The sequence below is a fragment of the Hippocampus zosterae genome, chromosome 19, assembly GCF_025434085.1.
Source record: "Hippocampus zosterae strain Florida chromosome 19, ASM2543408v3, whole genome shotgun sequence".
In the NCBI taxonomy this organism is placed as follows: Eukaryota; Metazoa; Chordata; class Actinopteri; order Syngnathiformes; family Syngnathidae; genus Hippocampus; species Hippocampus zosterae.
In genome coordinates this window covers 5782299-5888618 of record NC_067469.1, presented here as the reverse complement: position 1 = coordinate 5888618, position 106320 = coordinate 5782299, and the positions used below count along the sequence as shown (strand labels likewise).

The 106320-nt window shown below is 46.5% G+C and overlaps 1 protein-coding gene and 1 long non-coding RNA gene across 2 annotated transcripts; both read right to left on the bottom strand.

The window, feature by feature from the left end:
• Positions 1-492: 492 nt before the first annotated feature.
• Positions 493-21136, bottom strand: LOC127592436 (uncharacterized). The gene is made up of 3 exons (XR_007960130.1): positions 20907-21136; positions 19698-19804; positions 493-787 (listed from the first exon to the last, which is right to left on the bottom strand). It is a non-coding gene; the product is annotated as an uncharacterized LOC127592436 (long non-coding RNA).
• An 11537-nt stretch (positions 21137-32673) lies between these two features.
• Positions 32674-100482, bottom strand: fut8b (fucosyltransferase 8b (alpha (1,6) fucosyltransferase)). The gene is made up of 10 exons (XM_052053154.1): positions 100278-100482; positions 66574-67144; positions 58858-58976; positions 56806-56968; positions 50708-50822; positions 45187-45424; positions 40987-41233; positions 35875-36051; positions 35626-35776; positions 32674-34311 (listed from the first exon to the last, which is right to left on the bottom strand). The coding sequence occupies exons 2-10, from the start codon at positions 66774-66776 to the stop codon at positions 33973-33975; spliced, it is 1752 nt and encodes a 583-aa protein (XP_051909114.1). The 5' UTR covers positions 66777-67144; positions 100278-100482; the 3' UTR covers positions 32674-33972.
• Between the last annotated feature and the right edge of the window lie 5838 nt (positions 100483-106320).

The following is a 106320-nucleotide window of genomic DNA, read 5'->3' as shown; positions in this document are numbered from 1 at the left end:
TGGGAACAGGTCTGTTTGCTCAGTTACAACATGAGCAATACTCATCCATCCATTCGCTAATACTGTACAATACAACACATATTTAACGTTGTGTACAGTGTCCCGGGCTAGCTGGAGTCTTTCCCAGCTAACTTGGCAAGAGGCGGGGTACGCTGTGGGCTTGTTGCCAAGCAAACACCGGGCCCACGGATACAATCATACCATAAATTAAGCCATAATGGCCATAGTGTAAGCCTGAAAATAGTTAATTGACGTTACATCCTAGGGAAGGAATGTCTGGGAATCAAAATCAACATTTTTTGTTTGACTTTGGAGGTTTCACTGTATTTCACAACTGGGATCAAGGGAGAAGTCTGCAAATGTTTTTTTTCCCCCTGTCAGGAGAATGGAAGGAGGTGCACATGCGAAGGGTTCCCAAGCCTTTTGCTTCCACCTCAGTGAGGAAGCATTCCTAAAGGAAAACATCAGGAAGCGTGTCGCATGCAGCTATACGTTCTGCTTTAGCATCGCTTTTTTTTTTTTTACTCGCATGATGTGCTTTGTCGAATACTCACACATCCATAGTAGTGTGTGTGTGTGTGTGTGTGTTTTGGTTGGCCTGCTTATCCGTAGCAGACGATTGGACCTGTTGCTTCTCTAGCCAATCATATGTTGTCTTGGAAAGTCGCCCTACTGATGAGGACAAGCTGTTGTTTAATTAAAATAAGGGGTGGGGTGAAGGAAAACAAGAAACAAACCCCGAGGCTGAGTTGATATTATCCGACGATGCCTTTCACGGAACACCTGACTGCATTGGCGCCAATGTTCGGGGAGTAGGTGAGCGGGGGAAGAAAAAAAACAACAACAACAATTACCCATCTGCGAATGAGCAGCAGACACTTAATCGTCTGGGCTCGGTTTTGGAGAAGAGGAGATTCTACCGAAATTGTGGGAGGCAACATCAACCGGCAGCATTCTTCTACTCTGCAGAGTATTATTCTAGCTGAAGGGTTTTTTTTTTTAATCCTATGATATCCCAAAATTTGACGTCAATTATTCAAAAGCTAATTTAATCAGGATGGACAAGCAGCTGGTCTTGTTTCTCTCGTAAGTCACAGCGCCAGCTACTGGCTTGGCATGCTCATTGCACGTATCTTCATCATTATTTCTACACCGAAACAGCCTTCGTTTCCACGACCTTGAAATATGGATGTTGATTCTCAGCTTGATAGATTTTAGAATGACCACACAAACACTTGGAGCCGCCCCCCCCCCCGAAACCGTTTTTGACTGAATTTAAGATCCACCCATGTTATTATGGATGCCTTAATTATCTGACCGACGTGGCTCTCTAGCAGAGCGGAGGCTCAGGCATCCAGGGTCCATCGATGCCCTCTCCATCCATTGAAAGTGACACGTCTGATGCAATGTTTGTGTACAGGCACAGACTTGGCTGCCTTTACGACATTCTGAGCACATCATAAGTGACAGCTACAAACAACCTCAAACAAACTGGCAGTATGTAAGATGACGCCTGTATATGGGACCCCAGCTGGTACTCGGATTTAGTCCTTGTTTTTTCGCTTTAACCCTTATTAATATCATCCAGACCAGTGCTGATTTATGATCTACTTAAGGCGGGTACAGAAATGAATATAAAGTGGATTTAAAAAGTCCACACACTTCTGTTTATAAAAAAAAAAGAAAAAAGAAAGAAAAATGAGACCGAGATAAATCATAAAAAAAAAATTCCCACCTTTAATCTGACCTGTAACCTACACAACTTGAAATGAAAAACTGAACTCTATTCGAGAAATAAAGTACAAAAACAACAGAGATCATATCTTGTTGTACAATGTGCAACCCCTCTAATAACCGAGGATGTGGCTGTGTTCCGAATTAACCACTAATAGTACTTCTCAGCATTTTGTGGAAGAAATTATTCCCGTGGCTTGATAGACACACACACAAATGTTCCAGATACACTTTTGGCTGACTATTTCCATCACATCTGACATATAAATCTGGAAGGGATTAAAGGAAAAAAAAAGAAAAATTGGGGATTTGTCGGACACCGGGTCGTCTTTGGAACGTAATCTCTCCTCTACACATCCCTATTAACCGTTTGAGAAGTTGGGAGTGACTTTCAAGCTCTGATGGGCCCAATGTGGGATAATGACAGTGGGCGATTTCAGGTAATCTGGTTAGCGTGCGACTGGGGCCCGGCGCTGTCGGCTCTGTGGCAGACTCAAAATGGTTGCAGGGGTTGGTGGCAAAGGACAGAGAGGAAGAAGGGAAACGAAAAGGGAGGGCGGACCTGGCCGGGCATGAGATCAGTGGCAACGGCTGACTCAATGAGACATTTTCCCGCACGAAGCTCTCTCCTGCAGCCCGTTACCCATCATCGCAGCTCCACAGCAACATGGGGACACGTGAATGCACTCGCAGCTGTGCGCTTTTGCGCAAGCACGTGTGCAGACGCACACAACATGCTCCCGGTCCAACGTCGGGAACATTTCTCCTGTTCAAACTCCACTTTCGCCCCCTTTTCCTTTTATCTGCCAAGCGAAGATGCTGCAGGGAAGAAGAGATGCCCAGTACGTGACATATTACTCATCGCAGCCTTGTGGTGGCCCTACGAGAATCATGGAAGCTCCTGACGCCCAGTCAATCTTTCACCGAAGCGTTCCCGGGGTGGGGGTGGGGGGGGGGCGTTTGTCCACAGGTAAATCCGGATGGGCCTCGCCTCAACAGAAGAGAACCGTCAGGCAAGTGCACGCTGACGCCCCCTGCTGGCGCCCCCCGATGGACTTTGCCGGACACAGCCCTCCCTGACTCACACCCTCGCCGGTTGGCTAAAAATGAGTCGGCCATGCAGAAAAAAAAATCATTCAGGGAGGGGGAACCACGCAACCAATAAATGGAAATTAAATATATAAATGGAATGGAAATTATGAGGACGCTAAACCAAACGGGGAAGGTATTTACGTCAATGTGTGGTTTTACGATTTGAAAGGGTCAATTTGTTCACGTTATGACCACATAAATACATCCAGAATTGAATATGGAGGGTGGGGGGGTGGGGGGGAGAAATGATTATTTATTTTTTGTGGTATTAACTACTAATTAATTAACTAACAAACTAGTTCAGTCGCGACAAAAAGTCAGAGCTGGAGCCTCAACCACGGACAGAGCGCCGGTCCAAGTACCGGTTGAAAATTTCGTCGCTAAGAATGCACACGGCTTCCCGTCTCTAGCTAGGCCTCGGAGACAGCAACCCCTTTTGCCCCCTTCCCTCTCCCGGCGTTAGCTTCTCGCACCGGTACGTGCCCTGCCAAGCCACTTTCTTCTTTTCCTCAACCGAAGATTACCGTGCTTTGGCTCCAGAGGCAGAAAGGATTTTCCTCGCCAACTGATAGCAGTTTGTCCGCGCTCTGCTTCCCCACCAGTGGAACTTGGCCACAACCCCGGAGGACGCTAATGCCACCGCAGTTGTAATGGTCGCCCGCCAACAACGTGACAATGAGTTACTCCTGGCTCACTGTTGCCGTCTCTTTTGCTTGTCAACCCCGCACAATGGAATTAGCGTGGCAAAGACACTTTTTCACCAAGGACCAATGTAAAAAAATTTTTTAATGCTTGCCCAAGTTCCCGGAGATTACCACCACTGTGTTTTCATCTTCCCTGCCAAGCTAACAATCGCTGGTACAATAATTATCATTCAAAATCCCAAATCCATCGCGATATGGTGCACATAGCGTTGCTAGCGTGGTCAGCTAAAGTGAACGTTAGCTTGGCCGCAGAGCAGCTGAGAAAACCCCCACGAGCCCGAATGAGTTAAAAGTGCCGCTAATGGGTTTAGTGAGGCCAGAGATCAACCGTGAAGCCATCTCAAGCAGAAGCAGAGTGCCTCGCTTTGTGGGCCGCTGCTCCTCAAGGACCGCGGGATGTACATGTTGAAGTTCGGGGGGGCGAACATCCTACAGAGCATATTCCATTCGAGATTGAGCCGATGTTGCTCGGGAAGACCTAAAGTGGATCTATTCTAAGCTGCGGCTGGTGAACCTGAATCTGCAAAGTGCAACACCACTCAGTCATGAAGTGAGCCTGGTGACCCCCCCAGCATTCAGCACCATGCTGAGTTCTTGGATGATGAAAGCAAAGTGGCTGGTAAAAGTGTTGCTGCCACACTGTAATGGCAACCACGATGACAAAGCCGCTCAGGAAGAGACGCTTATACGGCGGGTGGTGCGCGTCCGATGACGTCTAGTGAGTAGAGTGAGACCACCCGAGGACACACAAAGACCAGAATCCTTAACTTTTACAACAAATACCAAATAGATGTTCCAGAAAAAGAGATAAAGACACAAAAGGGGCTTCTCAGCGACTAAGAGCCAATCCCTGGCGAGAACTAATCATGTCCTGTGATGCGAACCTTCCTTTGGCAGACCTTAGAGGCCCCCCCCTCTTGAGAGAATTGCTAACACGGGAGCAGAGTGTTTAGCTGTTGGCTGTGTCACGTCTGGGGTGTTGACAGGAGGCCCGGGCTATGCTGCTGCTCAATCGCAGGACTTCTGTGGGATGCGTGTTGCAGTTTGATGAGTGTTTCTTGCTGCAGTGCGTGTGGAAGAGAGGGAGAGAAAGGAAAAAAAAAATCACACCCACCGCAGCCACCCCCCCAATCAGAAATTCGCATTTGCCAGCATAAATATAAACCCGTGTTTATGTGCAGGCATGCACATGCACACTTCCCCCCTGCCCACTTGTGCAGGAATGCACAAACACTCGTGAGGAAAGGGCTCGAGTGACCCAGCGTGGAGAGATAAGGCCGCTCTGCAATTCAGAAATATGCAACCTGCATGTTAACCACCCCGAGAGCGCAGCCTCCCCCCGGGTGCTCTTACTGCCCTCTCTCAGCTTCCTCTCTGCAGCCCCCCCCATGCTCGCTGCCTCACGCATACTGTACCTCACCAGTCATCCCTCTATCCCGCCTCACCTAACTCGACAACAACAGGGCAGAGGAGGGCAAAAATGGAGGTTCTGGCGCAGGCAGAGGGGAAGAGAAATGTCAAAGGGTGGAGGATATATTTATCAGCGGCGGGTTTTTCTGTCGGTCTTGTAAACATGTGCGGAGTCTCAGTGAGCTGCGGCAGAGCAGGGGCAAAGAGTGCTTCGGGAAGGTGAAACAACATACGGACGACTAATGAGGTTTCGTTTGGAGGGTTTCTCTGGAGGAAAATTGCCAAAAAGGATGGGTTTGGCCCGGCCAAACAATCCTAATTTGGATCAGTATGGCGTTACCTGCAACGTAGTCCTCAACATATACGACGTGACGAATGACATAAGATGAATTAGCATACAACTGTACATACACCTTGTTAGCCGCCTGCGCGACATGCTAACATAAGTATGATTTCTTGTCATTCATTCATTCATTCATTCATCTTCCTAACCGCTTGATCCTCACTAGGGTCGCGGGGGGTGCTGGAGCCTATCCCAGCTGTCTCCGGGCAGTAGGCGGGGGACACCCTGAATCGGTTGCCAGCCAATCACAGGGCACACAGAGACGAACAACCATCCACGCCCACACTCACACCTCGGGACAATTTAAAGCGTCCAATCAGCCTGCCATGCATGTTATTGGAATGTGGGAGGAAACCGGAGCACCCGGAGAAAACCCACGCGGGCCCGGGGAGAACATGCAAACTCCACACAGGGAGGCCGGAGCTGGAATCGAACCCGGTACCTCTGCACTGTGAAGCCCACGTGCTAACCACTGGACTACCGGGCCGCTGATTTCTTGTCAAACAATACAAATATAAATTCAAACGCACAACAAGAAACACATGTAAATTGGTCTGAATGAGCACGAGCTATCAGGTAGGAAAAAAAGGAAACGCAATCCGGGAGAATGTCAAGTCTCCGCACATTAGTCGTGACTAAAGAGCGCAGACTCGACATTCTTGAGACCGACATGACCACACGACACATTGACTCGGATACTAATATCAGTCTTCTTATTGAGAGGCTGATGAAATTTGCATTTAGATTGAAATGACTTGGGCACGGCCAGGACACCGGCGAGGGCCGCAGAAAAAGGCGAGTCGGGCAAGCGTTCGGAGACGGCGAAGCTTAAGCTTTGTTGGCTCATTCAAAATGAAAAAAGACAACAAAGATGTGCGAGCATTGATGCCCGCACACTTTTGCAATGACATGTAAACTGATCAGGTGATGCAACTGGATTTCATTTTTTTTATTCTAGCTTTGTGAAGGGCATTTGGTGAGTCTAGATCAGTGTCGCCGCAGTTACCTTGAAAATTAACTCATTAACTTTACACATGAACTGGCATTAAAAGTAACGTTACCGATTACTTGATTTTAAAAGTAGCTTACAAGTTACGTTCAATAGATGCTGGGAATCAACAGGCAGGATGAACACATGCAAAAGGCCCCTTCTTGGCTTCTAGGAAGCGCCACAAACTCGGGGGGGGGGGGGGGGGGGTCACTTTAATATCCATCCAATATAATTAAATGAAAACTAGTAATTACTCTATATAAATATAAAAAGCTAATCTGGATGCAGTAGAAGTACATCAACGGCCAAATACTAATAGGCTACAGAAAATGATGACTCAAATACCTCACCACACACCGTTTTTTTACAGCTACATTTAAAAAAAAATCTAGAAAAGTTTACTTGCATCTCTAAATAAAAATGAAAAAAAAATCCATTGGACCAGTGTCATATTTATTTCTTAACCATTAGGTTACCATTTGTATGCGATGGAAATATGGAGGAATATTTGTTCATGATTTGATTATCAGTCAGAAAAGCTTCATCGTCCTCCACAGAAGTTCACATCCGGCGGACAAGAAGCTTTTTTCGACAACAAGAGCGCCGCCTTGTGTTCATATTTTATACGGGCACCAGTGTCATCAAGCCGTGCAGCCAAAAGGAGGCGGCCAAGGACAGCTGACTAGACAACGTCTACATTAGTACAAAAGCATGAAATTACATCCGCCAGCGTCTTATTACGTCTTCATTAAAAATAATAATAATAATAAATAGTTATAATATAACTATAATAATAATAATATAATAGTAAATAGTAATAAAAAATAAATGACAACAAAGCTGCGGTTGCATGAAAGAAGCAAACCAAATGTCCTTCAAGGAAAGTCATTTAGTTATAAGTATTAAATCCAATTCGACGAGGGTCGGGGAGGGGGTTAGATTTAAATTAGAGAATAGTTTGTCGTCGTTTGCGAGTCAGGAATTAGTATTCAAACCTGGTCAATATGAAATTTAGAACACGGTGACTATGCAGCAATTAAATAGAATGGACTCAATCATTAGAAGGGTGTGCAGCATGACAACTGCATTTACATTGATTCATTAAGCCCCCCCCCCTCCCCCGTCATTATGAACACCACAAGCACGGCTCACTTTGGGCCACATCACGAATCAATAAAGCCTATTCATCAGCCGGTGGATTTCTTTGTCAGTAGCCCCATTACAGTATCTTAATGTGTGGCAGTGCAGAAGGGACAGCGATATGGCTTTAGGAGGGGATGGGCATGCATGAAGAGCTCATAGTAATTTACTAAAATCACCCTGCCTGGAAGATGTTCCACGTAGGACAAATTAATCCTGTCAATATAATCCTGTTGATATTAAAAAAAAGGGTGATGACATGATGAAATGACATTTTTTTGCCTCCAAGCCAAGAATGTTAATTTACCTGGTAGGTAATGTGTCAGTGAAGATAGCGAGAAGAAAATGAGCGCTCAGAAAGATTACAGCGAGCGCAACAAGGTGTTTCAGTGACGAATAATCCCCACGGAGCAAATAGCTCTTTACGACTACTTTCAAGTTTAAAGAGAATCCCGGTGCAAAGATGTACACAAAGCGAGATAAAGAGACACTTTTACAGGGTGGGTTTGGAAATATTTAGTATTGAGGAACCTTTAAAGTTGAGCCCAATCCAGAATCAGAGATACTGAGTGACTTCAAACCATACATTGAACTCAAGAAGGTTTGCATTGAGAGATCAGTACTAGTCTTTCATGATGGTATCTGTAAGGTAACATTAATTTAGAATGTAAGGAATTTATTTCCAAGGGCATGTTGACCTCACGGTTCACACTTCTAACTCACAGTTCTTTTTGTAACATAGGAGCAGAAAAAAAGGGATGGCATACCAGGAGAAAACTAGACAAGTAAGAAAGGCTGAGCTGAGATTTTTTAACCTGGGAGTTGAAACTACACAAGATAATTAGATTTGTGAAACTTTGATTGCACTCTGCGGAGACAATTCACCAGACTTAAAAATCCTCATTAAAAATATTTTTAAAAAAAACATTTGGCAAGTTAGAACTAGAGTCGGGCACTGTTCTCAGTTTTATTTATTAAAGGCAATGGTGAATATTTTTTGGCGGGGGTGGGGTGGGGGTGTAGAAGGGCGAAAAGTAGGGCATGACTTCATGTCTTATGGGAGTTTTTAAGCCACTCTTAAAGGCTTAGCTCTCCCCCATCACACCTAAATAATGGAGCGTTTGTATAAAGTCTGGGCCTAATGGCCACATCAGCATATGAATGCAGCTGCACAGCGTTTATGCTCGCAACTTTTTTTATTTTTTTCTTCATAATCTTTGCCCCGGTGTGAGAAGATGATTCCAGCACATTGGTTGGAGCAGATTCTTTGCAATACCCGCTATGACCAGCAGATGGCAGCGCAACCCTGAAACCGTAATGTGGGGTGGTGGTGAGGGGTGGCTGGCGGAAAGGGCGAGTGCTCGCAGTGCAGAGGGGAGCGGCCTGCAGCGGACTGGCCAGCCAGAGCCGCAGTGCATCAAACGCAAGGAGACTTAAATTGCTATTAATAAGCAAGCCCAGGCTCTGCTGGGCAGTGTGACCGAGCACGGGATTTATGGACCATCTCGCCGGCGGGCATCTTATAACTCATTCACCAAGATTCATTTTTAATCATCTGCTCGTATCTTCTGTACTTGGGATGCACGTTTGTTCCATGCCAGGTGACCAATGAGTAGACCCCCCCCCCCCTCCCCCCAGTGCAGATTTACAAAACCAAGCATGAGGCTCTCACGAGTAGATCTGGCGGGAAATGCTAACTTATTTAGAATACACAGCTCGTGGGCCATAGGTGGGCGTGCCACCCACAACGATTCTTATTGGTGAGTTAATATTGATATTTGTTGAAGGAAAGCAACTCAAAGTGACGAACGCACGAGTACCGATGTCACAAAATCATGACATGTTGCATTGTTATTATGTGCTAGGGTCTTTTTTTTTTAAATCCTGGACTTGAATTATCCTCAGAAGAGGATAGTTCGAGCGTGGTTTTTTTTCCACCTCTCCCTACCCAGCGTTTTCCTTTCTGAATTCTGATTGTAATTTTCCCCATTGCGGGATAAATAAAGGATATCTTAAACACCGCTCGCTCGCTGGCTGGAAAAAAGCATGCGGTCGATCCACAGTCTACTATTGCCAAACAAGTGAAACAGCAGCAAGAACATTCCACGCGTCCGTGCATTCGCCATGGTAACAAGTTTTCCACTTATTTGCTCAGACAGCGCCGGATCCAGATTGAGTTGAAGTCGTGTGAGGTTGAGTGCCCCGGTCCAATCTGAACATTGCTACCGCTTCTCCGTGACACCTCCCCTGCGCAAGACATATGGCGCACTATGCGGCTATTGCCATCAACAAAGGCTCATTGGAATGTTGTGGCAGGACTGGTTTATAAATAAAACAAAGCACTGACGACAGTTTGTGCGTTGACAGAGGCAATGGAGGGAATGGGGGGGAGAGAGACACCAAGCAGAAAATTGCATGGAGTTAGCGAGCGAAAAGGATGCGGGGGGGGGGGGGGGGGGGGGGGGGGGGGGGGAATGGAGCAATTAGCGGAGGGAAGGCAGCGACTGAAGACAGCCTCATTGCTGCTATAATTCAATTAAAAAAGGAGACGCTTCCGAATGGGAGAATATTTTCCTTGACAACAGCCAGTGTGAGGAGGGGTGTGTGTGTGTGTGTTGGGTCATGGGGGTGCGGCTGGAGTAGACCTCCTGCTGGGCTGAGCATAGAGCGATGGAAGGAGGCGTACACCGCGGCAACGGGGACATTAACACTAATTCAAAATGGCTTGTTGGGATATTTCCACGGCGCCATTGATGTTAATGGCAGTATTTCGAATCCTGCCTGAATGGAAATCAAAGGGAATATGAACCGAGCCAACTGACTGATCGTATACGGAGCACATTAATATGCATCCATAAGGCAGAGATATAATACACGTCGCGCACGTTTGTCTGGCGGCGCAGGTCGATGAAACCGCTGATGTCTAATCAAGTTGCCGGCGTGTGAAGTGGACGCCTCTCGCGCGCTGGCAGCCGCTGATAAAGCGCGGGTTGTAACATCCGGCGTCTGCGGGGGCAAAAGTGCCACGCCACGAGTGAAAGCGCAATTTCTTCTGAAGAGAGTTTGATCCTGTAGGAGCACAGCTGGGTTTGCTGCGACATCCTGCCATCCAATTACCTTGGCAAGTTGCCGTGGTTACAAGTGGGTGGGGTAAAAAAAAAAAATGTTGACAGCGGGTTGAGTACATCATGGCAGGCGCTCGGGGGGGCCCTTTTTGCTTCTGACCAAAATGTGTACTTGAATTCAACTTTTTCCTAAGGTGAGCGTGGCAGCCGGTATATCTATTTTTTGAAAGTACAACAATTCACAATTCTACCGGGATCTGTGCAGTGTGTGGAAGCATGACTACATTCCAGCCATATTCACGTTTAAAATATATTCAGTTGATTGATTCCCCACCGGGGCAGCCCGGTAGTCCAGTGGTTAGCACGTCTGCTTCACAGTGCAGAGGTACCGGGTTCGATTCCAGCTCCAGCCTCCCTGTGTGGAGTTTGCATGTTCTCCCCGGGCCTGCGTGGGTTTTCTCCGGGTGCTCCGGTTTCCTCCCACATTCCAAAAACATGCGTGGCAGGCTGATTGAACACTCTAAATTGTCCCTAGGTGTGAGTGTGAGCGTGGATGGTTGTTTGTTTCTGTGTGCCCTGCGATTGGCTGGCAACCGATTCAGGGTGTCCCCCGCCTACTGCCCGGAGACGGCTGGGATGGGCTCCAGCACCCCCCGCGACCCTAGTGAGGATCAAGCAGCTCGGAAGATGAATGAATGAATGAATAATTCCCCACCCCCCAAACTCTTCTACCAGTCATGCCCAATCAATCAACCCCCCCACCCCCCACCCTTTAAAGATGAATCCCACAAACAGGCACATTGGGTTTTATAAGATTACTCTGGTACACCCCCCCCCCCCCCCCACACACACAAACTGGCTGTAATGGATTTAACCACCTTGTGATAACAAAAAGAAACAGATTGCTGCATTCCGCCTGATTTACCAAGTCTCGTCTCAGCTCTATTGTGCGGCGAGCAAGCCAAAATGGGAGGCTCGAAACTCTGCCCTGTAGGGGGTTCCAAAAGCTTTTCCCTGGCTTCCGCTCAGGCCGTCTCGAACAATGTCCACACATAATGACATATAATCATCCACACGCAAACTATATCTTCAATGGCTGAAAACTGACTTCCGCCCAGCAGGGCAAAAAGCCTTTTTCAACCCCAAATTTGAAAAAAAGCAGCATGGAGATCTCTTTTTTCCTTCAATTCATTTTTTTTTTGAACGTTAACTTCTCATGAGTGCGCTTGGATTAGATGAAATAATATTTCACTGAACGCTACATTATATTTATCGTTGCTTTGAGAGTGAGGGACTTACAACAGCGGAACCTCAATTCACCAAATAAGTCAAATTTTGGAGGTTGGCCATGCCTTAAAGGGGACACGGTATATGATGGAAATTTCTTTTTTTTTATTGCTTGTCGACAGTTAGTTGGGTCTCTGGAGAGCCCGCCTACTCAGAAAGCGTGAAATGACACAACCGAGTAAAAATCTCTTATTAGCTGCTTATTTCCAAAAATGTGTCTGTGAGCCAACAGTTCCAAATTGCAATTTTTTTTTAATTAGCAAAACTGCAATGTCACAATATTTTAAGTAATAAAACAAATAAACAAACAAAAAAAAACCTTGGCAGCCAGTCCTGGCAAATAATGAAAATGATAAAAGGCCCTGAGTGAAGCTGTCTCAGTGATACTGAGAGAAGATATTTACTATACAAAATGCTTGTTGGTCAAGAGGTAGTGTGTGTTTTTTTTTTTTTAGTATCTTAAGGGAAAGTGTAATGAAGTGGAAAGTAGCCATGTTTTTGTGTTGAATTATAACGGTATTTTCTAGGTCATTTATTTATGTGTGTTGTCTGTTAGAGGCTGGCACCTACCAAGAATAATTTGTGTATGTTGCTTCTCATCTTCTCCTGGTCACATTTACCGCAACCTGCGATCAAATCTCCTTCCTCCATTGTCAGCAGTGGAATGACGCCGATCTGAGAAGGAGAAATGACAAGTTGAAAAGCTATTTGGCTCCCTTCCAGTGCCTAATTGTGCATCTCTGGATACTCTTTCCAGAAGTAAAACACAACCATCCTAAGCACCTCATCAGAAATCATTGTGACAAGGCAGTGTGTGTACAGCCAAGGGGAGATTAGAGGACTTGCAAAGCGGGCTCTGAAAACATCGCTAAGGAGTGGGCAGCGAGCCAGTTAGCCGGTTAAGGTTTGAGGAGGAAGCGGGGACACTCGACACTTGAGCGTGCTTACAGATGAAGCCCGGGTTAGCCGGCGATGAGCACGTAGGTGGAACCATGTCAACGCTGCGAGCACAGCCACCGGCTACAAACAGCAAGGGCCGGCTTTTAACCGGAATGCATTTGAATTCCGCTGTATGTTAAACTTTAACACGAATGTGCGACAAAGAGCCAGAGTGAGCAAAAGAGAAGCGAGAGAGACAAGCGCGGCTTCAAGCGTACGAAAGGATTTTGCCAAGTGGAGCGGAAATATTCCCCGAGTCCTGCCGACACTTGACAAGACAAGTGTGTGAACGCTGCTGTGATTTCTAAAACATTAGGAAAAAAAAAATAAAATCATACGGAACATAGAGAAGGAAGAGCGCTGGATAGTCAATCACAGCAAAGGACAAGACGGGGCATTTGCGTTTGCGGAGGGCAAATTTGATACCGAAGACCAATGTACAGCTACTTTGGATCAAATGTAAGACACTCATCGCTTTTGCTCCACTTTTGGCTAACGTAGAGTTAGCCATTCAGCCGACAGCATATCTGAAGAGTCTAAGGCAGATGTGGGCAAACTACGGCCCGCGGGCCAAATCCGGCCCGTTGATCTTTTTAATCAGGCCCGCCGAAGGTTGGTACACAATTAAGGTTCAATGTCAATAACTGCATTCATTTCATTTGGACTTGTAATGACAGGCATTTCAACGCCAGGTGGCACTGTTACTTGAAGTTTCAGAGCATAGGGAGGAAGGGGGAGACGATACGGAAGCCTGCAGTAACGCCAAATCAAGCAAATCCCGTTCGATATGACAGAATAATGTACTCTTAAAGTCTGAAAAACGTGCCAAAAAATGCAAAATGCTGCTTTTTAAATGAAGAAATCCAATTAATATTATGTCGAATTTAGTTCACCCTTTTGATCCGGCCCTCCATAATATTTTCTGGTTCTCATGTGGCCCTATGCAAAAAAATAATTGCCCCACCCCTGGTCTAAGGGACGCCTAGGGAGCAGAAGTGACAGGTAACTCTCCACCAATTAATCCCTTGGCACGTTTATATCGCTAACTCATGCAAAAAAAAAAAAAAAAACAACAAAAAAAAAACAACAAATGGGGACAGCGTTAATTATTAATGAGCGCCGATCAAGGAGGGAGCTGAAAAGAGGTGAAATGAGCTCATACGCCAGCTCAGCGACAAGCCCGAGTGTTTCATTACAAAGAAGAATATGATCTTCAGATAACGTTCCTCTCTCGTTTGTCTTAGTAATAAAATTAGCTGCTGCTGCTGCTGCTTTTTCGTTTGTAGTCAACTTCTAAAGTTGAGGAGGGGGGGGGGGGGGGAAGCGGCGAGGGGGATTCGTCATCTTTCCGTCCTTGAAAGTAGCAAATGGCTGACTGGTCGCAGCGGGCGGCCAGTGAGCGAGAACCACGTGAGTGACCTTGGCACGGTTCTGTGGGCTTGGGGGGGGGGGGGGCACGGCGTCTCGCAGTAATGCTTTCTTTTTTTTATTCCCCCCCCCCCCCCCCCCCCCCCCAATGCCGATTAGCGGGCGGGCAGCAGGCAATGGACGGGAACTAAGTGTCATCGTACTGAAGGCCATCAAGGATCCGGAGTTACATTTTCTGGCCAGGAGAATATGGGCGGAGGGAACCGTATCCTGTGGCGCGTGCGGGGAGGGTCCTCGGACCAAGATAATGGAGGGACGGTTCAACAGAGGGTCAAGGAGGACGAAGGATCAGAACTGATATCAGCTGGGGAAGAAGAGGCAGCTGTATGCATTCAAGAAATCTTTTGCAGCGGTTACAAAATGAACCGGGATCAATTATTGAATTCTTGTTGAGAAACAACCCCCCCCCCGAAAAAAATTGGGGGTCCGTTTGAGTATTCTTGTTTTTGTAGTGTATTCAATGATGGGTTGTAAAACATTTGCATGGAAGGTATGCTCGGTTACCACTGGATTAACTGTTTTTCATTTGTTTTTATATTTATGGCCTCAAAGGGTTCTCCCCCCCCCCCCCACCCATCCCCGTACACTCATTTCATGTAATTATGGCATTTCAAGGTTACGACCGAGGGCTCCCCCCATCTTCGCCGGTTGCAAAAAACCCCCAATGATTCCTCATTATAAATGTGGAGATTCAGAGCACAAGCTCTTGTCTGTCACGCGATGGCATAATGGCAGCCACCTTTCCTGTGTCCTTGGCTCCTTCCCTCTTATTCCTCGCGCACCTCAAGTAAGTCTACCCCACTGCTGTAAATCTTTCTCCTCTCCAGTCAAATCAATTTCAGCAAACGGTGCCCCCCCCAAAACCATGCAGAAGCGATGGAAATGCTCTCATAAAAGCACGGCCGGCCAAAGCCAGCGGTAATGCAACGTCTTTCACGATTTACTTGGAGTCCTTGCACTGATAATGGGCCCATCTTCCAGGTGCTGGAGCATATGCAGAACACGGGGACGGGAAATTCTGCTTGTGCCCGTTCACTCCACTTGAGCCGCGCGGAAAACACTGCAGCAGTAAAGCAGTTGTGGCATCCCCGTGTCACGATATGCGTGTAGCCACACGTGCCTCGAAAGAACAAATATCACCCACGGGTGCTTATGTAGGCATGCGCACATGCCGATTTTCTCAATCCCTGGGCAATGTAGTGCTAAAAATGATAATGCAGAATCAGAATATATATATATATATATATATATATATATAATTTTTTTTGCTGAGCGAGCAGTGCGAAGGCTTCCTCAGTCTATTGTGAACACACACAGGTTTCGCTATGATAAGACTTAATGAAGGGGTGGCGGTGGAAAAAAAAATATCATTGAGGTTCATTAAATATAAATTAGTGACAGATATGAAATTGAACGCTCTCTTTGTTGCGATACAAATCCCAAGCGAGTACACGAGCGTAAGAACGAGCGAAGAGTAAACAGAGATCGTGCTACAGGGTGGCATTTGAATCCGTTGCCACTGCTTGACTGACTCAATCATATGTAATTGTTCTGATAAGTACAAACAAAACAAAGGCGTGTGGAAAATGGAGGTCTCGCCCTCTGCAATGGGTTGGAATATTTTTTCTCAATTAAGAAACCACTCATTCATTTTGCTAAAAAATACACTGATCAATTGTGTATTTACGAGCGTGTTTTACTTTGCCAGTAAAAGTAGCCATTGTTAATCTGTATTCGCGACTCCGGTGGATAACGTCAACACGGCAATCACAGATGGAAGAGAGGCCGGACGCTATCTGTGTCGGCGTTTAGAATTCATACGTCGAACTAGACTTTGTGGGTCACAAATTACTTTACATCAAAATCGGCCACCAAAAAATAAAATAAAAAGACCATCATTAAAATAGGTAAAATATTGTGCATAGCATGTCAGGACTAAATATTTATCCAAAATAAAACAGTGGATGTTCTCCTAAAGTTTTAACATTACAAGAAAAAAAAAATGACATTAAAAGTTAAACACAACCAAATTGTACTTGGGCAGCAATTCTATTGCATTACCACTAGAGGGAGCCTGCTTACCACTCGGGCTGCAAAAATAAGGTTATTAATTGTAAATAGTTTATTTATATGCAGACTTATCACATCCAGTCATCAATCCCCGAAGATTGTAGTTCAACAAGCGTTACATTTTCACCTTTACACTGCGTGAAAAGAAACTCAACTCGAGTAAATCCTGAGAGGAGCCTGCTTTGATAGAGGGCTTTACGTCCCTCTCAGAGGGGCCCGGGGGCTACGCTTGCAAAACAGCCACAAATCAATACTGCCCACATCTGTCAGGATGTGATTAAATTCTCACGTTCCCTTGGCATGGATGATGACCCAAAGAAATGTCTCCTTCGACTAATTAGTACACATGACTATGCCGGTAATCTCACCAAAGAAAATGGGCCCATGCAAAGCGTGACCGAATGACCGCTGATCGTGCCAAAACTGGGGTCTGACACAATAAATTCCAACGAGTGGAAAAGTTACAGAAAATGAAATACTTTTCTGAGCTTGGACCCAACGTGCTGGGTGAGAATCGTCAACCCAACGTGTTGGGTATAAATCACCCAGCATTGGCACTTTTGGACCCAAACCTGGCTTTGCTATTCCGAGCAATTTTGTCTTACTTTCCACCCGGCAGCTTTGAGAGTGTGTTATTAATTTTGTTGATGATGACTACTTAATCACGCAAGAGATAAATGAACTTTGCATGGCACTGCAGTGCACAGGGCTCGTTGTTGCTCGACGTTCAGGCTCGACAGAGCGCGTACTTGGCGTAATGATCCATCGGCTGTGCGTCTAATGAAGATCTATATTCTACGTGAATGCTTGCCCACTCCGTCGGCTTGTTAATGAGCATATTTGTTTGCATGTGTGTGTAGGTGGTGGGAGGGGGGTGGGGGGGGGGGTCGAGTGTGTGCACGTGAGCCAATACGCAGAAGAGCCAGGATAGGTGGGGTTAATGAGCCAATCACAGTCCATCAGGGAAGACATTAAATGGCCGAGACAAGTTCACCGGTCACCCGCTCTTGATTTGCTCTCTTTTTCTCCCAAACTCACTTTTGCGTTCAACTCGTACCCGCCCGTCTTATCCTCTCCGACCGCCACCCCGCTCGTTCACTTTGCGCTTTACACTCCCCTCAGATTAGCGTTAAGAGGGGATATTAGAATCGGCTTCAAAAAAGGCTTCTTCGTCCCCCCACCCCGGATCATCTAGTGCGGTACGTGTCACTTTTTGGCTCTCTTGAAGCCGACATAGGAAGCTGAGAGAGCATCAAAAATGTCGGAAAGAGTCGTGTGTGACATGAGCGCGTCCTGCATCACGGCTCACGATGGAGGTCATGTCACAACAGCCATCACATTTGAGGGAAGAAACTTCCTCGTGACAGATTGTTGTTCTCTCCTTGACAATAGAGGCCCCCCCCGCCCTCCACCCCACTGCAGGTTGTTCCCCCCTGTCCCCTCCCCGGAAAAAGTCAAGACAATTTAAGGAAAGGTTTGAGTGGTGCAATTTATATTTAATGCAGAGTGAATAATTAATGATACGCATGTACCATTATCCTGAAAGTGCTTGTTTTGGCTGGCATAAGACCATTTCTTTTCTATCGGTCTATTGGGGATGCCCTAAAACAAAACTTTAGCTAGAAGAATTCAAATAATTTTGCTCATTTACTTTTTCATTCCCCCCCCAAAAAACCCGTTTGTTTTGTAAAGAGTCTCAAATGGTACGTCTCGCCTTTTCCATTTGCAATATAGTCACTGTAGAAGGATAATTACGGATCTTCTCAGGACATTTCCGAAACAGCAAATTCAATTCTCAAAATAATTCCGACAAAGAGCAGAAAAACTTCACCATGCAACCCGCAATAGACAAAATACCCTAATTTCCTCAGAGTTTCTCTTTTTCTTTTTTCCTCAATGAAAGGATGATAAACGGCACAGGCATGATCGGTACTTTAAGCTAAATTTGGCCAAAGAACATTCAACAAAATAAATGTGAAAAAAAAATGAACACTCCTTGAATCGTATCAAATTGGCTTTTCTTGGAGACACGCACGCCTCCGGTTGAATTTCATACAGGTGATGTCACAATTAAATTCATCCGTCTTCTATTTCGTTTGAATGGAATCTAATGGAAGTGCATGTATCCGTATAATTGCAAATAGTCTAGCGTTTATAAATTAGTAATTAGTCACCGGGAGACTCTTCTTTTTTTTTATTTTTTATAAGAAATTCAAGATTCATTCATGATCCATAATCAAATAGGGAGAGCTTTCTGTCCTCTAGCATCAATAGCTTTTGTATTGTGCCCCTCTGAGACTGCCGGTTCAACAAGCCCTCCAGATTCACCTTTTGCGCTGCACAAAACAAAAAACAAAAAAAAATAGAAAAAAAAACCTCACACTCGTCCTTTGTGCTTTCCCCCGATGGGACTAAATCCCGCAAGGAGGCTGCTGTGATGAAGGGCTCGACGTCCCTGGCGGAAGCGCCTGGAGCTGTGCTGACAAAACAGCCGCAAATCAATACGGCACACATCTGGCCCGGTGTGATTAAATTCTCACCTATTGACGACCGCTATACACGCAGGCACAACTAATACCACGGTGCACGTCTCGCACATGGCGCGCTACAAATGTCTGAAGTGTTATATATTCTGACAAGGCACCAAATCGAGCATGTTTATCACGACCTCAAAGAGTTCGGGACCAGTGGGGAATTTTCTCCCGTACAGACTACAGCATTCAAGCCACACGCTGGCATTTTACACGCAATGTAGACACATCAGAGGCCTACACACACAACACGGCTGTGAACAGAGAGGAGCAAGTTTACAAAAGCATATCGTGGTTGCCGACGACGTGATTTGGTTGTTTTCCATGTGAGGATACGATCAGGCATAATAAAGCCCCCCAAAAAATAAATCGAGAAATAAATAAATTCATATGACCCAATGTTTGCAACACAAGCGTGTTTTTAATCTTCTCACTCTACAAAAGTCCCACCAGTGTACAACAAGAGTTTTTCGGGGACACAATAGCCTGCCGCAGCTGAGCTAGCAAAGGACAAGTGGACGGAAATTCATCAAAAAACAATAATCAGCACGAGAAGGCAGCTGATCTACTGCGGCATCCCATCATTATGTAAATCTTGGAACTTAGCTTCCTTCACCACCAAAAGACCCTCATTTTGATAAATTAGCTGCTCTCCATCTTTGGAGAAACAACAGAATAGAAGTGGATGGTTGCTATGGAAACTATGCAAAGGAAGCATTTGAGAGAGAGCGGGCAGCAGGAGTGTGTGTGTGTGTGTGTGTGTGTGTGTGTGTCAGCGCAGGTGGGTGCGTGAGGAGAGCAGCGTTGCCAATCAACAGGTGCAGCGGTAATATCAGGCTCCAAATGGGATTGTAAATTTGATTTTTGGAGGCGGCCTCGTTGAATAGTGGATTAGTGTGGCAAATAATGCCGTTCGTTGGTGTCAACCAAGACCGAGTATGAAACTGAAGGCGCTTCACTCACCGTCGTCGCCGCATATGGAACTCATTAGTCGATCACTGGCCAGGTCCATGATGAGAGAGTCCAGGAGGACAGCAATCAGTAGAGCTTCGACCTCTGCCAAGATCCATCTGTCGTTCAAAGGGCAGTTTGCAATTAAAAAATATATATATATATTAAAAAACATCGGGCATATTTTTCAACATTCATGATGCTGACAGGCCTACATATGATCTGTGAAAAAAATAAAATCAATACAGTCTCCTTTGGCCCCTGCCTGAGCTTTTAATTTGATATACAAGAAACCACCACACCCAAGGAAAAACAACCAATCAGAGACGAATGGTGGAATGTACAAGGAGTCGGTCATTTGTTACACACTGGTCACAACTCCACAAACAAAAGTAAAAAAAAACTTTAAACCAGATTTAGAGCTCTCCTCTCATAGTCATTTGGTCGACTCGCCAGCAGCATGACTCGAGCAGTGTCACTGCTCCACTGATTGCACAGTTTGCTGCAATTTGCACATTGTCCGCTCCCGCATAACACCGTCAACTATCCAGACTGTCTGTTGCGCCACAATTAATAGCACGAGAGGAGTTGCTTCAATTGGTGGTGGCTGAATGCGGCTGTAAACACTCCCACAGCGGCGCAGCCAACCCCCCCACGCAGCTCCACCAGGCTTTATAGTGTGATTCAGGGGGAGGGGGGGGGCACTTGTGAATGCTGTGGTCAGCAGAATAATGCTGCCTGGAGGATTTGAAACCATAGGGACGCGTGTGCATGGATGTAGCTTAACCTCAATTAATTACTTTGGGAGCAAACCAATTCAGAAGTCCAGCATGGCCACATCGACCTCCAGCTTTAATTTGTTGCTGATAATAGAGCAGAAATCCTATATATATATATATATATATATATATATATACACACACACTGGAATGAGCCCATCCCTAGCGTCAAGTCATCTTTGGCTTTGGCTGACTTGATAAAAGATGCAAATGTGGGCAAGCGAGTGTACGTTCAAGGGTACATGAAACCTTGACAACGATTCATGAATCAATAATCCTTGTCAGATGAAATGGGAAGATAAAGGGTTGTCTCTCCTGTGGGGTCATTTCTGTGTTGACTGGCCTCTTTTTCTTTTCCTTTACATTTTTTTGTTTAAATCACTCTGTGTGAGGCTGGCACTCGCAGTACTGCACTACAATTATCAAAACAAAACAAACTTACCACATTGCGTCGTCCACCGATCCAATTACGGTCAAAATAGACAAACATTGCAAAACAACTTTCCTGGGTTATTAGAAAACTGGGTTTCAGGTGTGAAAGAAGGTTTGGGCGGTTGGCCCTGTTGCGATTGGCTGGTGACTGGTGCTGTGGGTGTACCCCAGCAAACGCCCAAAGTCAGCTGGGATAGGCTCCAGCTGTAAACACTTGCAAAAGCTTAAAGGGGAAGTTCATTTTTTTTAAAAAGTCTTTATAATAATCTGTTTCATGCACTCCCATTGATAAAACCAGATTATTCAAATTAGCCGCTGTGATGTCATTTTGAGTCTTGAGCAACTGACCGCCTCCTAAGATGGATAAAAACGGATACATTTTTGCTTAATTCAATACTCCACAAGTGCAATATTAATCAAAACAGTGTGTTTAGACACATAGAACATATTATTGTAAACGACCACTTTTGACTCGACTCCCCCCCCTTCAAGTTTCATGTGATGAACCAGTGTGATGTGAAATTACTCACAAATCAGGCACATCTCATCATCACTTTCTTTTGGACTGATCGGCCGTGAAGCAGCGTCACAAACCTGATCCCGGAGCCGCCTGGGAGCCTGCTTGCTTGCGGCTGAGGACGACAGGTGTTCATACAAGGCAGTGGGGTGGGGATTGGGGGGGGCCGTCGCCACCTGCTCGGGCCCCACAAAAAATGTCATCGTCGAGCAGCATCTGAGCGCCTGTCACACACGATAGATGGAGGGCAGCCGCTCGAGTTCTCGGCTTCCCTTTCTCTTCGGTCAGCTACAAGGATGGGCTGAAACCTTTGAGGGGATTGAAGTAAAAGTACTTTTACTTGAGTCATTGTATTCTGAAGTATCTTAACTGAGTAGAAATGGTGGCTCGTCTACCCACTTTTGCGTTTCATGACTTGTCCGAATGGGCTGATTTCAACGAGGCAAGAAATTGTGTGCACAGAATACTCTATAATTCGTGATCCTTTGGGTATTTGGACAAAAGCATGTCCCAGATAAATTATTACATCACCTGAGAATGTTTTAAATTGTGTGTGTGTGTGTGTCGGTGGAGGAGGGTGGGGGGGCACATAAAATATCTTCTTTAAAGACTTACTTTTATCAACGTTGACAACCCACTCGAGAGAATGAAGTGCTTTTTTTTTTTTTTTAATTGTAACGAGGCCATCAGATGATGTGATGGCTGTTAAAACGAACCGAGAGCAAATCATCGTCAGATTTATGGCCCATTTAATCCGCCAACATTCATGTGTCAAAATGAGACACTTTACAGCGTCAAACGCCGACGATGGCGCCCCGGAGAGGAAAATAAGGATGTGACAGGTTTTCATGACATCATGTGTTTGAGGGATTATCTCCAGGTAGAAACTTCCATCTCCTCCGGTTCTGAGTGACAGCATGAAGGGCAAGAGATGACACATGAACCCAAGGAAACACAACGGAAAACAAAGCTGATTCGGGCTCAACACCACCTGACTGTGTAAAAAGCCTAAAACGTGCGCTTTCACTGACATTGTAGTGCTTTTGTTTGATCGCATCTTGTCGAGTGACATCAAGTGTGCTTTTTATTGTGGAGCCGCATTGAGAAATGCTGTGTACCGCGACAGTTAAAGCTGGACTTTGACTACAGGTCGATGCGCCCAAGTCCGATTTAGTTCTGCGATGTTGGACAGGATGTATTTTCAAATGACCCAAAACCAGGGTTGTACGTCTGCTAGCGGCAAATACAAAAGCTGTTTGGGAAAAAGCAACATATTTTCACGAAATTCTGGATGGTCACCCTGCCCCTGATAGTCCATAGTTTTTGGGAAGTATTAAAGATTCATATTTGGCCGCGTTGGGGGCTCCATTCTAAATGTATTTTTTGGCGTATTAAATTAGCATAAACAGTACCATATGTGGGGCGGCCCGGTAGTCCAGTGGTTAGCACGTCGGCTTCACAGTGCAGAGGTACCGGGTTCGATTCCAGCTCCGGCCTCTCTGCGTGGGTTTTCCCCGGGTGCTCCGGTTTCCTCCCACATTCCAAAAACACGCATGGCAGGCTGATTGGACGCTCTAAATTGTCCCTAGGTGTGAGTGTGAGTGCGAATGGTTGTTCATTTCTGTGTGCCCTGCGATTGGCTGGCAACCGATTCAGGGTGTCCCCCGCCTACTGCCCGGAGACAGCTGGGATAGGCTCCAGCACCCCCCGCGACCCTAGTGAGGATCAAGCGGCTCGGAAGATGAATGAATGAATGAATGAGTACCATGTGTTAGATATTACAGTTTCTTCAATTGTTTTTTTTGGAACCTTGAAGCAGGGTACGGCATTTTTTTTTAAACCAGGTTGAGACCTGTTCAAAATCCACAAAATGTGAAGGTTTCCAAATCAGTGATGTCTGTTCTGCTCACAAAATTCAGCCACGGACAACACGGGCAGGTAGATGGCGATGACAAATCAGACTACAGCCAGATTTGACAGAACAGGAGAAAATAGGCAAATACAATTTGGTAGGTATACAACAGTTTGACCAGGTGAGCAGCATCTATCTGACAGTCATGCTCCAGCTAACCCCCCCCCCCCCCCACCGCCCCCCCCCCCCACACACAGATACAATCTGTTTTAGCCTCCTCTTGCACGATTTCCTCTCTCCTAAAATTGATTTTTCCAATCACTACCAGAATGTTGTCCCTGCTGCTGCTGCTGCCAGATTTTGTTGTCCTTTTCTGCTTCTTACTATGAAGGAAAAAAAAGAAAGAAAAGTACCAGACAAGCACAAAGATAAACACAGTGTGACATCCAATAATCATGTTACCTCTGCCAATGAGATTTTGTGCTCGTTGTTATTTCTCAGTCCCCTGGCAGTAAGAAAGCACCTGGCCGTTCTGAATTAAACTTGATGGTAAACGTGGAAACAGTGCCACCAAACTAACAAAGACCTGAGAAATGTGTCACGGAAGTGAGAAATTTGTGAAGAGATGGAATTGAATGATAGATAAAATTATTTCAGCAGCATGGGTTGTACTTTTTACTGCACATAATTAGCATGTAATCATTCAAAGTATATTAACAATGCCAATATTGCATCATGCTAATCCTCAACTTTTAACATCTGCCTAGAGAGGTCCAACTCTGTTGAGGTGGAATTAAAAGAGCCACTGGCTTTTCTTTGACAGGCCGCTATGCGCCATGTCACAATTCGGCGTTGAACACAAGATTTAAAGCCTGTCTTGGGGCCAATTAAATCGTAAGTGTGGAGTACTCGTGTATGACTCCTGAGGCACACCACTTGCATGCACCACACATCCCCAATTTGTTCTTTTTTAACTTCTTTTTTTTAACAAGACCCACAAACTGTTTGTTGCAGCTTGATGTGATTTTTTTTTGTTACCGCCCCCGATGTTGGACCTGAAAGAGGGCCGAGCTCATCATTTCAGTTCAAGTTCAACTGAAAGTTGTTTGCTTGGCTTGAGATCTTTGTGCGTGTTATTCCACATCAAACTCATACGAGCGTGCCTCTAAGGACCTTCCTTCGTGCACTGGGCACAGAAACGAGCCCACCCCAACATTGCTAGCATTAAATTACCCGAAATCAGATCACGTAGATTAGAAGTATCAGTCAGTTTAGAATTTTTTTTTCGTTTTTTAAATTCTAGCGTCATGACCCCTTTTTTTCGCCCATCATCTAAACGGAATGATTTTGAAGGATTCCAGATGAATGGCTCCCACTTAGCTTTATCTCTCTTTGATACCAGTGCAAAGTTAAATACCGAAAAGTACGCACTGTAAGAAAAATGACATGAATAAATGGGAGAGTTCAAATCATGAAATTTTGTTTATTTCATGCAAACCAGGTCGATTAAATTAGCCGCAGCAGAGTGCATAGAATGCCTTTCATGTAGGTCTCCGGAGGTGTACCATTAATCAAACAAACAACAACCAAAAAAAAAAAACCTTTCACCAAGTCTTTTACAAGAGCGTGCGCGGGGCTCTATGATGATGCGCGCATGGTAATACAGCTTGTATACTAACCTTCAAGATGATCTATGAGTCACCCGCCGCGCTGTGAACAGAAGCCGCTCGAATTCACATTTACATCCTTGCATTAGTTGAAGTCGGACAAATTTGTCATCTGTGACCTTTACGTGAAAACGGTGTCACGTTCTCAAGTGTTTTGTTCCAAGCTGGACAGAAGAAGAAAAGCAAAACAGGTTTCCGTTTAAGGTGAGACCATCTACGGCAGGGGTCACCAAACTTTTTGAGAGTGAGAGCTACTTCATGTGTCCTGATTGTGTGAAGGGCTACCAAATTGATACGCGTCTGAAATAACATTTGTACAAATTACATTTAATAATATTAGAACATTAGCTAGCTAGATATATACTGTAGCTAGCTAGTTAGATAGCTAAATAGGTAGCTATAGAATCTATAATACGGCCCATGTTTGCATTTTTAAATCATAATTTCTACGAGCAAATCACAATCCTAGCACTGGCGGGCTACTGGTGTGGTCCTCACGGGCTACCTGGTGCTCGCGGGCACCACGTTGGAGACCCCTGATCTACGGCTATTTAAACCGATATTACGAATATACTCGGCGCTGATCTCTATATACCGGTGACATATCGTGATATAACGTTGTAACGTTCTTCCATTTGATGGATTCTATGCACCTGTGCATCCACATGTCAGTCATTCAACAGTCAAGGTCCCCAGCGAGCCTCATGTTCCATTACACAGCTGCAGATTTCACGATAAGTACAATGGCAGTAAATTGAAATGAGATCATCATCACTTGAGCGCCATCACTTGATTAATGGGAAGATTTACATGTTGTGTATCGCCAATTCACTCTGGCTCCCTTGTTGCTTTTGTTTCGCGGATTCTACAGAAAGATGACAACAGTCTGTTTTTTTTAAAAGTTATTTTTGGCCTGTGTAAATTATTCACCGCGTATTCTCCTCCATTTGTCCCCAGTAAAGTCTGAGTCTGTGTTGGACTCTCTCCATCGTTCTCGCCGCTGCTTTGACAAACACGTTCGGATTCTGGATAAGATCCGTCTTTACCGTATCTCAAGCGGAGCCTTGGCGAGCACTCCTCGGAATATTGATCGTGACACCCTTGTGTGCTGTTACCGCCACCCCACCCCCCACCCCCTCCTCAACTGTTCACGGCAACTCTTTTGGGATAGCTTGATGAGGATTTTAGTTGCACGCCGTGCGCTCTGAGTTTTGTGCAAGAAGGCACAGCCGCAGAAGCTTTTACATGGAGGTAACGACGTAGCTTGGGGCTCTCGCGGGGGGCTCGGATCAGTCGCGGGGACTTGGAATGGTGCATTATTCATCTCGGATGAGGACTGCTCGCCGTCTCGTCCTTGCCCACGGGCAAGACAAAGCAGCTTGGACTAGTCAGGGGGAAAACATTTTACCTTTTCACAATTTTCCTTCGACTTCGGGTACACGCAGAGGCCTACAGCAGATAATCAGAGCAGATTGGAGCACCCCCCCCGAATCAGTCAGCCAAGGCTGTTGGAAGTGTGCGTCCACATGCACAAAACTCACCACCTAAATAATAAACAAATAACCAAGCAAACTGTTAAATCGTCTCCAAATGAAATATGACCCGGTGTGCGCACAAAGAACCATGTGAGACTTCAGTCACGCTGCTCCAAAGCTCTGGAACAACCTACCTCCGGACCTCCAAAACTGCACACCTCTTTCCACTTTCAAGTCCCGACTAAAAACACACCTGTTCAGGATTGCCTACAACACGTAGCTCATCCATTTCCTATGTTTTTGTCCTTTTTTTATATAACATCTCGTTTACAAATTTTTACATTGTATTTTCTTATTGTTTGTACAGTGTCCTTGGGTGACATGAAAGGCGCTTTTAAATAAAATGCATTATTATTATTACTTTTTGTGGCTGTATCCATGTATCCGATGTAATTCAAAGAGTAATTTGTCATCGAATATGCCTGCTCAGCAGGTTCATTAGCACCGCGATTGTCAAATAGCACGTTCCTATCTCAATCTGCAGGCGGCCTGCTTTCGTTGCCAAAGCCGCAAAGAAGGCCTCCCCGTTGGTGCGGGTAGAGAGAACTCATTAGCTCGCCGATTAGCCTTTTGAAGCTCACGCTGCGCACCGGTCAAAAGTGAACTAACAGCGTCGCTATTAATGCGGAGACGCTTTTACAATTATGTTTGATGACGTCCTCGAACAGGTTGACTTCTAAGAGGGTAGTACCAGTCACATTCATTGCGGGTACTTGGTGGTGTTAGCCGTTAGCTAGCCGAGACAAAGACGCCATTGCAAACAAGAGGCACAGTGTCACGATATTTAGAATGATTGTGTCCCAACTTCGGAAAAGACGACAGAAATGCGAGTCAGCGGTAGAAAACATTGGCCGGTTGAAATTCTGGTCGATTTGAAAAAAAAATGCGTGTCAAGTAATCACATCTGAACATCTGGGCAAGATTTTTTTTTTCCTCCGCTCAACATATGAAATCAAGAAGCCCCCTCACTGCGCGGCTGATTAATCACGTGCTCACTCATGCTCATAAATATCTACTCGTAATTTCCGCCCGCTCTCATGCCGAGCGGTGGGGCCGCAGGGGGCACGTGCGGAGGTGTCGCGGCTTTGAATGGGGCGAGGGAGAATAAAAAGCTTGAAGCGCCACGTGCAAACATTTCTGTTGAATGCCCTCGCGCTCCGAACGCACGCTCAAAGTAGCAATTAGGAAAGTAACAATACTTCAGAACAACCGTGTTTGAAAAGGCACCGCCGCGGGAGTACATCACGTTGACGCTGTATGCGCGTTGGAACAATCAACACAAAGCGAAACACATGAAAGGCAGCATCAAGCAAGGTCGGTGAGAAAAGGACTGTTTGCACATAACGCATTACAAACGCACTCGGCGGACGAACAACACAAATTCAGATAACCGACGTAGGAAATGGGGGAGGAAAAAAAAACGTTTTACAAGGTCATAGGTCATATATAATATATGGATAATACTCAAAGACAGGATGACTAACAGAACAACCCAGGGAGACAATTACAAAAAAAAAAACACTTTTGAAAGATGAGACTTTTTAAAGAAACAGAGGCTTTGTGAAAAATGCTTTAGTTAGTTAGCGTTTTTTGGCTGACAAAAAAAAAATTTGAGTCCTCCAGCAAAAAAATAAACTGTTCAAGGAAGGCGAAGGTCATGCTTGCCAGATGCTTTTGTTACCGTTTGAACAAAAGTGGTGAAACTCAAGAGATATTTTCCTAGCAAGAATGAGTAGAAATTGTACAGAAGGTTTCCGAACGAACACGGCAGCTGGGGTCACACAGGACTGTAGATTTTAACAGGAGTCATTTTCTAATCGGCTTTTCCTCACAAGCGTGTGCTAACCGTTCAACCATACGTTTATTCACACTTCGAGGAAACGTCATTTCTCGCATAGGGATTCTGTTCCACGTGGGATAGTTCCTACTTCTCAGAAAATCTGCTGGGGTAAAACCACCCTGGACGCCATCCAAATTGATTGCCGGGGTCAAGGTTCACACAGACGAGGAGGAGGCATTTCGATCGAGCGCGGCTTTACAACGGCCGCGCGCACTTAAGACTCGGGTCATAATCTGCAATCAGGAGCTTTTTAGACGACGGCGTAAAGAAGAGTAAATTGCTTCTGCGATTAGCAGAGAGAAAAGGAAAGGGCAGCCATCTTGTCGCTCTTGCTATCGAAGCCCAGACGCAAGAAAGTGCCATTACGCTTGTACACAGAAATTACAGAGCAGACGAAGACTGAAGGAAAATGGCCACTATCCACTAACTACGATTAGACATTTTCTGAATTGACATGCGCGGCCCGGTACCGGTAGTCCAGTGGTTAGCACGTCAGCTTCACAGTGCAGAGGTACCGGGTTCGATTCCAGCTCCGGCCTCCCTGTGTGGAGTTTGCATGTTCTCCCCGGGCCTGCGTGGGTTTTCTCCGGGTGCTCCGGTTTCCTCCCACATTCCAAAAACATGCATGGCAGGCTGATTGAACACTCTAAATTGTCCCTAGGTGCGAGTGTGAGTGCGAATGGGTGTTCGTTTCTGTGTGCCCTGCGATTGGCTGGCAACCGATTCAGGGTGTCCCCCGCCTACTGCCCGGAGACGGCTGGGATAGGCTCCAGCACCCCCCGCGACTCTAGTGAGGATCAAGCGGCTCGGAAGATGAATAAATGAATGAATGAATGAATTGACATGCTTCTGTCTTTACATCGAGAGAAGTCGATGTGAATGACATTTCTGTCACTGGACTGGTAAGTCCACCACCTCCCCTTTTGTTTGATAAATGATAAAGTCTGCAGAGATTTGATGTCGCGATATAGGCTCGCCTGTTTCGACGATTCAGCCTGCCGCGTTCATTTGAGCAAGAAAAAAAAAAAAAACAACCCATTGATTTGCCACGAGACCCGGGGATGGTATCAGAACACTCCGCCGTCAGCTTTGTGAGCGCGGCCCTTTGTCGTCGAGTCCCCTTTGTGCGGCCCCCGGGCTGTTATTGGGTGCGGAGAAAGCCTTCCGACTAAGTGCCGCCTCCCTCTGTCGCTCCGCAAACGGTGATGACAGTTTAAGCGACGCCCTCTCTGGAAGTGTTTTTTTTTTTTTTATCGGCAAGACAGATGGCTTTGAATAGGTGAGCCTAATGTAAAAGTGAGTGGAGGATGGCAAAGAGTGCGATAAGCAGCAGCTGGCTATTTCTCTCTGGCTGTGTCAAGGTACGGGGGCCCCTAAATCAGCTGTTATCTCCCGCAGCCGCAGCCAGACGCTAATGGTCATCACGGCAAGGCGGGGCGGCGGCGACGGGGAGGAGCGGCTGGGGTTTCTCCGTCGCCCCGCTGCCGGCGTCGCATCACGATGGACGTTTACTTGACGGTGACATACGGGGGATATATAAAAAGTCTACACACCCTGTTCAATCGCCATTTGCTGTGTGTGTGATAAAAACAGGGAAAGATCAATCATTTAAACCATTGTTTTCACCATCTATGTGGCGAAAAACAAAAGTCACAAAAAATGAACAGAGATCATGGGGGTTGTAAAAGTGTGCACACCCTCGGAATTGGGGATGGGATTCAATGATTCAAACTCATGACAACCATTGGAAGACTGCATGAACTTTTTGTTTGTCATACATCTGGTTAGGAAGTGTGATAGTCCTAAGTGCTCCCAGCCCCCCCCCCCTCCCAAATAGCACTTTATCGAAAATATAAAAATCAACGCAGGACACAGATTTGGCCTGGTGGAGATATCCTGTAGGAACATGACATTGCTCACTTTGTATTCTTTGGCATTCGACTCAGCATGACTTAATTTGTTCTTGATTTTACTGTTTGGTGCTTTCTACCGCCTTTATTACCGATTTGTTTTACTGTTTATTGTGCATGTTAAATTGCTCCATGCACAGCACTTTGTATGCAGCGATGGCTGTTTGAAAGTGCTCTATAAATACTGTGGACTTGACTTTCATTTATTCACTCATATTCCTTATGGGTAATTTTTTTGTTGTCTTAAAAAACATCGTACTCACCCGAGTGAGCGCTGTCGTCATCCGGCGGAGGAGGTGGTGGTGGTGAAGGGCACCGGTGGGCTGCACGTAGGAAGGTAATGGCGTGCAATTGCGTGACACATCAACACTCAATGCCGAGATGGAAAGTTTCACACGGAAAGGACGCGCGAGAAGGAAAGAAAAAAGCACGGCAGATTGAGTGGGCGAACGTTCCAACGAGAGGCATCAGCAAACAAGACCTTATTTAATACACACGCTCACACACTTCTGCCAAATTGGAGTCCAAGCAAGGAAACAAACAGAAACGAGCATATGACTGAATGTTTGGCAAATTGCTTTGTTTGCTGTCTTCATTTTTTTTTCTCCCACAGAGTTCATTGAGGTTTTCGTGGGTTTAAAAATGACAGACTGCTCGGGATCAAATGCTTTGCAGCAGGACGTCACCCAGCTCATTGTCAGTGCAAAGCGATCGCAATTTGGAGCGAGCGGCCTCTGTGAACTTCCTTCAACCAGCACACATTTCGACGCGCACGGCCCTCGTTGAAACTCCGCACACGGGCGCCGACGTGATTTGTTTTTAAAAGTCCACCGGTGTACTTTTAAAACGCTGGCCGGCAAACGGCTTTTTATAGAGCCCATCAAACGTAAACTCAACTTCTCGTGTGCCTCATTGTCGCCACCCCCCCCCCCCAGTGGGCATCCCACCAAAAATCCTCGACACGTGCTTGCTCTCCATGTGCCAAAACGAAAGCCCTTTTGTCGCTCCCCCGGCTGCCGAGCGCCTCCGCCTCGCCGGGAATTCTCTTTACAGCGCGCGGTTTACAAGGAGGAGGTTTCCGATGCTCATCTGATAAATGTCAAGCGGCGAAGACCAACTGCTGGGTTGATTTAAGGCCGATGGCAGAATGATGAAGTCCTTACTATCTACCTTTGCGCAAGGGTGACACTCGGATGCGACTCCAGCGCCGCGCCGACGGGACTCATTTGTATTTCCTCCCCCCCCCCCATTTTGCACGAGTCACTCGGAATGAAATCGCTTGTCTCTTGCAAGATTGATGCTCCGCGGTGTGATGGCGCAGAGCGTATTTTACTGACGTTAGCTTGCAGGGTCTATGACTTCCCCCGAATGTACACGTTACTTTTTCGTGCGGATCCAGAATAAGACGTACGTCAATTTATTTTTGAATCATTGGCTTTGTTTGATGGCGCAACGAACGTACGTCGGGGGTTAGTGACCCGCAAAGGCCTACGCTGTGTTCCCCCGGTGAACAAAAGTCAAACTCGGAAGACGCGATAAAAAGAAGGTGCCTTCTAAAAATCCGCAGGCTCCATCAGGTTGGGCGGCCAATTAGGAGAATAATGAAGTGAGCGAACGTCTCTCTTAAACGACTGCGTGACAGCGATGAGCACATCTTAATTAAAGTGGCCTCCGGTTAGCACGTGCGGTTGGAGAGCCCGAGCGGGGACTGGCTCCCTTTCAAATGAGACGCTTGATACAGTGCCGTGCCTTACCAATTCTTGGTCAACACGCTCGAAATTGGCTGTGGACTGTTGTCGAGCATGGGGGTGGGGGGGGGGGGGCAGGGGAAACAAAACCCATACAATTATTATGACTCGCCCGTGCAGAAAAACGTCGGAAGCCAGCGATTCTTTTTTATGAGTATTCAATGAAGCGTGCGGAGAGCGAAATTAAAGCGCCATCTCTGATGAAACTCCCCGAGCCCCCCCCCCCCGAGTGAGTAAGCAACAAGACATCACATAAATAAGACAAAGAGATTTAGAAAGGAGTCAAGACGTGCAGGAAGTAGGCCAGTAATGCTCGGAGCGGGAGGGCTCGTGGGACACCGGGGTCATGGGGTCAATTGGAGATGCCTATCTGAAGACAAATTGAGCTTCTTTTTGGGGTTGGGGGGGGGAGAGAAAACACATTCATTTGGAAGTTAAAACCATGAAAAAAATGTTCACATTTCAACTTATCACAAGACGCCCACTGACCTCAAGTCTGATGATGTCACGCTTGATGTTTGGAGCTCCAAATTGCACCACTGAAAAAAAAGAACATTTGACCTGGAAAATACGAGATTGTGTGGAGAAAAAAAAAAAACATTCACCATTTCAAAGCATACAGGACATCACATTTTCAAATCATCGAATTGGTCTTTTTTTTTTTTCCACCTCGGTGACTCCCGCAACAAGCTCAACAGAAAACCAGCGTCGGTTTCTCAAGTTTATTCGATTGTGTGGTCATCAAAGACAATGCCAAGGAACATAAGTCATGAAATGATGGCTTTCGAGAAGAGACAGCGATATCGTTTTAAAAACACATTTGCCCTCTTTCATTTTAAAAGAGTTGAAAAAAATAAAAATAAAAGGATGGAACTGAAGAGAGCCGCGGAGTGCTTCATTTGGCTAGCGTGTTGATGTGCATCATCATCCTAATAATCTGACCATTGTTCACGAGGCAGGGGGCGAGGTGGGGGGGTGACCCAGCTTCTCCATTGTCCAAAGTGCCCCCAACATACACACATATACGCACGCAGACAGACACACACACACACACACACACACACACACACCATTCCCCCCCGCCCTCGCAACGCTGCCAGGCACACAAACACAATTGAGTCCGGAGGCGGTGGGAGAAAAAAAAAAAAAAAAAGGCAGGCACCAGGCAGGTTGCTAACATGGCCCCTTGAAAGCAGCACACACACACACACACACACACACACATCATCTCTATCTCACACACACGCACACACACACACGTGATACAGTACACATCGCACAGGCAGCAAAAAAAAAAAAAAAAGAATTAAAAGCACGATGTGGAATATGAAAATTAATTGCACGTGGGACGAGTTGGAGGAATTACATGGGAGTGCAGCGTGGCCAAAAGAGAATACAGTACATTCGGTAACAAAACAAAAAGAGAAAACAAAAACAAAAGGCAAGTATAGAATTAAAAACCACAAGGAATTAAATAAAACACTTTTTTTTCCCGCCAGTTTTGCAAACTGGGAAATGGGGGCGGGGTGAGAGGCTGGAGGAGGGTTGTCGGGGGGGGGGGGCTTTTTTTCCAGTCTTTACAGTAAAGATCCGCTCTGTCCCGGGACAGTTTTTTTTTTTTTTGGTCACGTTTTCTCAGTTTATTTAAAATCTACAGACTCAACAGACCCTGCTTGAATGCGTCAGATGGGGGGGGGGGGGTAGTGGTGCAAGTCCTCTCTCTGACCTGACACAAGCACAAGTGCACACACCTCCATACACGTTCTCGCACACACACACACACACACACACACACACACAGAGTGCAGTCCTGTCACCCATGGTTGCAGGTCCTTTCGTCTCATCTAGCGTGCTAGGCAGGCCTCTCTTCCTTCTGTACAAAAAAAAATTAAAATAAACTCCTTCCCCGGAAACCGGAGTCTACAGCTTTCTCCTCCTCATCTTCGGATGCTTTTTTTTTTTTGGGGTGGGGGGGGGGATTTTGATACTTTTTCCCCCTACCCCTTTTCATTTCTTGTGGGACTCGAGCAGTTTGTCGGCTTCGGGGTAGGTGGGGTACTTGACCGTCTCGATCTTCTCTTTGACCTTGTAGGAAGGGTAGAGGCCGGTGCGGCCCAGTTTGCGGTTGATGCCCTTGGAGTATCCGTCCCAGTGGTTGCCGGCCACGCCGATCACGTCGCCGGGCTCCAGCGGGATGTCCTCGCCGTTGCGCGGCTGGTGGGGGTACACGGCGATCTGGTTGTGGGCGTTCTGGCCTCCGAAGTAGTAGATGTCGTCCAGCGAGTAGAAGAAAGACGACGCGTCCGGGTGAAGGGTCTGCATGATCTCGTAGGCCACGCGGCACACCTGAGATGAAGAGGGATGAAACGCAGCCCAACCTTGGTTTAGGCTGAACCGAGAACTCGACTCGCCATTTCTTTGTCCTCAATATGGCAAGTGCGGATTCAAATTAGGTGATTTTTATTCAAGGTCCTCTTTTTGGGGTGAAAACCAAACTGGCGAATGTTGCTTTAGATTTAGCTTTACATAAATGTATGCATGGCATGGGGCAACAAAACAATAAAAATACTTGGACATTGTGTCTTAATGGGCATTTGCGAGGATGGAGAAGGATTATAATTCTGATTCCGCTTGCTTTTATTTGGTTTTGTCCAAACCACTTTTCCCCTCGTGGATAAATTAGGACGACGGGCTCTTTTGACTTGCTTCTTTCAGACGTGCACGTCTTTTGACTTGGGAGTTATTTTTGTTCATTCAGTCAAACAGACGCCAACTGCAGCCAACACGCACCATATAAACGACGAGACTTTAAAAGAGCAGCCGGCGAGGAATATTTCTGTAAATGAAGTGTCGCTATGGCAACTGGTCTAAACGCTCCCTGTTCCTTGATGCGAGCTGCAAAAAAAAAAAAAAAAAAAAAAAAACACGCTCTATTTGCTGAACGTGTTTAAACACTGGTTAATATCCAGTCATTTCCTTGTTCATGAAATCCGAGTACAATAATTCTATGTTAATAAGTCGATGTACCTACAGTATATTTTTCAGGGCATGTGAAGTACTGTTGCTTTATTACCTTCCAGAGTGCCCCCACCCCTCCCCGCGGTTCACTACATTTTTGTCGCATCTGCAGTAAATGCAAGGAAAAGTTCAATGTGTGACTTCAACGACAAAAGAAGTTGCCTGCCAGCACGAGTTGTGAATATTTTATCGGAAACGTGTGTTTTATTTGACTCAAAAGTGAGTCATCCGGGATTTGGATCCAGAATCTGGGTCGTGATTCTTTTGATAACGAGTACGACAATCCATTTTCGACGTGGTTTGTCTTCATCAGTCGCGGGTGAGCTGGAGTCTATCCCGGCTGAGTTTCAGAAGATAATGCTGTATTGTATTGTATTGTATTCCCTTTAGTGCAGCACCATCTAGTGGCGCCTTGTCATGCGGAAAATACGGCAACTTAACTCAATATTTGATTGCTCGAGCAGATGACAATTTGTCATTCTTTGGTGATCAGTGTGTAGAAATAAGTTGCGGAGCTTCATTTGGATAAAAGTAGTGCTTTGCCAGTAGCTTAGATAGGGACGCTGTCAATTACTTGCTATTGCTGGCGAATAATGGGGGCAAGATTGCGTCGTTTTTGACGCTCAAAACAGGTGCACTGACCTGGGAGGAGAAGGTGCAGACCAAGAAGTCCGTCTGGGAAAGGAAGTGGATGTCCAGGATGACCCCTCTCAGAGAGTTCTCAGTGTAGCGGTTGTGAAGGCCCGCAGACCACGAGATGGAGTTGTCACTGATGAACTCATAGTCAGGATACCTCAAGAGGGCGAGCGCGGAACAAGCGAGTCAGGCGCGAGGGGTGGGGGGGGACAAGCTTTGCTAGGAAATCAAATAGATAGTATCTTGGAGACTGACTTAGTTTTGGCTTCCTGCAGCAAGGAGGGGTCGTCCGTGGCGAGGTAGACTCGTTTCTTGTCCACGTGGGCATGGCGGCCCAGATGTTGGAATTGCTCCTCCACGTGCAACATGTACTCCTCGATGGGGTGGAAGGCTGCCTCCGTGCCCACTTTGTCCGTCCTCCTCACGTGGACGCTGCAGAAAACGGGGTTCAGACAAATTGAATTTCGATCACCGCGGCTTTCGTCGTTACGTTTTCCTATCAAGCTCCTTTTGAAGGCTCGACTGACAAATTCAAGATGGAAGCAAACGAATAAAGGTTTCATTTGACTTGTGAGTCCACTCGATAAACTTGGTGACAAAGACAAGCCCGGTCACAGATGACAATGCATCATCATCATCATCATCATCATCTATCATTTGCTGTGAACGGCATAGATCCGCACAAATGCGTTCACGTTCCACTAAGTTCATTTGATTCTGCATTCCGCACGTAAAAGACTCCAAACGACCCGCCACGCTTTCCCTGCGGGAGGCCCGAGGCGCAACCGCGCAATAATCATGCCGGATAATCAGCATGTTGATATGCCACATCTGTGAGGTGGATGGATTATCTCGGCAAAGGAGAGGTGGCGGAGGCGTCGCTTTTAACGGTGTCAATTGAGGCCCCCCCCCCCCCCCCGAGTCCAGATTTTCTTTGAGTCCCGTCGGTGTCCGATGAACGCCATTGATGGCGTCACCCTGTGACCTACTTCCTTCCATTTGTGCCGTGCCAATCTCCTCATATAGACCACCAAATGAATCGCGGTGATAGAAGGTGTTTGCAGACACACAGGATGGATTGAATTGGCGTATGTAGGACAAGCCAGCAGCAGAAATAAGCAACAATTCCGTTTTTTTTTTTTTTTCTGTGTCATTCCTTCCAGCAATCCAGGACGGAGCGGGGAGCAGACGGCATCTATGAAGGTGGGAAAAAAAAATATATAAAAAGGAGGTACGGGATGAAAACGCGCATACGTCCTCTCCTGACGCCGCCGCATGCCTCAAACTGATAGATGCCGCAACCCAATTTTTTATTCCATCTCCAACTGCGACAGTACCGAAGCAACCAGCCACATCTGTATTGTGTGACTTGTGGCCTCGAGGAAGAAATGAAAATTGCAAAATCTATTGGGGGGAGGGGGGTGGGGGCTCATTTGTTATGACACATTTTCAATCATGACGGGTTCTTACCCGAGTGGCTAATTGGCTTACTTTGCCTTAATTGTGCGTATTTTGCCCACCACGATTCATTTATTTGTTTGCTATGCACAGTCTTAGTGAGTTAGACGTTACGCTGCATGTTCTTCTAATTATTAATTTAAAATAAGCAGCACGGCAGCGGACTGGTTAGCACATCTGCCTCACAGTACAGAGGTCACGGTTCGATTCCGGGCTGGGTCCGCTAAATGACACCATTTGTTGTTAAGTTAGCCATGCCGGCCGATTTCAACTCATTTGGGTATTTTACAACATTTTATTTGAGTGCCGCACTCACCCCCCCCCCCAAAAAAACACCAAAACATTTGAAGATAGCAGTTCCAATTAATGTATGCGATGAATAAAAAAACATTTTCAGTCTTTCAGCAGGAAACTGCCCAGTCCGACCATCTGTGTTGGGCTACGAACAGCTCCGAGTTAATTAAAAGGGATGCCACCAGGTCCCTCTTGCCTCCGGGCTGCCTCTGACACTTTTGGGAGGAAGTGTGGGAAAAGGGGGGGGGGGTACTTTGGAGTTTCCTGAGACAGAATCATAAATAGACTGGGCCCGAGATCAGTCGGCATTGGAGGAATGACCCTTTTATTTTGGTGGCAAATAAAAAATAGATAGAAGTCACGCGTGGGAGTGGGTGTTTGTCAACTCCGGCTTTTCATCTCTCTCACTCCATCGTGCCCGCCCATCATTTCTCCACCATGCCGCACCCGAGCCCCCTGACCTGATTTCATAGCAGGCGGCGCTATTCAGACAGCATACTGGCAATGTGCGCCAGCGTATTTCATAGACACCCACACTGGAGACATGCCCCCCCCCCCCCAAAAAAAAACTCCATATACACCAAATAAATCTTTTATTTGCATGTGACGTCAGCACCTTGGAAGACGATCAAAAGGATTTAAACATCACTGGGCCGCTCGACTTAGCAGCTTTACGAGTGTGAGACAGATACACTATTGTCTTATTCAGTAGTTGCATGATGCACTGGTTAGACTGCGCAGATTAGGCGTGGGAAGGAGTGGGGGGGGCAAGCACTTTGTGGTTTAGTAGCCACTTTCAACTCTGGTTGATGTGTCCTCGTGTAACCGCAATGATTATTCTTGCTGCCTGACTGCTAATAATCCACAACCATCATGGCTTGGGTGGGAGGGGGGTGGGGGGGTGGTGAGAAAACCCCTCTCTTTAGAATCAAAGTTTTGCTCTAATGATATACATGATATACGGTTACAAGCGGCCGAAATGAGTTTTCTCCGCAGGGTGTCCGTGCTCCCTTAGAGATAAGGTGAGAAGCTCGGTCATCCGGGAGGGGCTCAGAGTCGAGCCGCTTCTCCTCCATATCGAGAGGAGCCAGATGAGGTGGCTTGGGCATCCGATTCGGATGCCTCCTGAGTGCCTCCCCGGTGAGGTGTTCCCGTCATGCCCCTCCGGAAGGAGAACCTGAGGAAAACCCAGGACACGCTGGAGAGACTATGTCACCCAGCTTGCCTGGGAACGACTCGGGATCCCCGGGGAGAGCTGGACGAAGTAGCTAGGGAGAGGGAAGTCTGGGCTTCCCTGCTAAAGCTGTTGCCCCCGCGACCCGGCCCCGGATAAGCGGTAGATGATGGATGGATGGATGGATGGATATACATGAATTCAGTTGCGCGTCCCGATTTAGAATTCCGCCAATGCATTCCTCTCTATTTAGCGTGATGTGAAAACAGTTAAACAAGCGTCACAAACGGAACCACCCACCCCGCCCCCCTTTAGGTCTTTCTTTATTTATTGACAATGGCCACCCAAACAACAATTTTAAACTTGTACGGCAGTCAAGAATCTTAAAATAAAACTTTTATATTGCTGAAGCCTGACGGTTTCATCTAAAAGATGCTTTCAACGTTACAAAACGATTGCAATTGTTGTGAAGCGTACAGCGCGTGAAGAAGAAGAATGAATAAGAAAAGAAAAAAAATAGTCGGGAGTAATAACCTGGCGTGGTCACAAGAAAATCACTCGGGGGTCCTAAAGTGCTGCCGCATTGGCGTTGCACAAAAGCCAAATGGATCGCGGTGACCGCAAACGCTTTGAGCACAACTTAATAACGGGAAGAGCACACGAGGCAGCTTGTTAACTTGCGAGAAAGGGAAAGGCGGCCTGATCGGATTTCAGTGGGTTACGATAGTAAAGATGGGACATTCCGTCAAAGCAAATGGCGCAAACCGAACTAAATACGCTTCCTCGTAAACTCGTCGCTAGCAGTTTAGCATCGAGCCAATGTCTGGTAAGCAGTATGGAGGGAGCGGGCGGGGGTGGGTGGGTGTTCTTGGTCAGGGGGTGTTCCACCGAACCTTCCACGCCAAGACGGTTCCAAAAGCCATAGGAGAGCGTACTTCATTTCCTCAAGACCAATTTCAGAGTGGCACTGCAAAATGTCCTGAGGCACTCGGATATCGTGATAGGTATGCAAAAACCGCATGCAGCTTAATGGTCTCTTGAGATACTTTGAGAAGTAAGTCGCCTAGCCCCCCCCCCCCCCCCCAAGGATCCATTACAGATAATGAGCACCGACTAGATCGGCTGTAATGTTCCTCCAAAGAAGTATGAAAAGGGGGCGGGGGAGAGGGTGAGAACTTACAAACCCCATTTGTGGTATTTTGGATCCCACACCCAATGAGAATCAATAGGGAACGAGATCAATAAGCGGACGCGGAAATTGAAAGCTGTGTGCGAAAGGAAGATTGAATGGATTCTTTTCTCCTTGGTCGATTGTCAAGGGTTTGATTTTATCGGGTAAACCAGCGGCCCCTCTCAACTTTCGCCTGCTTTTCCAAACTTCACAAACATGCCCACGACCGACTCGCTCACACATTCTCGCTGCTTGCCCCGAATGCTGACAGAAGCTTCCGGGTACTTTGCTGCAACATTAGCTCATCGAGTGGCGGCGCGATGAGTGAGGTCAAAGCATCCAGAGAGGAACTTGAATCCTTCGTGGGGCGGAGCCCCGGCTTCGCGGTCTCGGGGTGTTTGCTTTCAACATTTTGCTTTCCCAGTAGAGTCGGACAATGCTGGAGACTCCCGGGACATTGTGAAAGGTTCGGTCCACCTCAGCAAAAGGATCTGAAAGCCACGTTTCCTCACACGGAGCTTTTCTCCTGCTGCGCCCTCATCATCATGCACATGGGCGTCGAATGATAAATCTCCCATCTGGGCTGAGTGAGCGCGTTACGATAACAGCCCATGCAGGAAGTGCAGCATGAAGAGAATGGGCTCGTGGGCAAAATGCAAATGTTCCCCCGAGTTGCCGTGCAACAAGGAAAAAAAATAATAACACGCCCATCTGTCCATTTATCAACTCCAAACGTCCAAGTCCAGGTGGCAGCGGTCGAAATTGAGATGGCCATGGTCCCACCTCCTTATGTTCAGTCCGGGGTCAGCTCTGACACGAGATCCCTTCGGTGTTGCCAAGTTCTTTCTGAGGTTTCCTCCCGGTTGGACAGGAAGGCACCCAGAGGAGGTACGTGAAATACCAACACTTGCTCCTCTTTAGGAGGAGGAGCAAGTGGGACACCACCCCAGGGAATTGGGGGCGGAGTCACGGTGCTGGTTTCTATAGAGACCATATTTTTATGCCGGGAAATTTTCATTGTTGCTTTGGGTCTTATTTTATTCAAACAAGTCTAATTCTGGAGCCCGGAGACGATAAAGAATAAAATGCACAATCGAGCCGTTTCGGTTGGATTAACCTGATAGTAACCTCAGTAAATGGCTGCAAGCCACGTCTTTATTTGCTTATTAGCAGGCCTTCTGTTTGCTTTGAAACGCTGATAGGAAGCGCCCAATAGAAACGGTGTAAAGACATCAGGGAAATGCAAAAAAAATAATAATATTTGCCTTACCCAATGATGGGGTGTTTGAAGCCCAGTTTGGCAGTGGTCTGCTGGATTTCCTTCTCGAGCCAGGCCTGAGGCCGCACCAGATACTTGACAAACTGGGACACCCACCAGACGGAGGGGTCACCGTGCAGGCGGTGCAGACGTGGCGCCAGGTCCTCGGGAATGGCCAAAGGCAGGTAGGGGGGGCGAGGGTGAAGACTGTCCACTATGGGCAACTCCACAACCTGGACGTCCTTATCGTGGGCCTCCCCTGCGAAGAGTTGTGAAGAATGAATCCTTAGGAATGAACTTTGTCATCATTTCTACTCACAGTTTCGGGATTATAGTTAAGTTTGCTACGTGGCAAAGGGAGGCTCCTTAGAATCAAAGATAGGATGTGGATGGGTGATGGTGAGGGGGTGTGGGGGGGCGCTTGGCCATCGGCGACTCCAGGCTGAGTCGAGATTGGCAGGAGCCGCGGGCAACGTGTTGAGCCGGGCTGATTGTAAAGGTCACCTCTCGGGGTAGCAAAAACCTCGCGGCGTCCCCAGAACGCTCAACTTACACACCGAGGCCGACCGTTTGACCGCGCGCACTCGCGTACACTCGAGTGTACGTGCGCGTATGCGCTCACTGAAGACCGCGAAACGATAAACTGCAAACGCGCGTTCACGCAGCCCCTGATAATCTCATTTCACCAGCGGGGGAAATACCTGGAAGACAACCTTGACTTTCGCTTCCAAAACCTTCAGAAAATGTGTGTGTGTATATGTCCCACCTTTGCAGATAATCAGTTTTGAGGGCGCCAAAGCACCGGAGACAGGTCCTAATACTGCTATAAACAACATTGGCACACTTCCTAAATAAACGGGAACGCGTGTGTAAACTCTGCTTCGGACATGATGGGTCCCATAAAAACACGTTTAAAGGACAAGGACAGAAATAAAGGCGAGCCTCGCTTGGAGTGTCACAATGCTGAATCATACGCTGGCGACAGACTGAACAAGCAGGACACAGTGCCGGGACGTGACTTTACAGTTTTCTTCAGATGGAATGAAGTCAGAGGGGGGCAGACACACGCATTTTGTTTTTTTGACAATAGACGTCTCCGCTTACATAACAATGCCGGCACGGCGTGCACGTACAAGCGGGGGGCTGAAGATGGCTCCGAGACCCAGCACAAATGGACTGATCTTCCACCCACAGCCGCTCAATTAGATCCAAAAGCTTTCACCTAGAAGGCTTCATACATATTTCAGGAGCTGAATCCAAAGAGACAAGAGGAAGAGCGAACAACAAACATGATGTTCCTGCAGTCACTTTGCAAATGAACCGAGTCATAATCTCGCAGGAATAACACCCCCCCCCCCCCCTTCCCCTCCATCTTCATCTAATTACACGTTGGACCCTCTCCGGCTAAACATTCCCAAGTAAAACGAGAACTTTTTCACATTCGGTTAATGAGTCGGTCGGATCCAAGAAATGAGCTGTTTGATCCGCGCTTAACAATTTTGTAACGAAATGTGGCAAATGAAGCTTGTCGGGCCAAGATTCAAACTCCTCAGAACCGTGAGACCAACATGCTAACCGCTAACATGCTAAACTAGAAAACTTCTTTTTTTTCCCCCTTTTTATTTTCTACTCACACTTTGCTTTTCTATATCCTAATTAGCGTGCCTAAGAAAACAACAAGCGCATTTCCAAGGACCTACTCTCCCCGTCGACATTGCCATCCCTCAAGCGAGCGCATGGCATGTTATTTCTACTTTAATCCCATCTTTTTAGGTTTTGTTTTCCGCAATTTCCCATGTGAGGGATGAAACAAGCAGGTCCCATAATGACTTTTTCCACTATCTTTGATTCCGGCCCCCCCGAAGCTATATGTTTTCTCTCACAAAAAGACCCAGTCACAGATGCGTATACGATTCCTATAAATGCCTCGCACCCCGAAGGGAAACTCTTAACAGAAGAGGGTTAACAATATAAAGCTATTTCGAGAAGGTGGGTCGTGAATAAAATTCAAAATTCTGGCCCCCCCCCCCACAACGCCCCCCCTATAAATCGGTTCCCAACCGCTCCGTTAAAAAGCATTGCTAAGTATAAGGCGCAGCGAGAATAAGGACACGCATTTGAAAGGGAGCATTAACAACAGGTTTTGCATATTTATGCCTGCGGGCCTCGTTCTGCGGCCCCGCGCCGCAAAGATGGCACTTGCCTACTGTTAATGAAACAGACATGACAATTGGGACGAGTCAGGTAGCAACAGGCCTACATTAGCAAGGTCGATGTGTCACTTGTTCCCTGCGGTGGCCCAGACAACCTACCTAACTTATCTACCTACTAAAAAATAATAAAAATAAAAAAAATAGACAAGGCATAAGAATGCAGGATGTATGCGGTGAATAAGCAGTCGGCTCGGCGCAGCAAGATGGCGTCGATGGATCCATAGGAGGCCGCGGAGACACATAGCGCGGAAACAGAGAGAGCAGATAGTCAAAAAGGACGCATGAAAGGCGGCGGAATAAGAGAGGCGAGGCACCCCGAGAGCAGCAGATAAGAAGGAAGAACCCAGGAGAGCATGAGTCAAATGAGGTGCTGGGGGGGGGGGGGGTGAAGAGCTGAAAGGATGCGACCGCGAGAACAACGAGGCACGCAGAGAGAAATTGATAGCGAATGAGAACGTGAGGCAGACGACGCCTGATAGTCAAACCCTCCAATTCACTTATCGTCTTTTGCAAACGCTTCGGATTTGTCAGTTTTGCAGAGGCAAACACAATTCTTTTTTTTTTTTTTTTTTTAAACCATAAGCCAACCTAGTAATCATCGCATCTTCGATTCGGAACTCAAGACTAATAAATGAGTCCTGCTGCATGTGCGGCGCTCGTGTATTTTATCAACGCATTGATCTTTTGTCTCCGCTATTCCATTTCAGTGTACGAATGACTGAACATGCGAGTGTGAATGACAGAAATTGTTTAAAAAAAAAAAAAAAGCAGCAGCAATTCTTCCCGAATCTCCCGTTTCTTATTTGTTGGGCATCACTGGTACTTTAAATTCCAGTGAGGCATCAAAACCCGTTGAAGGAGGAGGGATTTAAAAAATTTTTTGCCTGAAGGCAGACAACTCTGTTGATCTGTGCAACCCCATTGTTTATTTTTGAGGGGGGGGGGGCAGCGGAGGGGTAAACACAAGCTGTGTGTAGACAGCGGCACGTGTCAATCCTCCCATAAAAACCGCAGCCTCCTGCACTTGATTTTACCCAGCGCTGCCTGTTTTTTTGTTCCGGATCCCCCACGGGGAGGCTTAAACAAGATTCACAACGTTCACTTTGGTTATTCATTCAGGTCAATTCTAAAATGGATTTAGGCGGTGGATACAGTGAACATAGTCCTGATATAGCACTTGTATAGAAATTAAAAGATTGTCGAGGGTTATTTTTTTTTTTAAAGGCCGTTTTTGTGTTTCTCCAGGAATTTGGATGCAAACGTTACGCACAGGCCATGAGCGACCCACGCCATGAGTGGGCGACTTTCCAGTCGAGAGGGTGGGTAGTCGGGGATGTTCAAGGGCATCTTAGCTGTGAGTGCAGGAGCAATCAATGGCAAAAGGGGGACACTTGACCCGCGCACATTTGATCCATTTTCTTTTGCCGTTAAGTGTTGGGAGAAGCACACGGCAAGGCTCTAATGTAACCATGTTCCTAACCTCTGCCCACTCCATCTAGAAAACCATTCAGTCTTGTACGGACTTAATAACCCGTGCGCCGTGCTTGATGTGAAGTAGTCTTGGTTCACAGTTGACGGATAAACCGAGTTGGGTGCACTCTTTGAGTGGACTCTCAAGTCACAGGATTACTTGGCGACGGGAAGCGTCGAGCGGCAGCCTCCCGCTAATACGTTAGCTGCCAAAGTGCTTTTACGGGAATTGCTTCGTTCGGTTTCAGCAGGAGACCTTCATACAACGCTTGCTTTTCGCTGCAGCGGCATTTAAAAAAAAAAAAAAAAAGGTAGTCGTACGCGCTCAATTTGGCGAGAGAACGTTCGAGATTGAACTTTTGGATGCATTTGTGTGTGTGTGTGTAAAGTGTACAATGAACTCAATCAGTACCAGCCAATTCTGGACCAAGTCAGAAAAGACGTTTAAAAACGTCTTTGGGAGTGAATGAGTTAAGATTTTATGAGCCGGTGACTGCTCGTGTGCTTTTGAGAAGGCGTTTGGACGTACCTGACCAGTGTCCGGTGGTGGCGCCCGAGCGGTCGGTGCAACTGTTACTGACGGGAAGGAAGACACTCTCCCAGCCACTGGGGGCGTAGCGCCAGTTGTGGGACTCCAGAATGAGCGTCCGCTGGGTGCCGTACGCGATCATGAAGCAGTAGACGACGTGATGGAGCTGGCAGCCGTAACCGCAGCCCTTATTAATGTTGCAAACCAGCTTCCTGGCCTTACCGCAGTCCGGCGGGTTCTAGGGGGGAAAGCACAATATTTTTTTTCAATTCACTATTTAGCGCTTGACCTTCATCTCGGCGCACCCCCCCAACAGTTGGTTCTTGAATTTTAATAACGCGCGGCGACGGTTCTTGTTTGTTTGGTTACCTTTGTTTCATATTACACGAGCCTTTTCCGAAGCTTCTTCTGCTCCTACCTCTCTCTGATAAGTCCTACCCAACACTTTATTGCCTGAAGAGTATATGAAATTACTCGGATGTATTATTTTCACCGGAGAGCAAAAGAAAATTACATTTTTCCCCCCTCTTTCGTGTCATTGATTTGTGTTGCTGCTGAAACGATAAAAAGAAAAGAAAAAAATTTAACGTCATTAGCGGCACCAACGGGACTCGCTGCTCCACTTGGTGACATGTTGCGTGATTACAATAGACAAGGGCATTTGGTGAGCGTGTTGTTTTTTTTTCCTCTGCCAATTAGCACACCCAGGTCTGTTTCCATAAATACTCGTGAGCAAATATTCCTCGGTGGCTGAAAATAGACCCCCCCCCCCCCCCCCCCCCCACAATGCCGTTCAACCGCATGCTTGAAACTTGCAGGCAAACAAAATACGTTTTAGTTCCTGGATATCATGAAAATTAATTCCTCCCCGTTTCCATTTCTAACTTCTTAGGGAGGATATATTTTTCACACATTCAACCTGCAAAGTAGCATCCGTTTTTGACAGTTGACATTTGAGCGTGACGTGGCATTCAACACTTTCATAGTTTTTTCACCCCCCCCCCCCCATCGTATTTCACCTTTTTCCACCACTCCATTAATTCCTCATACTTGTTTTGCCACTTGCCTTACTTAAACATACATTTGATAAAAAGCGTTACGCATAGCATCCCCGAGTGACACTGGGAGGGGGGACGAAACAACCATATATAGTACAGAAAAAAACGGAGGGGTGGGGGGGGGGTCAAAAGCAACCCGGCAGAGTGACACAGACTGTTTTGTAGCCGAGTTGCTAAGTTGTGACTCGGCAATCCCGGTGCCAACCGGCTTCCTAAACAGCAATTAAGATAAGATATACTTTATTTGTCCCACAAAGGGGGAAATTTACAGCCTCCAGCAGCAAGAACGTAGGTAGAAAGAAGAAAAAAAAAATCACCAATTGGTGCCATGAAATGACAGAAACTAAAATGATGGTGACACTTTTGTCTAAACGGCAATCCCGTTTTGTAGGTTCTGAACGATCTAAGGCCTGCCACGGAGGCAGTCACAAGAAGGAGTCATGCCATCCCCATTTAGGATAAAACTCTTCAACCCAGCATTTCCGTGCCTTTGGGTCCTTTCAGCACCCAATTGGTGACGGCCGATGCGAGTGTTTTCCTCATTAGAGTTACTGCAGCTGCGGAGGGTTCACACTATTCCACTCGCTTTTCGCAACCGGGGGGAGTGGGAGGAGGATGAAAGTCGAATCGGGACGCTCTGGCCAAGAAAAGGGGAAAAAAATGGAGTGAAACTCCCTTTCTTTGTGTGCTGCATTGACTTTCAATCGTGTGGCCGTGCATTAATTCCAAGTGTGAGAGACTTGCATACCAATTACCGATAATCTACAGTAGCAGCCTCACAAGGAGCTTTTGTGAAGCTTTTGTCTCGTCTTTCATACTTGACCGACCTTGGGAGAGGCACGCCATTAAATGTGCACGGCATTTACATGTGCGGCGGGGCGTTCACACGGCCGCCAGATCCTTGGTAGCAAGGTGGAATCGTGGTGGTTAAAGAATAACAAAAAAATAAATAAAAAATACGGGTTGGTCATCATCGTCGAGTCGTTGGCGACTTGGCCAAGTAAAAAACAAAACGTGGTGCTCATAAACGACTAACTGATAGAAGATACATCGTCAAGTACGAGTCTCGACTTGTTCTGCATTTCATACGCAAAAACGTCAAACGTTATCGAACAACCATCGGTTTCTAATTTGTCATATAGGGTCTGCCAAGGTTGTCGAAATCGCTCGTCTGATGCACACGCTGGCTCAAGTAGAGCGGCGGCAGGATTTAGTTTGACAGCCGCTAACTTTGTGAGCTGCGGCGGTCTATAAAAAAAAAAAAAAAAAAAAGAAGTTGCCTTTTTAAATTAACGCGCTCGCTCTGGTAGAAACAGACTTCAAACGACTTCAACCTTCACTCGCCACAGTGCCTTGAAATGGCCATTTGGCTGTAAACTAAAAGCCGACTCTAAATCTAATTCTAGGATGCAGTCGCTCTGTTTTGTCTCGACAATAAAAACAACAGACTTTCAAGATATTGGAGTCCAACCAAAGCTCCCCGCTGGGTTTGATTTGGCGGTCTGGTTAGTTTTGTTTACTATTGGACCGGTAATACACATGTCATGTACATCAAAAGAGACGTGCGTACGGCTCGCGTGGCAATGCTACAAAGCCGGGATGGATTCTTAACCCAGTTGAACAGATGGAGGGCATTAATGCTTCACAACGTGCAGATATATTTCACACGACAAAACCCGTCGCCTTCGTTGCCCGTCACTTTGCAAAGTCACCGCGGGCCCGATCGGCGGAAGGTTCGCATGTGTAAACACGCGTGAAAGTCGATCGACTCAGCGGGCGCACGCCGGATTGCGTCTGCCGATTTGCACACGCAATTTCATCTGTTTAAGCCGAGAATTATTTCAATGGCTGATTTTGCATCGTTCAAATGCCGTGCCGTGAAATGACAGAAACTAAAATGGTGGTGACACTTTTGTCTAAACGGCAATCCCGTTTTGGAGGTTCGGAACGATCTAAGGCCTGCCACGGAGGCAGTCACAAGAAGGAGTGATGCCATCCCCACATTTAGGACAAAACTCTTGAACCCAGCATTTCCGTACCTTTGGGTCCTTTCAGCACCCAATTGGTGACAACCCGTACTGGCCTCTCTCTCCAAACTAATTTTTAACCGCAATCTTATGCCAAATATGCAGAATACAGTACATTGCCATGCGCTTGGGACAACTTAAATCAAACCAAACATTGCTTACTGAAACATTACAAACCGGGGGTATCTGTGCTGTAGTATCGGAACATTTTTATGAGGGAAAGAGTTAACGATAAAGCATCCAACGTAAAAGTACAGTACTTCTATCGTGATGTGGAAGTCGGGAATGAGTGACACATTTCGAAAACAGCCCACATCTCTTCCGTTATGTAACAGCGATGCACAAGTGCAGAACACATTAGCTTGTTCACAAACACTTTGTCATGATTCAGGCAGATAAGAAAAGATTGACTCGGTGGTTTAATTTCACACTTGATGGGTGGGCAGGAACCCTGGGGACACAGCTGTCGTCTTTTTTTTTAACACAAACAAAAAGTTACATTTTCATCAAGCGCGCCTTTTAAAAAAAAATAAAATAAAACAAAAACGTAATAATTTCAGTTGGGATTATCCACATGTCAGCTCCAAGCTTCTACTTAAAAGCTTGCCCGGCAGCTGTGACAAGGAACAACGCCGTCCTTTCACCTGTACTGTACGTCAACATGCAAAAGTGGCAAAAAAAATTAAAAAAGCTCGTCTGACAGAAGACTCTTCAAAGGAGCTGCCATGTTCACTGTATGAGTGGCCAGATGGCGCAGGCAGACATGGAATTAGTTAAAGCAGGAACGAGGGGAGAGAATACCGCGGGTGGCACAGTCAGCGAGGTGTGTGTGTGAGGGGGGGGGGGGGGGGTGTTAGGAGTTTGCGCGCGCGGACCCGTGTAGGTTCGAATCCATGTGTGTCAGTTATAACAAGAGACACACATGAGGAATCGCGGTGCAAATGCGGAAAAAGCCTTGCACAGGTGTATGTGTGTGTGTGTGTGAGCGCGAACCCATCTGCGCATAGCCATGTCTGTGTTTGTGTGTGCTAAATTAGTAATGGCAGCTGGTGGAGCGGCGCGATCCCTCAGCAGCGGTGACAGCAGCTGTTAGTGGGCCTGTCTCCGCCCAGCCAGGCTGACTCGGTCCTCTTCATCAAACATGCCGGCTCATTAATGCTGCAGGGCGCAGCGGTGGCACCCAAAACACAGCGGCGCCGCCGCGGAGGAACGGGAGCGTGCCGACAGAGGGGGTGGTGGTGGTGGTGGTGGTGAACGTCCTCGTGCCACTCTGCATGTGTGTGGTTTGCTGGAAGTGGCATCGACCGTGTACATCGGTGAGGCCCAGGAACTGTTTTCTTGATTCCAGCCCACCGCGCGTTTGCAGTAGAGTGACAGTATCACGAGTGCCGTGACATTTGTTGTCTTTGTTCTATTTATGACGTGGGAGTGTTTTTGAATGAAAATATTTATTGGGGTTATGACTTAGGGTGGGGCGGCCCGGTAGTCCAGTGGTTAGCACGTGGGCTTCACAGTGCAGAGGTACCGGGTTCGATTCCAGCTCCGGCCTCCCTGTGTGGAGTTTGCATGTTCTCCCCGGGCCTGCGTGGGTTTTCTCCGGGTGCTCCGGTTTCCTCCCACATTCCAAAAACATGCATGGCAGGCTGATTGAACACTCTAAAAATTGTCCCTAGGTGTGAGTGTGAGTGCGAATGGTTGTTCGTTTCTGTGTGCCCTGCGATTTGCTGGCAACCGATTCAGGGTGTCCCCCGCCTACTGCCCGAAGACAGCTGGGATAGGCTCCAGCACCCCCCCCCCCGACCCTAGTGAGGATCAAGCGGCTCGGAAGATGAATGAATGAATGAATGACTTAGGGTAAGCTCCGTTTGTTTTAGGAGCAGAACTCCCTATATTTGCTCCTAGCACAATCGTTAGCACCCTACAGGACAATAACAGATCTATACCAAAAAAATATACGTGGAAACTATGTGGACAAAACCCAAGCAAGCGTGGGTAGAACGCGCCATCCCGCACGAGCAGACCCAGTCAACATTTTTTTTCCGGTGTGTTTTCATAAAGCGCCGACGAGCGACAAGCAGTCTAAGCAGTCAAGAATTTGAGTGGTGAGACAGTGCGCTATCACGCCTCTCACCTGCGCCTTGTCGGAAAGTGACGGCGACAGTTATGGATCGGTGCAAATGAGACAAGCAGGTGTGAAAGACGGTGACAAAAATGCACAAGGGGCTTTGGCAAGCGTATGCAAAAGAGAAAAAAAAAAAACATTTGCACGGCTCGCCCGCCACATAGAACGCTTCTCGTCGTGGGTGAGTTTTGACATGTCGCGAACGAGTGTGTATGAGAGTGTGGCGGAGGGAAAGAGAGGGAGGGAATGAAAGACAGAGAGTGAATGTGAGAGAGAAAGAGAGGAAAGAAGCGCCACGCGTGGTTTCCAAGTACCTGCAAGTAGGTGATTCTGTTCTGGACCAGATCCGACAGGTCTTTGGCCTCCTTCATCCGCCACTCGCCCACTCCATCTGCTTGGCTGAGGTAGTACAGGTCTGCCATGATGGACCTACCGCCAAAATAAGAGGTCGGAGAGCGTTTTTGTTTGTTTGTTTCGTTCAAGCTCAAATTATTTCACCAGCTGGCAGCGTAACAGGCGATTCATTCTTGCCAATGCTTTGCTGAATAAAAGTGGTACCAGAACATGGAACAAAAAAAAAGACCTCCAAAAAAAATAAAAGTTGTAAATATTGTACTACCACTCATGCAGGACGTATTGTAATACAGTGGTGCCTTAGGTTACAAGTGACCTGATTTACGTTTTTGTTTTTTAGATACGAGCCACCGATGCAACTCAACTATTCACTCTTATATTTTCAATTCGACTCAACTCACTGAACAAGCAATAGTCTGGTAGAAAACATGATTTAAAAAAAAAAAAAAAGACGCATCAAGCTTTTTGTTGACATCCAGCTGAACGTTCCCGTCAAAATACACATCCAACAGAAGGAATTAAACGTTGCATATTTGAACATAGAATGGGAAATACCATAGCCACATGGGCTAACAATTAGGACCTATGCGGCGACGTTACCCTTTAAGCAACCGGATATTGAAACACAAACAGTGCAGCAACACATGTTGACAGAATAATAACACCCTCAAGCTTGAATTTTTTTAATCTCTATGAAAAGCGACTAACATTACTGAAGTATTAAGACACTGAGCGTAGCTAGGACTCCAGTAAAGTATATCGGCATACACTATTCCACAAGAATAAGAAATCCACTTTTGAAAGTCATCGAACGTCGATTGTGTTTGGAATATTACCAAGTCCCGAGAGGTTTCTCTGTATTATATTGCTCTTGTCGTATTTATTGTCGGCATTGTGTGCAGTCAAGACAGGTATAATGTTTAATGATACTTCAGCCAGGCCTTTACTTGACGTTATATTGCCACTCTGTCTGACAACATCCTTGAACAACCACCGGTGTACGGTGATCACTTTGTACTATTAGCTCAGTTGACAATTTTGTTGCAGTGATATCCAATTACCAAGTGTGATAGGTAAACATTACAGGCTGCATAAAAGCACCTACAATGGATTATACCAATTTTCTTTTTAATTAGGCTAAACTCAGTTGCAGGAAGAAGAACTCCGATTATGATGTGTCGTGACAACCTGCAGTCCTTACTGAAAACTCTTTTTTAAAACCTTCTAATAGCTGAAAAATGATTGTTTTGGCTTTTCAAGAGGCGAGCTGTGGCTTGACAGATTTTTTTTTTTTTTGCTTTGTGCTGTGATTGCGCGTGATGCATTTTCGGGTTCCGGAACGGATTAATGGCATTTCAATTAACTTCAATGGGGAAAACTGATTTGAGATTCACGTGATTTGAATTACAAGTTTGGTTGTGGAATCAATTCGATGTAAGTTCCACTGTGTTAGTAGCCCCAGCTTGCACATACAGCTGCGTTATTTTGTCTTTGTGATCCTGGCAAAGCGAAGCGAATATTTGCACAAGATGCAAACGGAGATGTCTTTGATCTTATTCCTGGCCCTTTTTTCATCTCTCCTGATTTCAAACGGGGGCAGGCATGCACAAGTTGCCACGCAGCACACACAGATTAAATCAACATAAAATAAGGTTGCGGATTTATTATTCTCTTCTTTGAACCACGGCAGGTAGACGGAGGGGCAGGGGTTTATTGCTATCCTCCGCAGGGCATCGAACATACCGAAAAGTATATTATGATGATGGAAGGCTGCAAATACAATATTACGCAGGTTCAAAATGTTTTATCTACATCTTGCTGAGTGACAACACAATGATATGGTTGTTTAGCTCTTTCTGGGATAAATCTGCCTATCTGCAAGACTCTGACAGAAAATGTGTGTAGATGTCACGCGCTGCCAAATATCGTGGCCATCCTTTTCGGAAACTTGCCCGAAAGCGCGAGCTCTGATGTATTCCGCTACGGGCGAACGCAAACACATCACAAACGCTCTCTCAAACACACACTTATGCAAGCTTAATTTATTACTCACTTCTTTGACCCAAATCAGTCAAATCCTGTGTGTCTGAGAGGTCTTATTCGGATATTTGGTAGCTCGTCCAAAGACTCGGGCGCCCACAAAGCAGTGAAATGTCCTATTTTAACACCGGAGCGCAGTGGATATTGCCTCTCTCTACAAACCGTGACTCCAGCATTACTCATTGTCCCAATTAGAATTTGGAACCATGGACCGTGAATGGATGTCAATTTTCCTTTCCAGGAGTGTGCACAAGGGAGCCATCAGGGATCCACTGCGGGAAGCCAAAAGCAAACCTTGCTGGCTACGAAAGGGGATCAACCGAATGACGTTACCAACAGCGCAGGGGCCAATCCCCTTGCAGACATGAGGAAATTGAGTACGCTTGAGTGATCATGACCGAATGTGTTGAGTTATTTTTAAGTGTAGAAACAGCAGATTGCCAACTGGTAGGGGGGGGGACAAAGACATGTTTTTAAGCTTCAGAGGATGATAGCACAGTAAAATTGGGACTGGAAATGTACTCTTGACACTTTGCCATAAAAAATTAAACACCACCATTTTGTTGTTGTTGTTACTGCACCATCCGCGCAATTCGGTTTGCGATTGTTTCAAGCTGTGTGTTACTTCTGTAAAATATTATTTGCAGGTGGCCATAATGGCATCATTGAAAGTGACATCTAAGCTCCTTTGGGTTTGCATTGCCAACATTGTGTGACCAAACCCAGAAACCGGTGAGCCGTGACACCCGCTGTTTTGTAAGCCGTCGAACGTTACTGCATTCTTAAGGGTACAGCAATATTTTATGATTTTTATAAGCATTTTAAATGCTATCAAACTGTTTTGGAATCAAAGTGTGGGGGAGTTTAGATTTCCATCGGACTGATCTGGCTTTTCACTACGTGCCAGCAATTTTGACAAAAAAACAAAAACAAAACAAGGAACAAGACATTTACACAAAGAACAACCGCAGAGATCAATTGGGTTCTTTCTTTCTGGCACGCGGTTGTTGATTACAAGAAAAGCTCTGTTTGGAAAATGCGCCTTTTGTGTTCTGCACATGCCGTTCTCGATGTCACATCAATGCCACTATTTTCTGGTGACCAATTATTGGACTGCAGTGTGCCTGCGCCATCCATTAGGCTGTGAATGACAACAGCGTGTAGACAAATCAAAGCCTCAAAATATTGACAAACATTAAAAAAAAGGAGGAAAGTGCAGTCTTGATTTATGGGTGGCCCATCTTATCATTTCTTCTGATTTCGAGCCGTCACTTGAGATATTTTGCTTTCTGCTGAGTGCATAAATTAGAGGTGCAAGCAGCTTGACAGGGGCCACTGCCGAGTGAAGTGGAAAAAAAGTAGTGTGGCAATAGCCGATGTACTTTCAGCTGTATACTGAACAGGACAGTCACATGCACAAATAGAAAATGAAAACACACAAAAAGCATTGAGAAGAAGCTCACACTCACCAAGACGACTGAGTCAAAGCTATTGCTGTCACTTAATAGGCCAAATCTCATTAAAGGTACACCAACACACGACATACGGCTTAGTTACACCCCAGGAGTCTACTTTAAGTCCCTTTTCATTTGTCATCTACATCCTAACTATTGGAGAGATTTTCTGGAGAAATGGGATTGACTTTCTCACTGCTTTGCAGACAACCCGAAAATCAATTCGCTGAGCCACATGAATTGAAGACGCAAAAAATTGTGCAAGTATGGTGCTACTTCATGTACGTTGAAGACATTTGCAATTGGAGTTAAACATTGGAGTGCTCCTTACTTGAGCTTTTTAGCCTACTGCCTGGAGCACTTAAGGCGACTTAAAAAAGGAATCCGCATGAAGGTCCACGTCAGTCCTGTGTGTGTGTGTATGTGGGTGTATGTTAGGGGGTGAGGAATCAGTCTTTGAAAAGCTGCTTAGCCTGCAATGACTAAGACAATGGCCTCTATAAGCCACTTGAGCAGGATTACAATGAATCACTTGGATAAGTTGCACCCACTGAGTGGAAGTCTGCCATCTAGACAGAGTGAGTCTGTGACCTTTGAACTGAGCAACCACTTTCTTAGCAACCACTCAAACGCCCACTTGTGCCTGTCCTCATTTCCAAACTTTGCGCGAGAATTGGGAACAGCAGCCGAGTGCGCGGCAGCTTCACTAAATCATGCACATACATCCGTTTTGCGAATATGAGCAGACCCTCTTGTAGCTCAAATTGCAATTTGCCACCCGCGGGAGTGCAAGATGGCAAATTGCACTTCCCCACTTCATTAATTTGGCCGAGAGATGTGCGACTTTCAAGCATGTACGCTTGAAAACAGGAGAGACGGATTCTTCACAGCAGGGCTGGTTTTTGATAATGAATATATACAAAGTGCAGTCAGAGACTTTGTCGTGTTTACTTTGTCAATGGATGGTTCATTTGTTTGTTAGTTAGCGGGGTTAGCAATATATAGCCCAAAGAATAGAAATATTCGGGGCCTCTGTCCCTTGTGTGGCAGGACAAACAATCTGGCATAAGAAGTGGGGGTGAAAAAAAAGCTTGCTTTGTGCAGCTTTGTAATTATTTTACTGCCACCTAGTGGACTGGGGTGGAACGGCACCGACTGATGCTTAGTAAAGGCACACATCAGGGCTTTACTTGTTGCCATTGTAGTTAATTTATTACATCTAAGGCCATGACCTATTTACAGTCAATGTTTGTCAGAGATAAATTGATTCCATTCATTAACATGCGCGAAAAAAGGACTGTTTATTTTGTGGACGGAGCTCGTTACCGTAAGAGCGCACTGACCTCTTATCAGCGCTGAATGCATGAATAGAAAGTGAGTACAGATTAAATATCGCTTTTGACATGTACTGTACATTACTCTTCGCTGTGCCCTGGAATGAGGATGGCCACTGAAATTGTGTAATGAAACCCTCTTGATTGGATATAAAACAAAAAAATTGGAGTAAACAAAGCCCTGCCGTTGAGTGAACTACTACACCATCAGTGGCTCCATGTCATGGAACAATGGGGGGCATAAGGACTATCAAAATAGCAGCCAGCGAAGTGAATCCAGGCCAAACGAGTCCTCGGCGTAAACAGGCTGTTGTGGGAATCAAAAGAGAAAGTAAATGGGAAGATTTTGGCCTTTAAAAAAAAAAAAAATAGTTTGCCTGTTTTAAACACTTGTCATTGTGTATACACGCGCAGCACAGACACAAAACCCACCAACAAATTGAATGGAGGTAGAGCGTGACCAAATCATTTTTCGGACTGGTAAATGACGGGCTCATATTTAGCAGGAAAAAAAAAAAACAACAACAACAAGTCGGAAGAAGTAAATCGATGTTTGCAACTTCTGTAACACGCAAGTTCCTTAAGGTCTACTGCCTTTCGATTTTCCTTTACTTGCACTCTTTTTTTTTTTTGAGGGGCTGTGTAGTGGGGGGCAATTTTATTTAACTGCAAACCTCTGGGATCAAATGTCTTGTTCTTTCATCATCATTTCTGACGGTGTAGTGATTCGCTTGGCTGACTTGCGAGCAATCTAGGGAGTGGTCTGCCTTTTTGCCCAGTCTGCTGGGGATACGCTCCTCCACCTCACGTCCCGGAACAGGATAAGCAGTACAGCGATAATAGATAAGAGTCCTTTTGTTTGCCAAGCGTAGTCATTTCTCGCCATTAAAATGAATGGAAATAGAATTCCAGCCCGGGGAAACCGAGTTAGGGCGACTGTACCGTGTTTTATGGCTTGGAAGAAAAGGAAATAAAGAAATCAATGAACCTTTGGTTCTTAAGAATAGTACAGCGCGGATGTGGCGCTTCCCACAGAGCCGATGGACCCCCACTGATATGTTTCTCCCCCCCCGACAGATGGTCGATGAACCAACGAAACGAATTTTGTCGCGAGATCAGAAACACAAGCGACAGATTTTCCTTCTCCGTATCAACGGTGGTGGCATGCAAATATTGAGTGCGTTTGAAAACATTACAAATCTTCTGAAGGCATTCATGACGCACGCTCACCTTTGCTGGTTCCCCAAATCGGTCAGGAGAGTTTCGGCGTATTTCTGCCTCTCGTTGGCCTCGACATTGGCCAGTTTCTTCACCTCGCTTCGAACAAAGTACCAAAATTCCTTGACGCCGTTGTCCACTCGACGGCGCAGCTCCTCCTGAGTGGGCCCCGGGCCTGCATTGGGGGGGGGGGGGGGGGGGGGGAGACAAAGAAAGCTCAAAACCAACCATAACACTTCAAAGGGAATCGAGTTGAAGTTAATTGGAAGACCATGCCAGTTTTTAATTTTTTTAAATGTTTGTGCGATACATGACATGGGCATAAGGAGGCTAACGAAACGAAGGAGGTTTCAGAAAAGAACAGAAATTTTTAATTTTGTGTCCTTGGGTGTTACTTTGACCTCATTAAGAAGCCCTTGATGGCTGCGTTTTTCTGCCTCGTAGGTCCGTTTCTTTTGGATTCTCTTCATATTTTTCCCTCATGCACACATCTAACAACAGGAAGGAACTCAAAACCCCACCCCAGCCAAACATTGTGGAGTACAATACATCACGGATAACACAGCTGTCTGCTCTGGTTTCTGCATTGAGAAACACGTGCAAAAAAAAATGAAAAAAATGAAAATGGAGGCAGAAGGAAAGACGGCCTCTAGCAGGATGAGATGGAAAATCTTTTTTTTTTTTTTTTAACTTGCTATCTGGCATTCTCTTTTCTCTCTTCCCCTCCCATGGTAAAAAAAAATAAAAAAAATAAAAAAAGCCACAGGGTATTTTTAGCGTCATCTTTCCCTGCGGCAAGATGGAAAGGCTGACCCTGCGCTGCCCTTCACGCTCGCATGTCCCTCTTTATTTTCTCCGTGTCTGTCTCCTCTCTTCCCTTTCACTCGCATTGTGCCACTGGGGGCATTCACAGCGCTTCCGCTTTATTTACACCTTCCCCGCTCACCTGACAGCTTTCCTGCACTTTCTGACCAGCGCTTAGAGAGGTAAACATACATCGAACCCACCGCATTCTGCGCCGATTTAATATTTGCTTAGTCTCGTGCCAAAAAAGCACATGACTATTTGTGGTGTGTGTGTGTGTATGTATATATATATATATATATATATATATATATATACAGTATATATTATATATATATACTTGACCGTCGGCGCTGGACAGACCTGGGGCGCTTGTGTTTTTTGCGCCAGTAATGGGCAGCATTTTTCACAACCCCGATTTGTTCAGTGGCTATGTCGGCGCTGTTGGACAGTTGGCGTTGGTGCGGCTGGATGGATGGCCGCTGACGTTGAGGATGAGGAGAGAGGAGCGTTGGCGAAGAGCGCAGATGCATATTTGGAACCGTGAGTCGCCGCTTGGAATTGAAGTGGATTTCCATGGGACAGGAGAAGTGAACCAATCTCTTTTTTCGTCAATGGATGCTACAGCTTCTTGTTGACTTTGAAACTTAGCTTGTAGCCAACGTGTGCACATTTTGAGCATGACGTCTCTGATCCACTGGTGAAAGGACACTTTGATTCTCTCCTCTTTCATCTCAAACCGCTTCAAACAACAAAGCGTGTGACGGAAAAGTGGTTAGGACTGCACGACTGTCCGTGTTTTATGTTATGTGTTGTGTTTATTATTTTACTTTATGTTAACTGTTTTGTAAAGCGCTTTGTTACAGCTGCCGCTGTTGTGAAAGCGCTATATAAATCAGCATGTATTGTATTGTATTGTATTGTATATATAAATTTATTTTTATCTTATTTTTTTTCTATATTTTTTTACTTTCATCATGACTTCAGTGGTGATATGATTATTATATATTTTTTTAATATATAATAAAATTTTAATATAATTTCACTGTTTACACGTATTTTGTTGATTTTAATTCCACGTATGTTGTTGCACCTGGCAGCTTTCCAGCTCATGGAAGGACCGCCCCCCCCACACACACGCAGCATTCTGTGGCTCTGAGAGGAATAACAAACAAACAAAAACAAACGGTATTCCCAAGACTAAGCCCCTTTCATATTTTGTGGTTCGACTGCCTGCCAACTCATCAGAGGAAAGCTTACCATCGCCTGTCAGTTTCTGAAAGGTGTGGATCTTCTGCTTGGCTCGGGTGAGCTGGTCCTCCAGCGAGCGCAGCCTCCCCGCGGCCAGGGAGCCCACGTCGGCCTGACCCTCTGGTATCCTGGTAGAAAAAAAAATTTAAAAAGGACATGGAGACATTCAGGATAAGAGCGCGTAGGCAACGATGTCGGCCGCAAATACAGTATTTCTTCAGAGGGAGCAATGAAACGGCGTGCCTTTTACACCCGGAATGACAAACAATAAAGATAAAAGACAGACACGGTTATAATTCAAATTAACCACACAGAGTGCAGCACTAAATGCAATTATTGCTTTCATTGTCACCAAAGCTGCAGGGTTTCCCCCCCCCCCCCCTCCTTTCAATTTGTTCAGTCGTCAGCACGGGCCCAAATTGTAAAGGTTAATGAGTCCCACAGTATTTATTTTTTTTACTTTACGCCGTTCCACGAAAGCAATCCAATAATGACACGGACCAAAGAGGTTTTTGTTTTCATTCCACTTTGCGGCGCCGTCAGCCAAGGAGGTTTTGTATCCCTGCGGTTTGTTTGTCAATGAGCGGGATTACGCAATAAATACTGGGAAAGCAAACCGAATACGACGCGATCGTGTTTCCGCTAGAACTCGACGGGAGGGGCGTGGGAAGACATGAGCCAAGGTAGAAGCCCGTGACACACTTCTGACAAAACATTAGGATGGTCCATTTTCCAGTCAATCTAAAACCCGCGACTTTCTCACCTGCCCCAAACGTTCAATATTTCTGGACTTTGCTCACCACCGGCTGTTTTTGAACAAGGAGCCGACACGGCGCCGCCATTTTTCAAACATGTCCAGTTCTGTGAGTCATCCAGTCTTAGCAATCCCTCTGTTCTAACGTGCTGGGTGCTCGGTGGCCACTCGCCTCTGAGAACATCCTACTGGAAGCCTCGCAACGGGTCTAGGAGGTCAAAGCCGTTCCACTGTACTTGAAACCTGAGCAGCCCGAAGGTTTTTTGAGTACTGAATGGTGCATTTGTCAGTGGATGACACATAAAAAATGACCTGAATTACAAAATGTCTGAATGAGCCACACGCGCGAACCACTTGGCAGCTAGTCCTATTTTTCACACAGTACTAACATTGCGCAAGGCCGCCGGCCGCATATTTATTCACATGATAAAAACGGCAGAAGCTGGCCAGGGGATTTGGTTACTTTATAGTCCATCAAATAAGCGACTGAACTTTTGTCAGATGCCGCGTTTCAAAGGGATGAAATCAATCCGACAACAAAATGAGAAGACTTTGTTTTACTTGGTTGGCTGATATAGTCAAAGGGACGACTTAAAACTAAATAATGACCAAAACAGTGAGTCAACAAAGGCGGGCCCACCAAATATGTTTTTTTTCTTTTAAAAAGCTCCATGGTAAGCGTTAGAATAGGGGGATTATATATACCGTGCATATATATATTATATATATATATATATATATATATATATATATATATATACTAGCTGGTTCGCCGGAGGGCGGCTCATCAGCTAGTTTCTGCGGAAGGCTTGTAAGGTGGGCCTTTGGCCCACAAAAGTGTTGTTGCTTGGTTCAACTTTTTGTTCATCTTCATTGCTTATCGCGAAAATAAAGAGATGTTTAGCTCTACTAAATAACTAACAATTTCATTGCAATGCTTGTGGGTAGACAACATTTTTCCGCTAAGATGCCCGCGCGATCGTAGTGAGCCACTGCCTGAGCGGCGCAGCGGCGCGGTGAAGTAGGTACGTTTTGAAAAGGGACAGACGGAAGGACAGACCACGTGCGGGACGACGCGCAATATATATATATAGAAGATATATATATATATATTCTGCCTGAAAATGACACTGCCAACTCTTTTGGGACTGTACAAACAAAGCAATTTCTATATTCAAGAACAGAAGAAACAAAAATCTGCCGGGATTAAAATCAACAAAGCAGCCGACAGCAGTTTACGATGTACAGCAAGGAGAGGGTGCTGGTGGACCCAGGGCCCGGGTCATAAATTGTACTTTGAAACACCACGGTGGTAAAGTTGATCACAATTCATCAAACATGCTGGGCCGCTGTGTATTGCATTTGGGATGTATTGCCGACACAGTTGGAACATCGTTTTTTTTTTTTTCTTTCTCAGAAGAGTGGAAACAAAGACTGCAGAGACTGACGCAAGATCCCAAATACGAATTCCCCGCTGACTTCTTTTCAATGCTTGGATGGGGATGACGACAAAGAAATGGTTCTCCACTTCAATGCAATCGTATGAAAGGGGAGCTCCCCATTCATAAAGGCGCTTGAGAAGAAAGCGCCGTAAACTGAGGAGGGTTGGAAAAGCGGCGGTGATACCGAACGGATGATTGACAAATAGTGATGTGACGCACGGAACAAGACATGCTACATGATAAATTGGCTCATTATTTTTTTAATGCGGCGGGTGGCCACTGTTTCGGAAATGTCAAATTTCGGATCAGTGACCACTCTGCCCTTGAAAAGTCAAGCTAACTAGGGATGGCGATGTGAATACATTACCTTCACTAGCACGGCATCATTTACTGGCCTGGCTGGCGAATTTGTATTTTCAGTCAGGTTTGCGGCATCTGTTCTGACTCGGTTGTTCTAGTCTATTCGAAACGGACCACTGGTGAATTGTAACCATTTGTTTACGGCCACGGCGTCAATGCGGAACTCATATTCCACACCGCATGCCGCATTCGTGTTGTGTTATCCGAGGCCGTGTATTTCCTGATTTGTATGGCGCTGAAAAGGTCAACTTTGAATAGGCTGAAAATGACGACTACTAAGCGAATTCTATAGCGATATACCTCCGACTACGCGACGGGATTGACACATGAGTGCTTTAGTACTCTCAAACCAGACAGGAAAAAAAAATAACTGCCTGACAACCTTCGACAGGGAACTATTTGCAGAAAAAGGGAACGTGGCGTTGATGAGGTGCTGCGAAGGCCACGTTAATGAGTCATAAAGGCATGCAAACTCCATTTGCTCCCTGTTTGAAACACTTGACTTGACCGAGTGACAAACATCCGTCGCCGGCGGGCATCGGGACGACGACGCTTTTAATTGGCTACACTACCTTCCAGGCCATGAAAGTAACTTTGAGAAAAATGAGGATCTATCATTCAATGTTAGACCCAGGGTTAAAAAAAAAAAAAGAAAAAAGTATAGGGCCATATATTTCACTCCCCTTTGCGTCCACTAGAGCGACATACATTGGTTAACATATGAGCAAGATGCATTTCCTGTCTCGGCGCTACAATCTGACATGGCCTCCTCAAACAAACATAACAAGACGCCGTCAAGGACCCCGCCCCAACGACATCACGTAACACGGCTCGACATTAAGTTGGCCTACATTCAGTGTGACATAACTTCCTATGGGTTTCAAGTCCGTCTAAAACGGTAACCACGCAACATGATAGGCTCTTGACCAAGGTCGTGAAAGTAGGTCATCGCCGCGCTCGGCGATGAGTACGGACAAGGCGCAGCGATTCGCTCGCACACTCTAAATAGACTGCAAGCATCCTACAAAATACAAAGCAGCGGTTTAACACACAGACGTGGGGCCTAGGAAACACCCCCCTACCCCCCACACCCCCCAAAATTAGCCAGATGGCATCTCTAGAGGACCTGCAAACATCTGCTATGGCACACTGGTCCCTCTCTAAATTGGAGCTCAGTGCGAAAAAGCAGACTTGGAATACTGGGACAGATGACTATATCGTTAAAACGGATCCGCCCGTCATTCCGTCCACCCGTTGAGGGTCATCGAAGGGTCGCGGCATACCCCAGCTCACGACATCCAGCGTCGCTGCAAGTTAACGGTGGGCTAAGTCAACACCACAAATGGGCAGGAAGGTTTGGCAAAAAGAAAAAAAAAACACTCATGGGAACTGAAATGATTGTCACAAGCCATCGCTTGTGACAATCATTTTAGTTTGTATGTTGACGATCCAGATTGTGTCAAATGAATTATCTCCGTGCGACACGTCTTCTTCCTGTGCCGTATCCAAAATCTGGACCGCAAACTCAACGGCTTGTAATCCCAATTATAGCGATTCGGAATGGCGCATTCTTGATTTGCACGCTGCAATGCTTTTCCAAGCAAATCTGATCTGAGGCCTTCTTGACAGCCCACAGCAATGGACCCAGTATGTGTTGACCTTTGTTCAAAAAGGCCTGCAACATCACTGAGGCAAGTTCGCATTTTTTTTTGTCTGATGGGCAGATGTTATGCTAGACCAGCTCAAGAGATCATTAGCTGAGGTCGAATACCGTAACGATCGAAAAGTGCATTTGCTTTAGCCTCGTTTAACCATAGGAACAGGGCCCCATCGTAAACACAGGACCCCATGTCCAAGTTTGGTGCTAATTTGTTTTGTCTTTTTTAATATTCAACAACAACAACATAACAGTTTATGAATGTTTTCAGCGTCCAAGTGGCTGGTGATGTCATGGTGTTGAGACACTTTTCATGGTTCACTGTTCATCCACTTTCATCGAGACCAAATACTGTTTATCAGTCCAAAAAAGAAACTGCTGATGCTTAGAAAAACCAGCAGGGGGAGCCCAGGAGCCCAAATCCCCCTTTGCACCTTCCTGGTACTTAAAAAGAGTTGAGGACAGCACAAACGTGTTATGATCTTTTGGCCTGATCGTCCATCACTTGTCCTCACAGCATCCATCTGTTCGCACCCTGTGCACCACCTCTGCCCGCCTTCCATCCCTCTGCCGGCATGCCCGGGGATCAATCAGGAGCTCATTGCTCAGCCCAGCTGTCAGCGTCACCCTTGGCGCTCGCCGATGTCTCACCAGCAGGCCCGGCGAGCGCCGCTGCGCCCGCTTGATCTGAGGGCTCAGCGTCTGAGGTGAGTGGCAACTGCAGAGGGGGCGGAGCCTGATGGATTGAGATTCTCGACCCCCTGCTGATCTCTCATTAAGGCTACTGCCTCATTGGGAGGTTGGCGCTACGTTTCGGACTTGCTAATGACTTGACTAACCAAAGGCTGGGCAGGTGATACTAATTTGAAGCATTGACCAATTAATTTATTTGCCCGATCTTATTTATTTATTTTTTTCAATGACGGAGATCCTTCAATAACGCAAAATGATGCATTTGTGGCACAGGAATCCATTGACCAGGATAAATTATTGCTACATGGCGCAAATTAATAACGTGTGATGTGCGAATCAATAATCCACATCTGTCCAGTGTTTTGTGTAATAGCCTAGCGTAACACTGTTATTTTGTGCATCGCATCAAACCCAAGTTGAACCGTAACTGGTTCTTGGCGGGTCGCTGGTTTCAATAACTCCACGCAAAAAGTAGGAGCCCGCTCCATTAATGTAAGTTTGATGGATCTGAATTTCAATGAGAGAAGCGGGCATGGCATGAAACAGTCCAGAAAGGTTTTTAATATCTTAAGTCAGCGGGGGATGCTTTTCAAAAAGAGTGTCTCGGTTTGTTGACACTGACGCATTCATGTTGCCAGTCCAAACCCGGAGGACATCGCAGGCAGCGAATTGGGTCAGACGTGGGCTGAGCTAGTCAATCAGAAAGCTAGTGAGTTTTTACCGAGTCAGTGGGTCCGTGACAAAGGTCTGCGGGCGGCAGTCTGGCCGCGTGCCGTGCCTCCATCAGCAGTTTGGTGGTGAGGCGATGCAAATGAGGAGCGGGGAAGGGCGGCGCGAGGCGGTGAGCCTCGACGGGGGAGGGGGGGGGGCTGTGAAAAGGGATGACGGGCAGTGCAATAATGCTCGCTCCGCGTCTATTAGGATAGTCATTTAAGGATAATAGGCACTCCTGGATGAGGTGCTGGAGGAGTTGTCGACGGGCTTTTTATTACTCGACGTCCACACACATAAAGGCAGCCTGGCCAAATGTGAGCATTTTCCCACCCATGCGATTAAAGTGAGATTCTTGGGACATCTCTTGAGCTGCTTATCCTGCATGTTTGGTGCTCAACATTTGAGTGGACCGAGACTCTATGTGGCCTATAGAAAGGTTTTCCTTTTTAGTTGAAAATGACTTCCAGGATCCTTCACTGTACAATGGGCAAATGGTTAGTTTGGGGATTTTTGTTGTCAGGTTTTAAATCCATCCATGCTGTCCATTCATGTTGTGTCTGTCATACCAGTGAGCTAGCATTAGGTCAACCGGAGTCCGAGTTTGCATACCGCCTTGGAATCAGAGGCCAACAGCAAAGTAACGACAAAGAACTTGATACGCTGCCTAGATGGGTTGTAATACTGACCGCTTAACCGTTAAATAGAACGCTCATTTGCCGGCTGAATATTCCCGCCCACGTGAAAATGCCGGATGTCGCTCTCGAATACGTCACGCGTGCATGTATATATTTATTATTCCATATTTCTGCGACACTTGGAGATACGACGATACGCTAATATTCATCCTCACATGATAACGGATTCAGTATTCGATTTTAAATGGTGCAGTCTGTGGCCTCTCAATTTGAGAGGCCACAGATTCGTGCAGAGCCCTCGTCACAAACAAAGCCACCATTCAAAAAGTCCCCCATTCAGCTCAAATAAATGTAAGATTTAGGAGGCGTTAACATTTTTCTGGCTTGTATAAAGACGTCGAAGGTTTGGAACAATGGCCGACAACTTTAGCCTTGGTTTCATCATGGAAGATATTTTGGACGCTGCAGTCGTCGTCCTTTTGGTAGAACAAAACGTGTCTCTCTGCGTGTCGACGGGTACATGCAGGAGAAGGAGTTTCTCCTGTGATACATTCAGCGTGGCGGCGCACTATTTGGAAGGGAAAAAAAAACAGGCTTGCTCTAACTCTGCGCCAAGCAGGGGAGAGCCGAGCCAAGCTCAGTAGATATCGCGGCGAGGAAAAACAGCATTTCAGACTAAGAATAAAAGGCAAACAGGCTCAGCGAGCTTAAGGTGGCGTCGGGTGATTTTGGATGGCTTTGCTGCAGACTGCAATAGAAGCAAAGAAGGGGCTGCGGAGCCCCCGGTTCGAAATTGCGAATACAATCTTAGCAATAAGCAACAATCACACAGTGTGTCAGAGATCCATCTGGACCTCCGCTCGGCCGAAAGACGCTCTTGTTTTTCTACTTTCCAATGAATTCAACCTTTTGTTGCCGGGGGCAATTGTGAAGAATTACAAAAAGCGATAAGATTCAATCGGGGGAGCGGCTGTCTGCGGCGAGGCGTGTGTGTGTGTGTGTGTGTGTGGATTTGAGCATTTGGGAACAGTGATGAGGGCCCCGCGTCAAAGTGAATCTGAATATCACAGAGACGCGGCAACGGCGACATCTGAAGCGTGCGCTTCCTGTGAACGCGGCTCACATCAGGATACACCAAAGAGCCCCCCCCCCCCCCCCCGCTCAAGCATGCGCACCCACGGAAGCTTTACCAAAACACTATTGTTAACGTGTTAAAAAGAAACACCGTCAGCATACAGCAGTAGGAGAACCATCTGCCTCTCCATTACGCAGAATGTGAGAAAGACGCCGCGTGGTTAACAGGCTTAAACGACAAGGCCGTAGTTTGCCGAAGTGTTCCGAAGCTACGATGCTAAAAATCTGCAGAGGATTGGACATTGAGTGCTACTTAGCTCACGTTTGTCATTTCAAGTCAACTCATAAGAATCAAGGTTCGCTTTGGCAAATGCGTTGCAGGTTCCCCCCCCTCACCTGAGCGATTCGGCCATACGCCGCAGGTCTTCATTCTGCTGCTTGAGCCGCTCCAACTTGGCCAGGATCTTGGAGAGCTCTCGGCTGGAGCGCTCCGGGTGCTCGCTGTCCCTCACCAAATGGCCGCCGATGTAGAAGAGTAGCGTCCCCCAGGCCAACAGCACCAGGGTGATCCAACGCCATGAACCCGCCCAGGGTCGCATGGTGTGACCACGCCCGCCCCTTGAAATTGCCTCCTTGATGTGCTCGTGTGTCCCCAAACCACCCGCTGGGCTACCTGACGGTCCCACTCGTGTCCTCGTCACCACATGGAACGACGCAGTGCCAACTTTAGCACTGGCATTTTTGGACAGACGGTAGACAAGAGGTTAAAAAAAGGTTTCGGGGGTGCTCTCCAGGCTGCGAGCCGGCGTTCTCTCCTTTCGCTACAGCATGGTGAGCGTGTTCAGGCGTCTGCCCGACGGTGGCCCGACCGCCGCCCTCTCCGCCCGGCTCGGCGTTGGCCAACCTTTGCCCGGCTGGCTCGCCAACTCCTTCAAGTCCCTTCGGAATCTTTTGTTGAAGTTGTGCCCTGCGGAAAGAACGCAAGAGCGACGAGAGTGAGGTTAGTTGGGGTTGGTCCGAACCAGTGTGACGTCAAAGCAGGATCGCATGGCTTTAATGTTCAAGTCTTGAATGCTTGACACAGGAAAAAACAGGATACTCAAACCAACATTGTCCAGATGCCCCTTTGTGGGGGGGGCGGTTATGGCTTTGTTCCCGGTCAACGTCGACTCTTCCATTCCACTGTTGCAGATGCGCAGTCACGGATATCGGAAGAGTCGTTCGTGAATGCAGTTGCTGTTGCGACTGACCTCACTGCTCTTATAGCAACGCAGGCTTCGGATGTGCTGAGCGGGGGGAGTGGTGGGGGGGGGGGGGGGTTATGATGGAAAATAAGAGCTGCGAGAGGGCCCTTCGCCAGACGCTAATACACGACTGGGACTTAACAAAAAAAAAAGGCAAGTCTTTTTTTTCACTGCGTTTGAAAGCCGTAATGAGGTTTATGTTCAGAACACTAAAACCGCTAAATATAAAAGCGCCGGATGAGGCACACAGCCGCTGGCAGGTGGCATCGGAGGGAATATTAAGATAAAACTGACGGCGAAAACAATTCCACTTCTATTTGGAAGTTAACTTCCGTTGCGCGAAGAAAAACTTCAAAGTCACGCGCGCTTCCTCGGACCGTGGCGATAAGAGAGTGAGGATCATAGAGGACGACAATAAAGAAAAATAAATCAAAGGATATTATCATCAGAAAGAGTCAGAAAATACCATTTGAAAATGTTTCCTAGATTATCTCGCCTTGGATTTGACAACAGCCTTCACCCTGCAGCGGGCGTTGTCAGGTTGATGTCGGCAGCGAACGCCACGCCAACATGCAAGGATGGGCCCTGGGGGGCCGGGGGGGGGGGGGTCATCAGCCATGACCCGTGTTCGGTCCTAGCAAGTGAATCTTCAATGTGAGTCAGCTGGCAAGAGAGGTCATCCATCACCAAGGCTTGGCCGGCTCAGTCGGCAATAAGCGACGAGATGAGGTCCGTCGCTGAATTATGCATGGAGCTCAGCTGAGGATGGCTTCCATTACACTAACATGACCGCTCTGGCTCAGCCGTGGGAGCTTTTTCTCCAGCATGAATGTCATTAATTTTTTTTCTTCCCACTCACAACACAATATTTTTGAAAATGCCAATACGTGCTTTATTTTAATCCAACGTTATGTTGATCCCACAACACCACAAAAAAATAAAATAAAAAGTCAAAGACCTGGCAGATGTACCGTTTGGAAATTGGCCAAGACTTCATTCATTCATTCATCTTCCGAGCCGCTTGATCTTCACTAGGGTCGCGGGGGGTGCTGGAGCCTATCCCAGCTGTCTCCGGGCAGTAGGCGGGGGACACCCTGAATCGGTTGCCAGCCAATCGCAGGGCACACAGAAACGAACACCCATTCGCACTCACACTCACACCTAGGGACAATGTAGAGTGTTCAATCAGCCTGCCATGCATATTTTTGGAATGTGGGAGGAAACTGGAGCACCCGGAGAAAACCCACGCAGGCCCGGGGAGAACATGCAAACTCCACACAGGGAGGCCGGAGCCGGAATCGAACCCGGTACCTCTGCACTGTGAAGCCGACGTGCTAACCACTGGACTACCGGGCCGCCTGGCCAAGACTTAGAGGATTTAAAAAAATACAAAAAAACTTTGATGCATTATGTCACACGAGACGGCAGAAAATCTTCCAGCACTCTTACGAGACTTCAGCTTAAACGTAAGGATAAACTCCACACGTTGACTTTATACTTTGCAAAAGCATCAAGGAAGAGGACAGGAAACGGAAAAAAAATAATGACAACGACCAGAGCATTAACAGAGAACCTTTTCTCCTCCTCTTTTTTTATATGAACGTCATGGTTTAAAATACCGCCGGCAAAAAGGGGAGAACAGTTTTATGATGGTGAGCGCGGAAAGTGATTAACGACCAGTATTAACAAACGGACTGCTTTGGGAGGTCTTCGAGGTCACAACCGTGACAGCAAATTACCCAAACGGTGCGCGCTGCCCATTACAGTGCTTTATAGACGTGATTTTGACCAAAAAAAATGGCCAAAATGGTAACGATTGGGTGAAAACCTCATTAAATCTCATCTCAATCAAATGTTGGCTGTCAAGCCACATAACCGCTTTTAGGAGTACTAATGTCTGATCCTCGACAATAGTTTTCTGGGCAATATGGTGTCTAAAAGCATTGCAATTTAGCAGCAGCTGTTGCCATCGCACTTTGCCCACAAATAAACTCTAAGCAGCTTTACTGGCTATTTTCTTGGTGCCCAGGCGAGCGGTTCGCAACATATTTCCAGCCTTTTCCTCGGGGATGGATGTGAAAGACTCAGATTTAACACAAAAAATAAAATGAAATGGGGGAAAAAAAGTGTGAATCGCTGCCTGGCGCTGAACGATTAATCAAAATCTGATTGAAATGTGACAAAAGTGCAATATCCAAATCGCTAGAACTGCAGTTTTACGATTAAGGTCAAACATGTCAGAATAAAACATTATAAATAAAACTCTGGGGTACGACGGATTTGCCACTTGCCTGCAAATCATCAGCCGGATGCCGCGTGTTTGCTACAGACCTCGGGAAAAAGGGCATTTATTTTTCGACTAACTTTAAATCTCCTGTTTCAGTAAAGAAAAATAAAACAACTTGGAGCAGGGGCGCTCAACCTTTTTTGACCATAGATCTGAATCACGGGAAGTTGTTAGCACGAAGCTATGCTAGTCGCTAACAACTTCCCGTGATTGAGATCACATGTCACCTTAAGGTTAAGGATGTTGCCGGACTCCCTTTCAAGGAAGGTCGACTTCTGAATTTCTCTTTTCAAGATATGACACATTTCAGGCAGTGTACGTCAGGGATTTAAATTCAGGAGCTTCTTTTTTTCTTCATTTCAATAGCACATGAATATAACATTTCAAAGTTCAAGAAGGCGGGGCATGGGGGCATGAATTACGAGAAGGTGAATATGAATTGCAAAAATCTTCAGCACAGAGAACGGTACGGAACGATAACCAGCATCAGGGCCAATCGCGATAACTGCAAAATAGAATGACGAAAGGCTTCAGGCCAAATGTCTCAAAATATAAAGTCAGAGCCTAGAAATGGAAACCGCTTGGGTGCACAGACACGGCTGTCAAATTGCACTGCGCAATCTTGACTGGATCTCCGGTCAATCACAGGGTCCGATCCGTACAGAGACAGACCATTCACGCCATCACCGAGCCCCTACGAGCCGTGTGTGAGTCAACCATTTTGCCGTCAGTGGAAAAATACGACTGGGTTATAACCTGTGAGCAACATACCGGAAACTGGGGTAATACGAGCGTAGGCAAAATAAATATAGAACAAACGACGGATGGGGAGGCCCAAGTGTAAACAAATGATGAGAGACAAGTTGTCTTCAGAGTGACACCCTCGTGTCCTGACGTCTGCAAGGCAGGTAATTGCGCCTGTTGTTTAATAGCCTGAGCTACGACGCAGCCATGGGGCGCTGTTAGCGCCACAATGTCAATTTTGTCTTCTATTATCTTAATTGCCGGCGGGAGAATTTGCCGTGCATGCGCGGCAAGTAAAAAAAACTTGAGCAAACAAACGACGGGGGAGCGAGGGGAAGCGTATTCCACGCCGCGAAATCCAAACGACTTGTCCTCGACATAACGACAACGTCAGAAAAAAAAAAAATAACTGCGACTGCAATACAGTTTGGCATTGAAACGCTCGGCCTTGCCTCCAAGGTTCTCACTGCAGAGAATTTGCTGAAAGACACACACACACACACATACACACACACAATAATGAAGGCACATTAAATTAGTGGGGGGCAGGCTGGTGGTAATGGTTCATGCAAACAAGTTTCTAATTACAACTGGGAGACACATGATTAGCAGTAAAATTTTAAAAAAGCATCCATCATCCTCGTCTTTTACGACTTTTTACGTCCAGCTAAAAAATGCGGCGGGCCCGAGCGACGGCCTCACCCGCCAGCCTGAGATGCCTCATGATGAGTGAAGGTGGATCCAGGCGCCGAGACGTGTCAAGGTCGGCTTTTTAAATTTGCTGCGTCAGTGAGGGTGATGAACTGGCTCCGCGTTGCGGGCGAGCGTGTGTTTGTGACACACGGATGAGTGAGGGGGGTGGAGTCTATTGCATTCGGGCAGAATTTATATGGCAGGAACGTCATTTCTTTTAAAAAAAAAAGAGCATTTATTTTTGTTGAGGAACATCATTTTTTGAGTAAAGCCGATGACGCGAAGAACCTTGGACATCATTAACGGCGTGAAAAGGGCCGGGTTATCCATCTACCTTTGTCTGTACTGGACACAAACCACACCTGTCAGTTCTGCTCTCTGCCCCCTTTGGAATGAATCCCAATGACGGCTGACCTTTACCAGCCTGGGGTGCAGCTTGTGAGGTTGGAGGGGGACGGGGGGTTGTCAGTGAGGGCCCGTCATAACCCTACAGAGGGAGCGCCAACCTTCCCTGAGCGATCTGGACAATGCTGAACCGACACCGGAGGACAAGGCGATAGATGACAAACAACGGCAGCGGAGGACTTCAAAGGAGAGAGCAAAAGGAAGCAAAAATCACATTTGCGCCGATTCCTAATCCCCGAATGCCTTCTTGAAGAATTTCATCTTGAACTAAATGGGGCAAAATGGAGAGCATTATTTGGCGGTTGTTTATTGCCGGTTGAAAATACTCAATTTTGCTGCTTCATCCTTAATCTGATGGAGCATTAGTGGAGATCTGTGCTGACGTGACGATCCCAATCTCGAAAGATTCATAAATTGGACACATCCACCCAGCACACCACCAAATACATCACGGACAGCGCCCCTGCTGGCCGGAGCCATGTACTACAAGCTACACCGCTTTAGTTGCTTCAAGACCCGATCAATCAGCGACGTTCAATTAATTATTAAGCCGGGACCGAGCGTTCACGAGTACGTCTCACCTCGCCTGCAATCTCGACGATCCTGTCCCAAAAAAGTTAGGAGTGACGGTGCGCTCTGCTGCCTCTCGAGCAATAAGCTCCTAATAAAACTCCCAGCTCAGCCTAGGCCTTTAAACGCTCTCTTTTTCACCTCACTCATCTTCTATCCCAGAATTTACGATCTGCGGTTGACTCCCATTATACCCTGGCTGAGGAAGAACCCCCCCTTCTCCCCATCCCCTTTAAATACGAGCCAAGGTGGTCTCTCTCTCTCTGTCTCACTCTCTCTGTTTTTGACAGAGGAGATGAAGGCAGGGGGTGATCGACGAAAAAAAGGAGGGTCAAAATAAAGAGGGTGTTGTTGGTAAAGTGGGAGGTAGTAATTGGAAGAAAGATGGTGGCTGTAGAAACCAAGGCAGGGGGGGTCAAAAAGTGTTCCCTAAGGGATCCGAGTCCCGACTAATACAGAGAAAGACTTTTTATATGGAACTGTAACACGCGGCTCCCACCGATTCATCACTTTCTGCTACATTACTTCAACTCTTTGTCTTTGAACCTCGGTGCCTTTGTTCTGTGACCTCAACAATCCCCGCAGCACAAAGTGACATCTCCATTTATTTTACGCTCTCTCTAAAAAATGTTTTTTTCAAAGGCCGGGCGGGCGGGGAGCAGGTGATGTAAACAACATGGCCGCCCCCCTGACATCCATCTTTTGAATTAGAAGAACTGCAACATATTATTTGAAATCCTTACATAAGACCCCCCCCCTTCCTCCCCCCTCCTCCCTCCAAGGTTGTTTCCAAAGCAAGATACCCTCCGAACTCTGTCCCTTCAAGTTTTCCTCCACACGCTCCAATTTCTTCACACATGTGCACGAAATTGAGAATCAAAAAATGCCCGGAGGTGCATCCTCCCGTATTCATCCTGGAGTGAACTGGCGGCAGCTATAAATATAAATGGAGACTCTGAAATAAATAATTGACACGCCGAGATGGGCGCCTTTGTGCCTCCGTGCACCTGCCCGACAGCACCTTTGCCGCTGCGCTGCCATTGTCCCCCCCCCCACCCGCGCTTCGGCTTCATTCCGTTCGCTAACTCCCTCACACCTCCATTTGCTTCTTGCTCGGGTTCTGTTCGAGCTTCCTTTAATATTTTTTGAACCCAGAGCCACTGGGGAAACGCTTAGCAGAGACTTCAGCGAGCTTGTATTTTGCTTCACTTTGGGTCAGGATGGCAAAGAAATGTTCACATAGTCCCTCTTAATGATAGGATAGCACTTAAAATTGGTGGGATTTAGTGGCCGCGCGGGGAGGTTTGATTTTTTTTTAAGCCGTGTTTCTGTCAAGTGGTGCAAACGAGTGCGCTTTTGTGCCATAAAACGGGGGGTGGGTTGACGACGTTCGTGTCCGCCAAGAGCGCAAAATTCACTTAATTGTTGCATAATTAATTAATTTCAATTTAAGGTGGCGATGTATAATTGCCTCCCTTACAGTGCTAAGTCTCAGGTTTTGAATCTCCACTCTGGTTTTCCTGCGTGGAGTTTTCCCAATTGGGGGGGTGCAGGGTGTTTGGGCGGCACTGCCGACGTGCCTCATAACAAACTCCGTATTGACAAAATGCCTCGCCCCCCATCACAAAGTCGTTCCTGCGCTCCGTCGCGTTTGTTCGCTTGACTTGACTCTATTTTTCCCCTCACTCGGCACCACGCAGCCCCATCGCCTTCCGCTCGAACGCCGCCCCCCCCTGCCCCCCCACTCGATTGTGACCTCTTTTGTCGGTTGTTCTGTAGATTTTGTCGGAATTGTGTAAGGCTTGATGTATGAGGCCTTGTGAGGAAAGTGCTATTAGTCTGCAAGATGCCGCGGCAGGCTGCCATCATCTCTTTTGACCGCTTCAATAAAAGTTTAATCCGTTGTGGCAAAAGAGTCCCGTCAGCACACCGAAGGGTTTCGGCTCTGGGGCGGGGGGGGTGCACGATCATCACTCACGACGACCCGCCCTTGGCTCGCATGGACATGCAGAACGGTATGTTGTTAGTGTAAGGGCAACTGACACAATCTTCTGTGCAGACATTATCTCAGCATTGGACGTCATGTTCTATTTAAAAATAAAATATGGGCGGGGTGGGGGTCCTAAATCTTACTTAGGAGAAAATCTTCCACAGTCTTCCCTAGCCATTAAAAAAAAGAGCTTGAGCACAGAAACAAGCGCTGCATTTCTCCTCTCCACATAGACCAGTAAAGTGGAACGGGCTGCTCGCATCACATCGGTTTAACGGCACATGAAAGACCCGATACATCTCACCAGCCGATGCAATCACACCCACAAACACCATTCCTCCATTTACTACTTCCAACTTTAGATGTGGAAAAACAAGAGACCGAATCTCACACCTCTACAGTACCAACAAGGGTGACCCTTTCTCTTCAATGCAGGCACGAATAATGCCCGAGTACAGAAACAGCCCATCAAAAATTCTGATCGAACGGCAGAGCTGGACAGAAGGTGATTTATTTATTTTTTATTTTTTTAACATTTTAAGTAGATGAAGAATTCCGATGGAAAGGGAACAAGGGGGTCTTGCCCAACCCCTGATCAATTCATCAATGGGCAGGTATATGCCAAGACTCCAAATAGACTGTGTGTGTGTGTGTGTGTCGTTGGTTGTTTTTTTTCATTACTTTGTCAAGCAGAAAGGGTGGTCCTCGCTTTGCAGGCCTTTTTTTACTCGGTCCTCACTGTGCCACAAGTGCAGGAATGTGTGTGTGTGTGTGTGTGTGTGTGTGTGTGTCGTTGGTTGTTTTTATGCAGCAGGTGCTGACAGTAGTCTAGACAGCATCGTCCATCAATCTTTCTCTGGGCCGCTGCTTGTTCAGCACCCTTTTGCATCGACTGAGCTTTCCTCCTCCGGACCGGCGAGCCAATCCGATTCTTCCGAGCATGTAACCCAGCGAGACAGGAATGGTCGTCGGCCGTCCTGGAGAAATGAGGTGAGCGACGTCTGTCATTGAACTCATTCACTCCCAAAGACGGTTTTAAACGTCTTTTTCAGACTAGTCTAGAATTGGCTGGTACTGAATGAGTTAAGACGGCGCTGATGAGCATTTCAAGGGTGATTAATAGCCTCGACAAAATGCTGCCAACTAGTTAAGTCATCCATCGGGATGGAACAAAAGTGTTTTACCTTTCTTGAAATGCGGCAACCATTTGTTTTGACTATATTCACACAGGGAGATGGCTTTAAATGACAGCCCTCGACTTGATAGCAACAACTTCCATATTTGGGCGGGACGATTTTAAAAAGGGAGAGCCATACCGTGAGCACTTAAAGAGTTCTTAGCATCCGTGATGGCATGCGGTGTTCCTTTGAGCCGATTGCATTTGGTGTGTGTGTGGTCACTGGAGATAACGAAGAGGAGAAACGCTCCCGAACGCAGGAATGTTATCATCCGAGAGGATCTACGAGCTGCGGTTTATCATCATTTGCAGAAGCTTCTGCAGGGTGGCAGCATAAACAGCACGCTCGCCCCTCTGGGAACAGATGCAAAGAGGGAAACGAAGCCGCACAAGTCCTGAAAGTGCACCAAAATGACAACTCGTGCTTGTTCCCGGGGGTCCGAGGACGGTGTACTGATGCGCATCAACTCTACGGCCAGCCCCCCGGGTTCCAGTCAAGTAGTGCTGCATCAGCCCCGGTGTGCATCAATAGTCCGGATGAAAGATGGCTCTTCTGAAGGAGCACAACGAGGTGGGGGTGGCGAGGTAAAGTGGGCGGATTTGGCAGGCGAGCGGGGGCCCGCGGTCGGGAGTGCCTGCTCGCCGCCGCCACAGATGTTGTTTGCAAGTCTTCACACAACATTACGCTCGGAGTCATGCGTCTCACAATGAGGGAGGGGATAGTGAAATCATCACGGCGCCCTCGACAGCTGTGATTCACGCCACACGTGATGCATTTCGATGCCAACCGCGAAAAAAAAAAAAAAAGAAAAAAAAGAAAAAGAGTCCTTCCGCCACGGCTTAAATACGCTCCAGAAATGCAGCCTATCAATACTCGTCGAGCTGACGAATGAAACTCTTCCTAAAAAGCAAATCCATCCCTCAGGCGGCATTAATGGTTTCAATTGATCAAGCTGAAGCATGCTTCAAATAAAAAGTTCCCAAAAATAAGTCTGCTCAGAGCTTCAGACCGGGCCCGAGATTCGTTCTGTGACGCATATGGTTGCATAGGGGGGGGGCCATTGGTACGCATCCAAATATATATTAGCCATTCGACAACAGGTGACAATTATGAAACGACACACACATTCCTGGGAAACCGCGCCAAAGGCGGCGGTGAGAAACGGGCCAATCCGTGTCCTTGCTTTAGATTGCCTTTGTAATCCAAAGGGCCGGCGTGTCATCTGTTGAATTATTGATCCGCACGTGTCACACCAACACAATAAAAAAAAGCATGACAACGGCGCTCCGTCACCGCACGCAGGATACGAGTCGGAACGCATATGGCGAATCAGGAATAAATACGGTCCATCTGGGAAACATTAAACGCACGAGTACATAAAAAAAAAAAGATAAATGCAGTCGGGAACAAATGTATTGATGCCGTGGAACAAAATTTATCACCGGCAAGGTATGGTTCCCTGTTAATGTATTTGCTTTCCAGAATTATTTTCTCATGATTGTGTTCAAGGCGGCCCCGGTAAGTCCAGTGGTTAGCACGTCGGCTTCACAGTGCAGAGGTACCGGGTTCGATTCCAGCTGCGACCTCCCTGTGTGGAGTTTGCATGTTCTCCCCGGGCCTGCGTGGGTTTTCTCCGGGTTTCCTCCGGTTTCTTCCCACATTCCAAAAACATGCATGGCAGGTTGATTGGGCGCTCTAAATTGTCCCTAGGTGTGAGTGTGGGTGTGGACGGTTGTTCGTCTCTGTGTGCCCTGCGATTGGCTGGCAACCAGTTCAAGGTGTCCCCCGCCTACTGCCTGAAGACGGCTGGGATAGGCTCCAGGACCCCCCGCAACCCGAGTGAGGATCAAGCGGTTTGGAAAATGGATGGATGGATGATTGAGTTCAAACATCAGACGCCGAAAAGCATCGCATCTTCACGCCACGTTCATAACCGACGCAATTCAAGTGAGATGCAAACGTAACTATTGCATCACTGAAAACACCATCGTAAAAAAAAACCTCGCACCAACCGACAAGGGAGTTTTGGTCTCTAACGTTTTTTTGCAACGATCTGAACGCGCCGCTTGCTGGGCTCAATCAATCATGATGAAACGCCAGCTCAACACGAGTTCAAGGTGCCAACTTGAGCCCCGACTCTCTCAGTTGATAATGGTTGAGTCCGGTCCTCAGCTATCAAAATCGCCTCCTCCCCAATCTGCCTTCTAGCCTCCTTCCACATTTACATCTCATCCTTCCAGAGATCGTCTTCGGTGTCCGGTTCTGTTCCAATTTCTGTCTCAGAGCCGAGGACCGGCAGAGAAGACGGACGGGCCTGCCAGCGGCTTGGCTTGGTCGACTGGCTCTCTGCAGCCCGTCGTCATTACTGCCGGCTAACAAGCAGAGAGCAAGGATGTCTGCGGCTGCTCTGTCCCTTAACTAACAAAGAGAAAAACCTCACGGGGGGGGGGGGGGGGGGGGGGGAGACGGTGGCAGCGGCGGCCGCGATTCGGCGGCGCGGACTCCCGCTGGACCTATAATGGTGCTTTCTCATTAGAATTTTACTCCCCGGGGGAGTGGCGAACGTGCTGGGTTTCGCGTCCTTTCAACTAAGCTTTGTGTGGACAACAAGGGGAGATGGGAAATGCTTTGAATTAATGTCCCGCGGTGGCGGGCATGCGTGCACGCAGGTGGTTTTCTCGCCGCTGCGCAGCTGGATACCAGGACGCTTTTATTTTCCATGTGTCGCGTCGGCGCCAGCGGAATGCTGACGGGAGAAGGGGCGGACGTGATTGGTCACGATTCTCGTGGATCCTCGAGAAAACGAGAGGCTTGGAGGCAGGGAAAGACTCAAAAGGGTACTGCGGGATCCACTAGTCCAACCGTCCGTCCATCCGTCCACTCTAGCTTGTCCCCGTATAAGGACAACAAAACACTATTCCGGCAGACTTACACCAAGATGTGGTTGGTACACTGGACCGATCGCAATCGCGGGGCACCGATTCGGAATGGATCGACTGGGTTGCTCACCGATACTCTGCACTTGCCGGAAGTATCATAGCCACAAGTGCCAAGACAGAGTGGCGGAATGGCAGGACACTGATGCAAAATTGTCACTCAAGTCTCCCATCCTGTAAGACCGAGAGGCCTGAAAGTTGGATTCTCGGATACGGCATGAAAGCAAACACAACCTTCAAGCAAGCAAAGGCATAAAGATGTTCCATGACAGTTTTTTGAGAGAGAGAGAAAGAGAGAGAGCACCAGTTGAAAAATGTAATTTGGCCGTTTGGCGGGGAGCAGCGCGAGAGCCTCTGTGTGTCCGACTCTCTCCGTGGACTATTATTGTTGCCATCCTTCATTTTGTGAATACAACCGCGAAGGTCGACAGAAGAGGACACTCCCTGCATTCTCATCCGATGTTTCGTTTGGCTGATGATTCGCTGTCAGATTTTGGATGACATGCTGAAGTGGGGCCAGGGGTCCAATAAAACTGGAGGGTGAACGCTGCTTGAGCGACGTCAGCACACGCATTCACAGCCATGGGCAACCGAGACTCTGCAATTAACCTGACGTAAATGTTTTGGGGGTGTGGGAGGGAGCTCGACAGTGCAGAGAAAATTCCAATGTGTCGTCTGACGCTAGTACTGCCGACATACGATCAATCCAAATCGGGGGGGGGGGGGGGGGGGGGGGGTTAGATCCCCAAAAAGGTCTCAAAGTTTCATATGCATGGGGGGGGGGGTCTTCGCTGTGTTGTCGCTAATTAATATTGGCAACGAAAGGCAGAGGTGTTGTCATTTATTTTGGGACACTATCAACAAACTAATTCGTATGGCAAAGTAGCATTGCAAGAAATGCTTTCGTGGGGTTTGCGTGGTGTTTTGATGGATTATTTTTCAGCAAAAGTTTGTAGAATGTAACGAGTGCTGCTATTAAACTGGCGTTAGCCCGAAAGCTGCTCCCAGTGCGATTGTACAGACGATCCACGGTTGTTACCCCGTGACCACCCAGCAACGCCCCCATCCTTAATGGAGTCGCCTCGCGGAGTTGATCTCTGGCAGACTGCGCACAGAACAGGGAATCCGCCCAGAGACAAAATCTCGGACCCCCGGTAATAGGTCTCCTGGGGGGTCTACACTGCCGTGTAAAGTGGCTGGTTTCTCCACTGGGACTGCATCACCGCCGACACGCTTAGCCCGCTTTCGAGTGAAGCGCACGGGGGGGGGGGGGGGGGGGGGGGTGTTCAGACTTAATAAACTCATCAACAAATATTGCTAATTACAGCTGTGACATTGTTGAGCATATGCGGCTAATCTCGGAACCTCGACGGCAGTTGTCCGGCTGTTACGATGTCACGTGTCTGAAAGGGCACAGCTTGATCAATTCGTGGCGCATGAATATGGATATGCTCCATGACTATAAAGGTCCTGAAAAGATTTTGATGAGGCCAACAGGGAGAAACCCTTGGGGAGTGTCCTGGAAATCGAACCCACCACTTACGGTGGTTTTGCACTGAATGCATATAAAGGGGCTGTTGGTTGCAGCGCTTAATTAATTCAAAATAACAAATTAATTCAGTGCAGTTCCTGGCTACGGCCAGCAGGGGCGCAGTCTGCAGTTTGAACAGCAACCCAATGTTTACATCCTGTGGCGCCGCTCAAAAAAATGGATTTGTGAGTCTTGACAACAGAAAGTGATGATTGGCCATGTGACGGAGTGACCTGTCAAGCGTGACGGACGAAGGAACAAGCCCAGCAACATTTATTGATGATGCTTGAGAGAAAAATCATAAATAATGATTCGAAGCAGGTGAGGGCATGTGGAATATACTGCATACAGGCGTGAGCGGATGTATTAATGTGTGCATGTCTAAGCAGAACTGAGGTTGGTGAAGCTTAGCCGACTGCGGAATGTAAACTAGCCACTGCAGCACTCCTGCTCCGGCCGCAGTCAAGACGTGGCTCCACCGGGGGATCCGACATCCGGCGTTTAAAATCCCCCCACAACGGCCACGCCCACCTCCGCCCGCATCACATTTGAAACAACCCACCCACAGGCAAGCGCCCTCCGATGCACCCCCCACCCCCCCACACACACACAAATTATGGGCGCACCTTTTATTTTCAAGCAGGAGCATTAATTGGAACATCAAGCCGCAGTCGTTTATCGTGCATAATCACTTCGCGGCTTTTTGACAAGCCGCTCGCCTGACGCGGTCGCGTCTATCTCGACCAGACAGTGGCCCAAAGCAAGGTTAAACACTTTAATCTAATCTGATGACAAATGATTTGATTAGGTTAGCCAGTGATTAACCTCTGTGTCTATATTTTTGGTACCTGTAACTGAATAGGCCTCCCCGGCACACAAATGTCAGCACGGGGCTGCGTGTGCCACCGTCTTGATCTATTGTGTCAGGAGCGTGCGCGGGCGTGAGCGAGCGTCTTGCAGTCCACCGAGGGACACATGATGATGATGACTGACTCACCCATTATCCCAAATTAGAGCCATCCTTCCACCATTCAAGTCGGAGCCGCTGGCAATGCCACGTAGTCAAAGCCATTATGGAAAACATGCACTAAACTGATTTAACTTTGCAAATACCATTAACTGGTGCCCCAAGATTATAAATATCCCACGCCCCAATCTTCGGAGGCAAATGGGGAATCGTGTTAAGAAAATCTTGCATCAATGTCAGACGCCGCGCCGGTTGCCAAAGGCAGAGGATGGGTTCATGTGAAACGGAGCCAAATAAAATAAAGGAAGACAAATTATCAGCCCCCCCGACATGATGGACCGAAGAGCTAGGCGTCACCTTTCCTTGTGCTGAGGAAAGGTGACAAAAGCTCCCTGAACTGATTTGATCAAGTTAGGAAACTCATTTAAGTCACTCTTAATGCCGCCTTGCAAAAGAAATGGTGCTCGGGCTCCAGTGGACACAATTAAAAAAAAAAAAAAACGAAGAAAAAAAAAAGCCTCACTTTGGCGAGCATTTGTTTTGCATGGGGGGGGGCAATTTGTCAAAACACACTTCAGGACCTTGCCGTTTTTTTTTTTTTGGTCCACTCATTTTGTCTGTTTTGCGCCGCCAAAGTGCCTCTTTCCCCATCTGGATTCCTGTCGAAGAGTAACAACAGTTGCCTAGCAACAAAATTTCCACCCTGCAGAATTTTACTCGATTATTTTTTCCCCCCCCCTCTCTCTCTCTCTCTCTCTCTCCCTCTCTCATGGTTTATATTTCTGAGCGAAACGAGATTCTTTGTGATTGCAAGTTCAAAAATCCCTGTGGTACAGACATACTTCTACCCGGCTTTCAAACGTCCCGAGAGTCAACTGGTTGACTGCAACAGTCAAAATGACTGTTTCCAGGCAAAGTCGGAAATACTCAACTAATTGGATGCACCCATAGCATTTTTTTTCCTCCTCTCTCAGCACAAGTACTTCCCAAGACCAAAAGATCTACGCTTGCCATGAACCCTTAACAGCGGTTACTACAGTTTTTGAGACATCCAAAATGTTCTTTTTCAAAAAGCTTGCTCGACACAGAAACTGACAGCATATCATAATGACGTCCCGAGCATCCAAGTCATTTGGAAGTCCATTTTCGTGACGATAATAAACTAATAATAAACTGAACGCTTGTGGAAAAAAAAGTCTAACACATTTTTATTTGTTTAATATACTGTACTGCATATAAATTTTTGAAACAGTATGTGTCTTCACCGCTACATATTGGCAACGCGTCCATGAGCGCTGCAGGGGAACCATTTATCATGACGTGCCTTCATACACAGCAGACGCAATACTAAAGCGCACACCAATAACTGGTCGTGATGATGATGATGGAGAATAATGGCGCAGTGGTGCGACACAAGAGTTATTTGGTGCATGAATGATCCCAAAAAAATGGAAACGGGCTCGAGGAATTTGGACTAAAAAGGTTTTGTTTTGGTGAATCACTCGCTTTGACGTCCTTCCGGCGAATCGCTGGCTCTGATGTCAGCTGATATTTTCGTGCTTAACTTTGCTGTCAATGATACGAGGGCGTAATGAGGGGTGTGGGGAGTGGGGGGGGAGTGGAGGGAGTCAAAGCGTTGACATTTTCCACAATCAATCTGAATTTCCAAATGCCGCGTCATGAATCCATCAAGCGATTAGACCTCAGTGAAGGATCCGCGTGAGAATTGGCGTCCTCGGGTTACATTTGCAACGTGAGAGCGGATAAAAACAAACAAAAAAGGGGCTTCGCTTCCCTGAATTATCGCTGCTATTTAAAATCATAACCAAGCCTCATTATACGAGGAATGTAGGTCTCTTTGGGTTATTTGTGAACCGGAATGCAAAAGGTTCAAATGGGCTCGCTCGTTTGATCTCTCGGCACAATACCAAGACAAATGCGACCCCGCAACGGGATCTGTCGCCGAGTCCACACCTTCTGCACCTTAAGCAAATATTTATCCGCATTCACACGTGGTTTCATTTGACAAGAGTGACCCGGCATGGAATAGCTTTGGATGAAAAATGGTCATGACTCCAAAAGCAAGCTAGAATAATGAACTTGTTAGCATGCTCAGCCTCCCGGAATTCATTCCGCCTGTTCTGACGGATGGAGCAGAACCTGCTCTGATTTCATTCCTCCTGTGCGCTCGGAGGCAAAGAGGCCTTATTATTTTTTTTTTCAGTCACTCGCCGATCGAGGCCCATGCGAAGGAACATGTCAGCATGTCATGAGATCGCATGCGGACGCTTATAAGCAGCGAAGCAGAATCTGCGTCAAATCAATGCTAAAAAAGGAAAGCTTTTGTATGACAGTGTCCGGTAAAAGGAAGAAGAAAAAAAAAACTTGAACCAAGGCATTGACGGCAGCTTTGTACTCGATAAAGAGGGGTGGCAGCGGGATCTATTTTTAAAACGGATAAATGCTCTCCGCGGACCATCAGACTTGTCGGCATGGAGGAAACGAGGAGGAAATTCTTCAATTCTAATTATTAGAACTATACATTCTAATGTGTGAATGTGAGGGTGAGTGTTGTCGATATGTGACATGTGATTCACTTTTGTCATGCCCGGTCGGACCAATGACGGTCAGCGACTGATCGGCAAATCACAACCCGATGATTGATTTTGCGTAAAAAGCTTCCGATCCGATCCAGCCAATCCGATCCGTGTGAAGTCTATTTTCGACGCTCTCCAACGTGTCTCTCTCACGGGTGGATGATATTCAATGAGCGGAACAGAACTGGAATGTTTTTCAGCTACAATCACCGAAGAGATATTCTTCTTCTTTTGAGTGTGGGGAGGGGGGTGGAGGGGTTGTTGCACTGTATTACTTATTAATTACCGAGGAATACCGCTTTTTACAGCATGCTTCAGCCCCCTGACAGCTTTTATTAGCATCGCGGTGACAGCTTATGTAATATTTAAACTTCCAACCGTGCGGGTTTACTGTGAACATTGAACAAAAGCAGATTTTGAGCTCGGACGATCGGCGAGTCACTGAGATAGCGGCTGCTCCATCACTCTGCAGCTCATCCATCGCTCGACCATTTTACTCTCCTGTAAGCAGCCATCAATTGAGGCGGCGAAGCTATCAGTGCCCACGCTTGGGCGGCCTCTTTTCCTTGCTTGACTATATGTGCGCGTGCGTGGGGGGGGGGGGGGGGGGTTCTCGCGTATTGGTTGATTGGACTCTCCAGCCGCGGTTTAGGCATTAATGAACACCGCCTGCCCGCCCTGGTCTCAAGTCCTCTTACCAGTCAGTCTGGATGGATGGATGGATCAGCGCGGCCCCGACCTAATGGACTCCCATCGGGGGGAGGATCTAATCTCGGCCTCTCGACGGAGCGTGGCATCTCAAAAGGGCAGTGCTCACCTTCACATCAAAGGACCCGAAAGGGACATTTCAACAATAATTAGGAGAAAAATACCACCCCAGACATAAAACGGAAAGTGCACCGGCAGACTGTAATTGGGACCCTTTGGCTTTAACTATCATCACATTGCTGTCTGATGAAAACCGGATATGTTCAATTAAATTTTTTTTTCCAAGGCGCAAAAGAGTTCGCTGAAAAAGAAATAAAAAATAAAATAAAAATATTTTTAAAAAATAATTTAACAAAATTATAAAAATTATTTTATAAAAAATATTTTTAAAAAATAAATTAAAAAATAAAATAAAAATATTTAAAAAAGAATTTAACAAAATTATAAAAAATATTTTTAAAAAAATTAAAAAAAAATTATAATTATTTTATAAATAAAAATAAAAACACGGCAACCAAGAATTCAGGTTCTTACGAAAATCAGGTTGGCAGACAAGCAGCATTTCTCACTAACCTCAACTTTAAATTGATTTGAAGCAGTGGGGACACGAGAAGAATGTTTCACTGCTTTGTTGCGGTTTTATCCAATTGGTTTTGGGGTGGTGGTGGGGGGGGGACGACAGTGTTTTTCCTTGTTTCCTGTCACATGCCGCAGGGGGGGTGAGAACTGCGCCGTTTGAGTCACGGGGTTGCGGCGAAGTCGAGATCGCCAGTGCTTGATGGCAACAAAGGGGTCAAGGTTGGACTGAGGTGGGATTCAGTCATAGAACCGAAACAAAAACATCGGCCTTCATCCGTGAACGTGCAAGGATTAACTCCACATTTTGCGGCTTATAAAAGCGACATTTCTCGCTAAATAAGGACCGGCCTCGACGACGGAAGAATAGCACAAACTTGGCAGATTGACCAGCATCTCCAAATGGATCAAGAAGGTTGCCTCCACTGAATTGTGGAAATCGGCTCGAGGGAGACGAGTCTTCAGTCTTCATTGAGCTAATGACAACACGGAATCATTTCACCCAGCGGAGTCCATAATGCCGGCCCGCATGAAGTCCTTCCCGCTCCATACGAAGCGAGACTTCCCCTTACGATCGTTATGAATAAAGCAGGTCTCTTGTCCTTAACCTCAATGTTTTATTGAAAGAGTCTCCGGGTGCTTTGACTCCATTTGCATGTGGTTGTCAAAGCCTAACAAACTTCAAGTTCACCGATTTCGTTATTTTACATAAACAGCCGCCATTTTTTTTATTCTCTTTCCCTTCAAGCAAAACCTTGAGCTCTCGTTAGGTTGTTTTTACAACAATATACGGTTTGGTTAAAAATGTGATAGGAGTAAATCTATCAAATACATTTGGCTTCTCTATATTGTTTATTTTCACTTCTTTTGAGTTGGGTCCGGAACATTTCCCCTTGCGAAAAACGTGAGCTCACTGTCTAAAAAGAAACCAGGCAAAAAAAAACAGTTAAAAAATATAAAAAGTCATTTATTTTGCCTTCCTCTTCTGAAGATGTGGCTCTTATCACATTAACCCACAAAAAAAAAAAAAAGGCCCGAGGGCAGGACCGCGTCTCACTTTGATGATGTCAGAGCTCGGGGAAAGCGAGGGGACAGGTCAGCGCATGTGTCACGGACATCAGAGGCCCTCAGCGGTGCGGCGCCATGTCAGCCGAGCGAGCGCCGCGCTTTTGTGACGAGGCTCGGACAGACATGCGCGGGGGGGCAAAATGTGACAAGGCAAGCGGAAACGGGGATGATTAAAGGCTGCGGGCGGGACGGCGACAGGCGGGAAGAGACGCAACTGGAAGGGAAGATGGGCGCTTGGAACATGGGGAAGGAATATTGAGAGGAAAAGGGGATTCAAGAGAAGTGGAAAGATGATCACTTTCAGAGGATTGGATGACAATATTGAAAAATGCACCTTGGGCCAGTTGGGGGGGGGGCTGCTAACAAAGAAAATATCGGCTCACTGAAGAGCATTTAACAAAAGACAGCGAATGGAAACGTAGCGGAAGCATCTTGCGACGACGGCACAGCAACTCAGACGGTGAATTTCGATAGGAGCAAAAACGATTGCGAGCTGAGAGCCTTAAAGGGATGATCATGTGACCCAAAGTTGCCGGGGGCCGAGGATATAAAAGATGCTCCCAGACTCATCGTAGCACTCACAGCAAAAAGGTGCTGAGAAAAAATAAGAATAAAAAAAAAAAAGATACGCTGGGGTGTGCGAGCGCGCGCTTCCTGCAACGGAGCGCCTCGAGTGAATTGGACCCGTTTTATTATTACTGCGAAGCAGGCCAACGTGCAACATAAGAGCAAAGTTGCACTGAATAATTGAATGATCCTTGTTTTGGGGGTTTTTGTGGAGTTTCTGTGGGATTTTGGAGTCATGTCATGGGAAGTGATTCACTTAAAAAAATAAAAAAAATAACAACAACAACGGCGGCCCGGTAGTCCAGTGGTTAGCACGTCGGCTTCACAGTGCAGAGGTACCGGGTTCGATTCCAGCTCCGGCCTCCCTGTGTGGAGTTTGCATGTTCTCCCCGGGCCTGCATGGGTTTTCTCCGGGTGCTCCGGTTTCCTCCCACATTCCAAAAACATGCATGGCAGGCTAATTGGACGCTCTAAATTGTCCCTAGGTGTGAGTGTGAGCGTGGATGGTTGTTCGTCTATGTGTGCCCTGCGATTGGCTGGCAACTGATTCAGGGTGTCCCCCGCCTACTGCCCAAAGACGGCTGGGATAGGCTCCAGCACCCCCCGCGACCCTAGTGAGGATCAAGCGGCTCGGAAGATGAATGAATGAATGAATAAAAGCATTCAATGTTCTCCGTTGCGCCTTATAATCCGATGCACCTTATATATGGATCAATATTCTCATTTCCTGGATGGAGTATGTTTAATGTTCGGTAAAGCGCTTTGTTGCAGCTGTAGCGGTTGCGAACTTTTGACTGAGGTACACAATCCGCTGACCTCGAGCAAAATTTAATGTAGATAATTTGTCATTTTTTTGGTAGTAGTCCTTGTCAAAAGCACACACGTGCTATTATTTGCCTGGTAAAGAAATGAGGCAAGAGTGTTCGATTCAGTGTCGCTATCTAAACTAATGGATGGACAACATCTTTACCTTCACTTTGAACTTACTATCTTGAAAGTTTGACTTCCCATGAAGACGATAGCTGACTGTGAACTGATTAGTTCTATTCACATTGCGTCCTTAAGCGGGAAACCATTGTGGCTTTCACCTTTCACGTTCCACCGTGTTCATAAATCACGACGCGCGCCAAGTCAAGCCACCTTACAGGTTTGAAATGTAAGAATGTAGACAATCAGACATGCTAACCTAATTAGCGCTCCTATAGCGCCATCTCTGAAACCGTCAACTACCCGTCATCAAAAGTGAAGAACAGGAAGCCATTTTGGCCCATATGTTGACTCTGAGTACAGTCACCGACACAATCGAAAAGTCATCCAAATAAAGTGCTGCAAACGGAAGCCCAAAAGTAAGACACAATCCACAGAACACAAACACGCTTTCATCCATTCATCCAATGAGTTCATGTCGGTCTACGTACAATTGATCCTGGCCTGCAGTGTTTTTATTGAGCAAGCATTGCTTCTGGTTAGCTCTTTAAGGGGGTTCTCTAACCATCTGTCTAATGGCAGAATAAACCATTTTGATGCATTTTTTGGGAAGGCATCGAAACCTCAAAACTATTTCAAAGGAAAAGTGTTGTCCTGGCAAAAAGGGGGCGGTGCTCAGATCAGGTCCATCTGGACAGCCGGTGGGAGTGAAAAGCCGAACAGTGGGAACAGACGGCCACCTCGTGCACCCCCAGAGCTCTGGCCAACGTGCGAGCATGTGGGCTGTAACGCAAGTGTGAGAAAGCCTCGCTTGCACCAAGCGCTTTCGTTGCGTTGGCTTGGCCGGGGGGTGTGGCGTGATCGAAATATCCTGATCGGGCTACGCTACGTTGACGCTGCGGGGTGTCGTATCGTGGAAATACGGTGATCAACTCAGGGTGGACCAGGGCCGGATGAAATGAATCATAAAAAATTGAAATGCAAGCAATTTTAGGGGGAAATCGTACAGTGGAATATATAGCGTAACAAATTCTAAAATAATCCATGTTGGTGTTAAAAAAAAAAAGGTCCTTGTCGCATTTAGTGAGAACGACACTCATTAGGTTTGATTTTAAAAAATCAAGAACAAGGGCTCCAAAGGGCAGGGGAATAATTTATAATTAAAAATGAGTCATTATTTGGGTGCACAAAGCCAAATGGTCTCTGTTACTTGTGTAACCTTTAAATTAACAATATGAGGGGACATATAGGGGAGGAAAAAAAAAGCCACAGATCCTTCACAAAGTGCCTTTCAATACTGACCTTATAATACCGGCTTGATATTAAAAGACGATATGCCCTTTACACAAGATTAATCACTGTTTACTTCCACGACAAACTTGTAAAATCTTCGAATCAACTTTCCACGATACAGTGACCGAAAACAAGCGGATTCTTGTCACGCTATTAAAATTGTCCTTTGAAGGTCTTGCTGTGCGGTGGAGGGATAAAACGAACAAAGCATTCGTGAAGACTTGGAATTGTGCTGTGAATCATGAAAACCCGAACGTCTGCCGTTTCAGTTTGGTTTGTCTCGCCGCTTAATGAAAAAAAAAAAAATCCTCAAATACCGATATCCAAATGTACATCAAAGTGTGGTCGTAAGCATGAAACGATGTCGCCCTTGGAAGGGGAGAAGGAACTTGGAAGGCTTTGTTTGAAAAGAGTGAGAAAGGACGGCGATACGGTAAATCTTTGTCTTGCGCGATGGTCATTAAAAGATCATTTTACGGTCAATCCTTAACTCGGGGCGGATTAGTACAATCATTGGGAAAAATAAATTGCATGTAGTTTTGTTTTACGCGTTATCATCCCGCTCTTTCTACAGCGACATTTTGTTCGGCGACGGGCAATTAGAACTCAATTAGGTGAAAGTTCAACCTTTGTTTTACTTGGACTGTCAATTTGCCGGGCAGCTAATACCTCGGTTATATATGGAATGGTTAAGAAAGATCAATCATCTGATTGAGTGAAGCCGGACAGTTTCAATTTCATCCGGAATACGCGAACGTCGGCTGTATGCAACAAGCCTGCGTGTGTATCTGCAAACGTGTCTTTGGAACGGAATGTTGGCAGAGCTAAAATTCTTTCATGTGAGTTTATATCGACGTTCCATCTTAAATGGGTCGTGACGGCGTGCCGTGTACATCTCATAATGTGCATTTGTTCAACATCAATTGAAGTCGTTCCGCATTTAGCATCCTCGGTCAAAGCGGCTAATGCTAACCGAGACCACGAGAATCAAGAACACTTTAGGTCTACCGGTAATTGTTTTTGTTTGTTTGCTTTTATTAAACCGTCATGCTTTACATTCCCTTGTAAAATTAGAAAGCTCTTATGACTAAAAGGAGACTTTAATACCAGCCATTTTCCTGCATAATGTTCACTCACAGCCATAAGATTGTTCTCAGGGCGGGAAAATCGACAGACTTGGCAGCTAATAAAAATGATTTTCCCTTTCCGTCCAAAGGTTATTGATAAAACATGGGGCGTATATACAAGCCGGTTGAGGAATATGAGTCAAACATCATGCGCACATGTCTGTCAACTAGCGCTATTCAAAATACGTCAAGGCTTCAGAAAGCAGAACAAAGCATTTCAGAACAGGAAGGTAAAAAATATATCTATAAAAAAATGAAACCAACTAACTAGTATATAAACCTTGCCCTACGCCAAAAGCAATGAAAAATCAACAACAAAGGTGGTCGATTTTTACGCGGTCATTTCATATTTGGTTGACGGAGGCTACAGTAATTGTATTTATAATTTAATGCCGGGCTCGCCAAAGGCTAAATCGATTTAACATAAAACAGGAGCACAAACAGAGTGCAGACCTTTGCCAAGGCTTAAACATTTGTCACCTGAAAAATCTATGCCATAGCTATTAAAGATTTAATATCCTGGCACAGATATTAGTTGAGATAGCGACACTGAATCGAACACTCTTGCCTCATTTCTTTACCAGGCAAATAATAGCACGTGTGTGCTTTTGACCAAAAAAATGACAAATTATCTAAATTAAATTTTGCTCGAGGTCAGCAGATTGTGTACCTCAGTCAAAAGTTCGCAACCGCTACAGCTGCAACAAAGCGCTTTACCGAACATTAAACATACTCCATCCAGGAAATGAGAATATTGATCCATATATAAGGTGCATCGGATTATAAGGCGCAACGGAGAACATTGAATGTGTTTATTCATTCATTCATTCATCTTCCGAGCCGCTTGATCCTCACTAGGGTTGCGGGGGGTGCTGGAGCCTATCCCAGCTGTCTTCGGGCAGTAGGCGGGGGACACCCTGAATCGGTTGCCAGCCAATCACAGGGCACACAGAGACGAACAACCATCCACGCTCACACTCACACCGAGGGACAATTTTTAGAGTGTTCAATCAGCCTGCCATGCATGTTTTTGGAATGTGGGAGGAAACCGGAGCACCCGGAGAAAACCCACGCAGGCCCGGGGAGAACATGCAAACTCCACACAGGGAGGCCGGAGCTGGAATCGAACCCGGTACCTCTGCACTGTGAAGCCGACGTGCTAACCACTGGACTACCGGGCCGCCTTTGAATGCTTTTAGGTGTGCCTCATAGTGCGGAAAATTCGGTCAGTTGTAAGAACACGGATACAAATATGTAATCTAAAAAGTGGTTCAGGTGAATCATTTCAAACGCATGTTTTTTGTTTTTTAGTGTGTGTGTGTGTCGGCATGATCCCAACGAGGCAGAGAGGCTGCCAGAAGCCTTTGAGGAAGGAACATGTGTCCACTGTTGTGTTGGGTCACAGATGTCACCTGCTCCGGCAGCCCTCGCCCCCGCCCAACTCGCTGACCCCCAACAGCTCGCCCACATGCCCCAAAGCAGCGGAGAAAACAAGCCGGCCGTGTTGTTCCTTGCTGTATGCTTCTCTCTGATAATGGGATTAAAACGCGGCTCGCTGAATTACCGCAAAGTCCTTCCAACTCAAAGAGAATGTTACTCGCGGCTTCTGGCTACATGTGCCGTTTGCACGCTCATGCCAAGTGGCGACCGGGTAAGCTTTAAGTGAATTAAACGCAACTGGCTGGGGCTGGACCAGTCATTTAAAAAAATAAAAGAAATAAATAAATGCAGAGCCAGGAAGAACATTTGCCATAGGAAAGTAAACGGAGTTAATATCAGCCGCAAGCGAAATTAGGAAACCACCATGCGTGACCACAGAACAAATCAGCGAACCAACCGTGGGTGTGTGGGCATGTGTGTGCACGCCACTAAGTGTATGTGTGTGTGTGTGTGTGTGTGTGTGTGTATGTCAAACTGTTTTTGATTGTTGATCATTGAAAGGAGCTTTGTCAATGGTGTGGTCGTCGCTTGTTCGAGGGCCTGAAATTCCTTTTGCACGGCTCACCACTTGTTTGCTAGGGAAACACACAATGCTTCACCACAGGATTCAGCCATGCAGATTGTTGATGTGTGCGGGTTTTTTTTTCCTCTCTCTCGCCGTCTCACAACATGCACACGCGCACACTCACACACACACTCAGAAGGTGCCCAACCACATATCGATTGCCATTGACCTTACTTAGAATAATCACATTAGCGAAGCAGTGCTAGCCGCCTCCATTCTTATCATTCCTCTTAGTCTGAAGAATTTACAAGGTCAGTGGCTGCCATCACTCGCCTCTACTTTTTTTTTTTTTCCTTCTGCTTTGTCCTCTCTAGTTCCGCTCCAACCGTGACCACAAACTCATTGTCTTACCCTGGCGCGTTGAGGAAGAACCAATGCAGCACAACAATGGAGGGAAACCAACTGACCAATCTCACCGGCTACAGTACTCCAGCTAAAAAAAAAAGAAAAAGTTTGCTGTACACTGAGCGATGCACACAAAGTCACTGAACCAGACCATCGCGAGAAACTCACACTCGCACAGTGGGCAACTGAACTTCCTCCCCCAAACATAAAGCAGGGAAATGATTCACAAATTCATATCTTACACAAAAAGTATGTTTTTATGATCAAGCGAAACGCTTGAATTCCAGCTCTGTAACCCTAACTCCTTTGAGAATGATCGGAAAACAAAGTGGTTGAGGCAAAAAAACAAACAAAAAAAAAAAACAGTTTTGCGTGCAACTTGGCATTGTGTCACGCTGGCCTTAATTCACTTCTGTGAACTACGCCCTGTCGGACTACCGAGGCTCAACTCCTTCCCTTCAAGCAAACTGAACACCGCAAAAACACATGCAATTTACTTCAAGCAGGCTGATGGAGGATTCAAAGTAACAGGGTGGCAAAAAAAAAAAAAAGATTGCTCTGGACTAAAATGGCTTTTCGACAGCGCACGGAAAACAGAGTGGCACACGGTGACAAAATATTTGGCAAAATGTTATCAAAACCTCGCTTTGGGTCGATTCCGTCAAGTCAAACTTGACATCCGCGTGGCTGACCCATGACCTTGCTCTAACTTTCCTTTCTCCAGAGGACAACTACCGAAAATGCACGCACGCAATTAGCTCCCAAATTAAGACGGACTAAGTAGCTCTTCATTAACGACAAGGGACAATTACAGCTCTTAATAACGCGGCATTGTGGTGGCCGTTTGTAACCTTGATAATGAGATACGTCACCGGCGTTGATTGATTTCCTCCAATGTCCATGTTTGCACGGAAAATGGAGATTAAAGTTAGGACCACACGCTTCGTTTATTCGCATGCGCGCGCGACACCTGCTAACGACTCATCACAACGCAAGCGCATCATGAAAGGGGGGGGGGGGGGGGAAGAATGCATAAATTTTGGCGTTCCATAGACTCCATCCCGTCAATCCACTCCGGTGCAGTTCTGGTAAATCCAACAATGAACCTGAGCTTCCCGCACGAGAACGGCTCTGTTCAAATTTGGCTTTATTATCCAAAAAAATAAAAAAAATAAATTGTGGCGGGACAACCATAACACAAGATTAACTTGTGATAATCTTCAATTTAGTCGACAAATCAGGGAGTCGATGTGCTAGAGTTAAATTCAAGTGGACCAAAGACTTCAAGGGTGTTTGGTGTACTTGTATGAAGCTGCTTGCTTAATTAAAAAAAATACAATACGTGTGCAGAATAAGGACAAACCCCCCGCCCCCCAAAAAAAAAATCTAAACGAGAGTAAGAGAAGAGGTGACACACCATGCGATGAGGCACCCATGAGGCGACATGACAGCTACGCCTGACGCGAACGGGTTCCCTGCTGGTTTCCCAAAGACTTTGCCAGAGGTAAATGCCAAAGCTGCCACTCATACGGATACAGAATAGGCACTAAAGGTCACGTAGGAAAACTACTGCGGTAGTTCGACCCGCAAAGGAAACACGCGGTTAGGCTAACGTAAACTTTGACGGACGAGAGGTGAGTTATGAATGAGTGCCCCTTTTGCTTTCTAAATCTGTCAAGTGCCAGCCAAAGTTTCTGTAACCCATGACCTTGGCGGGGGGGGGGGGGGGGGGCGGCTGGGAAGGGAGTGTCACACTTCAAAGTATGAGAGGGCCCTTTGTTGTGTTACTCGTGGATCTTGAAGGGTAAGTTGAAGCAATTTTAAAAGAGACGTGAAGGGGCGGGGCCGGGGAGGATCCATTTGTTGCCTTTTGATGGAAACGTGCTTCCATAGAGGGAACAAATGAGTTGTCATGACAGTGGTATGTGGTGGGGGGGGGGGGCGGGGGGGGGGTCATAAATCAAGAGTGTATGCAGACATGACAAATCAGAAGTTGCCCCCCCCCCCCCCGCAAGCTCAAGACGTGTCTGTATATTTCTACATTACAGAATGCACTCTCTTTGAGCAAAGCCGGCTTTATTAGTTCTATAAATTTAGTTTACCGCTCAATCAATAGTAACACGATCGGGGAGAGATACTCGTCAGGGTAAACAGAACATCCACGACTGACAAATATCGCAGGGCAGAAAGAGACCGCGCGCTCGGTCCAATGGGAGACATTCCCACAATTATCCAAAGGGGATATGCTGCCTTCGGTCAAATCTATCGCGGTAATCAAATCCGAATTGAAATCGAGTGCCTCGCCGATGCAAATGACGTCGCTCGAATGTCGGTGCCGTCGAAGGCTTCGGAGGCGGGTAGCAAACGATCAAGTCGATCGCGTCTCGTGTTCTGCTAAACTTGATTTGCAATCTTGGCGTCGATGGGCGGGGCCTGGTTACGGCTTAGCGGTGTGACCGCCCATCGTACGGAAGATCAACTGTTGAGCATGTTCATCCTTTTCTTAGTAACCGCGGGGACCGCAGCCGAGCCCCGCTAGCCAAGGACCGGTTCTCCGTCGATACCGGGGGGTCCTTTTGAATGGTCACCTAATGAGACTTAATAGCACGCCACATGCCCAGAATTGAGCAGCGCGAACCATGACACGGCAGTGTCCCATTTCCGACTGAAATGAGATAAAATGCGAACGCTCGGAAGGACGGCGGATGCTAATCACTTCTTATTATTCATAACGTCGCCTGACGGCGTTCCGTTTGACTTTCTGTTACGTAAACCGCGAAGCTGTCAAATGACATTCATGGGGTTTTGCGCCGTTTTGTGAACGCTCGCGACTGCTGGCTACAAAGGCGGAGAGTTTGCCCTACATTCCGTGCGCTCGCAGTCTGATTGTTTCCCTGCCATCTTTCAAAAAATAAAAAATAAAAAAAAAGTGATGCAGCCGCTGAAATCCAATCGAGCCGATCCTTCACGATCTTGCTCATAGTCTCCCATGGCAATGCCATAAGCCGCACGCGCGTACCAAAAATAGACACGACTTTGATGAACATATCGAAGGATGATGAACACCTCACTCCCGATATACTTTGCAAACGCGTGAGAAGGGGGCTTCAATGCTAAATGAAATGTTGGATCCAGTCCGGGTCGGCTCACTGAATAGGATGGACGAATGGACGCGGGCGAGTCTTGGGATGGAGACGAATGCGTGCTGAATACAAAGTCGGCGATGCGGCGCACATGCCGAGCAAATTGAGTTTTTTCGCAAACATTTCTCCAGCCGTCCCTGTCAGGTCTGCTTCAGGTGTCAACGGTGGGCTCCATCGTGCCGACAAGGTTGTTTTATGGGCCATGGCTAGTGGAAATGCAGACATTTGGGAGGCGATGTTAGGCCATATTTCATTCTGACAGTTCTGAATGGACGGCATGGCGTTTTTCCATTTTTTTTATGTACAAGTACTTTAAAATGTAATTCACATTAAACTGTTGCGGATTGTTTATGGTTACTTGTTGAAACGGCTAGCAGCTACTTAATGGCTAAAAACAAAAACACGCGCACGGTTTGGATTTCAAAATTTTTGGCCAAAGCATAACAACGGAGTCCTCGAAAATGCAAATGAGGGGTTGGGGGAGGGGGGTCAAATTAACAGGCAGCATTTGGATCGTATTTCTGGACATCTAGGACATCTAGGGATGTCCTAGCTGCAACAACTGCTTTGGGAGACACCCATGGAGAAAGCCAGCACGCTCATGCAGAGAAACGGATCCTCTCTGATGAAAGGACGCCGCAGGCTGCGCAGACTCGACGCCGGGGCCAAACCTCACCCCGGCCAAACGCACTCTATGAGGGGCCATTCAAGTCGGAACCTCTGACACGTGATAGCGGCTGTGAGTGACGGAGCTCGGAACCGTCTCGCCATACAAAGATGCATTTCGAACATCCTGGCGGGCGCAGTTGAAGCTGTGCGATCTCCGATCCGGCTTTGACACTAATCTGAGGGCATGCGGGCTTGCGGGGCAATTCTGGGCTCGATTTCTAATAAGGACGGCGGTTTATTCACATTGAATCGGGTGATCATTTGTGAGGTTAATGGCTGATGAGGCACCGGCATAACAGTCAGATTTGCCAATTCATTTCTGCGGCCAAACAGTGATTAATATTAATAATTACAAAGTGGTGTGGATTTTAAGGCTCAAATGTTTTAAAATATCATATCATCAGACGGCCCCTGGCAACAGCATTCAGGCACGACGGCTCAGCCGGGCTGCAGATTCAAAGCGCGTTCGGTCGCTCCGTGCGGCCTGTCGCAAAATGGCCTCTGGCCACGTAGCAGCCCCAGAGCCTGCGGTTGGGACGCGTCCTCTTCTATACAGAGCTTTCACCGAAAGGCTGCTCCATCTTGAACAGCCAAACCGAACCAAATCTCAATATCAACAGTCGACAGGTGGGCGAGGAGACACGCAGGAATTTTCTTGCTCGCGTTGCTAGAGAACGCCAACGCCGTGGATAAGACCGGCCATCTCAATGTGGCATTCGGTACCCTCTCAGACCCAACTCGGCTTTTCTCCATGGAAACCTGCCCCATCAGTCGCGCCCCCATGATTGCCTCTTCGTTCACGACTCAGACACTCCGTCTTAGGCTGCTGATAATAATGGCCGCTGGAAGGATGAGAGCAGAAGAGTGATGGCAGAGCGGTGCTTTTCCTTCCAATTTTGCCGTCTGAAAGGCTGCGGTCTTGGTGGATGATACAAACCTCCCCAGTGGCAATTTTGCAGATGGGCAAGGTATCCTGAAGAGGGTTGATTTTGAATACATCTTCCAAGCCTTCGATGCGTACACGGCATCATCGTAAACAAAAAATGTAGTCTTTTTGAGTACCCCCCCCCCCCCACCCCGCCTAAAAAAAATGAGTTTTGTCCTGTACAGAACCGGGAGGAGACAAACAAAGCGCCCTTCAACACCTCCCTTTGCAAAACAACGTGTTGGGAAGCCTTCACAGACAAACAATACCCACAAAACAATCTTACAGCATTGTTTGTTCGGTATTCCTGTGTTCCTTGCATCCCGTCTTCGCTCGGTGGGTTTCTTTTTCTGAATATGTGCCGCTTGCGCTTCCCTCATTCAACTCCCACATCTCATCGGGCAGACATTTTCAGCCAAAGAACGCGTCTGTGACAGCCCGGTTGTAAAAAGCAGGAGACTATTAGCTCATTCAGTATGAGCCAATTCTGGACCCGAGTCTGAAAAGACGTTTAAAAACGTCTTTGGGAGTGAATGAGTTAATAATAATACAAGTAAACACTCTATGTAGATACGCCGCACAGGTTTTAAGGCACCCAAAGGGACACTAAAAAATCATCATTTGCCTTGCCGTGGAAGCGCTGACCAGATTGTCCTTTTACTTTTGGCCCCTTCCAAAGTGCGAGGCGCATACACAAACTGTTGTAATTCCAACATGCACGCACTGGAGCCAATATCAAGCATAATCCACACACACACACACACACACACACACACACAGTACACTGAGCCAAAACACTGTGACGCTTGAAATTAGAATGTCTTTTCATGCAAACATAGCCGCCTGCTGTGCAGGTGACAGGCTGGTACTGCAGACAGCATTGAAAGGGAGAATAAATAATAAAAAAAAAAACAAATCCAAATGCTGTTTTGAATAAAATTCCACTCGGCGGAGGATTGCGGCGCAGACCTAAAAGCGGGATTGGGCTTTTTGCTTGTGCCACAAATAGGCGCCCCTGTTTCATGCAGATAAAAGCGGAGAACAAAGTCACCGCCCAGTTTGGCTCACTGGCATGCTCGATATCTAACCTCGCCAGCAAAGTAGCACTAATAAGTTTAATGAAGTCATTAGTCAAAAATGAAGACAGACAAGTCACGGAAGGCGGAAGCTCAGATGAAGGGCGGAGAGAGACGGGGGGGGGACTTTGAGAAAATGCACGACTCGCAGCATTCAACGAATCCAAGCCGGCGGGATTTACACTGCACGGCGCAAGTGACACAATACCGATGTTTTGCTTTCGAATGGCACAAATTCGATTTGTACATGAAAAGTGCAAACTACATGCAACGAATTAGATCGCTTTGATTCAGAACCCGACCTCTTCCAAAAATCTGACTCCAGCATTTGGCATCTTTCCCAAACCCAAACGAGTCCCGTTTCCCGCAGTTCCATCAGTGTTAACATCGCCATACCCGATTGGTCGCTTGAAATGTATGTCGAAATATAAAGTCAAGAAAAGTCCGATCATCGCAATCGGACACTTGGACCTGCAGTATAAATCCCGCCTGAGCGGCAAAATAAAGAACGAGCGCAACAAATTGCGACTGCTCGTCACAAATGCAATCAAGATCGTAGATGTAAGTGCTTCATCAAAATGTATGCGACCCGGAATGAACTGTCCCAAAGTAATTATTTGCATTTTGCTCGATACAAACGGGCCCCTCGCTCGGACATTGATTCGGTTGCAAAGTCGCAACGGTGGAGGCAAAGGATGATCACAATCTTTTACTTTGTGTAAACTCACGCAGAAGAGTTGAGATGCATTTCCCTCGTCCTGGGCAATATTGTGCCACTGTTTACTTATTCATGAATAGATTAGGGCTGCTAACTCAAATCAGTCTGCTTCACGTTATGGAGGGAGGGGGGGGGGGACTTTATTACATAACATTAATGATGCATTAGCTTCCAAGGTGTTGACTTTCCACCGCGATGGCATCAATTCAGGTGGGAGCACGAGAGATCTTGGTTGCGAGTGGATCGAAAGGATCGGATTATTGCGGCACAGTTCGGCTATCGGGTGATTGATTGCCGTCAAACGCAGACTAATGAAGCTTTGCTGGAGTGCGTCTGGTTACGCGGTCCTCCGTAGTCATACGCGTTTTCCGAAAAAAATCATAAATTCGCCTCCACAGCCATCCACTGGACATACGAGCATCAGGAATAACTCCACAAGTGTTATTTCATCTCTGCGAGCGCATATTGTGACCCGATTTTTTGGGGAGCAAATCAGCTGTACTATTCACGTCATGTAATCTGCCCATTTTACTATTTTAGCAATTTATAATAATAATACATTTTATTTATAAGCGCCTTTCAAGACACCCAAGGACACTTTACAATAACAAAAAACACAAAACAATACGTGTTTCTTTGCGATATGAATCGCTTCGAGCTCATCCAGCGAGCTGACACACAATGACGTCAGCATTTTCCCATCCTCTGATTGGTTGGTCACAGCATTAACGTCAACCGACAGTGGCCCGCAAAACTCACGTGTAACTTTTTTTGCACAGACGAATACATTTCATCATTAGCATCACTGATGACTATGATGTAATTTATTTAAATGATTAGTTGATAAATACCGCTTCGAGTGATTGCATCGTTTTTGTATCGTGTGCAGCATGATAGTAATGAAGTTAATCAAATTGAACTGAAGGCTCTGTGACGAAATGCAATGCCCGCCGCTGCATTGAGTGCGTTTCGTTTACAAACAAGAACGTTTCGCAGTCTAACTTGTGCCACTTGCACCTAAATGTGCAGGCTCATGATCCCTCAGTGATGTGCTGATGGCATTTAAACTACTGAGTGGATGACGTGGGCCGCGGAAAAAAAACAACAAAACACACACGCACAAAAAGTAAATAACAGACGTTGTGTGATCTTGACAGAGTCTGTGTTTATACAAAGCACATCGAGGACCGGAACCACACCTCCACTTGACAACAAATGCACGCCTGACACGGAGAATGAGATCATGCAACACCTGCACCAGCAACGCATGCACAACACAGGCGCCAATAAAAATGCTTAAAATAACAACGGCAAATTATTGGGTGCAAAGGGATGCACACAGTTGCATTGCAATGCGTGGGTGGAGGTCACTCATATGGACCGGGAACCCCAGCAGACAAGACGGTTAGCTTCCGCGCTATACGCCTTGCAGCAGCGTTTAGCTTCAAGTAATGCTGAAAATCAAACCAGAAGGCTCGGGGCGAACTACCATGACAGTTCAGCAGCTGCACCGGGATTGTTTACCTGCTGCTCTTCGCCGCCGTGTTGGCGAGAATAAGCGACAAAGGAGGGGTGGCGGTGAATGGGGAAACTGCGTACTCGAGTGGGTATAAGCGCAACATCCTTTCGGGGAAGGAAGCAATCTAAGGAGCCCTATAACGGGACCGAGCAGAGCTGCCTTGCGCCGCGTTCGCCCGCCGATCGCGGCAGCGACGCAGGCAACAGGCCGGGAATGTCGCGTGGTGGAGGCGAGGGGGGGGCAGCATACGGACAGTGGCCGCCACATAGTCACGGATAAACGCTGTGCTTACCTGGCCGTGCGATCCTGGCTTCCAGCGGCATCCGTTCGGGTCTGACGAGGCGACAGGCGAGCTCTGTGGATGCAAGTGGGGAACGATGAGTGCAAACAACAGAGTGGAACGAGAGAGGAACTCAGCCACTGGGGTAAAGAGCACGAGCAGTGAGGCTGGACTGTGGGTTTCTGCCGGCGTCAAAATTCACGAGGGAAGCGGGTAGGATTGCACTTCCGGAAAGGGCTTTTCACAATAATTTACTAGCCAGAGTGCGTTTGCGCCGATTCGCGTGTATGGATGGATGGACATGCAGCGATGTACTAAATATTTAAGTGTACACTGCTAATGTACGAACCAAAAAATATGGTAATTTTTATTGCTTAGGACTTTAGAAGACCTTATTAATGCTGTTGTTTCCTTGACCTGCAGTATTTGGAAAACCACCCTAAGGACTACTAATACAATGAAGAATGTCCCTTCTGAACATTTAAATGTATGATTACGATTGTATTAACGAGGCCAACGATGACATGAAACAATTACAGTTCGAATTTTTTATTTTTTTATTTTTTTCATTCCGTATGGCATATCAGATGGTGGCACTGTGGCAGCTATCTTGCCATTTTATACATTTTTGTTGTTGTTATGATACTCTTCCTGCATTAGATCATTTTTATTTGATATTTTACTATGTATGATACTGCACTGTTTTGAATCAACAGTCTTGATGATTCTGTTATTGAATACAAATGGTCATATTAATACTAATTTTAGTATTTTAAGATCGGCAACCAATTACTATAATTGTATTTTAAATCCAGTACTTATACAAAGTGGTTAGCACGTTGACCTCACAGTGCAGAGGTAGCGGGTTCAATTCCAGCTCCGGATTCCCTGTCTGGAGTCTGCATGTTCTCCGGGTACTCCTGATTTCCTCCCACATTTCAAAAACATGCATGGCAGGCTGATTGAACACTCTAAATTGTCCCGAGGTGTTAGTGTGAGCATGGAAGGTTGTTTTGTCTCTGTGTGCCCTGCTATTGGCTGGCAAACAGTTCAGGGTGTCCCCCGCCCAAAGACAGCTGGGCCCCTTGTCCGCGACCTTTGTGAGGATAAGCAGATCGGAAAATGGATGGATGTAGTTATATTGACTGACGACTGATTCGTTTCATATTCGGTCATTTATTTTGAAGGCAGGACAGTTTTGCTTCCGCTTTTGGCCTTTTGACGGATGGTGAGCCCGGTGGACCAGCGAATGGACAAATTGCAGCACGTCCCCAAGTGTTGGGATGGTGTACTACAATTTTTCATGACAGGTTGTCCTGGAGTGGAGGACGACTGTCAACAACAACCCCCCCCCCCACTCCCCAACACACCCGCACAAGCTGGCAGATCGTTTGACACTTGAAAAAGAGAATATGACTCACCCACCCCACCGCATTTTAAAACAGTTCCTTGAACAGCAAGCCTGTGACATGCTTTCATCAAAAATATAGATCTATATTTGTGCAGCATATGTCTTGCCATGATGAAATAAACTCGTTTTAGCAGCAGATCTGTCTTCCGTTGTGGAGGGAGGGGGGAGTAGAAAGATAGCAGAAGGCTGGGTTTAATTCCCCACTTGATGGTGGCCAGGCACACAATCCCCGCCTATAGTTCCCTCCAATCTAAATGTCAGTTCTCCCGAATATGACCCCTTTACTATCACACTGAAAATTACAAGGTCCTTCCCGAAGTGCGCTCCTCTTCATAACAGTTGGCACAGTTAAATTTCTTTTTCCAGATAAAGCCAAAGCAGCTCTGGTGATCTTATCAACTGTGATAAATTCACAACAGGAGAAATATATCCAAACTGATGAGGATAACGACGCCCCCGTTGCAGCAAGTACAGAAAAGGGGGAATTCAAGTCAGGATGTGTCACCGACTGTTGACAGATTTTTAAACGTGATGAATTATTTTGCTTGAGAGTTGCCACCGGATTGATACAAACATCTTGGGGAAAATGCTTTAACGTTCCTTCAACTCAGAGACACTCATTGAAACAGTTTAGGGCTGTGAAGAATTGTGTAAATATAACAGGACGTGCCTTGAATTCAGAAGTAGAAAACAAATAAAGGGAATTGTTTTTGTTAGCGTGAAGGTCAAACAAGATTGGTGCTGTGGTTGGAGCATTCCCACAAAATGAGCATTTGGTCAATGGAATAGCCACTTAAGTGACTAGCAATAAAATAAAATAAAATGTTTGGAACACTCACGCGAAATTGGGTCCAAATCTCAGGTTTGGCCTTCCTGTATGGAATTTAAAATTGAAGACTGGAAACTGTCCATGAGTGTTAATGTTTGTTTGCAATATACACTATGTATCCATGCCCGGTACATTATTTATATGCTGCTGCAGGCTAAAAAGGAAGAAAAACAAAAGAACGCAGGTATAAAGGTCAACTGATTAAGCTTGAAAATACCATTCGCCCACTGGCCGAGCCAGTCACGCAACTGTAAAGTGTGGGGGTAAAGTTTGCACATGACCACACTCAGCAGTCCTGACTGGGTGAGTCCTGCTTATTCGGTATTTCACAGAGCAAGATTCAGATGAATCGGCAGTCACTTTCAGTTGACGAACGTCGCTGCAGAAATGGCTATTGATTGCAAACTGACTCCAAACAGCTCGCGGACGAAGGACGGACCGGCAAAATAGGAGAGAGTGCCCATCAATGTGAAATAATGAATCAGTGGTGAGAAATTGTTAGCCTGCCAAATAATCCCAATTCTTCATGTAGTTTTAAGCAACCTGTAAACTCCACACAGAAATTCTGGAGTGCAGATTTGAACTCTCCGGACTATTGGGTATTATCCAACGTGCAGCCCAATAACATCAAAACAGCCTTTCTATTTTCACAGGGGCAAACTTCCAAAAGAGATCTCATTTGAAGTGGTCCTAAGTGGTAAAGTAAATATGGTGCAGCACTGCCACCGTGTGGCAAAACGTACACATTACATGTCTTCACACTCAAAGCAATGGAGCTTTGTTCGAGTGGCTTCCTCTCCTCTCACGGCACACGACTCGGCTGTATCGTTTCCGGTGAAACACCTCAGTTCAACACCTTATCTCCATCGACAATTGCGAAGTCCCCACCCGAATCAGTACCGAGATTGACCTATGAGGGGCAGCATGGGACCGAGGGCTGTACTAGACCAGGCCACCAAGCCACCGCTGCGTGTGACAAAGGCCAAAATTTTCCGTTTCTCCTGCCGAATATTAACCAATGAGTGGAGACAATGGCTTTAGATGTCATAATTTTTATAATATACTCATTAACATAACAAAAATAAAAGCCCTCTCAAATATCCTCCCGAGCCAACGTCATGCGAAGGAGGCCCGTCTCTTGCATCGACCCCTTTTAAACACTAGACGGCAGTATAATAGTGTTTTACAGCTTGTTGCAGGGTTGTGCTTTGAAAGCACCTTTTTTATGGCACATACACAAGAACCTGTTTAGCTTTTAATAGTAATTAACAAACGCCGCTCTGTCAAAGACAAGCAGCAGCTTTACCTGCTGTTAAATAGCAAATTCATTACCTTTCCGACTTCAATGACTCCAGCAGGTGTCTCATTAGCATCCATCTCTTCGACATCCTTTCCACCATGGACCGATTTGTCTGCAATTTGAAATATGATCTACACATGAGGAGAATGAAACGTGAGGTGGGGTACTGAAAACGATGGAAAACGGAGAAGTGGTGGCCAGGAGATAAAATTAATAAAGTGCCATTAAAAACAAAAAAAAACAAAAGGATGGATGCTTGCGTGTGCTCAAAGCTTCCGACTTTAAAGGTTGCTGTTTACAGCAGCCCGCTGTATTTTTTCATCAGTTTTTTTTAACCTTTGTGAAGTAGGTCTTCCCACTCCTGAGTGCCACAACAGCTATTGAATGAACAATTATGAAGTGTTCTTCACAAGCTGTTTTTAAAATGCATTCAGTGCTGATATTCTTCCTTCCACGCAAAGAGGTGAAGAGCCCTTCGGAATTTCAATAAAGAGCTCGATTCCAAAGATGATAAAATGTGATTTTAAGAGGCCTCCCATTTGCAGCACAGTTGACATCAGCGTGCCCTGTTATTGCTACGTGATTAATGGCTCGTGTTTGCTGCTGTGAGGCGAAGCGGCCTCCATCTGCAGACTTGTCTGACATTTCGACTCGATGCGGAGAGAACATAAAGCAAGTCCACAATGCAGTTCATTGGCAGCAGCAAAGTAACAGCTCACCCATCTAACTGATTTGTAAAAACACAGGTTTACAGAATCAAGGGCTGTCCTCAGATTAAATAATCCAGATGTTTTTTTTAAAATTTACTTTAACCCTTTTAGAGACATCGATCACTACAGCGGACAGCCTATCATGTTACAGGTTATCATTAATGGTGCATGAAAGCGTTAAATAGAAAAAGGATGTGAATTTGAGGAAAATATTGACTTGATGAAAAGTTGTTTACCGACAATCGATCGATGGAAGCGTGTACATGCCAAGAGAAAAAGAGTCAGGGGGGGGGCATTCGTGCCAAAAAAGTAAAACGCCACCAGATGAACCCTGTAACGTGACATCTTTGAGTTTGGATTCCTTTTTTATTTTTTTTTAAGCACACGCAAACATACTGAATGCGACCTACTGTTTTTTTTTACAGTGATTCACCTCTTTTCACTCTTGCATGACACTTGAGACTGACTGGTAAAAATTCTACATTCAGAAAGAATGTAGAAATCCCTCCAAAACGAACTTTTGTTCGTGTTTTGGAGCGATTCAATAATTGTGTGTGTTGGCAAAGCACAGAAAAAAAAAGGAGCCAAAGGCTTCAAAAGAACTTCAATATTGAGAGTGTGGAGGAATTAAAGGGAGAAGGAAGATAAAGAGAGGTCGGTTTTTAACCTCTCTTATCAACACTTTTTTTTTTAAAAAGGACGTTTCTCGTCCTAATTTGCAGTCTGAGCTATGCCGACAAGAAACTTTGAGGTTCGCTGTGGGGTTTTTGTAAACAACATACCAGCGACTCTGATCAATCACCGGTGTTAATTGGGTGGTCCCCCATCCAAGTATGAACCAAACCCAGTTCACTTACAACCGCGCGTTTTTCGCAACGGCGCCACAAACACTGTTGTAGCATTGTATGCAAGAGCAAGTTATTTGGGGGTTTGAGAACACGCATGAGCAAAATCTTTCACATGATGGACCCTTGCACCACCACAAACGGAACAGACAGCTTTCATAAACGCGTGTAATCACAAAATCGGTGATATGTCGACTTTCGGTGAGCCAACGGCAAACACAAAAACTAACATTGCTCTTTTTCGCAAGGCGGGCACGAAAGGAATTCTCTCACAGCTTATCACCTCGACCATAAAAGCGTCGCGGGAAGAGGAACTGCCGGGAGGCAACAGAGGGAGAATCGGCGGTCGCATCGACTGCTGACGGCCCGTGTTTCATTGCTCAGGCCTTCTGCGGCGGTGGTGTGACAAGCTTGCAGGTAGCGATGGCCATTCATTGATGACCGACGAGTACCACTACCGGTGACACAACCTCCCCATCTGGCTGCCAATTTAATGAGAAAAGAAGAAGAGCGCAGATTGGTCACCCAGAGCTATTCGCATGAAAAACATAATAAAATAAAATTAAAAAAAGGGGGTGTCTTTGGCAGGATTTACACTGCAGGTCCAAGAGCCAAATTCTAATGCCAGGATGGCGTTAAAAATTTATGTCGGATTGCAGGGGCGCAGTGAGATGCCAGTGGGGTTCATATAACCGTGTGAACATGTTTTTGTGTTTTGCCTTATATGACTAAAAAGTCATTACACATCCACTACAGTAGGTGGCAGTGGCGCTCTCATTTAATTTTCATGCACTTCACATCTGTTAGTTATTCTTTGTTGATCTATCATACCTTTTTTTGTCTATCATATTGATAAGGATACAATGTGTCCAAACAAATGATTCTATTTAGAGTCACGGTGGAGAGTTGAGTGAGGGGCACGAAATGTTTTCCTCTTCTCAACAGAACCCAAGTGACAAG

Excerpts from the sequence above, each read along its gene's own strand:
- fut8b (XM_052053154.1), bottom strand. The coding sequence starts at position 66,776 with ATGCGACCCTGGGCGGGTTCATGGCGTTGGATCACCCTGGTGCTGTTG. Across the intron at positions 56,969-58,857 it reads TCAGAAACTGACAGGCGATG|GCCCGGGGCCCACTCAGGAG; the intron begins GTAAGCTTTCCT and ends CCCCCAATGCAG. Across the intron at positions 50,823-56,805 it reads GATTTGGGGAACCAGCAAAG|GTCCATCATGGCAGACCTGT; the intron begins GTGAGCGTGCGT and ends TTTTGGCGGTAG.